At 37.7% G+C, this 144,179-nt stretch overlaps 2 long non-coding RNA genes across 6 annotated transcripts; both read right to left on the bottom strand.

Moving 5' to 3' along the window:
- Window positions 1–17,321: 17,321 nt before the first annotated feature.
- LOC130455931 (uncharacterized) lies at window positions 17,322–21,608 on the bottom strand. The gene is made up of 2 exons (XR_008914217.1): window positions 21,544–21,608; window positions 17,322–18,003 (listed from the first exon to the last, which is right to left on the bottom strand). It is a non-coding gene; the product is annotated as an uncharacterized LOC130455931 (long non-coding RNA).
- Window positions 21,609–27,372: 5,764 nt separating this feature from the next.
- LOC130455930 (uncharacterized) lies at window positions 27,373–117,266 on the bottom strand. Of its 5 annotated transcripts, XR_008914213.1 has the most exons (5): window positions 117,163–117,266; window positions 106,674–106,845; window positions 36,529–36,648; window positions 35,361–35,391; window positions 27,373–29,527 (listed from the first exon to the last, which is right to left on the bottom strand). It is a non-coding gene; the product is annotated as an uncharacterized LOC130455930 (long non-coding RNA). The 5 variants fall into 5 exon arrangements; XR_008914212.1 differs by lacking the exon at window positions 106,674–106,845; XR_008914216.1 differs by lacking the exon at window positions 106,674–106,845 and having other exon boundaries at window positions 36,529–36,645.
- Window positions 117,267–144,179: the final 26,913 nt, after the last annotated feature.

Genomic DNA, 144,179 nt, shown 5'->3' with positions numbered 1-144,179 from the left:
TTGATTTAGCTCTATAAATTTGAGTAATTAGACCTTTGTCAGGGGTTTTTGTTATGAAGATTTTTTCCCCAATTTGTTGCTTCCCTTCTAATTTTGGTTGCATTGGTTTTGTTTGTACAAAACCTTTTTAATTTAATGTAATCAAAAGTATTTATTTTATATTTTGTGACTCTTTCTAAGTCTTGCTTGGTTTTAAAATCTTTCCTTTTTCAAAGATCTGACATGTATACTATTCTGGGTTCACCTAATTTACTTACAGATTCCTTCTTTATATTCAAGTCATTCATCCATTCTGAGTTTATCTTGGCATAGGGTATGAGATGTTGATTCATTCACAATCTCTCCCATATTGTCTTCTAATTTTCTCAGCAGTTTTTGTCAGTGGATTTTTGTCCAAAAAGCTTGGATCTTTGGATTTATCATATACTGCCTTGCTGAGGTCACTCACCCCAATTCTATTCCACTGATCCTCCTTTTTCTCTGTTAACCAGTACCATATTATGTTGATGACCACTGCTTTATAGTACAATTTAAGATATGGTACTGATAGACCCCCCCCTTCACATTTTTTTCATTATTTACCTTGATATTCTTGATCTTTTGTTCTTCCAAATGAACTTTGTGATATTTTTTCTAATTCAGTAAAAATTTACTTGGTAGTTTGATAGGTTTGGCACTGAATAAGTAAATTAATTTGGAGAGGATTGTCATTTTTATTATGTTAGCTCATCCTACCCATGAGCAATTAATGTTTTTCCAATTGTTTAGATCTAGTTTTAATTGTGTGGAAAGTGTTTTGTAGTTGTGTTCATATAATTCCTGTGTTTGTCTTGGCAGATAGATTCCTAAATATCTTATATTGTCTAGGGTGATTTTAAATGGAATTTCTGTTTCTAACTCTTCCTGTCAGTATGTGTTGGGAATATATAGAAATGCTGATGATTTATGAGGGTTTATTTGGTATCCTGCAACTTTCCTAAAGTTGTTTATTATTTCCACTAGTTTTTTAGTTGATTCTCTAGAATTCTTTAAGTAGACCATGATATCATCTGCAAAGGGTGATAGTTTAGTCTCCTCATTGCCTTTTTAATACCTTCAATTTCTTTTTCTTCTCTCATTGCTACTGCTAGTGTTTCTAATACAATGTTAAATAATAGAGGTAATAATGGGTATCCTTATTTCACTCCTGATTTTATTGGGAAGGTCAACAAATTTAATAATTTAAGTGAAATGAATACTTACAAAAATATAAACTGCCTAGACTAACAGAAGAAAAAATGGAATTTTGAAACAAACCTATTTTGGAAATAGAAATGTATAGGATATAGAACTTCTTAAGAAAAAAAAGGATCAGGACCAGATGAATTTACAAATGAATTTTATCAAACATTTAAATATCATCTAATTTCAATATTAAATACATTATTTAGGACAATTGCTAAAAAAGGAGTCCTACCAAATCTTTTTATGAAACAGATATGGTGATGATATCTCAATCAGGAAGAGCAAAAACAGAGAAAAAAATTATATACCAATTTCATTGTTGAACATAGATGCAAAAATTCTTAATAAAACATTGGTCAGAAGATATCACAAAGATTATATAATATAACCAAATAGTATTTATATCAAGTATGCAAGGATGATTTAATATAAGGAAAACTATTAATATGGTTTGTTACATTAATAAAATATAAAAAATATGATTATATCAATAGATGCATAAAAATCTTTTGACAAAATACCACACTATAAAAACATTTGAAAGCATAGTTATAAATGGATTTTTCATTACTTTAGAAAGAAGTATATATTTAAAACCATAAACAAACATTATCTGTAATAAGGATAAGTTAGAACCTTCCCTATAACATGAGGAACAAAACAAGGATACTCATTATCACCAATATTATTAAATATTTTACTAGAAATACCAAAAATAGCAATCATCAAAGAAAAAGAAATTAAAGGTATAACAATTAGCAAAGAGAGAATAAAACTATCCCTTTTAACAGATAATATGATGATATATGTATATAGAAAATCCTAGTGATTGTGTTAAAATTTTTATTGAAACTATCAATAATGTTAACAAAGTAGTAGGGTATAAAATAAACCCATTCGGATCATATCAGCATTTCTCTATATAATTTACAATGTCCTGCAAGAGATATTAAGAGATAATGCATTTAAATTAACCATAGATAGAATCAAATACCTAGGGATATATCTTCCAAAACAAATCAAAAAGCTATATGAACATAATTATAAAACATTTTTATACAAAGTCAGATTTAAATAATTGGAGAAATATTAATTATTTTTGTAGAGAGTCAATATAATTTAAATGACATGCTTACCTAAACTAATTTACTTACCCAATTCCATCCCCATCAAAATACCAAAATACTTTTATTAAACTCAAATAAATAACAAAATTCATTTGGAAAAACAAATGGTCAAGAATATAAAAAAATTAAGGTAAGGAAAAGGTAAAGGAAGAAGATCTAGCAGTACCAGATTTCACATTATATTATAAAGCAGTGATTATCAAAACTATCTGGTACTGGCTAAGAATGAGAAAAGCACGTGAGTGGAACAGAATAGATATACAATAAACAGTCATAAAAGATTACAGTAATCTTGTTTTTAAGAAAGGTAAAGTTGCAAGTCTTTATACTAGTTGGTAAAATCTGGTATTTGGTATTTGCTAAGAATTGTTAGAACTGGAAAGCTGTTTAGCAGAAACTAGATATAGACCAACATCTTACACCATTTGCCAAGATTAGATCAAAATGTGTACATGACCTAGGTACAAAAGGAGATATAAAAAATTAGAACAGGGAATATATTATGTATCAGATTTAGAGATGAAAGAAACATTTATAAATGAACAAGAGATAGAAAACATTGTTAAATATTAAATGGATAATTTTGGATGCATTAAGTTGAAAGAGTTTTGTAGAAATAAAACTAATATAGCCACAATTGTAAGGAAAGCCATAAGTGGAAGGGGAAGTGGGGATTTTATAAACAGTTTCTTGGATAGAGTTCTAATATCTAAAATATATAGAGAACTTTGACAAATATACAAGAATATGAGCCATTCCCCATATCATAAATGGCCAAAAGATATGATTAGGCAGTTTTTAGATGAAGAAATCAAAGCCATATATAAATTCCCTAAATCATTATTGATTAGAGAAATGCAAATCAAAACAGCTCTGAGATATCTCAAAACTATCAAATTGGCTAAAATGATAATTGGGCAAAATGACAAATGTTGGAGAGGATGTGGAAAAATAAAGACTAAATATATTGGTGTTGAAACTGTGAACTGACCCAACTATTTTGGAGAGTAATATGAAATTATACTCATTTATAAAACTGTGTATACCCTTTGATTCAGTAATGCCATTATTAAGCTTATTTCCTAAGATGATAAAGAGAAAAGGAAAAGAAACTATATGTTCTAAAATATTTCTAGCAGCTCTTTTTGTGGTGGAAAAGAACTAGAAATTGACGAAGTGTCTATCTGTTGGGTAATGGTTGAACAAGTTGTGGTATATGATTGTAATGGGATATTCTTATGCCATGAGAAATTTAGAATAAGGCAATCTCAAAAAAAAGCTAGAAAGACTTATATGAAGTGATGCAAAGTGAAAGAATGTTGTACACAGTAATAACAAAAATGTATGATGATCAAATGTGAATGACTTAGCTATTAGGCAAGGATCTAGGACAGCTAGCTCCAAAGGACTCATGATAAAAAAAAAAAAAGGACACCCAGTGCCATGGAGCAGAGGCAGAAGGCAGATTGAAACATACCATTCCTCACTTTATTTCCTCCATGAAATTTTCTCTAAGGTAAGCAATATGTTTGTTGTTTCACAACATGAAAAATGGGGAAATAGGTATTATGTGATTATATATATACACACACACAACCTATATCATAGCACCTATTTTCTTGAGTAGGACTGGTAGGAGAGAGAGAGGGAAATGAGACAGATTTTCAGACATAACTAATGTGATAATTTGTTAGATAAACATTAGATAAACTCTTAGATAAACATTTATTATAATTTGCTACATATTTATAACAAATCATATGTATGGTTATGTTATATATTATATATTATTATGTATCAAAAATAAAAATAAATGGTAGCTCAAAAACAGGAAAGGGTAATACTATGAAGTAAGTCAATTTGGTCAACAGACAGCAAATATGAGTTTTGTCACTAGACTTATGTGCACTCAGTCTTTTCAAATTATTCGAACCTGACAAAGCTTGTGTTTCCTAAGCAGTCTTTGAGAAGCCAAGTCACCACCATTTCATGAAGAACCATTGGAAGATTCCTTTAGTAAAGGGCCCTTCCCTTACCCCCCATGAAGGTAGAATATAAATCACTGGAACCCCTAAGTTCATTCACAACCCCCACAAGTAGGTATAATACTTTGCTTAGCTTCCTATTTTTTATATACCTCTGTGACCAATTAATCCCCTTTCCCACCCCCTTGTAATCTTAACCTCTCCCCAGACTAAGATAAACCCATAGTCTAGTCAGGTGAGATATAAGAAGTAATATAGTAAGAACTCATAAGCTTAGCATCAAATCAATCTTGCTGGTGTTCTTACAGTGACTTGTTGCCTATTATCCAACAACTGGGCTTTTGACTCATTTATGTAGGACATATGTCCTACATGTAGGACTTATGTAGAACAGTGATGGTGAACCTTTTAGAGATGGAGTATCAGGCTCCACCCCCACCCAACTCCCCTAGACCACATGCTGTGCCCCTCCCCTCCACCAAGTGCCATGCCCTGTCCCCCTTTACCCCACATAGGGGAGGGAGAAAGCACTCCCATTAGGCTATTGGGCAGAGAGGTGGGAGAAATGAGAAATGTCCTGAGTGAGAGTAGAGAGGAGGAGAGGAGTTGCCCAAGTGCTCTGCTCCCCTCAAGCTCTGCCACCTATGAGCCACCCAGCTTACCCCATGTGCCACCTATGAGCCACCCAACCCCATCGGGCTGATGGGCGGAGAAGCAAGGAATGTGAAAAATGTCGTCGGGCATGGTGGAGAAGAGGAAGGGAGCAGCTCTACCAGAGTCCCTCTGCTTGTCTAGTAATGAACTCTAGAGGGGTTGGAGGGCAGCTGCATGCTCACAGAGAATTCTCTGTGTGCTGTTTCTGGCACCCATGCCATAGATTCACCATCATTGCCATAAAGTAAAGTGTTATCTTAAATCCCAGTGGTTGAATCCCCACAGCTCCTGATGAATCTATTACATGCCTATTGGTAATCTTTACAATATTACCAATATTTTTACTTTCTAATCCCCTTCCAGACACATTGCTTTTGCCTACCAAAATTTCTATCTGCTCCTTAATCCTGGACTGTCCTGATACTGGCTCTCAGTCCATCTGGATTTACCCCAATTCTAGGTTTCATCTTTTTTAGATATTTAGGTACTAGTCATCCCTGATTTAACTTTTCTGCTAACCCAGTGAGGAAAATATGTCCCAGGATCTTAGCTTTATCTGTTTGTTTGTTTTTTTAATTGCCCTGGTTATGTGAGCCAAATAGTTAACCTACAAACATATATTAAGCACTTACTATAAAAGTCTAGAAAAAATATCCTCATTTGTACTGGACTTATTTAGTTATACCTCTGACAAATACTGGGTATTTTGCTTAACTTCATAGAACCCAGGGGCAGCTGGGTAGCTCAGTGAATTGAGAGCCAGATCTAGAGATGAGAGGTCCTAGGTTCAAATCTGGCCTCAGACACTTCCTAGCTGTGTGACCCTGGGCAAGTCACTTAACCCCCATTGCTTAGCCCTCACCACTCTTCTGCCTTAGAACCAATACACAGTACTGATTCTAAGACAAAAGGTAAGGATTTAAAAAGAAAAAGAAACTTAACTTCATAGAACCTGTAACTATTCTCTAAGACTATAAGGTTTGGGGGATCAGATTTAGGCTTTCATGTATGTAGGGAGTGAAGATTAGCATTTTATCAGCAATTTATAATCTTAGAGAGTTGCCAGGGACATTAAATGACTTTCCCAAGCTTAGATGGCTATTATGTGTCAAACGTAGAACTGGAACTCAGCTCTTCATGTTGGTGAGTCCAGTCCTACATCCACCATGTTACATCTTAATATGCATTACATATATGTATATATGTATAATGATTGTAAATACATGTATGTATATGTTCTGCCTGTATATCTATATAAATGGGTATGAGTCTATACTCACAAATATGTAGGCATATGTATAAAAACCTGGAGTATTTCTTCATAATCTATAAGCTCTCTTTCTCTCCCCTTTTGCCTCACATGTCCCCATATACAGATGGACACTTAGTAAACGTTTTCCCTCTCTTGAAGGGAAATTGGATTGGTTTGACAAGATCTGCTGTTCCCTCAACTGCCCTAGTTATTATTCAACAAACTGGGATCTTCTGGGTGTTTCAAATTGCTTGTTTAATGGCTTGCAGAATTATCTCTCTAATTTTGAGGTTATAAGCCGATGGGTCCACAATAATTAGATTTGATTATTTTTTCTTTATGTTTTTCTTTTTTAAAAAAATTCAATTAATTATTTTCTTACATTTAAATGTCTATTTGACTCTCTCCCTCTCCCTTTAGAGAAGGCACCATTTTCCAAAAAGCTATATGTATATATCATATACATTATCTGTATATACATATGTATATATTTCTGAGTGAAATGAATAGAACCATTTTTTTTCTTAAGTTGCTCCAGGCAATTGTCCTTTTCCTAGTCTTTGGATTCTTTATAATCCATGAATTTGCCTAAAATTAATCCTTGTGGGATAAATTATCTGGTTGGAACAAAATATGTGCCCCTAGAACTTCACATGTTCAAAATACTCCTTTTCATGTAACTGTCGACCCTCTCTGGATGTCTATTTCCTCACCTGAAAAACAAGGGAAAACAAGGAGGTTGGGTTACAGGATTTCTAAAATCCTCAATCCTGTGACCTACTACTTCCTCTTTCTAGTTTATTTTGCTATCCTCTCATCCTAAGTATTACAGGAGGCTGATTGCCTGTGTTAACAAATTGAAGTTTGTCTTTCCAGGGTTATCTGTTCCTCGTATCTTTGCATCTAATCACAAGGCAATGCTTTCTCAGATCCATCTCTGCTGGTTTTCTTTAGATAATGCATCTCCATTGTCCTTCATTTCCGTTGCAATTGAATCCCCTTGTTTGCCCAGTTTCCTAATTTTATCCACAAATGGTCAGTTTCTTTCATGCTCCTAATTGGAATGCCTTCCTGCTGTTTATTGCGTTCTGAGCAGAGTTTCTTTCTACAGCTTTTGGTTTTGCCACCTTGATTTCTAATTACCCCTCTTTTCTATTGGTTAGTTACCTCTTTTGTGCTTAAAAAATCATTTCCTTAGAAAGCCGAACAAGTGCCGAAATTCACATCCTTTTTCTTTTTAACCCCTTTCCCCTGAGATCGTTTCTGTCATTTTTTCTAAATTCATCCAAATTAATGGGGATAAGTGTAGCAGGGGTCCTTTTCAGCCTTCTACCTCCTTGCTACCCCAGGTTCAATAGAGATATTTGCAGTAGCTATTAAGTATGTAAATGCAGCATCCAGGCATTCTCGCTTAACTCAGAACTACAAATCAAACAACAAAACATTAAACAAAGTAAATGACAGAGAAAATGGAGCAATATAATCTTTCTTACGTGGATTGTATCCCATTAAGTGACAGGGTATAATCTCCAATAATGAGAGCTAGCATTTAGATGGGGCTAATTTCTGGTTTGCAAGGCACTCTAAAAATATTGTCTCTTTTGGTCCTTAGAATACTGGGGAAGTAGATGCTACTATTATTCCCAATTCATAAATGAGGTAACTGAGGCAGAGATTAAATGACTTGTATAGGTTAGCACAGCTAGTAAATGTCAGAGGCAGGATTCAAATTCCTTTTTTTAATTTATGTTTTTAATATCCAATTTTTAAAATTGTTGAGTTCCAAATTCTCTCCATCCCTGTAGCTCCTCCCCCACATATTAAAGAGTCAAGAAATATGATATTGATTATACATTTGATATATATATGTATATGATATACAGTTATACACTGAAATCATGCAAAGTATATTTCTATATTAGCCATGTTATCTAAAAGGCAAGAAAAATGTGAAAAAAATATACCTCAATTTGAACTCAGAGTTCATCAGTTCTTTCTCTGGAAGTGGATAGCATTTTTCACCATGTCCTTTGAAATGATCTTGGATCATTTTATTGGTCAGATTAGCTAAGTCTTTCATTTTTAATCATTCTTATAATATTGCTGATACTGTGTACAACGTTTCCCTGGTTCTGCTGACTTTATTTTGTATTAGTTCATGTAAGCCTTCTCAAGTTTTTCAGAAAGAAATTTGTTAATTATTTCTTATAGCACAGTAGTATTCCATCACAATCCTAAACTACAAATTGTTCAACCATCCCCTAATTGATGGGAATCCTCTTGATCTTTTTTTTTTTTGCTACTACAAAAAGAGTTGGCCATGAATATTTTTGTACATATAGATCCTTTTCCTTTTGTAAAATTTCTTTGGGTTGAAGAATGGGTAGTGCAAACTCAGGTCTTTCTGACCTTAAATCCACTCTATCGATCAACAAATTACCACCTAGTTCCCATAAAATTCTCCCCTGGTTAAGAAAAAAATACTTTTTGGAAAATTCATGCTCCAAGGTGAGGAATATTGTTCTATGGCTGGAATATCTCTTATTTTGCCCTCTCCTGTCTGCTATCTGTCTTGGTGCTCTTCAGTTTTACCTTTCTAAGTCTTTTGCTGCCAAAGTTCCATCCTTTTTATTTTTCTTTTCCTCTGAATCTCTAGTTCATGGTTTCTCTGTCAAACTATTGTTATCTTCTCCTAACTTCTATCATCTGCTGAAGTGTCTAATACTGGGTAAAATGCCAAGACTGATTAGGGACTGGGAAAGGAGAATGAAGAGGGATGATGTTTTGTGTTTCCATTCTCAAGGCCTAGGGCAGTGGCTTGTACATAATAGGCACTTCATAGTTATTAAATGTTCATTTTTGCTCTTTTGTTAAAAGGCCAACCACATAACCGCCTAATGCACAAACATCTGCTCAGGTGACTACTTGTCTACCCACTCTGCTTATGGATATAGCCTCAGTCTTAACTCCTAGCTATACAGGGCGCATATATTCCTTTAACTTCTCTAAGCAATCGTGCTTTGTCTACTCCTACTTGGTCTGCAATTTCTAGAGTGTTTCTGAGGTTGAAGATTGGTACATGCTCCATTTTCTGTTAATTTGCCCTACTAACCCCTAATCTTTTCTCCTGACCACTAGAGCAGATCTTTGAATATTGCCATGAAACTTTGATAAGACTCAAGGAGACTCAAAACTGGCAACCTTCCCCATGAGTTTAGAGCAAATTATTACCTGACCCCTTACATGAATAACAATTAAATGCCAACAAAATGGCTGATTTGCATACAGATTTAGTTACATTAAAGAAACAGAATCATGAAAGAGCCCTGGTCTGTGGGTCATAGATTCTAAATCTGGATCTAGGCTTTCCAAATTACAACCTATATTGCCATAGGCAGATCATTTCATATTGTTGGGTCTCAATTTCCTATCTGTAAATTGAGGTTAGCCTAGATAAACTCTAAGATTTCTTTGAGCTTTAAATTTTAGGGGTCCCTGTGTCAACTTATATCCCCCCAAATATAATTACTTCTTGGAAAAGTAATATTAGAATGAGGAAGTTAGGTGGCACAATAGATAAAGCATTGGACTTGGAATCAGAAAGATACATCTTGAATTCAAATCTGGCTTCAGACACTTTCTAGATGTGTGACCCTGGGAAAATCACTTAATCCTCTTTGCCTCAATTCCTCTTCTATAAAATGAGCTGGAGAAGGAAATGGAAACCCCTCTCAGTATCTGTGCCAATAAAATCCTCAACAGGGTGGTAATGAGTCAGATATGACTGAAAAACAACTGAACAACTTCAATATTTTAGAATGGCAACCTTTTTAAAACAACATGTCAAGTATCCATCCACTCACTCCTTTATGAAACACCAATGATCTTTTAATGGTCAAATAGGATCGCTTTTCTCAGTCCTATCCTTTTGAACTTCTCTGTAATATATGGCATTGACACTGTTGAGCACTATCTCCTCCTGATTATTCATTTCACCTTCAGTTTTTGGTTCATTTGTTTTTGGTAGTATTACACTTACTATGTTCTCATTTTACCTGTTGGACTATTTTTTTTAGCCATGCCCTTCACTATGGTTGTATCTCACAACTCAGTCTTGGATTTTCTTCTATTCTCTCTCTACATTCTTTTTATTATTACTTGGTAACCTTATCAGCTCCCTTGAGTTTATGATCTCTCTGTAGATGATTCCTAAATCTATATATCCAGCTCAAGTCTCTTATTTGTAGAGACTGGCACACAGTAGTCACCTAATAAATGCTTGTTGACTGATTGATTATAAGTAGATTAGAAGCCACTCATTCACTCAAACACAGGAAATGTGATTGACTGGCTTAGCAATGCCCATTGGCAAACGAGGTCAGGAGCATCAACCAGGTTTCAAATCGTGGAAGTCCAGGAAAGTGACTAGTCAATATAGTGGCAAGTTGAGAAAGAACTGTGGGAGCAGAAACACAGAAGAAAAACAACTGCTTGATCACATGGGTGGATGGGGATATGATTGGGGATGTAGACTCTAAAGGATCCCCCTAGTACAAATATCAATAATATGGAAATAGGTCTTGATCAATGACACATGTAAAACCCAGGGGAATTGTGTTTTGGCTACAGAAGTGGGGTGGAAGGAGGGGCAGGAAAGAACATAAATCATTTAACCATGGAAAAAATTCTCTTAATCAATTAAATAAAATTTTAAAAATATATAGTGGCAAGTTCCACCCTCCCACTTCTGTGTCTGTGTTGACTCTCTCTACACAACCTTAATACTGGGCCACTAAATATTCAATTCAATAAACAATTATTAATCATGTACTGTATGCCAGGCTCTGAGAATGCAAAAAGGGGCAAAAGAGTTCCTGCCTTCACTATCACCAGGCCTATTATATAGGAGCTTATGCCTCAACATGGATATTACAATGACACATTGCATTGTATTTTCATGATAGACAATTATATAGCACTTACAAGTTTCCAAAGGACTTTACATATGCAATCTAATTTGATGACTCTTCACAACCTTGAAAGGTAGGTAGCATCTTGAAGAAAGTACTGGACTTAAGGGTCAGAAAGTCCTGGGTTCATGACGTGCTAAATCTAGCCTGTGCTAGCTCAATGAGAGCCGATTGTTAAATTTTCAGTGTGAACTTTTACATCTTTGAAATCAGCAAATGCTACAATTTAGGGATTCACTTCTTGTTTTGTTGAAATGTAGACTTAAGATGATAATATAGAAAATGTTAATGCAGATTAAACTTAAAAGTGTCCTGGGCATATATGATTTTCTTAGGGAACTGGTTGTTAAATATTTGCCAGCATGCTGATGGTTCATAATTGTCTCTGAGATTAAATATAAACTCCAATGTTGTATTTAATACTGGATCAGACACTTATTACATATACAACTCTCCAAAATTCACTTAACCTTCTAGCTTTAGTTTCCTTGACTGTAAAATGAGGGATAATAATAATAATAATAGCATGTTCCTCAAAGGATAAGTGGGAGATCAAAAATGAGATATCTGTAAAATACTCTGCAATCCTTAAGCAGCTAGAGAAATGTGAGCCAGGCAGTGTTACCACAGTTATTAGTATCTTCATTTTATGGCTGAAGAAACTCAGGGTTAGGCTAAACGACTTGCCCATGCTCATACTGCTAGTAAATTTCAAAGATGAAATTTGTACTTCTCTAATTCTGAGACCAATTCTCTAGACACTACAACATGCCACCTCTCTCATTTGAGTGTCAGCAAAATATAATTCTTATTTTATTAAAACTTTTGGTCTCTGAAATATCCTATGCATTGTGTACTCTTCACAGAATTCTGTGGACACTGAGAAGTTCTCAGTTGATGATAATATAATCCATTGTTTTTCTAACCACCAAGCTAGGTTTACCAAGATCCCTCATTCTATTATTTGTAGGCTCCAGCTAAGAAAAACTTCCACACCAAGTTCTACCATCTATTCTAGCACTCTTTAATAGAACCAAAATATATCACAGTATATATATCTTGTGCATGACAAATATAAATGGCATCTCCTTTATGTAACCAATGGGCTTCACTTTTAAATTCAGCAATCACTTTGGTCTTCAGGAGAATCTCAGTTTCCTTGCATAGAATTCTGTTGGAGTTTGTGAGGATTGCAGGTCAATGACTCTATAAAAATAATATCCATGACTTGTGTCCTCGGGCCTTCTTAAGAGACAGATCCACAAAGAAGCTTTAAAAAGGAACTGAATGATGGATAGTCAATAAATGGGTGATATTTCCAGGACCATCCCTTTGTTCAGGAGGGAAGAGAGAGAGAGAGAAGGGTCCAAGTTTTCTTTCAGATGTGAAAAAGCTCTGTTATGAAAAAGGAGCAAAGAAGAATTGTGGGTTCAATTCAATAAACATTTATTAGAGGGAAAGCATATGGTGAATGGACAAGAAGGGCCTGGAGCTAAATATTAAGAGAGCATAGTGTCCAGGACGAGGAAGGTGATATTCATGCTGTACTCTGGCCTGATTAGACCATATCTGGCATATTGTTTTCAGCTTTAGATACATCTTAGGAAGGACATTATAATTTGAAGTGCACCCAGTGAATAGTTAAGGGAAATCATAACACGTAGGGATAAGCTAAAGAACCCAGGGATGGTTAGCGTAGGGAAGGGAAGATTAGCAGGAGCAGGATGATGGGTTTTTAGGTATTCAGGGAGCTGTCATGTGGAGGAGGGTTTGGACTTGTTTTGCTTGGCCCCAGAGGACAGAACCAGCATAAGGGAGCAGAGGGTGCAGAGTCAGATTTCAGTTCCATATAAGGAAAAACTTCCTTACTATGAAAGCAGTCCAAATGCAGAATGGACTTCCTTGAGAGAAATTGGATATCTCCATATCCTCCTCACTAGAAGGATTCAAGGAAAATATGACAACCATATGTCTGATATTTTGTGGGGGGAATGACTCAGGCATGGGTTGACCTCTGAAGCCTCATTCTGCTCAGATGCTATGAGTTCTGCCAAAGATCTTTTCATCTTTTGATTGTTAGAATCCTCACTTCTATGTCTAATAAACGTGGTAAAAGTATGCATTGTTGCTTTGTCACCTGTGTTACGGAAATGTTTCTGATGTTTCTCCATTGCATATTATTTTGACTCTTGGCTTAAGGTAGTTTTTTTTTTTTTAATTGAGCTAAGAAAAAAAAAAACTTTATATTCCATTTTTTAAAATCCTTACTTTCTGTCTTAGAATTAATACTACATATTGATCCCAGGGTGGTAGAAAAGAGGTAAGGATTAGGCAATGTGACTGGCCAGGATCACCCAGCTAGGAAGGAGATGAATCTGGATTTGAATCCAGGACCTCCCATCTCCAGGACTGACTCTTTATACGTTGAGCTACTTACATGCCCTTATGATTATTTTTTAAAGGAAAGTACAATAGAGAGGGCACCATCTTTATAGTAATCCCATTGTAATAACATTCTGGATTTACCTGAGTGAAATTTTCTGGGTGAACACAGAGCTGGGGCATTTTGTATGCCCACATTTCAAAAAGAGCTTATTTTATACTCTGTATACCTCAAAGCAAAAACATACTTCCCTCCCCATCCATTTCCATTCCCACCATACATGCATTTGGCCTTTTTCCTTTTTGCTCTTTAGTTACTAAGACTGAAGAAGAAATGCAATTCTCTCATTTTTCAAAAATCCAATAAAAACTTTGGAAGTATCAACCTTTTTATTAGTAAAATAATTGATTGAGCAATTCTATATCTCTAATGCATTTGCTGACCATTTCTACATCAACAATTTTAATTAGAAAAGAAGTAGAGAGCAAAGTCTTCTTAAGTCCACCCATGTTGTCTTAATCTCTTGCAAATCAACTTTTCATACTAATTGACTAATATAGTTTGACATGATAATTCTAATGATGTTCTGTACCTTTCCAGACTAATGGTATCAAACTCAAGTAGAAATAAGGACCACTAATTCATAGTTAAGGATCTCTGTGGGTCACATATTTACTTAACTTTACAATGTAATATTACCTATGTTTTGTTAAATATTTATTAATTGTGTTAAACATTTCTTTTTAATTTTTTTATTCAGAATATTTTTCCATGGTTACATGATTCATGATCTCCCCTTTCCCCCCACTCCTTTCTTCCCCCTCCTGAATCTGACAAGCAGTTCCACTGGGTTATACATGTAACATTGTTTAAAACCCCTTTCCGTGTTATTCATATCTGCAATAGTGTGATCCTTTAACATCAAAACCCCAATCACATCCCCATCACATTACATGATCAATCACAAATTTTTCTAATGCATTTCTATTTCCACAGTTCTTTCTTTGAATGTGGACGGGGTATTTTTCTCACAAGTTCCTCTGAATTGTCCTGGATCATTGCATTGCTGCTAGTAGAGAAGTCCATTATGTCAATTGGACCACAGTGTATCAGTCTCTCTGTACAAGGTTCTCCTGGTTCTTGTAGTAAATAATAATAATAAGGGACTATATTTGATTGGTAATTGATAACTAAAGATCAGGCAGTAATCTTCTTTCTTCTGTGTACCCTCCCTTCCTCCCATTTCCTCCTCTCTTCAGCCTCTTCAGCTTCCCTCCCCCTTTCTTTTTCTTCTTCTTTCTAAATCACTCAGGGTAAGTTTATGATGTTTCAAATGAAATATTCTTTATCTTCTTTTATCTTAAGTAAGGGTTTATTTGGGGAAGACAGTAAGGGATAAGGAATGAAGGTAAGAGGGTTGAGAATTTCCCTAATACTACAGTGAGCCTTAGGTTGGAGGATATTGGGATAGAGTTCAAATTGAGAGGAATGGTTGACAGGTCTGGAGGTTCAGTCACTATCATCAACAGAGCAAGTCAGAGAGATATTTGGACTTTTGTCCTTCTTTTCTTCTGCCTTCAAAGTCACCAGAGACAATAGTCTTCTTCCTTCTTTCAAGGCCATAGGTAACCAGGGTCCAGCCAGTAGTTGGCCTTGCCTCCAACTGTTTCTCCCGGTAACATTCCAAATAGAACATTTGTTTGACTGACAGGTCATCAGCCTCCACTGCTTCTGTCTTTTTCATGCTTTCCCAATTTCTCTCTTCCACAAATCCTCCCTTTTCATCTTGGAAAAAATGCAACCAGCATTTTTTAATGATACTTACCATATATATGTATATATTTTTATATTTCTATCTAATTTTTAACCCTGTACTATATTAAATATTCCTTTACCCTCCCAAAACAACAAATCCTAATCTTATCTTAGCCATTCTCTGTCTCCCTAAGTTTGGGTATAGGAAAATGATTTAGGTAATAGGGAGTTTACATGGATATAGTTTTGAACATAATAACAAATAATGTAACAATTTTAAACAATTTCAACAGTATTTTGAATATGTAACTATCTTATCTCCTAATGTCTATAAATTTAGCTAAGTAAAATTTTCTATTACTAACAATTGTTAACCTAAAATCATAATGTAATCTAACTTCTACATTTAAGTATTTGTTTGTCCCTACTTCTCTAAGATTTTGAACAAATTTTCCTAAACTATCCCTATAGTTAGTTATTAGAACATTAACAAATTATTATAATATAGTTAGTTTGTTAGTACATTAGTATTCACATATGTACATATGTACAAATATAACACATTGTTCTTGATTTCTGTGCAAACTCATGCAGATAAGAAATACCTTTGTCTGTTTGAATTTTCCACAGAAATTTATATATCAGTGTGAATTTTCTGTTTTACAATTATTCATATGTTGCATAGTTACCCATTCAATGAGATTTCTTCCTACATTGTATTTCTGTGTAGCAAGTGTATATATTTATGTGATGCTAACATATATGTCGCATTCTTACATAACCTCGTGATCTGCTCCTTTCACTCTGCATCACTTCCTGGAGGTTGTTCCAGTCTCCATGGAATTCCTCCACTTTATTATTCCTTTTAGCACAATAGTATTCCATCACCAACATATACCACAATTTGTTCAGTCGTTCCCTAATTAAAGGGCATCCTCTCATTTTCCATTTTTTTGCTACCACAAAGAGCATGGCTAGAAATAATTTTGTACAAGTATGTTTTCCTTATTATCTTCTTAGGGTACAAACCCAGCAGTGGTATGGTTGGGCTGTTAATTATTTCTTAATTATATTTTTTAAATCCTTATCTTCCATCTTAAAATCAATTGGTTCATTGGTTCCAAATCAGAAGAGTGGTAAGAGCTAGGCAATGGGGTTAAGTGACTTGCCCAGGGTCACACTGATAAGAAGTATCTGAGGTCAGATCTGAACCCAAGACCTTGCAACTTTAGGCCTGCCTCTCAATCTTCTGGGCCACCTAACTGCCCCCCAATTACATCTTAATTCGGTTTAAGTGGCACTGGTGGTCCCAGCATATTTGACATCTCAATTCCATACTGTGTATGTATCTGAAATAGGGATAGAGATAAGGACAAAACCCATATATAGGCAACTCCTAGGTGAAAAAAAATCTCTCAACCAGTGTCAGTCTGTGCCTTCTCTACAACACATGGTCTTAGAAAATGGCTAGATAACTGAACGAGGAAATAATTTGCTCAGGATTCCATAACCTTTATGACTCAGAAGCAAGATGGAAGATAGCCTCTAAACTAAAGCTAATTGTTGATAGAGAAATCAGAGCTGCATTTCTGGCTTACCAGGGTGGGGTAATTAAATGTGGTTCTTACTATTTTTCCTCCACATTCTAATCTAGATGCCATGTTCTTAACCTTAATTAATCAGCATGTGTTGCTGTCTTGCAGCCCGGTCTGGTGATGCCTATGGAATCCTCCAAATAACATTTTTAAGGGTATAAAATTAAATACATAGGATTACAAAGAAAACTATTCATATTGAAATGCACTTGTTAAAAAAATTAAAATAAGTAAATAATTGTTCTTTACCTTGTTCTAGATTATAAAAGTTTTGATAACAGGAAACAATTACAGTAAGACCTCATTTTACTTGAATTCAGATCATAAATTCAAGTTTACAGGATTGGCATTTGAAAAAAAAATAAAGGCAGAAAAGTATGTAAGAGAAAATGGTTTAACTACATAATAAATCTGTGCCATTCTTCCAAGCTATGTAAAGTCTTGCAGCAATTCACACAGTCATGCTCATTCTCATTCTGAGAAGTCTCACTATGGGTCATCACATTGTTTTGTGCCAAACATTAGTTCCCACATCAGTCTTTGTCCAGAGTTGTCACTTGTAACACGTCCTCTCAGAGCAATGCTTCTCTTTGTTTCCTTAAAGCTATTTAGTTATTAGTAATGGCCCCAAAGGAAAAGAGTCGTGATGCTGGTAGTTCTGATTGGTCCGAGAAAAGTGGTAAAGTGCCTGGATATGTTCTTATAAGAAATATTTATCAAATAATGGGGTTCACTGTTATATGCAATTTCCAACTTACATAAAGGGTCTTGGAATATTTGGGTCACATAAACAAGGTCCTACTGTCTTATTTCTTTTTGTATCTCCTTTGAGAAGTCAGTGCCTCCTCTTAGTGAATGTTGAATAAATGAACGTTCTCTGAACACACTTTAGCATTTGCACTTGGATAAGACAGGCTTTTTGATTATTCTTTTCTGGTCTTTGACTTCTCATATTATCACTGGAGCTCTTGTTTTTCTACTGGAAATTCTGTACATCACTTTGATACACATTGTTGATAGAAAACATTCCCTCCACAAATTCTCTTGTTTAGTCGACACTGTATTTCAACATCAGAAACAATTTTCACATTTAAAAATTTAATCAAAGTACATATCTTGTGATGTTGAAGAAAACAGATTTTCAAACTAAGGGCAAATAAAGTTCCAAACAGTTAGAACCAATCAACTCTTCCATATTGTCACACGTGCCTTACACAGTATTGTAATAGCAACAAAAGTCAAGTATGTGTAATGTACTATACATGTAACATCAAAATTTTTTTCCACTAGTGCATGTGTTGCTATCCTGATAATGTATGACCTTGGGCAAATTACTTACCTCTGTTTGCCTCAATTTCTTCAACTGTAAAATGGTCATAATAGTAATACTTATCTCCCAGGATTGGTGGATATAAAATGAGATATTTGTAAAATACTTAGCATATTTCCTGGCACATAATAGGTATTAAAAAACGCTATTATTGTCCTCATAATTATTAGAGAAAAGGGAAAAAAAAGTAAATCAAGGTTGTAGTCATAAAAGTAAAAGCTTTTGTGTGGGAGCTACAGAGGGAATGTCCTATGATACATACTAGTTTCATTCTCTTGAGAAGGCACTATCCCCACATGCTAAATGTTCATAAAACTGGATGATCGGTTCAAAGAAAATTAAAGAAGTCATTTGAATCCTAATTTATTATCAATCAGTAAGATAATTTTTTGTTCTTTTTGGGGTGAGTCTCTTTCTTTAACTACCTAGAATGAAAACCTTCATTTTTATCTTTAGTTACACATGTTGAACTAGACAAAATAGGTTTTTCCCCAGTGACTTATGGCAGCAGACTAGATTATTTGGCTATTCTCTTTTCATTTGAGGATATGCAAAATCATCGCTTCTCTTATTAAACAGCAGAAATTGCTTGGTTGAATATTTTTATTTTGGGAAAGTGAGTTCAACTGGGGTTAGATATTCCAAAAGATGGCTCCATTCCTTAACTCAAACACTGAGCAAATATTTACTAAGCTCCTCATATATGTGACATCTTGACAATGTTCAATGCCTACTTAGCCTTGAAAATCCAATTCAAAATGCTACCTTTTCCATGAATCTCTCCCTGCTTCCTATCAATAACGACCCTCCCTTTTCTGTCTAAAATAAGGTCTTAAAACCTCTCTTATAATAACTGATCTCTAATATTTTATTGTTCACAAAAACTTTATATATGTTTTCTTGGTTTCTTCTTACAACAACCCTGTTGTAATACACTACTTAATATAGTATAATCCCCATTTTACAGGTAAGAAAACTCAAAGTCAGAGAAATTAGGTAACTTACTCATAGTCATACAGCAAGTAAATGTCACACATAGATTTTCCTGGACTCCAAGTCCAGCTCTCTTTTCTTATTTGGCCTCCCTATACTTTTCCTACATAACATATAATCTCTAAAGTAGTTTACATTATAGCTATCAGTGTTAAAAGATTTGTAAGAAATTTCTGTGTCAGTGCTCTATTCCCTACTAAGCTGTAGACTCCAGGTTGGTAAGTCCCACACTTTGTGTCTTTCAAAGCCGAACCAAGTAATTTGAGTTCCAAGAGATCTAAGAGTTTCTAAATTCCTCTCTATCTATAGTTTCAAGGTATATTTCTCCATTAGTTTTCCATGAAAAAGGTTGCTAGGTCTCTATATTTTACCACAAAAATATGAAATTGATCTTAAAATGTGAAAAAGATAGTAACAAAAAGAAAGTTAAAAGATTGATTTCCATATTACATATAGTTTCATAAATAGTAAATAAAACTTGTCTACAGCAATATATTAAAAATTATTATCAAGTAAAAAAGGGCTTATGTTTATATGCAACATTGTTTCAATATAACAAATTAGCATTATATATGACCAAAAACTCAAAAACCCATAGGACTGGCCCCAGGTTACTTTGCAGGTTTATTTCACATTGTTCCCCTTCTCGTGTTTGATAGTCTAGTCCTGTAGTCTATAGGCCAGCTCGTGGATCATATATAATGCTCTAACCCCTATCTTTGATTAGACTGTTCCCCATCCCTGGAAAACACTCTCTCTCCATTCCTACCTCTTATCTGGTTTCCTTCAAGCCTTAACTAATGGCTCACCTTCTACATGTAGTTTCCTGATTTTCTTCATTGTTAGTGCTCTCTCCCTCCACAAACAAAATCCTATGTGTCCTTAGCTATTTACATATTGTACACTGTCCTCTCTCCAGTAGAATGTAAACTCTTCGAGGGTGATTTCAATAATTTTTCAGTTGTGTCTGACTCTTTATGATCCTCTCTGAAGTTTTCTTGGCAAAGATTCTGGAGGAGTTTTCCATTTCCTTCTCTAGATCAATTTACAGATGAGAAAATTGAGTAACAAGGGTTAAGTGACTTGCTCTGTCACACAGTGTGAGAGGCCAGACTTGATCTCCTGTCTCCAAGCCCAGCCCTCTAACCACTGTACCGCCTAGCTGCTCCTTGAAGATAGGATCTTTTTTTTTCCTTTTATTTTCTCTTTGGGTCCACAATATAGCCTGCTTCTTTGTGTGTGTACTTGGGGCTTAACACACATTTGTTGGATGGGATAGGATATAAATAAGAAAAATTTTAACTAGGAAAATGAGTCATCATTTAACAAATGTACTTGGGAAAATGTGTTAGCAGTCACGGAGGGAGAGAGCAAGCACTATGTGTCAGGGATTGTGCTAAGGGCTTAAAAAATATAATTTGGTCCCCACAAAAATCTGAGAGAGAGAAGTTGTTATTATCCATATTTTACGATTAAGGAAGCTGAAGCAGATAGAAGTTAAGTGATTTGCATCACACAGCTAATATGTGACTGAGGTTACAAATGAACTCAGATCCCCCTGTTGCCAAGTCCATTGCTTTATCCATTGTGCTATTGAGCTGTATCAAGATAGTGAGAAATTGTTTTAAATCCATATTCCATACCACAACTCATGGGATTCCAAGTGAAAGAAAGAGTTAAACATTTTTAAATGCATAAAAATAAAAGTAAATTAAATAATATATCATCTCAGTTGTTGAGGGAAGATAGTTTTTTGTTTTCCTATTCAACAAACAGAGAATTATTAGGAATTAGATAGGTGGGCTTGATTTATTTAAAATAAACAGTTCCCTATGACAAAAACAAAATCAAGAGAAAAAAAGAAAAATGCATAATTATGGCAGATACAACCTCAACATCTAAAATTCATGAGTAATTGCTAGAAATTACAAAGGTAACTAACTCTCAGTTCCAAAAGTAGCTAACTATCTGGTCAGAATCAATGAATAAACAATTTTCAAAAGAGAAAATACAAAAAAAAATTCTAATCATTGAAAAAATGCTCAGCTTCATTAATTACTAAAGAGATGCAAATTAATACTTTGATGTATTACTTCACACACATCAAATTGGCCAAAAGAATTAAATGAAGCAAAACTCAGTGCTGGTAGGATTTGGAGAGAGATATTCATTCATTGGTAAAATTACAAATTTGTAGAGTCTTTGGGGGAGAGCAACCTAACAAAATGAAATAAAAGTAATCTTTGAGACCAAAATTCCATTGTTGGGAACACACCTTTGAAGTGTCATCCAAAACAAAGACTGAGTTATCTGTTCAAAGATTTTCATAGCAGCTCTGTCTGTAATTACAAAAACAAATAAATAAGTTGTAAAGTCACCTAAATATTCCATAAAAGGGGAATATTCAAACAAGTTGTGGTACATTAATTACTATATTGGGATTTAGATAAGCAAGTAAATAAATAAGCGTAAAGAAATATGAAAAGATCTTTATAAATTAAAGCAAAAGAGGAAAAAAAAAGACAGACCAGAATAGAATAAACAATATGACCATAAAAGAGAAAAAGTGAAAGGGAATAAAAGGACAAAGAATCTTGATGAAGATTTATAGAAAAAAACTGAAGAATTATGACATTTACACATTGAAATTATTTAAATGTAAACAGTATAAAGCAAATATTATTAATTTATCTATTTTATTATTGACTTTATAATTAATCATTTAAAAAGACATCATCATGAAAATATTATATATAAATTCATGTCCAGAAAACAGGATATGCCCATCACATAGTCATGTACAAGAGTAGCAGATGAAGAACCCATGTGCTCCATTAGAATCCATGCAATGTTAAGAACTCTAGAGGCAGATTTAGAAGACCTTCTCAGGAAGTCATGGATAAGAGATATGGGAAGTTACGGACAAGATTTGTACAAGCTGATGAAGTATGCATCAGTTGTGATTGGTACTGTTGAAAGGTGTGCCCCAATTGGTGAACTTGCAGGGCTATAAAAGTCCATGGTTAAATTCTTATCTAGCTTCCTTCAAAAACATATACATAACTTATGTAACATATCCTACAATACAATACAAATATTTTGTATTTACTTATATATGTTGATGTTTTCTCTCCTGATAGCCTGTAAGCTCCTTGAGGGTAGGAACTGTTTTGTTTTTGTCCTATCTTCCTCAGTGTCAAAGACTATACTTGATACCTACTAAGTACTTAATAGATATTTACTGTAGTGATTATGAGTATCCGGTTCATTATAGTACCAGTCAATTGTTTTAAATAGTTGATTTTATGATCTCTTTTGACTTCTCTGAATAATTTCAACCTGAAGATATGATATGGAACTATGATTAGGCAACAAAATTATAGCTATTTCAGCAATTGTATTCAGTAAATGTATTGTAGGAATATAGTTAAGGGATAGAGTAAATTTCATTGACTAGCTTTAAGAGTTAAAGAGGAGAATTTGTATACAAGCCCTGGGAGAGGATTCTGAGAAAGAGAGAAGGATTGTGGGAGTTTGTACTGGCATTAAGAGTCATTCACTTTCTGCCCTGTTTCCACTGAGCTAGAAGGAGGTTTTGCTCTGACAGATTTTCCCTTGGTAGTCATAATCTCCTGGAGAGATTAGTGACTCCTTGGTTGAGAATCTACTTTGGAGTGAATTGTTTTCCCTGAGGTTCAGAGACCATCTGCCAGTGATCCTTCTGCCAGAAATCCACTTGGCCAAGGTAATCCAAAGATTGCCATCTGGGACTTTGGGTTACATAGTGCAGCCAAGGCTTTAGATAAGGGTTCAAATTCACCTGTGAATTCTTTCCTTTTCCTCTTTTTTTATATCCCTAGTAGATAGATGAGTTTAGAGTCAGATAACAATGGAAAGATATAAGAAGGGCTTGAGAAGACCAGAAGAGTGAGACCCATAAGGGGAGGCATAGATTGGAGGGAAGGAGATATAGCTGGATAAATTTAAGACTGTATTTATCATTTCTCTACCCTTAATAATCTTGGTTTTACTATTTTTAAGGTTTGTGCTTTATTGGCCCTAGGGAAGTTCCTAGTTGTATTGTATCATCTCACATCCATCTGGGAATGTTCCTTATTTATTGTTAGAGAAATCAGTGAGGACTCTTTAAAAAACTCATTAGGTCTCAAATCTTATGAGATCCTCAGTCTCCCACAACCGCTCAGTTTTCATCTTGAAGGCAAGTCTCAATAGCACCAGATAGTGTACTGGATAAGGCTATTTGGATAACATATACTTATTCAGATTAAACCTATGACTTTCATGACCTCATTGCTGAAAAAGACAATGGTTACATTAACTCTTATGAACACATAGAAATAGTTCTTTCCTGAGGTCTATTTAGCTTTCATGATTAGATATCATGGCTATAGGAGTCATGAGATCAAAGAGAGAGATCTGAAAGAGATGTTGACATAAATTCATCCAAAGTGGAAAATTAAAATTGATAATAGTTCAAATTAATATAATATCTTTCTCCAAAGATTTTTCTGACTTTACAGAGAATACTAAGTTTTCAGGGAATTCTTGTGAAATAGGTAAGTAGCAAGAAGCATTGACTCCATTTCTCTGAAAAGAAATTTAATCTAGGAGTTACTCTGACTTGCCAGTGGCAAAGCAGTGGAGGAAAAATCCCAGACCTCTTGTTTTCTTGGCCCATGCTCCTCTTTACAAAAGTACTAATGCAAGATTTCTTTTTTAAATTAAGATACTCAGGATCCATCTCCAAAAGAAGCAGGGATCCAGAAAATTTTCTAGGTGACTCCATTTAAAAAGGGGGGGGGGAGCCCTTCTTCAATTAATCAGGAAAAACAGAATAATGACTATTAGATTATATCTCTAGGAACTTAACCATTTTTCTCAACAGTAGATCAACTATGAGTTTATGATTTGGTCTAAATATGCAAATGAGAACTTCCTATTTTACTTTCAACTGGTATGATCCAGGGAATCTCATGGGCTTTTCCATATTTATTGCATAAATAAATGAAGGGATTGTAAGAGTGATATAATAATTATCAATATTAGTATTTGTTATAAGAACTAGCATTTATATAGAGCCTTAAAGTTTGCAAAGCATTCTACATACATTATCCCATTTGATCCTCAGGACAACTGTATGAGGTACCCTGAGCTAAGGAAACTGAGATTGAGAGAGGCTAAGTGACTTGCCCCGGTTCATAATTACTATGTGTCTGAAGTAGGATTTGAGTTCAGTTTCAAATATCTCAAAAAAGAGAATATAACCCCTACATTTATCTGAAATACCTGCCTAAGGAGAATATCTTCTAAATATATAAATATATATCTTAGATTTGGTACATGCTCAAATCACCTAAGATAGAGGTACTCACATAGGAGATATAAGAGGCCTGCTTCTAGGAGAAGATATTCTGTATTTCCCCCTTTGATATTCTTGGGTAAGAGCAGATTTCCCCCTTTGGTTGCATAACCAGAAGAAAATGAGCCTTCAAAACTAGTTGACTGGGGTACTCACTCTCTCTATTCCCAGTGGCCTCTGGGATCAAGGTCTCATTTTCCTACAGCATGAGCAACATGTACTAAACTGGGTAGGGAAAAGGCTGTCTTCCTCTTCCCATTTATACCCCATGGCCTTGGAAATCAACTTGGGTTTTGGATCTTGTTTCATTCATTCCTCTTTAGTTCTAAGTTCATCAGGGAGGGGAGAATTCAGTACCCAGAAATTTGTGTCTTCATGAACTTGAAGTCAAAATTGTAAACCATATGTTGTAACCAACCCAACAGGGAAACCCTAAGAAACTAGGATGCCAAGATAAAAACCCAGGACAGTTAAACTTGTAATTTGGAGGTATCGTGCTATGTAAAAGAACTGAGTTTGGCTATGGACCTAATCTCTATCCTCTCCCCAGAGACAAAATCGATATAAAGAGTATTTATGCCCCTCAATTGTTGGAGGAGAATATTTCTATGCTTGTTCTTCCTATTTGCTTGTTCAGTCTTTTCTGTTGTACCTGACTCTTCATGAACCCATTTGGGGTTTACTCAGCAAAGATACTGGAGCAGTTTGCCATTTCCTTCACCATTCTGTAGATGAGAAAACTAAGGCAAACAGGGTTAGGTGAAGTGCCCAGGGTCATACAGCTACTAAGTGTCTGAGGCCACATTTGTAATCAGGTCTTCCTGATTTCAGGCCCAACACTATCCTCTATCCCACCCAACTACTCATGTTCTTGCTATATTTTTATAGTAAATAATCCTTTGTAAAAACTAATCTTATTTTGAAGCAATTAAATGGAACTGGAGTACTTATTACCTCTAAAATTGGAAAAACACAATCAGTCGGGTCTTGAACCAATGACAGAAACAAGAGAACAAGAGACACCCCAGTCTCCTTAAGGGTAGCAGAGAGTCTTGTGACTTTCATGCACTGGGGTTCTATTGTCTCTGATGTGGGTGAGTGAGACCTTCGCCCCCCTGGACACTACTAGAAAGAGAGTGACTGTCTCAGTCTGGTAGTTTTAAAGATTCAGCTACTGCCCAAGTGACTGCCTAGTGCCTTCTATAAAGTGGGGAGTAGGGTCAGAGCTGATGCCAGCCTGGGATTTGTAGAAGCATGCAGCAGCAATTACTCTTTATGGTTTATAAAAATTAAGAAGTACTATATTTATGGTGTCTGGTCTAAAGTCTTCGGTGTCCCTTGAATCAAAGACCTAATCAGTCTCCCTTGAATAGGAGACAATCAATTTCAGGAGTGATTTGAATTCCAGAGTTAGAATCAGTAGCTTGATCAATAGAGGGAGTTTATGAGGACCAAACTAAGAATCAGAATGCCTTATTTGTGCAGAATAAACTAAGAATGGGAATGGCTATGCTTCCCAAATTGAGAGAGGGTCTCTTTTTGTTAATCACTGACCCAGATGGAAATAGGGAATCATTAAGAGGGATAAGACATTTTCAAAGGATGAGTGCCAACATATACCTTGATCTCTGTCTGATCATTTATTTTTGTTTTACTGTTGCTGTACAATTTCTTCACATTTTGCATCTGTGAGATGTGAGTTAGAAACTACTGGTAGGAGAGGGCAAGGCAAACTAACCATGCAAACTCTAGCAAGGGAGACTCTCAGTCAGAACTTTCTTCTCCAAACAGAAGGCTTGAACAATTATCACACAATGCCTCTCTGACAAACTTATTTAAGGAATAAGAGTAAATAGTCACAGGTGTCACAGGTGGGGAGGAAAAATCTAACTTTGGAGGGGATTATACTTGCTACAGTTTATGCTACTTGTCCCTGCTGCTCTTGGGGATTATCTTTGTTTTCTTAATCCAATTAAACTGATTGGCTTTACTAGGACATATATGAACTCTAAGTGATTTGCTAAAGGCAGCTGGATATAAGAGATGGGATTTGCCAGTTGCATGGAGCTGATTCGATGGAGACTATATTGAATCTTATCCCAGGTAGATGTGGAAATAACAACAGAGTGAAATTATGCCCCAACTCCCATAAAGAACCAATTATATTGCTCTCTCTATTTTTCTTGTAGTGACCAAGGCAGGAACTCCTGTGATCCTCCAGATGGGGAAAAATGTAATGCCAGCAGCCTCTTCTCCCCACCTGGGCAGACAGGTGGCTGTGAACACATGCTGCCTCTGTTCCTTTGCCTGTTTGTGTTTGTTCTTTTCTACTCTTTAATGAATAAAGAGAGAGAGAGAGAATAGACCAGGATGTGACCTTGTGGGATTCAAAAGGTCACAGAAGGCACCAGGGGTCCATGAGGAGAGTCCATGGCAAAGATTGCTATAGATGTGGCAGTTCTGCTGAGTGATATGCTTGACCCACCCTAGGAGTGTGTTGACCCTGTAGCCAAAGACATCATGTCTTTCAAGCAAGAAAGCAGCTTGCCCATCCATTATATCCTGCCCAGAAGGGAAGTTGGTAGTGGGAAGAATATTTGAAACAGCCATTTTAAGTTTGAGACCAGGGATTCTCCAGAGACTGAAGAATAATGAAGAGGTGTTATACATTGATTCTTCCTATATCTTTTTGAGAAAAAAAAAAGACAAAGAACCCATTATGTTCATATAATTTTAATATTTTGGATGAAAAAGAAGTCATTTGCAAGAACTATCTCCAAGTTGTCTCAATTTCTTCTTTACTTATATAAAGTATATTCTCTTTCTGAAGAGGATATTTTATTTGCAGAAAGGAACAGAAAAAAATGATGTATTCTGTGAAATACAGAGAAACATAGTTTCAAGAAAAACAAACAGTACTGAGGACCTGAAGAAAAAAAAAAAACTACATCCTCCAGTAAAAGTGCTTAGAGGATTCTAGTGAAAATACCTTCGAGGCAAAAGTTCTGGTCGCTATTAGAAATGGCTACAATGCATTTTATCAGATGTGTAGACCTCTGAAGACCTCAGGGTTTAAAGCTGCTGTTAACAAGAAAGAGCTTAATACTATTTCAGCAGCCTCAATGTAGCAGAAAGCAGTTTTATTCATCAAAAAAGCAGAGAGTCTCATAAAAGGAGTCATTTCACCCAGCAGGTGATGCATGGTATAGACTATTTCCTAAAAAGACAACAGACTTCTTTGCCTAGAGTCCAGAGTTAAGAGTTTTCTGAGACACCTGGGTTTTACTACACATAAGTCTTAGTGTTAGGCTTCTTTTCATTTGTCCCTACCCTTTCTTCTTCTCCCAGAAACTGTGTGCTTTGGTGGCCAAGTATGACCCAAGTTTATGATAAACTATTATATTTTGATTCCTCTTATTTTTCTTCTATTCAATAAATGTTGTGGTATGATTATTCCTTCTTTGCCTTATCAAGTTGTAACTATTTCATGATTAAGAGTTAATGGTATCATGATGGCTTAATTTATATAAACAAGAAGCACACTGATGGGGGCTCAATAATTAGAATTGAAATTGTAGATGTGTTTTGAGTTTTTCCCCCTACACTATGTCATAGCAGTATGGCTGCCCTCTCCTCATTCCATCTTGGAGGAAAAAACAAAACCTTATACCTCTCTTCCTGTGAGTTTAGATTGAGGTGAGTAAACTAGCCAAGAGGATGAGTAGAGGGAAGGAAGAGTGATGGGTTTAAGGAGTTTTTTTGAAGCCATACTCTCCATATGCACTCACTTTATATTCACATTATATTCATTTTATATTCACAGGTATATTTATATTATGATCCCTGGTCTCCAGGATCCTAATCTAGTTCAACTCTCTCATTATATAACTGCAGAAACTAAGGTCCATAGCATTAAAGTGACCTGTCCAAGGTCACACGTTCAAAGTACATTTCAAAAAGTCATCCTGAAAGTGACATGTTCATGTTCTCAGTTGTCTATGGTACATGATATCTCTTTCAGTTCTATTGAAATTATATTATTGCATTATGATATTTTTACCATTTTATAGTATTTTAATGGGTAAAAAAAATAAATTTAGTTCCATATTATATACTTCTTTGTATCTAAGCCAAAATTGAAAGTCTCCTAGTTTCTGAATCCGATAATCAGCTAGACTTGTTTCTATTTTATTTGTGCATAAATGAAAGGTAAAATTTAAATATTGGCTAAGAAAATGTTTTCCATTTTAGTTTGGCAACATTCATAGCTCTGGGTTTATTTGTTACTATGCTTACCTATTTGCTGGCAAATTGCACACTTTGGAGGAAAGATACCATGATACCATGTAACTCAAATCCCTACCCCTGTTATTATAATAAAGAATTAAAATTTCTGAATTACTGTGGGATTCACTTTTATCACCTGGTCAATGACGTTAGATAACCTCAGCAAAGTCTCTTCTACATCTAAAATTCTATAATCCAATGATTTTATATGTGTTCTTACAAAATCACACTTTTTCATGGCATAATTGAAATAAACCTCATCTGGAAGTCCAGTGGGGTTCTACTACTTTCTCTGTGGCTACATGTAAGACTTTAGGCAAATTTTTTTCCTTCTCTGCACCTGTTTCCTCATCTGTTAAATTAATGGACTGAATGAGATTTTTCTTAAAGGTCATTTCCAGCTGAAATGCACTAATTTTTTTTCTTTGATTCTTGTTATCTTCCATGCTGTTCCCTACACACACACTTCATTCCACCAATCTTTTCCCCCTTCTTTCTTCCTTCTCTCTCAGGAAATGTCCATGCTTTCTGAGACAGTTCTGTTCAACATAAAAACCACGGGTTACAATGTAGTCCACATGCAGCTCCTGTACTGAAAAGATGGAAACATATAAAAAACATATATAAAGCTATTTTTGAGTCAGAATCATCAGGCTATAGAGGAGGACACTAACAGCTCTCTCATTCCTCACTTAGACTAGGCAGAGAAAGGCTTAAGATCTGGGTGCCAATGGTTTATTTTGGGCTTGGACAAAGGCTTTCTTGTCTGCAGCAATGGGAAGGATCCAGAACAAAAGATTCTCTCCACCTTGCCCTTGTACATAGACCCAGAACACTTTCAATAACGGTCCCCCTACACACACACACACACACACACACACACACACACACACACACACACACTCAGAAGACACACAAACCTCTGATTCCCTAGACCATCCAGGGCAGGCACATGCTTTTCCCAGCAGCATTCTCTCTCTACCACAGATGTGAATCTTTCTTCTGTATTCACACATCCCTCACAGAGAGACACGTTTTAAGTTAGAACTTATTTATTTTCACACACCAAACACTGAAACATGATTTCCAAAATTTAAGAGCAATCAGTAAGCTCCTTCCAAATTAATTATCAGCTCTAAAGGATTGAGAAAAAGAGAGGAAGGAAGAAGGGGGAGATAATATGAAATCAAGTTACTGGTACTCATCTCTCTCTCTCTCTCTCTCTCTCTCTCTCTCTCTTTCTCTCTCACTCTCGCTCTCATTTTCCCCTTCTCTTTCATTCCCCTCTTTCTCTTTGCCCCACTCTTTCTCTTCTTTTTTTCTCTTTCTCTGTCTCTGTCCCAACTCTCCTTTTCTTTCCCTATTTTCCCTCTCTTCCTTCTCTCATTCTTTCTCTCTCTGTCTCTTTTTATCTCTGTCTCTGTCTCTCCTCTCATCTACCTGCCAAAAGTCCCAAAGCCTGTCCTTTGCCCACTGAACAAATGGCCTCCTGATTTCACAATACAAAGAAAACTAAAGGCACCATTGCTCAAAGGACTCTTGAAAAACCCGACTTCCTGTTGAAGCAATGAAAGCAAAATTTCTATGCAGCACTTCTGTCTTCAAGGTCATCATAGAATTAATAGAGTTCAACATTCCTCCCCTATTGCCTTTATTTTTAAAAATCTCCTCCTAGAGCCACAAGGGCATAGAAGGATGTGCTCTGTCTGCCTCTTTAAGGGAAGAGACCTTTGGAGCTTCCCTCTATCAAGTATGTCGCTGGTTAAGCATGTAGAGTTCCAGGTCATAAATAATTCAGGAACCTTGAAGAAGATTTTTCTTCTCCTTTCTTGGGTCCTCCCCTCCCCCTTCTCCCTTCTCCCCTTCCCCCATTTCCTTTCCTCTTCTCCTCCCTTTTTCTGGCTTATAACAAATGCTAATTTAATCAACTGGCAGTAAATCGTGCTGGTTGCTGACTCATGCCAGACTGAGCCCCCGCGGACTAGCAGAAGCTTTGCCATCTCATTTAGAAATGAACAATGCACGAGTGAGTTGCAGGGGCTGTTCACCTTTCTTCTTTTGTCCTTTTTCCTCTCTTTTATTTGAGGATGTTGGCGGAGAGGGATTCCAAACTGGGAACATCACCCAGTATAGGCAGAGCAATTCCCCTGCATCCCGCAAGGGGGCCAGAGGTGTGCAGGGCCTGGGCTGCCAGCAGCTGCTGGTCCAAATGAGGCAAGACTGCGGGGAATAACCCTGAAGTCACTGCACAGGTAAAGATCGCAGCCCCCGCCTCTGACACAAGCAGTAGGAAAGGGAAGGAGGGAGGGGAAGGGAAGAAAAGGGGGAGGAAGGGAAGGGAAGGGAAGGAAAAGCAGATTTCTGGCTTGTTATCCAAACATAAAAGATTAGGGAAGCAATTAGGAAATCACAGAAGCAGACAACCCTGGGATCCTGGCTGATGTCAAAGGATTCACCAAGACTGAACAAAGCTCCATTTCCAGACACCTTTCTCGTCTCCCCTCCCTTGTCACAGTGTCCACAGAAGGTGGCCTGCCAGTCCCCTGCTGATGACTTTGTTTGGACATGCCCAGAAGCTAAAGAGAGATGGATTGTTTGGGGGGTTTTTGCTGTAGAAGGAGAAAATTATTTCATGTATAGTTTACAAAGTGCTTTCCTAGCAATAGAAGTACATGGCATAATGGACAGAAGGTAATATGGCCTCGGACACTTCATAGTGGTGTGACCCTGGGCAAGTCACTTAGCTCCCATTGCCTTGCCCTTACCACTATTCTGCCTTGGAACCAGTATATAGAATCCATTCTAAGATGGAAGATAAGGGTTTTAAATCATCATACATAATATTTATATAGTATTAACCATGTAGCATGGAAAGTAAGGATCTAAAAAAAGAAAAGAAGGAAATCAAGAAGACCCAGGTTCAGATTCTGCCTGATATTTAACTAGCTTAATGATATTGAACAGCCTGTTTCCTTCTGTATAAAAAAATGATAATGCTTACACTATGACAAGATTGTTGTGAGGCTTAAATGAAATAATATATTTAAAGCACTAGCTCTTTTTTTTAAAACCCTTACCTTCCATCTTCCATCTTGGAATCAATACTGTATATTGGTTCCAAGGCAGAAGAGTGATAAGGGCTAGGCAATGGGGGTCAAGTGACTTGCCCAGGGTCACACCGCTGGGAAGTGTCTGAGGCCAGATTTGAACCTAAGATCTCCCATCTCTAGGCCTGCCTCTCAATCCAATGAGCTACCCAGCTTCCCCCTAAAGTACCAGCTCTTAAAGATGCAGTGCCCATTACATAGTGGGTGCTAACAAATGCTGGATGACTGTTAATATTGTAACGCTATTTCTACACATTTTCTGATGTAAGGCCACTCTATCTCCCTTCAGGGTTTTAGGAGTACCACTGAGAGACAGTGGGTTGGCTTTCTCTGATACCATCAACTCAAGCCACCATTCCAGTGTTCCCCTCCTTAAAAACCATTGCTTAGTTCCCCATTTCCATTTAATCAATTAATACCAATTAGATTTTTCAAAGGGATGCTTGTTGTGAATATTTAACAAGAACAAAAGGACAAATGGAACATTTCATCTCAGTAACTGGGGGTGTCCTCTCCTCTATGCCACCTTTGACCCTGGAGAAAATAAGCTCCTCTTAAAGCAGTTTCAATATTGCATTGGTCCCACCAGGCTGGATTCCAAATGTGGCATAGCTCCTGGATGAATTCAAAGCTCAGTAGTGAATGGGCTGGGTCAAGCAGGTGGCTCAGCACTTCATCCCTCACCATCTGGCTTCTGGCAAATCCAGGCCCTGGCCAAGATCGTCCCTTGGTCCTGCTTTTCTGGTGCCTCATCATCCTGACCGTTCAAAGTTCACAAGGATATAACCATCTCTAATACTCTTTCATCAAATTGGTGGAAAAGTAGCCACAACAGAGAAGAAAGCAGCAGCAAAACTAGGCGCTCAGGGACAATGCTGCCCCAGTCAAAAAATGAAGACCCAGGGGGCAGATAGATGGCTCAATGGATGGAGAGCCAGGCCTAGATACAAGAGACCCTGGGTTCAAATCTGGTCTCAGACATTTCCTAGCTGTGTGACTATGGGAACATCACTTACTGCCCATTGCCTCGTTCTTCTGGTTCTTCTGCCTTGAAACCAATACATAGTATTAATTGTAAGACAAAATATAAGGGTTATTTTTAAGAAATGAAGACTTGAGACCCATTTCCCACCAGACCCTTAGGCTTTGACAGAGTGCATGAACAAAATATGGTAGGAGTGAGGGTCAGACTTCACTCCGGTTACTCTTTGCCTTTTGAATTTACTCCAGTTCCAACAATGCAGCCATCAATAATTTTGCCTCCTTATCATATGGAAAATGGACTAGAACCAGCTATAGAATGGTTTAAACCATCTAGTACATATGATCATGTCTTTCTGAAAACAGTCTGCCCAACCTCTTCCATGTTGGGATTCCATCATCTGAGCACTCTCTGCTTGTTTGCCATTCCCTTCTTTTCACTGCAATATGCTAATAAAATATTAGATGATGTGTTCAAGGTCACACAGATAATAACTGGCAAGCAAGAAATCAAATCCAGTGAAATCCTTCCTCCCCTTCCCCCCAAAATAACCACAGGACTGGAAGACATTTGTTGTTTGACCTGATCTCCAAAGAGGAAGATCCCCTTTGGTGCCTTAATTTGTCTGATGCCATTTACTTGTCATACAATAACATACTTATATCATATTAATAACCCTGTCTCCCCATAGTCCATTCTGCACTCTCATATATCATCAATGAATCATCAGAGAATGTAGACTGAGTCCCTTTTCTGTTCAGCAAATGGTGCTGCTGTTAATTCTAGAAGATACACCCTCCTCAAAGATTTTGAATTGGAGGTATAAAAAATGATCCCTGTCCTAAGACTTCACTAGGATTGTGTTCAGTTGTTTTAGTTGTGTCCAACACTTTGTGACCCTATTTGGGGTTTTCTTGGCAAAGATTCTAGAGTAGCTTGCCATTTCCTTCTCCAGCTCATTTTGCAGATGAAGAAAATGAGGGTTAAATGAGTTGTCCAGAATCACACAGGTAGTAAGGGTCTGAGGCCACCTTTGAACTCGGATCATACTGACTCCAAGTGACTCCAAATACATACATACATACATACATACATACATATATATACATGTATGTATATATATATGTATATATGTGATACATATATACATATATACATACATGTGTATATATGTATATATGTATATGATACATATATACATATATACATACATGTGTATATATATATGTATATATGTATGTATATATATATTCAAACTACATGGTTAGTTATCTGCTCTTCCAAGTTTTTTGGTCTGACTTCTGCATGAAAATGAAATGGCTAAGGAGCAGGTCTTTAGGAGAGCACCTGGCCTCATCTGAGCTGCAGATGTGTGTGGGGTTTGGCATTGGTACCACTTCTTTGGCACTAAGTGTGACAAGATCTCCAGGATGTGTCTCCTCCTTACCTGTCCAGTTAGTTCACATTTCTCCCTTATACACTCTCCATTTCAAACTGACTGGTTGTTTCCCACATATGACCTATCTCCTGCCTCTGTGCTTTGGCATAGGTGGTTTCCCATGTCTAAAATGCATTCCTGCATCACCTCTGCTTCAGAAAATCCTTCCCTAGCTTCCTTCCAAACACAGCATGAGTGCCATGTCCTGTATGAGACCTTTTATGGTGCCCCTAGTTGTTAACTCTCCTTCCCTCCCAGAATTACTTTGTGTTTATTTATCTGTAGGCGCGCTGTATTTTATACATGGAAGTTGTTTGTTAAATAACTCTTCATAGACTCCCTCAGTAGAATGAACACTCCCGAGAGGCAGGCATTGTTTCATTTTTGCCTTCACATCTCAAGCACTTAGCATAGTGCCTTACACAGTAGTCATCTAATAAGTATTTGTTGCCAAGATTGAATGAGTGTGCATTGCTTTGTTTCCTTTTGCTATGTCTCTGTCCTTTCCCCCTATCTAGATTAAAAGATCCTTGACAGAAGGATCTCCCTTTCATTCTGTCTTTGTACCCATCCCTTCTTGGAAGTTCCAATAGCTTCTCTCACAGTACGCACACTACATAATCAATAAATATTTTGTTGATTAATTGATCAATGTGATCATTTATGCAGAGCCAAAAGTAAAGCTACTTTTCCCTCAAAAATCATTTCCAAATTCACCCATTATTTTCCCCCATGCCTATTTTCTTAGAGTGGTAGGTTTCCCTCTTTCCAAATTTAAAAAATAAATAAATAAACAACAAAAAAAGGAACCAGCATTGTTTCCTGCTATTTCTGTAGGGTTCTTTAAAAAAGACCATTGACAAATAGCACACACAGAGAGTGACAAAAGCGTACTTACCACTGAGCCATGAGAAAACAGAATCTGCTTCCTATACGAGACAGAGAAAAGTTAACAAAAATGAATGTTGCATGTTCCCAAGCAGTTTCCATTCATATCACAAATGTTCTGAACTTCCAGGCCTTGAATTTATGGTTCATGCAATTATAGGGTCATTGGAAAGCTACAAATAATCCTTCCCCTTCTGGGGATGGTTTGGCTCCCTTGCTGAATTCTAGTAGCACATATACACCACTGCCAAGATGGTTCATTTTTCCCTTATTTGACCAGAAGACCAAGCATGGAATGTCAAGCCCATATATAAACTCAGAGGTGATTGAAAATAATTCCCTCCTGTTCTGGATCCTGGCTAAATGTGTATTACCTCAAATGAGGCAATACATAGGATGCAAAAGGAAGACACAGTTCAAGAGTGTGGGTTATGATTCCCATTTCCCAGGGCTGGCTATGGGATTTTGTAGGTTTTCTGTAGGGTCCATCTTCAAACCTTTTCTATGTTGCCTACAGAGTCCATTGGCATAGTAACTTGTCCGAGCTATGCAGGAAGCACCTCTTCAGCCTCTCAGTTTTAATGCAGAAAGTGTCCTGCTTATTATTTAGGGAGAAGTAAAAAGGCAATGGACACTTAGGGTTCTATTCCAACCATCCATAGTTTGAATCAGAAGTTAAGTAGGTTAAGATTTATATCCACAGGATAACTAGATTCTAGTGTTAGGTCCCATGGAAATTCTCTGGGTCAACAGCTAAGCCTTATATCTAAAGGATTACTAGCTCTTAGATGAGGAAATGCATGAAAACACATAGAAATATGAATTCTTATGATGTTCCAGAGTCAAAAGATCCCTCTTGCCTCCCATAGCCTCCCCTTTTTCCCACTTGCAACCTCAAATGTCCACCTGATGGTGTCCATGACACAGCCTTTTTTTCTCCCCTAGGTCACTCATCCAGGGGTACTCCAATGGATCTGGATCCCCTCTATGCAGTGATGCTGACAGCCAGCTGCCCATGCCTGTCCATCATGTGTAACTCTTGCCCATGTCTTTCTACCCATTTACCACGGAAAGCCCAAGAAATGCCAAGGACAGGTCTGAACAAAGTCCTTGGAATATGAAGTAGACAGAATTCAAACTGTCCATCCATTGTGCCTTGTCCTTGCTATGGGACTAACCTGGTCTCTCTTTTCCCAGCCAGACATTTCTCTGACACCCTCCATGAAACACTTGGCCATTCCATTCCACCAAAATAGCATTCATCACTTGTTGGGCTTTTGTCTGGAAAGGTTTTGCTACTAAGAATATATAGGAGAATAAAAGAAAAAGGAAAGGGAAAAATTATAGGGTTACAGGGGTCTCACAGTTAATCCTATCCCTGGCATGAATAAGGAATTAGGCTTTATTCTTTCTTACATCCATTCCCTATTATATCACTCCACCCTCCTTCAGGTCTTCTCTAGTCAGCCCTACCCTCATATTCTTTTCTCTCTCAAGTTAGATTTTAAAATTACTCTTAAAATTGTTCTCCCTAAAAAAGGTAGAATCTTAAAGTTCCCTTCTTAATGTCCTTCAGTCATCCTAGTATGCCCTTGTAAGATAATAGGTAGGAATAGAACTTATCTTAGTCTAAGCAATATCTTCACTAAGGGGGTTGTTGTTTTAGGGGTGTGTCTTTTCTTTCAGATTAGAATTCTCTTTCTTAAGCATCCTTTTTCCAGAGAGAGGGAGAGAAGGAGAGAGAGGGAGAGGGGGGGAGAGAGGGAGAGAGAGGTGGGAGAAAGAGGGGGAGAGGGAGAGAGAGAGATTTTCTACCAATGACCTTTGTTGTTGCTGTTATTCAATCATGTTCAATTCTTTTTGACCCAGTGGGTCACACTGTCCATGGGGTTATCTTAGTAAAGATTCTAGAGTAGTTTACAATTTCTTTCTCCAGTAGATTAAGGAAAAAATGAGGTAAACTGACTTGCTCAGGGTCACACAACTAGTGTCTGAGGCTGGATTTTGGTTTTTCTGGCTCCAGACCTAATACTCTATCTACTGAGCCAGCTAGATGCCTTGGTATGATCTCAAACAAGTCAATTAACCTTTCTATATCTCATTTTTCTTACATGAAAAGTGAAGGGATTAGAGTAAGCAACCTCTAATGTCCCATCCAGCTCTAAACCTCTAATCATATGATCTTATGATCTCAGGTAATAAGAGGTAGAAGGGACTTCAATGATTGCAAATTTGGGCAAACTGTCCCCCATGACTGGAATGGATTCCCTTCTCACTTTAGCATCTTAGATTCAAGGGCTTCCTTCAAAGCTCAATTCAAACCTGATGCCTTCCATGATCCCCATCATTCCTAAAAGAAAATAAAATCCCTTGTATTTATTTTGTATCTATTCTATGGGTTGTGCACATATGGAATATACACTTTTTGAGAGCAGGGATTATTTCTTCTTTGTCTTTCTATTTGCACAACAATTAACCTATAAAAGGTATTTAAGAAATACTTATTACCAAGGCTAGAGATAGGAGTCCTGGGTTCAAATCTGCCCTCAGACCCTTCCTAGCCGTGTGACCCTGGACAAGTCACTTAACTCCCATTGTGAAGCCTTTACTACTCTTTTGCCTTGGAACTAATACACAGTATTGATTTGAAGATGGAAGGTAAGAAGAAAGAAAGAAAGAAAGAAAGAAAGAAAGAAAGAAAGAAAGAAAGAAAGAAAGAAAGAAAGAAAGAAAGAAAGAAAGAAAGAAAGAAAGAAAGAAAGAAAGAAAGAAAGAAAGAAAGAAAGAAAGAAAGAAAGAAAGAAAGAAAGAAAGAAAGAAAGAAAGAAAGAAAGAAAGAAAGAAAGAAAGGAAGAAAGGAAGGAAGGAAGGAAGATTTGTTGGTTGGTCCTTACAATATTAGCCCTTCACTTCTTATGCCCGGATATTTAGATGAAGTAACAGGGCAGTGAAAATACATCCAGTACCCAGGAATCTGGAGCTGGGTCTACAGACTTCCAAAGGATACTTTGTCACAAGGCTTGATTTCCCAATGATAACCTTTCTTTGTCCACGAACCAGGGATTTGTGAAATTTACCACTAAGAAAAACTAATCATTCTCTCACCATCACCCTAGTATATCTGACCAATGAATGGTAGACAGTCATCACCAGTTCTCCCTGAGGGTCCTTTAAAAAACAAAGGACGTTTTGGCATATGACCATGATGAGATGTTATTATGTTATGAGAACTGACAACTGTAAGGATTTCATAGAAGCATTTTCTTTCACAATCAGATTCTTAGTGGAGTAAGCAAAACCACAGGGAACAATATACTCAATGACTACGATAATGTCAATGGGGGGGGGGGACACTCAAAGAAAGTAAAACTCTAAATAATTATAAGGATCAATCTTAGTCCCAGAGAACAGGTGACAGAATGTTCCTCCATCCTTTCAATAATAATTGCAATAACTAGTATTTATAAAGCACTCTGAGATTTGAAAAATATCTTACAACTACAATCTTATTTTATCCTCACAGTAAACCTGGAAGATTGGTGCTATTATTATTCCCATTGTATAGATGAATAAATTAAAGCAGACAGAGATTAAATTATTTGTCCAGGATCACATGGAATCCAGTAAGAGTCTAAGGCAGGATCTGAACTCATGTCTTCTGTAAGATTTAAATTAATATCAATAACCCCAAGTATTATATTTTATAAGATTTATTAGAAATCACTTGAAGTAGAAGAAATAGAAGAACAAAATTTAAGTATGACAATGTGAACAAAATTCTCCTACCTGGCTTTCACCTAACCTATATAACCACCTTCCCAGGAGCAGAGAGAGAGAGAGGTGGAGCCACACAAAACTTATATCTTCCCTACATTAGCACATAATGTAAGAAGGAAAATGGGAAGCTGGGAAAGAAAGTTCTAATTACACACTTCCTAACTTCATGTCTGGCACTTGTTCCATTGTATCTTCCAGCAGTCTCTCTTTTACTAGAGAATTAAAGGATTGTGCATGATGGTCACTAGATCTATTGTGCCTACTCCATTGTCTGTCTTCATTTCCTACAACTGTTGCTAAAGTTTAAATTTTCCCTAAAGTACAGGTCTAATTTTGTCTCTTCTACTAAAAAAAAATGGTCCCCTATTGCCTCTAAGGTCAAATATAAATTTCTCTGTTAGGCTTTTAAATCTCTTTACAACATGGTTCCAAACTGGCTTTCCAACCTTATTACACATCACTTCCCTTCATTCATTTGATAGTTTGGCCCAATTGGTCTAACTGTTCTTCATACATAGTATTAATCTCCCCTCCCTCAGTCTATGTACTGTCTGTCCTCCTTGATTGAAACATACCCTCTCCTTCTCTAAACTCTTCAAATCCCTAGTTTTCTCCAATGCTCAGTTCATGGAGCCATTCTTGATTCCCAGAGATGCTAATGCTCACCCACACCCACCAATTAGTCATGTAGATTTGAATTTAAAGTGATTTTAGAGACAATAAAAATGTCCTCTGGCCCAGAGAAGTTACTTGGGAGAAATAATCAATGAGTATTTTTGGCAAGATTCAAACACGGATCTTTCTGACTATATATATATATATATATATATATATATATATATATATATATATATATATATATAGTTCCATAGATAGTAAACTCCTTGAAGGCAAGAATTGCTTCTTTGCTTCTCTAGCACCTCCCTACCCTACCAGCCAGCCACAAAAAGCTTCCCCTTTAAGGTTGCCTCCCTTCTACATTATATGGTTCTTGAAAATACCTATTTGTTTACATGTTGTCTGCCCCACTATACTATGAACTCCTCAAGGATAGAGAGTGTTTTGCCTTGCCTAGTATCCCCAGCACAGTGCCTGGCACTAATAAACATTCAAATGGTTGTTGATCTATTTCTTGGTTACAAAGGAGGGTAGGTGGGAGTTTATAACTAGAAATAACTGTAATGTAAAACAAAAGTCATCACTGAAAATTAATATTGTTATTCTTTTAAAAATTCATTCCACGGCAGCAATTCCCAGCTCTGAGTAAAAAAGAAGAGCACAATTGTCTGAACCTGTGATTTCCATTCCCCATTGGGAGAGGGTCCTTACCACTTGTCTGCTGATTGTCTATCATCTACAGCTAGAATAGTTTTTATATACACACAGTTGGTAGACATGAAGTCCTGCAGTTCTGGTTATAGCTGTGTTAGCCTATTGGGACTTGGACAAAGCTTAGTGTTGGCAGTAGCAAAAGAAAATGGAGCCTCCCTCTCCCCTGTATTCCTACTCCAATAGGGATGCTGGGAGTTGGGAGCGGTTGGGGCTAACCAAGGCTGCTGGGTCATTAACATTTTATTTCTGGCCTTGGCTGGGTGACCCACCTATGCTCCTGTACTTTTCATGGGACCGTTTCACTACAGCAACACATTTGGGGAAGCCTATTTTTTAAGAGTGGATGTTGACTTGTTTTGAATATAAACTTGGATCCTGTAGCATTAGATCACAAAGTTGCAGGAGGAACTCAAATCTGTGCCTCAGAAGATCTGAGGAACTCCAAGCTCTAGCTACTTACTTCTCCATGGTGAAAGCTCTACTGGATTTGGAGCTGTCATATAAAATCTACCATGGCTTGGAGAGAATTGTCTTATATCTCTGGGCCTCAGAGTCCTCAACTGCAAAATTAGAGGGTTGGACCAGATGACTTGTGAGGACCCTTCTAACTCTAACTCTCGCTTGATTATCCTTTAAGTCACTTTCCATTTTTATTCTGTTGAGTCTGCTGTGGTCATAAAAATAAAGTTTTCTCTTCATTTCTCAATCCCTTTGCTAGGTGGCAGGACCTGGCATCAGAAAAAGGGGGATTTAAATCCAGTCTCTGGCACTCATCAGTGGGGCATTCTGGGATCCTGTGTGACCCTGAGCAAGTCACTTAGTCTATCTCTCTGCTTCAATTTCCTCATCTATAAAATGGGAAAAAATAATAGCACCTACCTCACAGGGTTGCTGTAAGACTCAAATGATATTTATAAAACACTTGGTACAGAATAGGCCCTATACAGATGCTTATTCCCTTCCTTTTGTTCTCTTCTTCAAATCTGAGATATCCTTAGAAGTCTGGATATTGTTTTATGTTAAATAATTAAATGGAACTGGAATGGTCTTTACAGACCATATAGTCTAGGTTTTGTTAAATGTTCTGGTATCTGAGAGCCTTTTGACAATATCTAATGAAGACTATGGACCCTTTCACAGAGTATTTTTCAATGCTAAAAATAAAATGTGTAGGATTACTAGGGAAACCAATTATATCAACATAGTTGTCAAAATATTAATAAAATAAGGTCATGTAATCCAGCTTGATTGGGATGGGAAAGAGGGGGAGTCAAAATGGTCAAATGAAAGCCAGTAGTTTTTTAGTGTTCTAACATCTCTTCCACATCAACCTATAAATATATGTCAAACTGAACTCTGTGTTGGAAAGCCAACAAAAAAGTCATAGTGACTTATTTTTTTCCAGTTTAGGGGAGCTTAGGAAGAGAGAAAGAAAAAGAGGTCTACAGACACTGGAGTGGGATCTGGCCAGGAGCACACCAAGCTGCTATGGCAGCAGCAGTGGTAGAGAGCAGCTCAATGCCCAAGAATGATAAGGAGATTAAATACCTGGACAGAAAGAGTTCCTAAGAAATCCCTGTACTAGCACTCAAAGTAGGAATGGATAAGATCTAGCAGCTTTATTGCTCATTATCCAACTCCAGGTCATAGTTTCAGAACAAAGAGGGGCAGGTCAAGGTGTGAGAAAAAACAGGGTCCTTCCTGAGTTAGGAGCAAACCACAAACCAGAAAAGCAGCAAAGAAACCTCTCTGTAAATCATACCATATTGGGAGCACTAAAACCAACAGACTGAACTGTAAAAGTAACAGAAAGACATTAAAGATAGAAGCTCAGGCCAGACATCACCCCTTCACATCAGAGGTGAGCAGAGACCAACTCTAACATAAAGTCCAAAGTCAAGAATTAGGCTGGAAAAATGAGCAAATAACAGAAAAGGAACCTGACCATCACCAGCTATTATAATGACAGGAAAGCTCAAGAAACAAACTTAGACAAAGATAATGATTTAAAAAGAATTATAAGTAAAGCCTCAAAGAAGAAATTCAGATTGGACATAAACCCAACAAGAATTCTTAGAAGACTTAAAGATTTTTAAAGGCAAAAAATTGATTTTAAAAGTCAAATAAGAGCAGTAGAAGAAAAATTGAGAAAGGAAGTGAGAATAATGTAAGAAAAATTTGAAAATAAGATTAATAGCTTTATAAAAGAGTTATACAAGATACTGAAGAAAATCGCTCCTTAAAAATCAAAATTAGCCAAAAGGAAACAGATACAAAACATCATGGAAGAAAATAGCTTCTTAAAAATTTGAATTGGCCAAGTAGAAGCTAATGACTCCATGAGACATAAAGAAACAGTAAAATAAAGTCAAAAGACTAAAAATATAGATGTGAAATATCACATAGGAAAAACAAATGACTTGGAAAAGGGACTGAAGGCAGATAATTTAAGAATTATTGGATTTCCTAAAAGTCATAATAAAAAAAGAGCCTAGACATTACATTTCAAGAAAGTAAAAAAGGGAAACTGCCCAGATATCTTAAAACTAGAGAACAAAGTAGAAATCCACTGATCACCTCTTGAAAGAAATCCCAAAATGAAAATTCCCAGGAATATTATAGCCAAGAACACCTCATATAACCCAACTCTTTATTTTACAGAAACATAAACTAGGAACCAAATAAGAAAAGTGACTTGCCCAGGATCAAACAAATGGCAAAGATAGGATTCACACCAAGGGCTTCTGACTCCAAATCTAGGGCTTTTTCCATTTAAACTTCAGTTCTTCCAATGGTCCATGACCTCCTTGATATTAGTATTATCTCTCATGAACAACCCATCTAGAGATGGGAGGTCTTAGGTTCAAATCTGACCTCAGCCACTTCCAATCTGTGTGACCCTGGGCAAGTCACTTATCCTTCATTGCCTAGCCCTTGCCACTCTTCTGCCTTGGAACAAATACATAGTATTAATTCTAAGGAGGAAGACAAGGGTTTAAATCTAAGTCTCCCATTTAGCTAATGAGGAAAATGAGGCTGCTGAGAAAATAAATTCTGCTATTTTTCCTCTAGATAAGTAAATTGATTTCTCTAGGCATCAGTTTCCTTCTTTTTAAAGTGAGGGGCCAGCAATAAATCATGCTGCTTTGGATATATCATTGGACTTGGAATCAAGAAGACCTCTAAATTCTGTGCTAGCTTTATGACCATGAGAAAGTCAATTAATTTCCCTTTGCCTCAGTTTCCTCATCTATAAAAGCAGGTAGTTAGACTGGATGGCCTCTGAGGTCTCTTTCACTTCTAGATATGTAATCTTATAATAATGATCCCTAAGGTTCCTTCAGCTATTGATATTATACCAGAGACTTGTTCAAGGTTACACAGTTATTAAGAGAGAGCCATAGAAACAATCCCACCTGGTTTCCAAATCCATTCCTCTTTTTCCTACTATAGTGATACTCAAACATTTTTTTAATTATTAAAGACCCTGCCTAGTCCTGGGTGCTTTTCTGTCTTAGAACTGATATTATGAAAGTAAGGGTTTTAAAAATTAAGATAAAATCACTGAAACCTCCCCCCACTCTGAAAAGCTTTTGCTTATGTACATCGTAACTAGGAGTATGCTAGTAAATATTTAACAACCAGATTGGGGGGGGGGGGCATGGAATCATTGAGATAACATATTTAAGTTTAATCAGAATTGTTAACATTTTTTCATTAGTCTAGATAAGCAAAAAATGAGAAATCAAACCCCATTTTGAGGATTTTATCAGTATTCATGGTATAAATGCTCCCACTGAAAATTCCATAATCAGCTCTCCTAGGCCAGTAAACTGGCTCTGCTATACCCCCCCCCGTTATATCTATTGATACTTACCATATTTGACATTTAAATGTATCAAGATAAAAATAAATTGTATTATGAAAATGGTTATGACTTTCTAGACCTCTTGCATGAGTCTCAGGGACCCCAGGGGTCCCCAGATCACACATGGAGATCTGCTACAGAAATATCCTCCCTCACATTCCTTTCTTTATCTCCATCTATAGTTTTTCAGCAATTTAACTATGGAAGAGTTAAACTGATTAAATCTGTGTAGCAGTCAACATAGAGCACTTATGTGATATTTTTAAATGCTTTTAAGATCTGGTTGGGTTTTTTTTTTAATTCCTGGCTCTAAACCCAGGGTTTCTTTTAAATGTGCTCTGAACCTGGCATGTGAGCCGCATGACAAGTGAAACCCCACTGCTTCTGTATTCCAATTCACAAGTCCTTTTGAATTCTAGGAATTTGTGGTGGTTGGATTTTTTCACAGCTTATTCTGCTAAAATAGTCTCTAGTGATGTGTGGAGTCCAGGGGAGCTATAAATGCTATTCATTTCTCAAACAAGGGCAATGATTTGTCTTGATGGGGTGGGGAGGTTGGGGGGGAAATACCTTTCCTCTTTATTTTCTTTCCATTCTATAATCCCAAACAACACTTCTCAGAAATAATAAGCTCTCATTGCAAAGGGGATTTAGCTGACAAAAATGAGCGTGGTTCAGATTCATTGATGCTTATCAAGATTTTAAATCCACAATCAAGGCACTGGGTTTTATGAGAAACCTACAGAATATATCTTTCTACCCTCAAGAAGTTTATAATCTGGTAAGGGATGTGAGATACTTCCCAAGGAAAAGACAATTACTTATATAGGGTATTCCAAGAGTCTTTGTGAAGCTCTTAAGGGAAGGATAAACATTTATTAAGCAAGCACCACCTATGTGCCACAGGCACTGTAATGAGCTCATGACAAACATTATTTCATTCACTCTGGGAAGCTGGTGCTTTTATTATTCCCATTTGACAATTGAGGAAACTGAGGCATCCAGAAGTTAAGTGACTTGTTCAGGGTCACACAACCAGTAAGTATCTGAGGCTGGATCTGAACTCTGGACTTCCTGATTCCAAGTCACGCTCCTTATCTGCTGTGCCAGCTAGCTGCCTGTTTTATTAGCTTAAATTTGTCCTAAGACTTTTGGGACATGTAATATAGTTCCCATTACAGGGTTTCTTTAAGATTTGAAAAATACTTTCCATTCATTTTTATGGGGTCAAAGACCTAGAGACAGCAGGGAGTTCAGAGACTGTCTCATCCAGCCTCCTCATTTTACAGCTGCAGAAAATGAGGACCAGGAAAGTTAATTGACTAGTCCAAGGTCACACAAAAAAAGGTAAGCTTTGAACTGATTTATTCTACCTTCACCCTACCTACGCCACAAGGTTGCAGGGGAGGTTGAATGGGAGCAAGGGTGAACTCTAAGGTGAGATAGCACTGTAACCTCTTGCCACTATTTTAAACTAAAGGACCATTCCCAAAGCAGTGCTCAGATTGTAGCCATTTTAAACTCATGTGCTTCTCTCCCTGTATCACCAATGCGAAAGTCAGCCACACTGAGTGGGAACCTGTTCTTCTTGGCAAGTGGGCTCTGGTGTGTGCTTCACTGAACAGCTGGTCTTGGAAGTGACTTGAACTGACAAACTCTCTGAACTTGTCCCATTGGATTTGTCTAATGACTCTGCAACTGATATAGATGGAAAAAGTCATCCGCAGAAGCATACCATCCCTGGATGCCTGAGTGAGTCAGAAAGCATCTTGCTACCCAAGGAGGCTCTGCCTTCAGGTGAGAAAATGATATGTACAGAGGAACCAAGAGAAAATCGCTCCTATTGAAGGAGAAAAGCGAAGGTTTAACCTCATGCAAAGTCTCAATAGGAGAGAGATTTTTCTCTTAGTTGTTATTGTATCCCATACCCACAATTCCGTATTCTTTTCCTTCCTTAGCTCCTCCGAATTGTGATTTTACTTCAGTGACATCTTGGGGTTTAATGATTGGAGAAAAGACAGAGAGGGGACTGACAGAAAGCCGACATCCAGAAGTCACTATTGTCTCCTCTCTCCACTTACTAGCCAACAAAATAGAATGTAAGGTCTTTGAGGGAATGAACTGGGTCATTTCTGTCTTTGTATCTCCAGAACCTAGCACAGTGCTTGACACATAGTAGGCACTTACTATCTACTTATTGAATGAATGTTCAGAACTTGTGTGAGACTTTGTGCTATTCTGTTTAGGATTGGGGGGAAAGAGAGGAAGTTAAAAAAGGGTGGGGTGAAGGACAGACAGAAACAGAGAGACAGAGACATGGAGAGAGAGATACAGAGACAGAGTCAGAAACACATAGAGAGAAAGCAAAGGGTAGGAGAAGGAAAAGAGGGAGAGGAGATGGGGGAAGAGAGACAGAGACAGAAACACAGAGAGAGCAAAGGGTAGGAGAAAGATGAGGGGGAGAGGAGAAGGGGGAGATACAGATAGACAGAAACACACACACACAGAGACAGAGAGAGACAGAGAGAGAGAGACAGAGACAGAGTCAGAAACACATAGAGAGAAAGCAAAGGGTAGGAGAAGGAAAAGAGGGAGAGGAGATGGGGGAAGAGAGACAGAGACAGAAACACACAGAGAGAGCAAAGGGTAGGAGAAAGATGAGGGGGAGAGGAGAAGGGGGAGATACAGCCAGACAGAAACACACATACACACACACACACACACGAGAGAGAGAGACAGACAGACAGACAGACAGACAGACAGACAGAGACAGAGACAGACAGAAACAGAGAAATAGAGACAGAGACAGAAACAGAGAGATAGAGACAGAGACAGAAACAGAGAGAGAGCAAAGGGTAGGAGAAAGAGAAGGGGGAGAGGAATGAAAGAGAGAGACAGAGAAAGCGATAGAAACACACAGAGAAAGCAAAGGGTAGGGGGGAGAGAGAGAGAGAGAGAGAGAGAGAGAGAGAGAGAGAGAGAGAGAGAGAGAGAGAGAGAGAGAGAGAGAGAGAGAGAGAGAGAGAGAGAGAGAGACATGCTAACAGTTTCTCTCATAGAGACTAAGAACTTCAGTTCTCAGATCATGACAATTTCTATTTGGTGCTAGCTGCTTTTGCAGCCTTCATATTATGCAGTTAACAGGAAGCTAGGAGAGACCCTAGAGATCTAGGCTGTGGAGACCCATACCTTCAGAAAGAGAAAGACCAAGTATTTGGAGAGGCTGCACCAGACCAGGGAAGAAAGCAGAGGAGTCAAAATACCTATCAGCTTGTGAGTTGCCCAGGTCAAGAAGAACAGCATATAGAGAAGTGAACCCAGATTAGGGGTGATCAGACAGTTTCTAAAGGAAGCCAGGAGAACAAGCCACCTTGTTGTACTACTCAGACTCTCCCTTGTCATGTCTGCCCTAATCAAGACCCAGAGCTGGGCTCCAGACAATGGCACAGTTTGACTACCCCTTTTCTCTTTCCACAACCTGTGGGTCTATGAGGACCCTCTGCATTATGGTCAAACAGAGCACCCAAGTAGACAGGCTATACTATAGTATAAAGCTATATATACTATAGTATAAAGTATATAGTATAAAGTATAAAAGCCATCCTTGAGGCCAGAAGGACCTGTATTCAAGCCCTGCCTCTAACATACATTGGCTATGAGACCCTGGAGTGGTTACTTAACCTTTCAATGCTTTAAGTAATTCTAGAGGACTAGAAGTTGCTGAGAAGGGCTGACCCATAGTAGAGGAAGTTTCCCCATCTGCTATTTCCCTATACTCATGAAAGCATAGGTCTAATCTCTAAATAAACCATGTGGTTAAAAAAAATTCTTTGCCTGCATAATAGATGTGGCAAAACTAAGCTAGGAACCCTCCCCCCTTCCCCCCCACCCCCCACCCCCGCCCCAGACTGAGGGGTAGGTTTGGGTAGAGGTTATGGAGCAACATTTTTGTATACACTCCTAAACCAAGATTCAGAAGCCATTTAATGAGTTTCCTTCCCATCTGGCCATTGAAGTTGTGCAGCTTAGTCAGAATAAGGAATCTCTCTCATGGGCACTAGAAGAAAAGGGTGGTGCATGGGGCAGAGAGCTTGATGAGACCCTTAGGGTGGTGATCCGATTATAGTGCCACCTAGTGGCTCAATTATTTCTTATACTAAATGGGTTACTTAACAAGGTACTTTTTGTGCATTTAGGGCGGCAGCCTATATGGGTTCCCACACCTCCTAGAATACTCAAGTGTCACCTAGTGTACTCACTGAGTCTATACACATGCTGTAGCCATGCCACATTAAAATGGAGCCTCCGCTATCTGTCCCTGTTGCTAGGTCCCTTATTCCTCACCTGGCTACCCTACTTTAGGACTTCTTTAATTTCTCCACCATGCCCCAGGAAGCTCATTATTGGGATAGCCTCATCATGCCCGAAGCTCTCATCAGCCTTGATACTCCAGCTCATCACTAGCCTCTTTTTCTGATTGGAGAACATAATCCATGACTCCAAACCTCCACTTAAGCTCAGACAAATACCTGGCCAATTCTGAGACTTTCACCTTCTTTTTTAAGGCATTTGCATCCCTAGGACTTGATACAGTGTCTGGCACTTAATAAGTCCTTAATAAATGTGTATTGACTAATTAAGCACTTTTATTTTTAGTCAAAGAGGATATTTTTCTAGTCAAACAAGAGTTCTAGGTGTTTAGCTTCTGACAGATTCTTAAAATAAGTCTATGCTGCCATTCTAAGTGGGTGCTTTGCAGCAGTTTGAGTAATGGTGGTGTTCATTCTCAAAAATACAGTGAGGGAGCATGGAAAAGCTCTGAGCAATGATATCAAAAATGGAGAAGCTCATACAATAAGCCGGTTAGAGTCGATGACCTCTAACATCCCTTCCGATATAAAACTATGAGCCATGAGTTGAAGAGTTTTCCAAATCATTCCTAGCCAGACATTCTTCCTATGACTTTGTTAAGCTTTAAGGGCTGTGAATTCTCCTAAGCTCAGAGGTCTTCTCACTCAGACAGATGAAAGTACATTTTCACAGCCGACTATGCATTATCTTTAGGTTTTCTAACCAAGAACCATGTATTTAGAACCTACTATGTTCCAGGCATTATGTTAAAAGCACTGTTATATTATCCATGCTATTTTTTTTATTAGCATACCTAATCAACGGCCATCTTCTAAGATGATTTATTTCTAATATATTGAATTATTTCTATTTCTGTGTCTTGAATTAAGACTCAGATCTGTCCCTTGGAACTTCCTACTCATTCCTTTGTTCCTAGGAAATTCAAGGAATGTTCCACCCTGGAATTTCTTCCATTGTATGGTGATAGAAAGACAAGGGGGATTATGGTTTCTATTTTGCCCAGGTAAATAAAAATCTGAGGAGGCCAGGTGTGCTAGCAGCAGAACAGGTCCTTAAATATCCACTGGGGTAAATGGAAAATGTCAAGCATAATCAGAAAAGACTTGAACATGGACTCCAGGCACGTGATTGTCCATTATCATTCAAGGAATTGGGGAGAGATTGAGAGTCTGATGGACCACTTCCTCATTAGTACTGACCAATCAGAGATGTCTTTGGATGTCTGAATAATGGCATCCAAAATTTTTTTAATGATCTACACTGTGGAATTTGGGGGTCTATGGCTACAGAAAGAATCATGTGACCAAATTAAATTGACTATTCTATTAATAAATTAATTTAATACCCCAAACTCTGACTCAGCATTTTTGATCATCACACTCCACTTTTATAAAATTAATGTCCCCCACGATCTTTGTTTGCTGCACTTCTCCCTATGGTTTGAAGCCCAACTTAAATGCTATCTCTTCCATAAAACCTCCCCAGGTTCCCCTTATGTTGGTAACAACCTTCCTCAACCTCTAACTCGGGATCTCACATGGCATTTTGTTTCACAGAATCATAGAATTTTAGATTTCAAAAGGACCTCAACAGCCATGATGTCTAATTCATTCTCAAAAGGAGTCTCTAACTCTAATATTCCTGATAAGGGGTTACCCAGCCTCTGCTTGAAGACCTGCAACAGAGTGGGTCCCTCATGAGGCAGCTTACTCCATTTTTGGACACATAATTCATGAGGAAGATTTTCTGGATATCAAACCTAATTGCCTCTTTGACGTTTTATACCTATTGTTTCTGGTTCTGTCTTCTGGAGATAAACAGAATAATTCCAATCCCTTCTTCACATGACAAGTATCATGGTCCCCTGGAGTCTTCTCTTCTCTTGGTTAAACAACTCCCTTTCTTTCAATCAATCTTCATATGATATATACTCAAGGCTTTTTAACATATAAACTGCCTTCCTCTGAATGCTCTCTAGCTGATCGATGTCTATCTTAAATCTTAGTGCCCAGAACTGATTATAATCCTTCAGATGTAGTCTTTCCACAATGAAGTACAGTGGAATGATTCCCTCTCCTTCCTAGGAGTTCTATCTCTCTATCCTCCAGGATCACATTAACTTCTTTCCCCTACCATATCACACCACTGACTCATATTAAACTTGAAGTCCACTAAAACTCCCATAGTTTTTCCAAATTGCTGTCTAACCACAAATTAATTCTTCATCTTGTAATTGTGACGTTGATTTTTTGAGCCTATATGAGACTTTATATTTATTTCAATTCTATTTCTCTTTATTAGATTCAGACTAATGTGCTAGCCTGTCAGGAAGAAAATTTACTTTTCAACCTCCCTGGGGAGGATTCGTCCTCCTAAATCTTCTTCAACTGCTTGTAAGAGCAACTACACATGTTGGAGTGGATTCATGAAGGAATGACTAAGATAGAAAAGGGAGGCAAAACCATACCATATATATGAATGGAATGGGATATTATTGTACAGTAAGAGATGATGAATATGAGGAATTGAGAAAAAATGGAAAGGCATGTATAAAGTGATTCAGAGCAAAGTAAACAGACCTAGGAAAACATCCACAATTCCCACAATAATATAAGTGAAAACATCAAAGGCAGATGAAATCAATATGACCCAACTCATCCTTGAGAAATGTTGATTAATGGAAGCTCTTACTTCTCAATAGAGGGGTAAAGGACTAGAGATAAAGAATGTGATATATGAATATATATATTTATAAATGTGGTATATATTTTTATATAGAGGTTCTATCTCCATATCTGTTGATTTTGCTTAAATGTTTTTTATTTACTATAATTGGGGAATGGTTAAGTAAGTTGTGCATAGAATTATCATAGAGTTATTCCATACCATTAGAATGATTAGGAGATTAATTTTAAAAAGACATGGAAAGACCTACATGAAATTATGAAAAGCAAAATGAGAATATTATATACAGTTGTAGCATTAATATTTGAAGAATGATTTGTGAATGTTCACCTCCAGAGAAAGAATTGATACATAGAAACATGAAAGACATAGTGTGTGTGTGTGTGTGTGTGTGTGTGTGTGTGTGTGTGTGTGTGTTTGTGAACTGATGCCTTCTCTAACTTGGGAAGGGGAGAGAGAGAAAGAGATAGCCTGAGATTTTTGATGTAACTAAAAACAAATAAAAATTTTTAAAGTAAAAATAAATTGTTTAGGGAGAAGTTTTAAAGAGCACATGAACAAAAAGTATCAAAATATTTTGTGGGGATTTGGATTACTTAATTTAATCCCCCAGATTCTGGTTTATCTCCCCACCCCATTACTTTATATATACATATATATATATATACATGTATATATATATATATATATTCAAATATATTTCTCATAAGAAAATAAAAGAAAAAAGTTGTTTTATTTTTAACTTTGTATCTAGTGCCAGGCACTAGAAGGTATTTAATAAGCACTTATTAGTTAATTGATTGGTTGATTGACTTAGAGACCTGAGAACTATCTTCAAGTATTTAAAGAACACTCTTGTGGTCAAAGTATTAGACTCCTGGTTGGCCAGGGGCAAGAGCTGAAAAGTTGCAAAAAGGAGGATTTAGGCTCAATGTAAAGAAAACTTCCTAACAATTAAAGTCTTCCAGAGATGAAATGGACTGCCTCAAAGAGCATTTAAGCAAAGGCTGGAGGACAACTCACTCAGAGAAAGTCTAAAAGGGATTCCTGTTTATTTTGAAGTTGTACTAGATGGTTTCTGAAATCTCTTTGAATTTAATTGTAAACAGTCATGTAAATGATTGGAATTCATATTAATTTTTATATAGTCAATTCTAGCATTCCTGAGATTGGCCTAGCTAGAGGCAGTGGAAAATCATCAAAGGAAGGAAAGGAAAAAGAAAATCTGGGGTCATCCACATCTCTCCCTTAGCAGAGATAGGAGTTATTATGAGCTAGCCACTGTTCCACCAAATCCCTGAGTAAATCTTAGATTCCCACTAGTCTGACTTTAGGGAGGCTTTGATTTCCATAACTGCTGCCCCCAGATTTCCAAATGGACCTCCCTATAATCCTCAACTAGCCAATCAAAATCTATTTTAAAGTTAAGAGCTCTGGTGGCAGCTGAGTATTCCAAAAGGTCATAAAAAAGGTATAAATCATTTAATCCAATTCCTCCTTTTCTAGCTGAAGAAACTGACTTTCTTCAGACCTTGCTAAAGACACCCAAATAAAGTTAATGATAGAGCTGGAACTCAAATTCATGTCTTTTGATACCCAGTGTCATGTTCTTTCCACTATACCCCACCAAAGTCTTGATCTCATCCAACCCTGGAGGTTCATTGTTATTGTTCGATCATTTTTCAATTATGTCCAACTCTTAATGTGTCCAAATGATTCCATTTGGGATTTTCTTGGCAAAGATATTGGGTTGGTTTACTTTTTCCTTCTATAGTTCATTTTACAGAAGAGAAAAGTGAGGCAAAGAAGGTTAAATGACTTACCCAGGATCACACAACTAGTAAATTATTGAGACCAGATTTGAACTCAAGAAGATGAGTCTTCCCTTCTTCAGGAATAGCACTCTACTGTACCACTTAGCACAGCATTTGAAGATCCAAGCCATATTGATGATAATCTTAGAATCATGGGATTAGAGTTCAAAGGGATCAAGTCTAACCTTATAGCCTTAATTGTACAGATGAATGAATGTAAAAGTTTTTAATGGGACCTTTATATGCCAAGCACTCTCCTGAGTGGTGGGGATACAAATACAAAAGCAAAGATAGTCCCTACCCTAGACGAGCCTACATTCTAATGGGATGGTAACACATAAAAAAAAAGTGAAAGACAACTTGAGCTGGAATGTTATAATGAGGATCAATGGAACCAAAGGTGAGTAGATTGATACTCCGGGTCTAGGAAGAATGGCAGAGTTGATTTAACCACAGTGTGTTGCTCTGGCACTTGGGAACAAACAAGAGGGAAAACAAACAGTCTTGGGAGGTAGGCACTATAGTTTAATAGCTATATTTGTTAAACTGCTAAATATTTAGCCTCCTTTTAGGGGCCGTGTGGCATATAACTACTGTCCAAAAAGGAATATGGATGGGAATAATAATAATACTTGTCCTCCCTACCTTATAGGCTCCTGAAAGTGCTTTATAAACCATAATAGGGTATGTTAATGCAAATTGTTAGAGTCGAAACCTAGATCTAATGGCTCTTTTGCCTCCTCACTCTCCCCACCCCCACCCCATTCCCATTGATGCAGGCAGTGGGGCTACTGGTGTCAGCATGGGATGTTGGTAGGGGGTTGGAGCTACTGTCATGGCAACTATAAAAAAGGTCAGCCAAGTGACTGTGTTCTGTCCAAAACAACACTCTCAGGGCTGTCACTTGGGCTCTGGTAATTTTTATTTGAACTTATATTCCTGTCTGCTACTAAGTGTTGTTTTTTCATGGAATATTAGCAATCCCTCTTAAATACTCAGACCATTGTGTTTGCAGTTGGGACTCAATTTCTCCTAAACAAAGAAATCACCGAGGATCAACAATGAGGTTGCTTTTGAATCCTCGGATGGTGATTTGGGGCCAATGCACACCCTTTCAGCTGAAGAGCCTATTTCTGTGAAACTGTTACTATTGTATAAGGCCAAAGGGGGGAAGAAAGCAATGCAAAAATGGCGTCAGGAAGACTAATGTCTAAAAGCAGAGTATGTCTAGCCACAGAGCAAATGACAAAGGCCCAGATTTTCGATGCTAGTCACCTTCCAGGCATCTGGGCTCACAGCAGGGTCAGTCAGCCTTGGGCTCATAGGACCCTAAGTATTAGCAGTTGAGGCTCCCCCTGGATCTGATTCCAGAAGGTCAGACTCTTTACCTGGAGGGCACACTTTGAATTAGCAAAACTCTGTCTTATGGTATTAATAGCATTGCCTCTCTAGTTAAAAACCTGGAATTATACTTAAAAGGAAAATAAAGCTCTTTAATGTAATAAATCCATTCGATTATTCTTTCTCAGGCTACTGTATCCAAATTCAAAAGTTCAGATTCATAGACAAGATAAACAGAAAAAAAGATAGCAAAAAATGTGTTCACTCAGCAAACATTTACTGAGACTTCGAGTGTAATAAATAACAATAAAAGTAGCCTGCATTTAGATAGTACTTTTAGATTTGCCAAACACTACCTATGTTGTCTCATTCGGTCCTCACAACAACCTTGCAAAGAAGGGGACATTATCTTCATTTAACAGAAGAGGAAACTGAGGCACCAAGCAGTTAACTGATTTTCCCAAGGTTACTATAATTAGTGTCTGAAGCAGGTTTCAAACCAAATTCAATTCTAGGACTGTAATGCATCATGTCACTTAGCTGCCATTGTAACAAAGCAATGTTACAGCGTTCCAGGTTGAGTCTCCAAAGTGGTATAAAATGTAATCCCTGCCCTTGTAGGAGTTTATCATTCTAAAAGGGAGATATTATGGAGTGAGAAATACCAGGAAGTGGTAGACACAGTACATACTATAGGAATCTAGAGAAGGAATTTAGAATGCTGCTATTCACATTTAAACAGTACTTTAGGGTTTACAAAGTATTTTCCCCATAATTACTCTTGGAAGTGGGTAGTACAAATATCCTCATTTTAAAGATAAAGAAACTGAGGATCAGAAAAGCTAACTGGTATTTGGCATTTTATTTTTTCTCCATGATCAGTTGTTTTTATGATTTCTTGAGTTCTGGGGGGTGGGGTTTGCTACAAAGAAGTATAAGCCAGAACTGGATGCAGATTATGACTCTAAGACCAACACTTTTGCCATTGCACCATGCTAACTTAAGAGAACAAATCTAGTTAAAATGATGTAGCGGCGTCTCTGTCTCAAGGGGGCAGTGGAAAGTAATGGCTAGAGTGCAGAACTGGGAGCCAGAAAAAGCTGAGTTCAAATCTTACTTCTGATACTAGTTGGGTCAGCTAAATCACTTAAACTTTTTGTAATAATTAAAATTAAATTATGAGGTTGCTAGTGGCTTTAATAGCTTTATTAAATCAAAGTAGTAGAAGTAAAGAGGGAGGGAAAGGTAGGAAAGAGGTAGAGAGTTACTTAGCTTACTACTCTATTGGCCACCATGATGGATTGGAGCTCAACACCAACAAGGGTTCCTCGCATTCAGGTTCCTTGCTCCAAACAGAAGTCCCAGAAGACCTGGTTTTCCACTTAGAAGCTATTTTTTCCACCCACTAGTTCTCACCCATCATATCTCAGGATATGATTGGTTTTTTAATTTGCCTGGGCCACCAAGGGGGACAGTGCCTCTGGAATCAGCTTCCTGTCTTGTTAGTTCTTTAACTTCCTTTATCTGAGGGCTTGCCTATACCTGCACATCTCAATGGTCTTTGACCTTCAGGTCAGTGAGGGGTGACATTTACAAAGCAACATAATGGAGAGAGAAATGCTCTTCCAACACTTTAAATGTTTCAGGTTCCTTATCTGTAAAATGAAGGAGTTGAGTTTTATAGCCTACTCCCTCAAATTCCAAATCTATGACCCAGTATTCCATAGAGTTAGCAATAAAATCAGATATTTTGTGAAAAAGCCTCAAAGTAATTTTAGCCAAATCTGAAAAGTTATGGGTACCTAATATTAAAAAATAAAATCCAAACTATTAAATTCCTTTATATCATTTCCCAATTTAAATCCAGACTTTGTTCCCCTTTGCACCAGAAAGTACTCTATAATGAAAGCATGCCGCTATGCTTCTGATCAAAGTGATCTTCAGCTATTAAAACAAATACTATACAAGAGCTCTTGGTCACAATGGACACATGCAATGCTGACTTCCTTCTTTTCCCACCTGAGAACAAGATGGGAAGATCCAGGCATTCCAAAATGCTTTGGGACTCAGTGTGTGTGTGTGTGTGTGTGTGTGTGTGTGTGTGTGTGTGTGTTTGTGTGTGTGTGTGTGTGTGTGTGTGTGTGTTGTTTTTAAAAGAACCAACACTATAATTCTCACATGTGGAAAATATTCAACATCTCAGTTATGGTTGGATGAACAAACCACTGAATCCTCAAAGATTATAATAGAATAATTGTGAGGCATACTTCTAACATCCTGGTGGAATAAATTATAACCTGCTATAATGTGGTCGTATTTTGGAGTTATAACTCTTAAGCATTTGTTGTGTTTCTATTCCTCCCCCAAAGATAATGCAAGCCACTACACACACAGTCAAGAAAATTCTCCTTCGTTTTCTTATGGGGCCTCCTTTCCAGGGATCTAGTCCAGTTCTTTAAACTTCTATCCCCCTTTCAAAGGGAAAAGTGTCCTGGATAGCTGACTGGAGTCAACCAAACTCCTACCTTTAAAATTTACATCATCCCAGGATCTATAGGGTTCTCCTGATTTATAGTACTACCCCAAAGGCTCCATGGGGGAAAGTGCAAGGGTCACTGGAGATTTAACATTTCTCCCCAACCTGCACAATTCACATGATTCACAGTACCATTAAAACACCAAGTGCAGAATTGTTCCTTCACACCATCCCTCAGCTCCAGACTTTCTTCAGGGTTCAGGAGATGTAAATAAGGAATTTCTTGGTTTGTAGGGGAAATCTCCAGCTATTCCCTTTCAGCCACTCATTTGTCCTTGCTGTTCCACAGCTAACATTCCATTGCTTCAGTCTACGGGCCCAAATTTCCTGGGGGAAATTTGTGTGTATGAAGTGGGGGCTCAAATCAGATTCTCTATTTGTAACTCATCTCCTTCTGGATAATTTCTCAGCTGTGGTCCCACCCAGCCCCCTCATCTGTCTCTGTTGGCCTTTTTAAAGACCAGGTGCAAAGGTTTAGCACAGGTATATGAACCCACAATGAAACAATCAATTTTCCTTACTGTGAGGCTAATGAGACAAGGGAAGTACTCAGGGCAAGGCAAACATATAGCCCTATTAAAAAGCTAAACTTGTCAAAGGATTAAGAAGATACTAAAAATATTATTCTGGGCTTACAAGGATATTTTGGGGTTCTTTAGTAAACCACTTTTCAGATAATGAAACTAGGTTCTAAAAAGTTAAGAGGTTTCAAAACAGTCATAAGGACCTTAGAGATCATCTAATCCAACTTTCTCTTCTGATAGAAAAAGAGACTTATAAAGGATAAATGACTGGTCCCTACGTCCCACATTTAGCAAAATAAATTCAGATTCAGGTTTCCTGAATTGAAGCAAAAGTTCTTTTCTTTTATCCATATTCTCGGAGCTGTTGAGAACACAACTTCATCTAGGATAAAGGTAGTTATTAGTACACACATCAATGAGATCCCTTAGAGATTGGACTAAAAACTAAGAGTAAACTGAGGAATGAGAGATGTTTTGCCAGCCTCTGGACTGAGATCTCCTGAGGTCAAGGGCTGCCTAAACCTAATGGAATGGTACCTCTTTAAGGATGGGTTTGCATGCAAATCATACAAATGGTCTTGGATCTATGCTACTGTCTACCTTGCTCCAAGGCCCTACAATAAACATCAGCCAAAAGCTTGAGTCCTATAATGAATCTTTTCCTACAATTACCACACTCCAATGAATTTGTTGAAACAGAAGCCAAGCAGCACTTCTAGACACTTCAAAGTAACACAAGAAAAACAGGACTTGTAAATTGAGGAAAATTCCAAAACTGGTCTGCTTTAAGTCCTCACACCTAGATACGAAGATGTTTTGTTGTTCATCTCCCAAGCAATTATGATTGATACTGAAAGCTGACCAAAAGCACAATGATTCTCTCAACAGGTCAAGGGGTACTAACCTACAAATGGCTTTATTCACATTAATCATATCTATCACAGAGTGTTGTAGCAACCTAGTAAATGATCACAGAATTCTTTGTTGTAGTAACATCACAAGAGTGTTGTTTAGGTGATTTGATAATATTCAATCAAATTGTAGAATGTCACATATGTAGATTGATTGTGTGTCAAAGAAGTATGTACCAAAAAAACCTATATAATAAACGAACCACAGTACTATGGCAGAGCACTGTGTGATGCCTACATACATGGGTTGAATGCACAGTGTGTCTCACTTCCTTATTCCAACCATGACGTCATATCTGGGCAGAGAGACCTTGGATCCTCAGAGGGGTTGCTGGATAGACCCCTATAGGTCATGAAGAATTTGACAAAATTCTGTAGAACTGTAGAAGGAAATGGCAAACTACTTCAGTAACTTTGTCAAGATAACCCCAAATCAGGTTATGAAGAATCAGACTCAATAGGAATGACTGAAGAACAACAACAGTAATGGTTAAGGGAAGGTTTTATAATATGGGAAAATCTGAGTTTCTTTATAAACTAAAAGGAAATAAGCACTAGTAAGAGAGAAATTAAAAATACATGATAGAGAAGGGATGGCTGATCTTCTGATGGAGCTAGGTCATGATTTTGTTTAAGGATATGTGAGGGGGTGGAAAGATTATCTTTAGTCAGAAAGAAGGCTTGGAGGGGCCAAGGGACTTTGAGAATGGAAGAAGAAAGAGAGGATCAGTGTAGATCAACCCCCACCCTAATTAAGGCTTTCATCCCCTCTCAACTGGACTATTTTGACAGATAGCCTCTTAACTGATCTCATTGCCTCCAATCTCTTTCTCCATGCCATACTCCATATAACTGCCAATGTGTTATTCTCAAAATATAGTTCTGACCATATTATTTACCTGTCTAAGAAACTGTAGTGGATATTTATTTCCTCTAGGTTCAAATCAAAACTCCTTTGATTGGAATTTAAAGGCCCTCCCAATCTTGTTTATTGCCTTCCAGAAATTATGCATTACTCCCCTCCCCAAACTCAATTATCTAGCCAAACTAGCCTTCTGATTTTACATAGAATCCCATCTCTCCTCTGTAAGCCTTTCCATTCATCATGTTCTGAATAAGACACACATATAAGAAAAAACTCATGAAGGAAATAAAGTGAAAATGATATGCTTGGATGCATTCAAATGGACATCACCAGCTTCTCCTGTGATGGTGGATAGCATTTTTCATCATGAGTCCCTTGAAGTTATCTTGGATCCTTACACTGCCAATAATATTTAAGTCATTTGCATTTGATCATCATGCAACCTTGATGTTACCCTATACAATGTTCTCTTGGTTCTGCTCACTTCACTTTGTATCAGTTCATGTAAGCTTCAAGAATTAGATTCTAGCAAGCCCAGTATGGTGATGGATTCCTGTAATCCTTGCTCCTAGGAAGGCTAAGGCTGGCAGATTGCTTGAACTTGGGAGTTATAACCTGGACTGAGTCTAACATTGAACATTAATGTGGTAAGACCCCAAGAGCCAAGGACCATTAGGTTGTCTAAGGAGAGACAAAAAGGTCAAAAACAGGGCAGATCAAAGCTCTCTTGCTGATCAAAGTGGGTCAATCCTGTGAGTAGCCCTTGTACTTCTAATCTAGGTGAGAGAGCAAGACCCAGTCTTTTTTTATTTTTTATTTTTAAATCTAACCCATAAACATATATTTAAAAGACATGAACACAGGCAGTTTTCAGAAGAAGAAATGCAAGTAATCATCATCTATATGGGGGAAAATGGTCTAAGTTACTATTCTGAATTTCTACCTCATATCCATCAGATACATACCCATTAGTAAATATGACAAATTTTTAAAAATGACAATTTTTTAGAGAATTAAAAGACAAGCACAAGGTCCACTGCTGGTGGAGGCTTTCTAGAAAAGCAATTTAGAGCCATATCCAAAAAGTCACTAAAGTGTGCATACCCTTTAACTCAGCAGTACCACTATTAGGCACATACTCTAAAGAAATCAAATATAGAGAAAAAGGAACTAGACATACAAAAATATTTATAGCAGTTCTTTTTTCTTTTGGCAAAGAATGGAAAGCCAAGGGGGTGCCCATTATGGCTAAAAAAAGCATGGTCTATGAAGGTAATGAATATGATTGTGCTGTAAGAAATGATGAAATGGATGGTTTCAGAGAATCCTGGAATACAGATTGAAATGAGCAGAACAGAGTTGGAATGAGAAACAATTTTGAAAGACTTAAGATCTCTTTCATCAAGCTTGAAACTGGCTTCTTTGCAACTTCCACACGTTTCCTAATTCTGACCTCAAGGAACAAACAGAACAACTCTAACTCCTTTTCTGTGCTTTAATATTTCTTTTAAAAAATAATTGCAAGAAAAAAGTTATTGTAGGAACAGTTAAGGTGTCGAAGTGAATTGAAAGCCAGCATTAAAGACAGGAGGTCCTGGGTTCAAATCTAACCTTACACACTTCCTAGTTGGGTAACTCTGGGCAAGTAATTTAACTCCAATTTTATAGCCCTTCTTACTTGTCTTTTGCCTTTGAACCGATACTTAGTACTGATTTCAAGATGGAAATTAAGGGTTTAAAAAATGTTTTAAATGACTGCTACCAAAATCTCTTCTCGAGGTTAACCATTCCTAGTTATTTCCTATGATCTTTCTGTGGAGTGAATTTCATCATCCTGATTGCCCTCTTCTAGGCAATCTTCAGTTTATCAAGATACTGCCTGAAATTCAGTGCCCAGAACTAAAAACAATACTCCAAATATGAACTGGAAAAGATAGAATATAGCATGACTTTCATCTCCCTACTTCTGAACATGATGCCTCTTTTAATATAGCCTAAAGTTGCATATTATAGTAGTGATACACATGGAGTTGATAGTCATTAAAACCCCCAGATCTTTTTCAACTATTCTTCCAAAGCTTAGCTTATATTTTTATATTATATTTACATTACTACTGATGGCTGTTATGTGGCACGGCGGATAGAGCACTGGACTTGGAATCATGAAGAAATCTTCCCGAGTTCAAATCCAGCCTCAGATACTTACTAGCTATATGACCCTGGGCAAGTCACTTAACCCTGTTTACTTCAGTTCCTCATCTCTAAAAATGAGCTAGAGAAGGAAGTGGCAAACCACTTCAGTCTCTTTGCCAAGAAAACCCCAAATAAAGTCACAAAGAGCTGGGCTTGACTGAAACCACTAAACAACAAAAATATTATTTACTGGAATAACTTTATATTTCTATATCATGATTCCCTTTGGCATTCAGTACTTTTAAAATACATTACAGGGAAGGAGAAATTGACATCATTATTTGGGGGAGGGGAGGACCTAGTTGCTCAGTGGATTAAAAGCTGAACACAAAGACAGGAGGTCCTGTGTTCAAATCTGATTTCAGACACTTCCCAGCACTGTGACCCCGGGCAAGTCATTTAACTCTTATTGCTGAGCCCTTGCTACTCTTCTGCCTTGAAACCAATAAATAGTATTGATTCTAAGACAGAAGGCAACGGTTTAAAAGAAAAGAAATTCTCATTATCCCCTTTTAGGCAGCAAGGAAATCGATTTCCAGAGGGGCAGAGATTTGTCTAGAGGGGAAATGATTGGTCTGGAATCAAACAGCATATCCTAGCAGAGCTCAAATAACACCATGTTTCTCAGTTTTAATCTCCATACATTTTGTCTTGAATGCTGACACCCTGGGAATATGTTGCTCTTAACAATGCTCCCACAGATATCCAGGGATCTCTGATACAAATCACTTGTCCTCTTTGGATTTCACTTTCCTTTATGGATAAGATGAAGAAGAGGGAAAGACAAATAGGGAATGAGGGGTGGGAATCTCTGGGCATATCCAACACAGAGTGCATGTTGGGTAGATTAAATCAGGCAAAATGCCTTACTTTTGCTCCCGTCCCCATGATGTGAATGAAAAGTCGTGTTTGGAGGACTGACGGAGACAAATATCCTCAGAGGCTCATCAATGCCTTTCTGTCACCATGTAGTGAAGAGGATTGTGCCAAGGAGATCTTTATTGAATTGAGAAAGCAATAAATTGAGGAGATAATCTTTTTCATGGTTGGTGTGCTCAGGAGGAATGAGTCCAATGGAGACAAAGATAACAAACTAGATTGAGTTGACAATTTGCCTGGAGTAAAATGTCGAGGTTGTAAATAATTTTAAAATAGCCTGTCATTCAATTGATATCTGTCCTTAAGAAATTCTAACCGATGCAAAACACATTTCTCACCCCCAAACTTCTGGCCTAAGTGAAACCAGCTACCACACTGAACAAGGAGCTGTGAGAGGGCCTGACTGCTATGCACTGGGGCAGGGGGTTACCATGGAAAGGAAATTGAGCTGCCATCTGGAACACTCACATCCTTTATGACCATGTCTAATGTACAACACCTCCTCCCCTTTGGGGGTTTACAATTTTATATGGCTGGGGGCTTGGGGGGCGGGGTGAGCCTCTCTTCAGCTAGTAATGTACTTGTCATAGGGAGCTTGGTTAGCTCATTTGGTAGATTTTTTAAACCCTTCCCTTCTATTTTAGAATTGATACTAGATATCAATTCCAAGCCAAAAGAGTGGGAAAGGGTAGGCAGTTAGGGTTAAATGACTTGCTCAGTCACATAGCTAGGAAGTATCTGAGGTTAGATTTGAACCCAAGACCTTCCATCTTTAAGCCTGGCTCTCTCCTAGTGAGACACCTAGCTACCCTGGCTAGTAAACGTTTTAATCTCAAGGTTTAGGATTCAAATACCTATTCAAAGAGGGATGATGAGGTATAATAGAAAGCATAATGATTTGGAGTTATTAAGCTAGCTAGATAGATAATGTTAGAATCATAATATAGGCATCCACAGTGGTCTTCTTATAGCAAAACCTGAATTAACTAGAATTCAGCTAACAAGAAATCTCAAAGAACTTAAATTTTTTTTCAACATTCCACCTTTATGAAATGGGATCAGTAGACAGAAAAGGAAAGAGGGAAAGGAAAGTTGGAGACTGGAGAAGAGGAAAAATGGCAAAAGAAAGGGGAATGGAAGGGAAACAGGGAGAAAGGAGAAGATGGAGAAGGGATAGAAGAGGAAATGAAGTAGAAGAGGTAAAGGAAGGGGAGGGGACAGGAGAGAAGAGACAGGAAAGGGAAAAGGGAAAATTTTGCCAGACAAAATTTCTAAACAGTTTGACTTTAGGAGGGTTTATCTATTTGGTGCATTTTCCATTAGAATGATAATTCTAAAACTAGAAATAAAGTAATTTTGGGGAAGAAGAGGAAAAAAGAGGTGAAGGCAAAAGAAGAAAGAGGAAGAGAAAACCATATACATTCAAATGTCTTGATTCTTTATTTCATGCATGCTTTCATTCATTCATTCACTCATTCATTCATTCAAGTATGCATTTATTCATTCTCTTCCTATTCTTTCCCTTCCAATTGGATCACTGGTTCATCTCTCTAAGGTTTTGTTTGTCTTTTTAATCCCAATTGACATATCTATCATTTGAGATTTTTACATATGGAATAGTACTGCTGGATAGGTGACTCCCAAGACAGAATTGTTAGTAAGATTTTTTTCCTAGTATCATTGTTTATCTGAACCAAAACTTCTATCTGTTCTTCCTTTAATATTGAGATTAAAGAAATTCTGATCATCTTTACCAAGAGGGTGGTTGGAGGGTGCAGGAATCTCCTTTTTACAAAATCTCCCTATTATTTTTATTCTGTTCATGTGACAGAAACCATTGGCTCTTCTTCTCATGTATGATCTAGCATTCTACCCCAACCCACACTGCTAATCAGCTCAGTCAATTCCATTTTACTTACCTTGTTGTTGTTGTCCCTTACAATTCTCTATGAAAAGACACTAGTCATTTTGTGATCTGCAATGCTAAGAGACAAAATAGCAGAAATCTGAAGGAGAAGGCAAGCTATGCCTCTTTATGATGAAACATCTGGAAGAATGCAGTGATTTATTATTATTATTAAATGGGCATGAATGAAGATACCATTTTCAATTGCTGGCATGAGAGTTCTGCCTTTGTGATCAGTGCCATCAGAAATAGAGACTTCCTGGTGAGCATCTAAATTTTAATTGCCTAGCTAATTGATTTCAGCAAATGTTCCCTGGGTGTCAAAAATATTTAGGTACTGATATTATTCCCTACATTAGGTATGCTAAATGTTCTGTGAAATTATATTGATTTAAATATTAAATATTAGATAACATTATTTGTATGCAGTATCTATCTATCTGTCTTTTTATCTATCTATCTGTCTGTCTGTCTATCTATCTATCATCTATCTAAATATATTACATTGTCCTTTAACCCCAATAACTACAATGATTATTTTTTAAACCCTTACCTTCTATCTTGGTATCAATTCTAAGAATTACAAGGGCAAGACAATCAGAGTTGATTTGCCACAACCATGAAGTGCCTGAGGCTAGATAGGAACCCAAGTCCTCCTCACTTCAGGCCTGGTGCTCTATCCACTGTGCTACCTAGATTCCTCCAATAAATACAATTTTGATATTCAATTAACATTTACTCTAAATAGGTTATTTTTCTAGAGGAACAGTATATCATAATCAAAAGAGAGTTGGCCCTATAATATGGAAGATCTAGGTTCAAGTCCTGTCCTTGATCCATACTGACTGTGATTTCCTAGATAATTAATTTAATTTTCCATTTCTATAAGCAATTCTATGACTATAAGTTGCAGAAAAGGTAATGGTCTATATTAATGAGCTAAACAAATGGGGGGAAAAAGCATTATTTAATGTCAAACCCTTTGCCAAGCTCTAGGTATGTAAAAAGAGAAAACAGGATTCTCCTTACTTCCAAGGAGCTCACATTCTAATTGAGGGAAAAAACACAAAGTTCAGCAGCAGAATGGAAGGCAAGGCCCACAAGTCCTAAGGGTATAACTAACTGTACATGGAAAGTCTCAAAAGTTCTTAGATTATATCAGGAGGTCAGATATCAGTTTAAGGAGTGTGGAGGATGTAGAGGCTGGACAGATGGTAATGTTTGGAGGATCATAGTCAACAGTGACAGGACAAAAGGTAAGATGGTTTGGTCTTCCATCTCAACTAAAGGAATATTATTGATAATTCTCATCTTATTCAAATCATATGAGCAATCAACAAGCCTGGATGGGTTCTTGGTAATTCAAGACTGGGTGAAGGCACCAAATGGGGAGAAACAGAGGGAAAGTTTCTCACTGCAAGCTCCCTATACCAATGAAATAAAAAAGAATTATTATATAGAAACCAGATGAAAAGCAAATATTAAATTATTAATTGAAAATATCCCCTTAAGCACATATATTTTGAATTAATTCCAGTAGTACAAGTTCCAGAGACATTTAGCTTTCTTTGCTTTCCTCCCATGCACATATATTCATACATGCACATCTCTCTTATTGATGGTTGAATGGTTGACTTTCAGCCTGCCTTTATTTCAAGGTTATGCCCATTTGTACTCCTTTTTCTCCTCGTCATCTAGAAAGATTTCTTTTTCAGTAAGCTGATTTAATTTACTTTGCAGATATCACTCAGAAATCTGCTCCAGTGGAATACCCTTGCAAGGGTTTCATTCAGGGATAAATGTAAATAAGCACACACACATATATACAGCTTCTGATATCACATTAAAGATGAGTCAGGGTATGTGGTCTCTGAGTGCTAGAAGGCTGATTTGCTTACGTGTTTCCTCTAAGAAAAACTTACTGTAGTAGAAAGGACCTCAGCAAAGGAAAGAAATAGATTTTAAAATTGCCTCCTATGGGCCCCATGAGACTTGATGGTACATGGAAAAGAATGAGCAGATCTTGGCAAGAAATACAACATAAATAAAATTATCCACTAAATCATTTCCCCTTAAAATACCAGCTGTCAACTCCTTCTAACATTTATGAATTGGGGGACATGTCACTGTCACGGAGTATGGCACCCAGGTCTAAATAACATTACTGCTCTCAAAGGAGAAGAAACTCGCCTTTAACCATGCAGCCTTACTATATGGAGGTTGAAAAGGAGAGTTTGTCTTTGTTCGCACATCTATCCACTGTCACATTGCAGGAGAGTAAAGCCAAGTTAGGCCAAGTATTTATGATGTACCTGCTATGAATCCAGGTTCCAGCTCAGAGAATGTACCTCCTGTTATTAGCAGATCATGAATTTCTATGGGTTTTTGAAAGACAAAAAACAAACAAACAAACAAAAAACCCACCACCTGGTTTGTTGTAATATAAGTAAAGTATCAAAATATACACTTTGGATTTTTTAAATATTGCCTTGGTTTTTAAAGAAAACATCTTTTAGTACAAAACATAAAAAAGACACTTAAATAATTGTCATTTAATCAAAGTCATCAATCATTTCCTATAATTATTGTCCAAATAATTTTTGTTATTACTTTCATATATTTTGGTAGATTTATATCATTGGTGTAACTATTCATGTTAATCTTGCAACATGTAACTTAATGTTAAGGCAGCATGGTTTAATTAGTCAATAAACATTTATTAAGTACCTACTATGTGCTAGGTACTGTGTTGAGCACTGAGTAACAAAGAAATATAAAAATGGTCCCTGTTCTCAAGGAATTCACAGTCTAATGGGAGGAGACAACATGCAAACAATTATGTCCAAGCAAGATATAGGATTATATCTTGTGTAGGATTCCAAGTGTAGGATTAATTGGAAATCATTATTGTATTAGTACCTGCCCACTATTACTGATTGTACTAGTAGCCATACATAATCGTGGTAGCACTACCAGGGGGATTGCTAAAGTCATGCTGTAAGTTACAAAATGATGAACTACATAGCTGAGTTTAAAGACCATTTGGGTTGAAAATTCCTTTTCCTTAAGTGTCTAAGTAATTTGGAGGAATAAAATGGTATGGAAGGATTTCTCTGCTTGAATTTTTAGCATCATTTGTTTTTTGTTGTTCAGTCACTTCTGTCATGTTCAACTCTTTTTGAACCCTTTTGGAGTTTTCTTGGAGTGATTTGTCATTTCCTTCTCTAGCTCATTTTACAAATGATGAAACTGAGGGAAACAGGGCTAAGTGACTTGCTCAGGGTCATATAGCTAGTAAGTGTCTGAGACAGGATTTGAACTCAGGAGGATAAGTCTTCCTGATTACAAGCCCAATGTTTTATCCACTATACCAGCTACCTACATCAGTGCAGCTATTTAAATCAGACCACTGACACAAATGAAAATATATACTTAAAATGATTTTTTAAACCCTCATTCCATCTCAATGTGGGCCCAGGTGGAAGTAAGATATGTGCCACAGCTGCCTTTCCCACTTTCCAAGGCTGGGGATGGGAAGGGGTCAAAGATGTAGCACAGATGACAGCGAGAAAAGCCAAAAAGAGAAGAGCAAAGCCCTTTGGAATGGGCTTTCCTTCCTTTCTTTATATATCCTCTGGCAGGCCTCCTGCTCACACTAAATTACTCAGCTATTAAGTGGAGTGAGTGGTGGTGGTACATGGTGACAACACAGAGAGAAATTTCCCCATAAATTTGAGTCCAAAGAGTATAATGCTGGATAGATACTAAATCACCCTTTACAAGACATTTGATGGATAGGCTGAATTGGCCTATAAAGGGCCATCTGGGGGAACAGGGACCTAGAACTCCAGGAGAAACTTCCAGAGATGCAATGGACATGATAACTCAGTGGTTGGGCCTGTAGGAGATGGCGAATTCCTGCCTGCTTCTGGCCAAGTGGTAGTCAAGCCACAAAAGGACATGTCACTTTGGTATGACATAGAAAACCCTGGATGGTCCCTTGGTCCCTCTTTGCCCGTGACAGTGTCAGAGAGGTGGGATCGTGCATCCGTTAAAAGGAGAGACAGATTCCAGCTGGAATCTGTCCAGCTTTCTCTCCTCGATTCTCTAAATGGTAACTTGGAACTCCATAGTTTCCATCGAGGGGCAGAGTACAAATCAGGCAGACAAGACACTGGGCTTATGCCTGGGTCCTCGGATTTTCTGTTTTCCTTTTCTTTTCCTGAGATGACTGAACATTGATCTTGCAGTGGACATCGACAGGCCTGGGGGTAACCCATCTGACTCCCCAAAATCCTGGGTCCATTGAACAAGACTGGTTGGCAGGAAGGAAAATTTCATCAGAGAAAGTGAATACTGCCAAAATGAACCTGACCTGGTCTGGAAGATGCTTTAAAGGGAGACAGTACCAAGCCAAGGTGAAGCGTAAGATCAGCAGTCCTGCACATTGCTTCAGGGGTTGATGAGACTTAAGTCTTAGACTTTCAGTAGATTTTAGGAACAGTGATAAGTTATCGAATCCTATTTTAAGTCATTCTATCCGTGTGCAGCTCTGTGAGTCTTTTTATGTTCAGAATTTCTTTTGTGTTCTGGGATAAAATATCTGTTCTATATCTGGTTCATATTGTACATAAAGTCACTTTTTAGTCTCCATTTTGAGGCGATCAGAAATGAGACAAAAACCTAAGCTTTAAATACATTTTCACTGAAGTGGGGGTGGGGAAGAGGATCCTTAATGAGCCAAAATGTATGAGAAAAGGTAGATTAGACCTTTCCCCATTTCATTATAGACTGGGTTTCCTGGGACTGAACCCAACCAGTCTAGACCACATGCTGGTCTCCAAAGCTTAAGGGACTGACAGCTAATGGAGAAAGGAATGGGCACAGTGCCCCAGCCCCCTAGGCCCAGCAAGAGTTTCTCAATGTTAGGCATTTTTACAATTTTAAACTATTTTCTCTTGCTGCAACTGCATAGTAATTACTACATTAGTCGGTCATTGGCCACGCTTATAAACAATATTTTTTTAATTTGAAACTAACACAGAAGATGGCTTTCTAAAGGTTTCTCTCTATATTTGGGGGCCATTACAAAGAACTTCTAGTTTTTTCAAAGACTGTTTATTCTCAGTAACTTCATTCCCACCTCCCCACCCCCTAGAATGAGTAATTCACCTTCCAGCTGGTACAAAGCAGTGTTTATCATTGCTTCTGAAGTGGGCCAAGGAGAAAGAATTGAATAATCATCTGGTTTACTTTAATCTAGTAAAGGATTGTTTTAATATTAATGGGCCTTAAACTTAGAGAAGATGTGAACCAATTCTTTTTTTTTTGCCTTTTATTTTGCCTCATTAAAAAACATAAAAAGCAAAAACTAGGGGGTCAGCTGTATAACTCAGGGGATTGAGAGCCAGGCCTAGAGAGGGGAGGTCCTAGGTTCAAATATGGCCTCAGACACTTCCCAGCTATGTGACCCTGGACAAGTCACTTGACCCCCATTGCGTAGCCCTTACCACACTTCTGCCTTGGAGCCAATAAACAGTAATTATTCCAAGACAGAAAGTAAGGGTTAAAAAACAAACATAAAAAGCAAAAACTGCATAAAAACAAACCAAAAGATAAAGCAAGGACCTAGAGTGTAATTCACTATATCCGGTGGTGATCTTTCTAAAAGATCTCAGGTGACCTCTATAAAATAACATCTCTTTTTACAGTGTGGTGGTTGGGTTACAAAAATAACTCATTTTAATGACAAGTTGGTTACTGCCTGAAGTGGGATAAGAAACATAAAAGGTAATTTGGAGTTTTAGTTAACAAATGCATCCTCATCAGCTATAAAAGCTTTTCATTGTCACATTTGATATGCTCCATTCAAGTTGACTTCAAGTGTAATTACAGCCTTTTCTTTTAAAAGGGAGGTAGACTGTATGCCTGCACAGAACAAATGCTTTGACTCTCTCTCTCTCTCTCTCACCCTGTCTCTGTCTCTCTCAGTCTCTCTCTGCCACTGAGAGAGAGAGACAGAGAGACAGAGACAGAGAGACAGACAGACAGACAGACAGAGAGAGACAGAGACAGAGAGAGAGACAGACAGACAGACAGACAGACAGACAGACAGAGACAGAGAGAGAGAGAGAGAGAGAGAGAGAGAGAGAGAGAGAGAGAGAGAGAGAGAGAGAGAGAGAGAGAGAGAGAGAGAGAGAGAGGAGGTCATGAAGTTTTTAATCTGTATAAAAAGTTTATACAAGGATGTATCCACCTGAAATCCATTAATTCACCATCTACAGAGAGTGATACATAGTTATCTGCTGCTTTAAAATCTAGTTACAACCTACAAGTAATGGGGTTGTTAACACCCAGGGAAAGTGAGTTATGTCAGAAGTGACCCCTAAAGGGGAATCATAGATGCCACAGTGGATAGAATGCCAGAACTGGAGTCCAGAAGACCTAGGTACAAACTTCCCCTAAAACTTTTTCTACAACAATCAAAGGAAATGTCAACCCAAATTTTGGGCAGGAAAGTAAAAAACAGCTACAGTGAATCATCAATCCTTCCCAGGGCAGTTTAGGAAGATAGAAAGAGGTTTTCAGACACTAGAGTCTTCCAGGACAGTACAGCAGATGTTTCACTAGGCAGTAACAGGGAATAATGATAGGGAGCAGCCTTGAACCTAAGGATGATAAAGAAACTAATAACCTGGGCAGAAAGAAATCCTGAGGGACTCCTATATCAACAGTGGGTGCAGGATCAGTTGCCATTTAGTTGCTGTATCTCCTTTGACCTAGTTTCAGGTCACACTTGCAAGGCAGAGCAGTTGCAGTCATGAAGAAGCAGGGGCCCTACCTGGGTAAGGACCAGAACAAAGACCAGGTAAGTAGTGAAGAAACTTTGCCCTAAATCATATCAAGTTAGATGGACTGAAAACTTACAGGTCCCCAGACTGAGCTGTGAAAGTAACAGAAATGCATAAAAAGACAGAAGCTCAGGCTAGGCATTTTCCCTAGCCCTCATCCTGAGAGGTGGACAGAGTCCAACTCTAAAATATAATTCTAATCAAGAAACAGTCTGGGGAAATTAAGGAACAATTAAAAAAATAATGACTATGACAGTGACAGGGAAACTTAAGATACAAACTCAGAAGACAATGACTTGAAAACATCTACATCAAAGTCTGAAAGGGGGAAAAAATGCAGATTGGACACAAGTCCAACAAGAATTCCCAGATGAGATAAAGATTTTTAAGTACAAAAAAAAATATATATATATATGTGTGTGTGTGTGTGTGTGTGTGTGTGTGTGTGTGTGTGTACACATAATTTTTTTAAAGCAAATAAGGGTAGTAGAAGAAAAATCGAGGGGAGAAATGAAAGCAGCTAGGTGGCTTAGTGGATAGAAAGTCAGGTCTAAAGATTAGAGGTTCTGGATTCAAATCTAACCTCAGACATTTCCTAGCTGTGTGACTTTGGGAAAGTCATTTAACCTGAAAGAAACAGACAAACAAAGAAAGGGGGGAGCAGGAGGGGAGGGGAGGAGGGAGAAGGAGAAGAAAGAGAAGAAGAGGGAGAAGGATAATCCCATTGCTATATCAGCTAGGTACAATTTGTACAGCTGATACAACAGTAGACCTGGAATGAGGAGGACTTGGGTTCAAATCGAGTCGACCTCAGAGACTTCCTAGCCATGTGACCCTGGGCAAGTCACTTAGACCTAATTATTGCCTAGCCATTACCCCTCATCTTTATTGATTCTAGGTTAGAGGATAAGGGTTTGACAAAAGAGAAAATAAAAGAAATCTACTATCTGTGTCACTCTAAGTCACCTCACCCACTTAATCAGGCAACTATCTAAGACCAGAAATTGTAGAATGACGATCGTTTTAGAGGAGGGAGTTTCTTTACATTGAATTCTCTTTACAATGACAGCATAGGTTCAGAAAAAAACAAACTTCTTGTCTTCAATAGATCTATGATCCCATCAATATGAACACTCTCTCTAACAAAGCCTCTCGCAACTCATTCACCCCTGCTTATATAATAATAACTCTTATCTAAGTTCTCCCCTAATTCCTCCATAGAGGATCCAACCAATGTGCCATATGCTACTTCAAGCTTCCCCCCATTACATGGGTACCAGTATAACATGTGGACTGCCATTTGATTTCATCTACTCCTGAACTGTGACCAACTCATCTGCTCATCTAATTATATATCTCTTTGATATCTTTTACGCAGTTTCTTGTGTGGAATTCAATTTTCATAATGTGCTGCAAACTATTTATGTCCAGCATGCTTCTCTCCATTTGGGCAATATACAATGATTTTCTAATGATTGTAGCATTCAGTAATATCCCAGTGATATAGCAGTACCATTAGTTTATTGATGTTTAAAATATGGTCATTTGTTTCCAGAAAAAGCTTGTTTTCATTGGAAGTACCTAGAAATGTTCAGAATTCACTAGAGACATTTTCCATCTTCTGTCAAATTCTGGGTCCTACTAATTGTCCATACACACTTTCTTCTGAGATATACATATAGATGAATTGTCTCAAGAGGCTGTCCATCCAACTATATACCAATAGATAGGAAATAGGTATGCTTCCTCTTTAAATTAGTGTGTGTAGGGTGTTGCATGCATGTATTATTAGGTCAAATTCTTCTGAGAGATTTTGAATCTCCTTTAGGAAGTTTTGGAATATTTCTGAGCTCAATGCAATCAGCACAATATCATTGGCAAAAGGAACATCTGAAAGATTTCATCTTCTACATGAAATCTGTCTTTTACTTAAATTCTATGCTAGACATGCTTGATGACAGTGGCAGATACACCTCTCCCTACTGTATACCTTGCTTGATATCAGTAAGCAGTGGATTGTTAAAGAAAGTTCTCTACCATTATGTCTATCAAGGACACTTTTGTGATAATATGTAAGGGAGGAGTCCTTGCTGAAGGAAGGCCTTTAAGTCTGTCCTTTCAAATAAAAGCAGATATTTTTTTTAATCAAAAGGCAATAAAACATAAAAGAAACTTTTATTTTCTGCAACTTTCAGTCAATTGAGTGTCTGCAAAGATGCTGACTGCCCTAATTTAAGGTTAGAGATTTTATAGAGATAAGAAAGTAAGCATGTGGATTGGGATTAAATGATATCCTCCTGATTACCTTATTTTAAGTAGTAATTCTGTCTATGAAGTTTTTTCCATTGGGTTGGTACCTTCTCCTCTTTCAAATTTCTTGAGAATTAATTCCTCAAAAATCTCAAAATTTTGTCACCTCTAGAATAGCCTTCTTCTATGTATCCCTGGTTGGCTATAACTACTCTTTCTATCTTTTTTCCCCTTTAACTCCATTTCTACTTCCAGAAAAGATAGGAGAACCCAAATCTAGTAGCTCCATTATCACTGATGGAGAAAACCATATTTTGCAAAAATGTGGAAAGATCATTTCCCTTTTCCCACTGTCTTTCTCTTCAACTTTCCCCTTAAATACTCTTGGTAATATCCAGCTAACCTGAGACTTTTTGAAAACTCTGTGAAAATTAATGTTTCTTCCTATGAGATCTCATTTTTATGAGATGATACTATTCATAAAGTTCCTCCAGGTGATTCTGAAAATTAGCCCTTGGCTATCTCATGGCAAGGAAAATAAGCTGGTTAAGGTTTCCTGATTAAAGTAGTTTGTATTGGTGATAACATGAGTTCAACTTCTAGAAGATTATATTATACTAAATCCCACATAGCATTACATCATATTATGTTATATTGTTCCAAACTGAAACTCTGAAAATTTAGAAATTGCTGATATCATCATCCCAGACTAGGACCCTTCACCTGTCCAGCAGCCCCCCCCCCAGTAAACTAGCAGTAGTAGCCCTTTCCAAGGGGTCATCTCCTCTTTTCCAAGGCATGCTCTTTCCATCTGGTGGCCACAATCTAGGTGAACCAACTACGCTGCCATTACCACCCATGAGCACTTGCCCTAGATGTAAAATGGTAGTAGTGGTGAGTAGTTAGGGAACACAGTGGAAAGAATGCCAGGCCTAGAGTTGGGTGGACCTGGGTTCAAATTTGACCACAAACACTTCCTAGCTGTATATGGCCCTGGGCAAATCATTTAGTCCTGCTTTATCTAGCTCTATCCCTTCTGTCCTAGAGTTATTACTAGGACAGAAAATAAAGATCTTTTTTAAAAATGAAAACAAAAGAAAGAAATCACTAATGATAGCAATCAATTATAATACAATGTAAACTTCCCAAATTCAAAACTGGCCTCAGATACTTACTAGCTGTGTGACCCTGAGCAAGTCACTTAATTCTATTTGCTCCAATTTCCTCATCTATAAAATGAGCTGGAGGAGATGGCAGACTAATCCAATATCTTTTTCAAGAAAATCTTAAATGAGGTCACAAAGAATCAGACGTGACTGAAAAATTACTGAAAACAACTCATAATAATTATGATAACAATGATGACTATTACCCCAAAACAGTAATGATAATGATGCTTTCACTTTTCTGAGAATAATCACATTCAATTTCTTAAAAGTAAAGAAGGCCAATCTATAAATCTTACTCCATTTTTGCATGTGCTTATTCATCGTAGTTACAACCACATCATGAAGAAGAAACACTTGCAGGGCAATGTCAGTTGTTCTTGCTTGAGGTATTTGTCAAATAAATTGACAACCTCACCCTTTTTGCTAGAAAGTCACAAGCAAACACTTGGAGAAAATAATATGGAGGAAAAAGGTAAAGGGATGCTGTTCTACCATCAGCTTCAGCACATCATCCAGTTTTGAGGAGAGATGTTAAATGTAGCATTACTATTCTGCTGCCAGAATTAAGAGGGGGCATTTTCATTTAGTCTGACATTCCATCAAGAAATGCACCAGGGCTCATTTCTAACAGGTCCTGGCATAATTTCAATATGGGAACATGGGGATTTGCCATACTGGATGAGATCATTGGTCCATCAAATCTGACAGCTGTGGAGTGCAGAATAAACATTTCAAGCATGGCAGAAAAATCTCAAAAATGTGGAAACAAAAAAGACTAAAAGGCCTACTTAGTCATAAATAGAAATTACCCCCATTAACAATCAACAGAAGCAATAATATAAATATTCAAGATAGCCATACTAAAAAGAGTGTACTCTTGGGAGAGGGGATTGGGAAAATATTTGGTCCTACTTTTGACATTCACTCTCTGTGTAACCTTCGGCGATTTAGTTAAACCATTTTTTTTTGTCCTGGTCAGTCCAAGTGTGAAATGGATGTGTATAACACCTGCTCCAAATGAAGATGTTTGTGCAGGAAGACAATATCCTCTGAATCTCCTCTGTGTGCCCTGCAGACCAGATTAGCTCCACTTCTTTGAAGCGCAGTTTCACTTTCTCTGAAGTGCTAGACATCATTCACAATGATCATGACAACATGGCATGTTGGTGAATAGTCAGTACAAAAATCAGTCTCCTGGAAAGAACATTGGGGCTGGGAGACCTTCACTGAACTCCTAGCTCCATCACTTACTTGCTATGGGATCCAAAGCTAATCACTTAAACTCACTGGTTATGGATGGATTCTTTGTCAGCAAAAATGGGTATCCTCATGCCTGAGAGTACTTACATCAGTGAATCTCAAAGATGCCGGGGCTCCTCCCACTGCTATTCATCATTACCGATTCATACTTTTTTATCCTGTAAGATTCTTGTCCATTAAGGATGAAGGATCATATATTAGAGTAGGTATTGCTGAGACATATGGAGGTTGAGTGACTTGTCCAAAGCCATATGACTCATAAGAGTTGGAGGCAGGACCAAGGTTTCTCTTACTTCAAGTTGGAGACAGAACTAAGGTGTCTCTTATCAAGCCCAGCCTTTTATCCATTACTCTTTGTTGCTTCCTTCCATAAATCCCCCATATAGGATGTACATAATGCTCCAAAAGTATTCTGGGTCTTTTAACAGTGTATGGTACCAGCACAACCAAAGGCATCTAGATGACTCAGTGGATAGAACACTGGACCTGGAGTCAGAAAGACCTGAATTTGAATCCAACCTCAGACACTTCCTAGATATCTGGGCAAGTCACTTAACCTCTGTTGTCTTAATCTATTGAAGAAGGAAATGACAAATCACTCCAGTGTCTTTACCAAAAATAAAACCCAAGGCAATATTGGCATGCTATAGTCCAAGGAGTCACAAAGAGTCAGACTCAGCTGAAGAGCAACAACCAGTGCAATAGATGGTCCTTCTCTTATCTTTCACTTTCACTACATTATCACTCAGAAGATTGTAAGAAAAGGCAGAGCTTATAAACTGTTTTGATTGGCCTAATTATCTAAAAATGAGTGCTCTATGCCCTTCTCACTCCTCTCTACATTAGAGTAGAAGGATATGGGTTTGAATCCCAGATTATAGCATTTGTAAAATGAGGAGTTTGACCCGAGCCCTCTAAATTGACTTCTACCACTAAGTCTAGTCTCTAGTCCAGCCAGATGATTCCCACTTATGTCCAACTTTAAGTTCTAATCAAGCCTGAGGTGAGTTTCAGTCTTCTCAGCATGAAAGCAGGTTTCAATATAGGGTCAATATTATTTTTTGCTTCATTCCCTGTTGAAAGGTTGGTTGGTTGATTGGTTAGTCATTTTCCTTCACGCTTGAAGAAGACCAAAACAGCACTAGTGGCATCTTTTAAGTAGATGATAAATTGCATTTAAGTGAGGCAGAGTTGCATAAAATCACCAGCCTCTTCACTCTCTCTTCCAGAGTCTTCAAAGTCTAGTGGCAAGACAAAAGTGAAGACAACTGGTCATGGTTCAGGATGCAGTGGATAACCTTGGCATCTTCAATGTCTCACCAACCTCTAAGCATTACACAGCATCTGCTTCAGCAGTCTTCTTAGACATTAGAACAAATTGTTCTCATCTGCCCCTTCCACTGGGGAAAGTATTCACATACCTGTATAAAGTCCACTGGTTACCCTTAACCTGGTTTAGTCTGGCTAAAAAGATGGTTTAAAGAGTATGGTCAATGTACATGCTACAGCTTCTTGGAGTCCAGAAAAAAATAAATGGAAGACAACTTGGCACAAGAAGACCTGTGTTCAAAATCCCATTCTAATATTCACTTTGTGGGTTACCCTGTAAAATAAGGGTAGGCAGGTGATCTCTGAGGTCTCTTCCAGCTCTAAATCTTAAATAAGGACAAAAAGGATCATAAATTTAGGGCTGAATTGGACTTCAAGGGATATCTTGTCCAATCCATTCATTTTGCAGATAAGGAAATTGAAGCTCAGAGAAGCAAGGTGAGAGAGCTAGGCTCTCAGATATGATATCAAAAGAGGAATTTGAACCCAGCTCCTTCTCATTCTTTGCCAAGAAAACCTCAAATGGGGTCACAGAGAGGCAGAAGTGACTGATAAGGTAGAATCCAAAATGAAAAACTTTGGGAGAATAGCCATAGTCACAACATATATAGATTCCTCAGTTACAATCCAGATGACTGGTCCTCTGGTTGAGGCCTCTAAAGTGTTTTCCTGCTATTCTCTGCTTATCACTGAAAGAGAATATCTCTTTCTGGTATTGTTGTCCCCAACACTCCAGTGTGGCCACTCCTTACATATGGTTTCCCAAGTGAAATTTCTAGGGCTCCCCTTCTTCAGGAGACCCGGTAAGACAAAAAACCAAAGCTTCAAAATTTCTTGTCTCACCAGTGCCATCAACTGTCCTCTCTATAGTTACCAGCCCTCGATCCTGGCTGTTTTCCCTCCAAAATACATACCCACAGATGATTACCATTCTAAACCAGGTGAGGGAAAGAGAGGCAGAAAGGAAGCTTCCTGCAAGGACTATATTTCTGTGGTGAGGAAAATATATTGTAATCTAAAATGCTTTACAACAGGCATTTTTAACTTGGGGTTCCTGGACCTACTGCAGATAGATTTCAGATTTCAGGGAACTTAGAGGAAGAAAAAAATTATTTTCATTTCAATACAATTATTTTCCTTTGTAATATTATGTATTTTATTTTATGCATTTAAAACTGTCATTGTCAGAAGAGGTCTGTAGGCTTCATCAGACTGCCAAATAATCAAAATTAAAAACCTCTCCTCTATAGGGACATGAATTATTGTAAGTATTGCTTCTTGCTCTATCTCCATATCTGGATTTCCAACCTCCAGGACTATTCCTTGGTAACAAGAAGGAGCCTAAAAAATAAAAATCTCTCAAAATTCTATTTCTTAAGAATATCTACCATTTCTAATGATTGTTGTATTTTTATGTTTTTGTTTTTGTTTTTGGTGAGGGGGCAGTGGTACAGGTGGGATCATTAGTGATTGGGGAGAGAGTAAGAAGAGCAGAAAAGCTCAAGTGTTGGATGCTATCGCTCATAGAAAACCAATCAGAAATGATGTGAAAGGCTCTCTGAAACTTTAATGTAAGTAAATAGGAAAATGTGATTCAATTACTCAAGAAGTCAATTTACAAACAGCTTTTTCGGATCTTATCTCATGTGAAAGTGAAGCACACCTATAGGTCTTGCTATTTCAGCACTACCATCAACACTCCACAGCATAAAGGAAACTAATGCTTCTCTTAGTCAAGCACGTAATCACATATTTCCAGATGAGAGGCACAAAAATATGATTAAATGTTTGGGAAATTGGATCTATACGAAAATACTAAAGGAACAGGTTTTATAGATCCTGGAAAAGAAGAGAAGACTGAGAGGAGGTGGTGAGGAGAGCCACAATCTGCAGGTACATGAAGGGATATTATAATGTGAATGATAGTGAACAGCTGTTCTGTGTATACACTGAAGACAAAACTAGAGGAAATTGACTTCAATTCCAACTGGAGGGTTTTAAATTCAACCTTAGAAAGCACATAGAATCATTGAATTTTGGAGCAGAAAACACCTCATAACTTCCTAATTATAGGGATTCTAACATCTTTCCTTGTGGATACTTTTGAGAAAATGGGTAGGCAGCTACATTTCTGGAATGTTTTGATTACTGTTCTGCCTTTGAAGCAGGAGAAGGTCTTTCTACCTTGATTATTCTATTTAATTCACCAAATGCAATAGAATAACAGTCATATGTATAGAAATAGCAAGTACCATCCAAAGAAAAGGCATTTTCAAGCCATAGATCAACAGCCAACTGGACATTTCCTGTTGTATACTCCATCACCTCTAAATCAACATGGTTATAATCAAACTCATCATCTTCCTACCTGCCCACTATCCAGCACCACTCACCAACTACTTTCCCTTCCCAACTTCTTTATTTCTGTTGCTAGTATCACCTTTATTTCATTCACCAGACCTTAAAATTTCCAAGTCATTATTTTTTCCCTCCCTCACCCTCATATCCATCCAGTCACAAAGTCCTACTAATTTTCCCACCAAAAATGTCCTGTATTTAGTGATTCCCCAGTAGGTGGGCACTCCCTTATGATATATTACTGTAATTAAATACCATTGCACCATAAGAAATAACAAAATGAATGGTTTCAGAGAAAAAAAAACTAGGAAGACCTGCATGAATTAATATAGATCAAAATGAGCACAACCAAGAGAAAACTTTATATAATATTATAAAGAAAAATAACTTTGAACATACATTAAAACTGGGATCAATGTAATGACAAATCAGGATTCCAGAAGATCAAAAATGAAGCAAGCTATCCACTTCCTGGCAGAGAGGTAATAAATTCAAATACAGAATGAGACTGACATTTCGGGGCATGGCCAATGAAAGAAATTTGCTTTGCTTGACTTGAATGTTTGGGGTGGGAGGAGTTGGAAAGGAGAAAACATTAATTCATCTTTTTAAAAAGTTTCTTTTTTTTGCATAAACCTCTTAATTTCCATTTCTCCTATCAATACTTTATGCCCTCTCTTTTTTTCAGGAAATACAGTGATAGTTTCCTAACTAGTCTCCCTATCTCTAGCTTCTACCCCTAATCTATTATGTACATTGCTATCATATTTATTTTCTTAAAACTCAGTTGTTATCCTGCTACTTGCCCTATTCAAAAAAAAAAAAGTCGAATTATGTCCCAATGTTTAGTCTAAAGTCAATAAATCACAGAAACTTATAATATTAGCATCAGAGGGGATCGCGTTGGTTATTTAGTACAATCCATACCTGAAAATCATGAGGAACCCACTACACCCAAAGGCATCTATCTCATCCTACTTTCTTTTTTTTCTAAACCCTTAACTTCCGTCTTGGAGTTTAATACTGTGTATTGGCTCCAAGGCAGAAGAGTGGTAAGGGCTAGGCAATGGGGGTCAAGTGACTTGCTTAGGGTCACACAGCTGGGGAGTGTCTGAGGCCAGATTTGAATGTAGGACCTCCCATCTCTAGGCCTAGCTCTCAATCCACTGAGCTACCCAGCTGTCCCCTTCTCATCCTACTTTTGATGATTCTAAATGTTAAAAAGTTTTTTCCTTATATCAAAAATAAACTGGTCACCTGATCTTTCTAGATCAATCCTTTTGAGTGAAAAAGGAACAGGTGAAATCCTTCTACCACAGAAAAATACTTTAAATAATTAAAGATAGTTATCGGACTCCAACCCATTGACTTTTCTCTAGTCCAGATTTTCCCAGTTTTTTTAAACAAACTTTGATATTCCATATCCAGACTCCTTAGTCCATTATTTAAGGTCTCTGACCCAACCTACCATCCAATAAATATTCCACTGTTTCCTTATATACTCTGTAAGCAATTTCCCCTACCTTTCATTGCACATGGAAATTCAGTTCCCTTCCTCCCTATCTATCTAAATAATACTCTTCCTTTAAGGCCTAATTCAAGTTCTGTTTCCTTTGTGAAGCCTTCCATGCCCATAATATTCTCATTCTCCCTCTATCCCCCTATCTGTCTCTATCTCTCTCCCTCCCTTTCCTCTCTCTCTCTCTTTTTCTTTTCTCTCTCTGCCTGTCTTTTTGTCTGTATGTTGCTCTCTGTCAGTCTATCATTTCCACTCCTTTAATGCTTATGTCTATTCATTTGCTATTTGATTTTATAGTGCAAATTTTAAAATTGTCCATATTTTTTAATACTAGGATTCGTCATTAGAAATGCAAGTGAGTGTTGGCCACCTAGGTATGAGCCTTTTCACTAATGATAGCAGTGGAGCTTGGTGACTATTCAAAAATATCAATATCATTGCAGCAATAAACAGTAAAAAACAGCTTTATCAACTTTATTCATGCAAAAGTGCACAGTTGTAGGCCTAGTATTAGTCATCCGTCAATTTGGATCAAGTCAAGGAGAACACTGGTGCTGAACAGATGGAACCATTTTTAAAACTGGGAAAATAGTCAAGGCACATCTCAATTCTAATTCCATATTTATATCACTGATGATGGTCGCTGATGGTGATCAGCCTAGATTGTGGCAGTGGCAGTTTAATGAAAGAGAATATATGTTCAAAGAGTCACATGGACTGCCAAATTGCTGAGTTTGACTCCATAGTCAGAAATTCCAGGAAATTAAGCCCTACTGCATGAATAGTTCATATGTGTTAGCAAAAGAAATGAAAAGAATTTTGCTGGAAATCTCATTTGGGTCCAGGAGAGTGCAATTGGTTCTAAGGATCATATATTAGTTATCCAGGCTATAGGACTGATGTTAGAAAGTCAGTATGCGATAATCAAAAGAGCAATGACTTGGTGCCCAGCTCTGGCACTTATTTACTAGCTGTGTAATCCTAAGCAAATGAATCTATCTCTCTGAAGCACAATTTCTTCATTTATTATAAGAGAGATATCCAGTCTATAACTATCTAGCTGGAATAGTTTAATTATAGTCCTAATTGGAATTATTAGAGGAATACACTGGAAATCCTTTCCAGAACCATAATTCTATTTTATGCTTATCATCAAGTTTGACAAAATGGCAGCCTTACATTCAGAAATGAGCATTAAAAAAAAAAACTCTTACTTTCCGTCTTAGAATCAATACTGTGTATTGGTTCTAAGGCAGAAGAATGGTAAGGGATAGGGAATGGGAGTTAAGTGACTTGCCCAGGGTCATACAGTGAGGAAGTGTCTGAGGTCAGATATGAACCTAGGACCTCCTGCCTCTAGGTCTGGCTCTCAATCCACTGAGCTACCCAGCTGCCCCCCAGACATGAGTATTTTGAACCTTAAAGTACATATGCATATGAGCTATTATCATTTTCATGCATATTAGTCTCTTTTTTTCCTATCAAACTACATGCTCTCCCAAACAGGGACCAGGGCTTACATTTATTTTTCTGTCCCCTAACACATACTTCAGAGGGATACAAGTATATGTTGCATTTTTCGAACAAAAGTCATGAACAGATGCAACATGGCCATCCCATTGGATGAAAATTCAGACCATGGCACTGAGCCAAAAGCACAGCTCCCATTTGAGATAAAGTTTATTGCAGCTTCTGTCACAAACAAAAGGACCATGTGATTGTGAGGCAGCATTTAAAGCCATTCTTTTTACTCTCCAACCCATTTCCCTGTCTCTCTTCTGCTGTACCTTTTTGGCTTCTGAAATGTGGGTCACCTCCAGTGACATGACCCAATTAGGAGATGTAATTTAACAAGAAAAAAATAAAAGAAATCCTCTGAGATGGCAAGTTTGAAACAAAGACAGAGAGAAATTATTTCCCTTCCTTTTTTTTTTTGAAAAGCCTCCTCTAGTAAAGAGGTTGCTTTGTTTGTCCCTCCCCACCCCCACTTCCATACACCATCTGTACAGCGCAAAGAGGAATAGGGAGATGAAAGTTCAATAGCATCTAGAAAGGTATTTATCATGACCACACAAAGAATAAATGCAAGGTCTAATCCGATAAATTGTCTGTGTCTGTGGCCTCATTCTTTGGCGGCAGGATGTAAGTGGGGTATTGGTAGACAAAACTGAGAATGTATTGATAATATGTCACTGTGATACCTGTTGAATCAATAATGTAACAAATAATTATCTAGAATATAAGTAATTATAGTATATTTTAAGGTACATTTTTATTGAAATCTTTTGTTCTTGGTAACATCACCAAAATATCCCCAGTAGCATTCCCTTTTGTCCACTAAAAAGTCTAAAAATATGTGTGATATACAAGACCTCCCATTTCTCCAAATAGTTGGAGGGGCAGTCATCTCATATCTCCTCTTTGGAACAATCGCTGTTAATTTTTTTTTTTTTGCAATTTTGCAAATTTTTTTTTGTGAGTAGTTTGTGGTTATTTTTACAATTTATATTGTTGTAGTCAATGTACATATTATTTTCTTGGTTCTTCTTACTTTACTCTGCATCAGTCCATGTAAATTTTCCCATGCTTTTTCTGTATTTATCATATTCATTCTTTTATGCTGCAAAATAATATTCCATTATGTTCATGTAACAAAATTTGCTTAGCCATTCCTTTATCGATGGGCATCTATTGTTTCCAATTCTTTGTTGTCACAAAAAATACTACTATAAATATTTCTTTGTACATGGAACTTTCTTCTTATCCATGCCCTCCTTAATATATTAGTTTCATAGTGGAATCTCTGAATCAAAGGGAACGAGAGATGAAGTTTGATGACTTTTTTTAGTGGGAATGAGGAGGATAATTTGGTACTCCAGTTTTAAGAAAAAGAGTAAAATGGCAAGAAAGCTAATTTTAAGAATTTAGTTTTAAAATTACATTCTAGAAAATTGATGTAGTCTGAATGCTGATTGATTTTTCACTTTATTTTCTTCATGGATTTCTTTTAGATATTTGTCTTCTCCCACAACATGATGAACATGGAAATGTAGTTTGCTTGATAGCACATAAATAAACTAAATCAAGTTGCTTACCACCTCAGATAAAGGAGAGGGGAGGGAGGGAGGGAGAGAATTTGGAACTCAAAATGTTAGAAAACATGTTAAAATTTTTATAAGTAATTGGAGGGAAGTAAAATATTACTGAAACAAAAAAGAAATTATCCTTCAGGATACATCATCAGGTCCATATGAACTCAATTCAAGTGTTCTTATACCTTTAATCCTCTATGCTGCACATGGATGATGGACATGAGTTAGAGTATAGTTGGACAATAACAAGAAAAATTAGCATTTAAAGGAAGCATCATTACAGAATAACATACTCAAATGGTGCCCATTTTGAAGAAGAAATAATTGTGTCCATCATTCAGTTGCTTCCAACTCTGAGACCCCATGGGTCACAGCAATCCATGGAATTTTCTTGACAAGGATTCTGAAGTGGTTTACTGTTTCTTCCTTTAGTGGATTCAGTGAATCTTTAAGTCAGGCAATCAGAATTTAAGCAACTTGCCCAGAGTCACACAGCTAGGAAGTATAAGGCTGAATTTGAACTCAGGTCTTCCTAATTCCTGGCCAGTGCTTATCACCACTGAGGCACAGTAGCCTCTCATGCTCAGTAGAAAAGCTGTAATTAAACTTGATATGTTGCAAATGCCATGCAACTTTGACAAAGTTCCACCAGTCCCTGAATTTTGTTTCCTCCTCTCTCCAGTTAGCCTTCATATATAGAGGATGAATTTCAGCTCAAATTTCACTTTCTGTAAGAGGACTTTCCTGGAATTCACTAGAATTTGAAGAAAAGGCTGGGGCAGCTAGATGACTCAATGAATAAAAATCTAGGATAGGAGTTATTGGGTTCAAATGTGGCCTCAGATACTTCCTAGCTGTGTAAACCTCAGCAAGTCACTTAACTCCCATTGCCTAGATCTTACTACTCTTCTGCCTTGGAACTAATACTTGATATCAATTTGAAGATGGCAGGTAAGGATTTAAAAAAAATAATATGAAGAATGTGACTGCTCGCTAGAAGTCCTGCCATGGGCCCTCACTAGTGGTATTCTCTGCTTTAATATGATCTAATTTGAACCAACGTGGAAAACAAGTTATATGGCCAAATCATGCAACCACATATTGTGTGTAAAAAGATACTAATTCATTCCAAAAGGAGGAGTTATAATAAGAATATTTCCCTTCTGTTTGCCACCCAGAAGAATTGTTTAGAATCATCATAGCCATGACTGGGACCGATTCATTCTATTTCAGCCCACCCCTCTGCCCCTACCATTTACCAGTTGCTTAGACTATAAAATATTTCTCCTCTCATTGCATTTGTTCTGTTCCTCTTTTTTTTAAAAGGAAAGGAATAAAATGAAATGGTTTAGGAGCAAAACTTAAAAAACATCTTGGTCAGCAGAATCTCTGTTTTCCAGTGAACTTTGTAGACTTTCCAGGGATCTAGGAATCCAATAAGAAATGGCTGGACAGAGATATAAATTATTGTGAAGGGTGATGGAAGTGTAGCGGGATAAATAAATGGGTCTGATACTGATCTCCCATATACTCACCATCTCTCCCATATAAAAAGCTACTGCTAAAGATGGTATGGGAAGAGAAGCTATCCTAGAGGTATAAGACTCAGACCCAGAGGGAAAGGGAAATGAGAAGGGAACTGAAAGGGGGAGGAGGAAAGGGAAGGAGACTAATGAAAATAGGTTAAATGATTTCTTGATTTAAAAAATGAGGTTTCACACGAAGACTAAAAATTAGGATGTAATTCTTGGAACAAGAAGGCAGTTCTACCACACTCCTTGGAAGAAGAACGGAAAGAAAAAAGAAAAAGAATAGGAAGGTAATTGTGCAGGTGTTGAAAACTCCTAGGAGACCTAACCAGGTGCAAAGAGAAGTCATGCTTACCTCGGCATTAGCACTTCCTATGCCAAGAGATTATTGATTCAATAAGACAGTGAGTGAGGACAATAACAAGATAAATAAGTATTCAAAGAGTCTCATTTCAGAATAGCACCCTCAGATGGTACCCATTTTGAAGAAGAAACAAAGGAAAAGATTCTTACATGACAATGAAGAGAGAACACACACAAAAACATGCATACATGGTACAATGAGGCAAAGAATCCAAGCAATTCCTCTGCTTCTTAGAGCTCAATGAATCCCTCCAGCTCAGTTCTGTAGCATAACTAAGGCATAACAGGGTAATGGTTCAGGGTAAAGCATTGAATTACTACATTCCCTTGCTAAGTGACTATCAATCCGATAAAAGAATAATATATCAGAATCAATAGACAAATGTAAACTTTATTATTGCTTAAGGATAGCATATATTGGAATAATATGTTACAACCTAATCAGAAACTGAGTCCATTTGCAGATAGTCTTCTGCCCTGCCCAAATGTAAAGAAACATTAAAGGCCAGCCATTTAGATCATTTGAAATTTCAGCACTCTTTGAAAGGGGGCTATTATTAATGATTCAATGAGAACCGTTAATATTTATCTCAATGAGAAATGCCATACTTTAGTATTGGGCACTGGAATTAGAAGCAGAAGGGGCTGGTTCAAATCCTAATTCAGACACATCTTAGGTATGTGACCCTAGTCAATCCACTTAGTATCTCTGTGCCTCAGTTTCAATGTCAATAAAATGAGAGGATCATTGCAGTGGTTAGAGCACTGGGATTGGAAGTGCTCATCTTCACTAGTTCAAATCTGGACTTAAACCCTTACTAGCTGTGTGACCCTGGGCAAGCTACTTAATCCTGTTTGCCTCAGTTCTTCATCTGTAAAAGGAGAAGTAAATAACAAACCATTCCAGTATCTTTGCCAAGAATACCCCCAAAATGGAGCCACAGATAGTCAGACATGACTAAAATAACTGAATAAAAATGAGTGTTACTATCTCTTTTTTACTAAAATCCTATTCAGAAGCCACATTATGTTGTGAAAGTCATGGATTCTCAAAGGTTATGCCACAGTTGGTGTAAGTGCTTACAGGTTTGACTAACCTGTAAAAGCTTTAAATAATACTAAGAAACAGAAACAAAACTGTCATCCAAGGAACAGCCAAGCTAAGAACAAAGAAAGGCTTATTACTGGAGGATTCATCTACAGGAGATGATTCTTTTTTTAGTTAGCTATAACAACACATGAAACCATCCACTAAGGTGTAGAGGCACAACTTGCTAAGTGAAATCATGGATCTTTTGAAGAATTGAAGTCTTAGTACTTCATTCATTTTTCTTATTTTAATCCTATAGGTTTCCTGATGTTTTCAGCACCATGGCCAGGGAGCAAGGACTGGGAAGCTATGATCTGCTGTAACTTTTCTGGAAAAGAAACAAATTAAACTTCAGGCAGCAGATGGGAATAGTGTCTCCTTTGGGGATATGGTGGGAGGGTGGTGACATTGAGTGAGGGAATCTGAAGAAAAGAAAAAGAGGATCTCCCTGATGCCAACAGCTGACTGATTATAGCAGAAAAGCCTCATAGGGAGACTGGCTTTCCTCATCTTACCCAGGCTAGAAGTCCAGGAACTGCTCATGATCAGACTCCACTACTGATGGACAAGGGAGATAGCTCAGTTCACCTCCCCTTAGGCAAGAACTCCATTTCTGGAGTCTCATCATATTAATGACAAACAATGTGGACCCTCAATCAGCTTAGCTCATTGCAGTTAAACAAGATCTTCCAGCCTCAGTTTCTCCAGTAGGAAGGATTACACGCAGGTGCAATCATACTTGGATTAGGCATGGTCTTTTTTCTGTGCATCCTCTTCCAATATTCCTACTCTTTGTAAGACATTCAGAGAAGTGCTGTATATTTGTGTGTCTGTGTTTCCCATTTTCCTGGCATTTTAAGGGTTATGCTTCTGTGAGCTGCTACTTCCCCAGTATTTGGAGAAGAGGAGAGACTTCTGAAAGAAACAAGTCTGTGCCAGCTTAAGCTGCAACTCTGATATGGCAATTGTATGAGACTCTGTCTCATCAACACCCCAGGGCATATTTGAAAGTTCCAGACATAATAGTACTCTTGACACCATGGGTTATGCTCCTCCTGCTATTTTCATTAAGATGGAAGACAGGCACAGACATAGGTAGTTGAAAGAGTAGAAGAACAATCAAAGGAGTTTTAGTTTTGAATGAGTGGCAGTGAATTCTAGATTACTAGAGGACATATATTTAGAGGTAGAAGAGATTTAGAGATTTCAAATTGCCTCATTTTTACAGATAAGGAAACTGAGGCCTAGAAATATTTTATATAGTGTTTTAAGGTTTGCCAATCATTTGACATGCTTTATCTTATTTGACCCTCACATCAACACTTGACAAATGAGAAAACTAAGATAGCTGAGGTTAAGTGACTTGCCTAGGGTCACACAACTAAGTCTGAGGTAGGCCTTCCTGACTCCAAATCTAACCATTTTCCCACTGAATTCATTGTTTTTTAAGTTGACCTTGGATGCTGCAGCTTTATGAAGTTTTAGACCTGTCCTCTCCTAAATCTGTTATATCACCACCCATTTCCTAGAACTTTTGCAAGCAAACCCTGATCTTTCTTGCAAGTGTGAACTAGCATTTAAGACACAGCATCATGTTTTTCAAAAGGAGTAGACAAATGTCTTTATGATGGGAAAGCTGAGGTTTTATTTTCATGTTAATCTTATTAAGTTCATTTAAAATGTAATTTGATTCCAAAAGAATTTTCTAGGAGGCCACAATAGTAATAAGACACAATGCGGAGATGTCCTGGAACTAGGCTGAACTGGTTTTTAAATTTTCAGTCTGAGCTTCAGAAATCTGCAAATACAAATCAATACTCAATTGCTTTGTTGAGGGTCTAGACTTAAGAATGTGATGGTGAAAATGTTAATACGGCAGATTCAATTTAAAAGTGTGTTGTACACACATTTTTATGGAGTCAGATATTAAACATTTACGAGCACATGTTGCTTTTCTTGGGCTTTGAATTTATAAGGTTTCTATAGCCCTATACAGCACCACTTTTGTAACTTTGAGATAAAAACTGCAAGTATTGTCCTGTTTTACAGATGAGAAAATTGAGGCTGAGAGATTTTGACTTGCTCACAGCTGGTAAATGCATGAAACAGGATTTGAAATCAGATCTCCGGACTCCAAACCCAGCATTTTTCCCACTCTATCACACTGCTTCTTCACATCTCCTTATAATTATGGAATTAGGGGAATAAGTGGTAGGGAAATATCTTGCCCAAATTTTTTGCTATAGTAACAACTTATACAGGTTTTCCTCAGTTCACAGACAGCTTGTGTTATTCTGTATGTGTGAAAAATATATAATCTAAAGTAGAATTGAACTATATCCTCTCTTAGTGATCTCTTCAGATTTTTTTTTAAAAAACTTTACCTTTTCTCTTAGAATTGATAAATATTGGATCCAAGGCAGAAGAGAGGTAAGGGCTAGGCAATTATGGTTAAAAGACTTGCCCAGGGTGACACAGCTAGAAAGTATCTGAGGTCAAATTTGAACCCAGGATCTCCGGTTTCTAGGTCTGGCTCTTTGTCCACTGAGCCACCCAGCTGTCACTCTCTTCAAATTTCAGTCCAATTGTCATCTCTACAATGATTATTCACATATATATATATATATGTATATATATATATCCATAATCTTCGTTCTGAATTCAAGCTTCACATCATTAATTGGATGCTAGGTGTTACCACCTCTATGTCACATTGGCATTTCAAACTCATTATCTCCAAATAAAAACTCATTATCTTCTCCCACCAAACCCATCCCTCCTCTAAGCTCTCTTTCTATTGAAAGCACACTATCCTTCCAGGAACACAGGTCCATAACCTAGGAGATATACTCAACTCTTCACTCTCCCTTACCTGCCCATATCCAATCAGTTGAGAGATTCCATCAATCCTACCTTCCCAACATTTCTTTCATCTCTTCTATTCTCTCCAGTCATATGGTTACCACATAAGGCCAGGCCTGCATCACTACTGAAATAGCTAGCCTTCTCATTCGTAACCTAGCTTCCAGGCTCTGCCCCCTGCTAATAAACCTTTCATTGTTGTTGTTCAATCACCTCAGACCTGTGCAATTATTCAAGACTCTGTTGGGGGTTTTCTTGGCAAAGATTCTAGAGTGGTTTGCTGTCTTCTCCTTTCATTTTACAGATGAGGAAACTGAGGCAAGCAGGGTCATGTGATCCCTCCCAGGGTCATGCAGCTTGTAAGTGTCTGAAGTCAGATTTGAACTCAGAAAGATGAGTCTTCCCGACTCCAGGGCCAGTATTCTATCCACTGTGCCACCCAAAAGTCATGTGATGAAAGCAAATCTCAGAGCTTCCATTTCATAGTTGAAGAAATTATCTTGGCAGTCAAGTGATATGGTATATCAATAATTTGTGCTCCTGTCTTTTGCCTTTCTGAATCAGGCTATTTCTGTCTCTTAATCTTAACCTTCCCCAGTCTTCTCTCCTTTCCTATTGAACAAGTTTCTAAACCTTTTTATGTTATTTCCCAGCCTTAGGTCCCAATAGCTAAGTGACCCACTTCTGGTTACCTTTAAGAAGGAAAAAAACACAGAGATTTTCTTACATTATTTAGCTCCTTAAATTGGGGATAATCCCCTCCACAACTCCATAACATAAAAGCTTTCAAGACAGTATTGACATTTTTAAGGCTCTCACAAACAGCAAATATTGATCTCCAAATAATCAGCCTCACTATTCCTTTCTGACTACTATAGTTCTAACTATTATAGTTCTCCTTCTCTAGTTTTTCCTCTTATCATTCCTATACCATTTAATGTGCATGTATTTCTGTCCTCCAGGCATATGCACATATACATAGACAATATGATAATATACATTAAATGTCATGTGTGTATAAAATATCTGTTTACACAAGGGCATGGTAATGGATTTCATTTAGGGGAAGAAAGATCGCAGAATCTGCCATAACAAAAGACTAGGGCCAGTCCTAGAAAAACTATGAAATTAGAAATTAGTCTTCAGGACAATTTCTCCTTGGGTGCCTCTCTTGTCAGGTTGCCAATGCCATCACGATTCCCATGAGCCCCACTCCCCATCACATGCAAGCCATTGCCAAGATCTGCTTCCCCTACCTCTAGTCTCACCACCCAAGAGCTAGAGCAGGAGGAGAGCTCAGAGATCATGTAGTCCAAATCTCTTATTTTACAAATAAGAAAACTAAGGTCTAAAGAGAGGTAAATGGCTTGCTCAGGATTGCACAGGGAGTAAGTGTTAGAGTTATGATCCAAGTCCATGTCTTCAGACATCAAATTCAACATTCTTTCCATTACTAGACTGCTATCATTTATACCAAACTATAAATGAATAGTATGCAATTTGTCCCCTTTGGGGAACCTCAAAAAAGGGGGGGGATTAGGGCAGGGAGGAAGCACAGTAGATAGAGCATAAGACCTGGAGTCAGGAGGGCCTGGATTCAAATTTAATCTCAGACACTTCCTATCTGTGTGACCCTGAGCAAGTCACTTAACCCCAATTGCATAGTCCTTGCTATGTATCTTAGAACTGATCCTAAGACAAAAAGTGAGGATTTTTCTCAAAACCATTTATTAAAGGCATGGAGGGGTGTCAAAATTTCATGACAAAGAGACTATTGGCATTAGAAAGGGGGAAAAGGTAGGTTCCAAATTATACAAGGATGTGAACTTGATGGGCACTGGCTCTCAGCCCATCTGCAAGGGCTTCTGCTCATTATGCATTATCTTTTCTGTCCTGCTTATACCAAATACACACACACACACACACACACACACACACACACACACACACACACTAGTTTTCTTCTTTTGGCCTTTAGCAACTCCAGTAAATTTGTCTAAATCTTTTATTTTTCATTTTATGTGCTTTGAAGAGAGGCCAACTGTAGGATAGAAGAATGTAGTTTGGAAGGACGGGGGAGAGAAAGGGTGACAAATTTGAAAGGAAGGATTTAAGACGTTTTGAAGATGCTTCCCCAGAATCCTGAGTGCCAGATTATTACTTATTTATTTTATTTTCATTTGTAACCAAAACCTTCCCCTGATTTTCATTGGTCCCAGTCGAGAAGGGAGAGAAGGCTGGATCCATCAGGCATTGATCATTGGGCTAACCGGAGACAGTGTGGTGTGATGCTGACGTGGCCCACTGATAAGCCAGGAGAAGGCCCAAGGGAGTAGCTCTGAGCTGAGCAGCACTCGAGCCAGGCAGGTAGAGAGCTGACAGCTGGGGAATTGCTAAGAGGCGCCGGGTTGGTGGGGGCAGGTTGTTGAAACAGTTGGACTCCAGAGAAGGTGTGATTCTGCAGTGCACAAATATTGTTGTTTATCAACTTTCTTCCTCTCCCTCCCCCAGCCCCAGCACTCCACATTAACCGGCCCCCACCATTCAGCCAAGCTGGCTTCCCTTTGGGAAGGCACAGAGAGCTGATCCATGTACATTAACTAACAACACCAAATGTCATTTAGCGGTCAGCTGGGGAAGGAGCTTTAATGGACACTTCAGCAGTATCAGCTATCCCTAAAGCAGCCTATTGAGCTGGGAGCTGCATAGCCACAAGAAAACAGTTAGCTCTGGGATGCAGACCAGGGAAGGGAAAAAAGAAATGTGGTACAGGGTACAAATGGCCAAGGTCCTTGAGATACCAAAGTTGGTCAGGAAGTGAAACTCCCAGAAGAGATTCCTACCACAGAAAGAAGGAACTTGAGTCACAGGAAGGGGGTTTCTCTTTTTGGAAACTGAAAAGTCTTTCTCTCTCTCACTCTATCTCTCTCTGTCTCTCTCTGTCTCTCTCTCACTCTGTTTCTCTCTCTCTCTCTCTCCCTCTTTCTTTGTCTCTCTCTCTCTCCTTCTTTCTCTGTCTCTCTGTCTCTCTGTCTCTATCTCTCTATCTCTCTGTCTCTGTCTCTTTCTGCCTCTGTCTCTATTTCTCTCCATATCACAGACATTTATTATTGAGCCAGTTGTGGCAATGCATGAAAACAAAAGGTCATGATTGCTCTCTTATGCCTTCCTCTATCCTCTCCTTTCCTAAACTTTCCTATTATTGTTTAGAGCAGCACAATCCTCCCTTTTCTCTCAAGCTCATAACCTTAGTCATCTTGAACTCATCATTCTCATTCATTCCATATATCCAGTCTGTAGCTAAATCTTGTCATTTCGACTTCCAGAACATGTTCTGTGTATGGCCTCTTCTCTTCATTGACCCAGCCACAACCTGTGTACTCTGTGATGCACTGTGTTCCTGCCATTAACACTATGTAACACTGGTCTCCTTGCTGTTCCTCATACAAAACACCCTCTCTCCTAGCCCTGGGAATTTTCTTAACCTGTCTTGCATGTTTAGAATTTTCTCCCTCCTCATCTTTACCCACTGACTCCTCTATTTTCCTTAAAGTCCTAGCTAAAACCTCACTTTCCAAAAGAATTCTTTCCTGATTCCCCTTAATATTAATATCCATCCTTTGCTGATTATCTCCAATGTATTCCATATATAGTTTATTGATAGATAGTTGTTTGTATGTCATGTCCCCCATTTAGACTGTGAACTTTATAAGAAGAGGGACTGTCTTTTGCCTTTCTTTGTATTCCCAGCATGCAATACATATTATTGTTGCAAGTACTTAGTAAATACTTATTCAATTTCTTTCAAAAGAAATTAATAGACAGATTTTGGATGAAGAAATCAAAACTATATGTAACCATAGAGGAAAATGCTCTAGATCATTATTGATTAGAGAAATGCAAATCAAAATAATGCTGAGATATCATCCTGTACCTATCAAATTGGCAAAAATTTGCCAATTTGGCAAATTGGCAAAAAATTGGCAAAGTGATAAAATGACAAATGTTGGAGGAGATGTAGAAAAACAGAGACTCTGTTGGTAGAACTGTGAACTGATCTAACCATTTTGGAGAACAATCTGGAATTATATGCAGGGTTATAAAACTTGTTATACTTTTTGACCCAGCAGTACCACTGTTGGATTTATTTCCTAAGGTGATCAGAGAAAAAGGAAAATAATCTATATGTTCTAAAATATTTATAGCAGTTCTCTTTGTAGTGGCAAAGAACTGGAAATTGAAGAAATGCCCATCAATTGGGGAATGGCTAAACAAAAATGTTGTATATGATTGTGATGGAATAGTGATGTACCCTAAGAAAGGATGGACAGGTTAATTTTTTTAAATGGAAAGACCCATATGAAGTTATGAAGAATGAAATGAGAAATACCAAGATAATATTGTATATAGCAACAAAAATATTGTTTGAAAAATGACGTGTATATTCACCACCAGAGAAAGAAAGAACTGATAAATATATATAAGCAAGACATAATTATATATATATATATATATGTTTGTCAAATGATACCTTCTCTAGTGGGGAGAGGGAGTTTTCTAGGCATTTTAATGTAACAGATAAACAAGTAAATTTAAACTTTAAAAGTACTCCTAAAATGATAAAATGAAAATTGAAACAAATAAATCCCTTTTGACTTGAAGTGATAGTTAACACTTAATAAAATCTCATTGACTAACTCTTTGACCTTAGCAAATGGATGACTTCCAAAATTGGAGGGAGGTGGTATTTACTACTTATAAAGGATGGCACCAGAAATAGGTATTTGGACTTGAAGCAGAAAGAACATGTATTTCATTTAACTGTCTTGATGATTATATTCTCAGCTTGATCTTTCTCTAGGGTCTCCTCTTTGAGTTGCCCCTAATATTGTTGCAAGTTTTCATGGGAATCCACTAAGGATTGGGACAATTTTGTTTCTATTCTTTGTAAGAAACTCTTGATCCCAGAGGGATTGTGGGAAAAAGATGACGAGTTCAGTCACTTCTACACCCCCCCTACAATAGTGGTATGAAAAAATAAAGAGAGAGAGTATCTTATATTGAATTTTGGGTAACAAATAAAGAATGGAGATACAATGATAAGGATACATGTTATTAGATGGAAAACATGTACAGATTCCAATATTGGCTCTTCCATTAATTATATATAACTGGGTAAATCATTGCGGCACTCAGAGACTCAATTCCTTCCTCTATAAATTGAGAGATTTGAACTAGAACATTTCTAAGGCCACCTCCTGCCCTTATGCTCTCTGACTTTATGATTTGTTTGAATAATAAAACCAACATTTCTAATTATATATAGCCTTTCTGCCAAAACTTGAAGTCCTTTGCAAATATTTTCCCATTGGGTAGATCCATTATTCTTTTCCGTTTAAAGTCCCCTTAATAATCAGATTACATTTATCCATATATTCCTGTCATTTTTCTGAACAATTTTCAAAAATATACAAAGCCCCTGCTGATCTGTACAATTTAAAAACAGATTATAACTGAACACTCTTATAGAGAAGTAGACAATATAATAATTTTGTTACTACACAGTGGAAATTTCTAGACTGATTTGAATGACCATAAAATGATCACAACCATGATAAGTTACCATGATATTTCATTATAATGGACAGAAGTGGGTACTGGACAGATGATATTATCATTTTAAAGATGAGTCAACAGAGGCATGATTAAGTTATCAAGATGTTGTATTATTAAAGCTAATTGTCTAAAAGGGGAGAAAATTTATTTATTTTCAATATCTGAATGTAATATATTATGAATATCATTGATATTTTCTTTTCATTCCATCATGCTTCTCTATGATCCTTTTATTAACTAATTGGGGGTATTGTGGGCTGAGTAGAGACTTATTGGGCTCATAAGCTCTAGAATTCAAAGGAACCTTAGAGACTACATAATCTGAACTCCTTCTTGGAGCTGGGAACTATATCTCAGTGAAGATGAATGATGACTATAGCCAGGTTGTAAACTACAATTGGGATGTGAGCTGAAGTCTATTGGCTCCAGAAAGAATACTCTTTCTACCATACCATATTCTAGACTCTGATGATTTACTGTAATCCAGAGCCACCTCCACAAATAGCACTACATCTGGTATCAGAAGACCTGAATTCAAATTCAGGTTCTACTGCTTACTACCTATATGACATTGGACAAGTTACTTCTCCTCTTTGGGCCTCAGTTCCTCACCTATAAAATTATGAGATTAGAGTAAATGATTGATCTGTAAGGCACTTCTAACAGTAAACCCTATGGATTAGGAAACAACCCCATGACTTTCCCATTAAAATATATTTATGCATTTTTATTATATTTTATTATATATATAATTATTTATTATAAGTATATATAATAATTATACATAATAATTATTATATATATAATATATATATATATGCTGTTCCACATAGGAAGGTGAAGAAAAGAATATGCTTCCATTGGCAGTTCTGGCCTTCCACAATGCACCTTTGAATTTGAGTGATTATTTAGCAGGCTCAGAGATTAATTTGGCCTTGAATCCCCCTAGGAATTCTCTAAGTCACATACCCAACCAACTCATTTAATAAAAAACTGGAATGATTTTCTGGGGGTATCCTTAGCCAGTATTGACCCAGAGTTAGTCTGATTAGTCATAAATCATTTATTTAAGTCCTTTTCCCTCCAACTATCACCTTCAGTAACTTTTCCCCTCAAATAAGTATTGACTCAAATACAAGAGTTGAACCCATCTGCCACTCCCACCAACTCGGCTGCAAGTGCTATGAGGTGCCAACAACTTTTTAAATTTGTGCATCTCCAAGGCAGTAATGAAATTGTAAATGGTAATATAATATTAATTGTAAAACTCCACAAAATAGAAATAATATCTCTTTATACTACTAATCTCATGGGATTTTTGTGAAGAAATCACTTTGTCAACCTTAAAGTACAATATAAATGTCAAAAACTCCAACAGGTTGGGTGGACGTCACATAGTGAATCTATGGGGAAAATGGAATGAGGATCACACAAAATGGGCAGCTGGCTCACAAGCTACATCACTGCAGAGAATAGTTACATCAATGAGACTCTAGATCCTTTGGAGTAATAATCAACTAATAAGAATTTATTAAGCACCTATTATGTGACCTTCACTGTGGTAGTCATTGGAAACACAACTACAAAGAATAAAACAATGCCTCCTTGCAATCAACTTACATTCTAATAGGGGATTCGAGTACATATGTAAAAATAAAAAAGATGAACCATGAATATAAAGTTGATAAATACAAATATGTAGGAAGTTGGTTAAATATAAGGTATTTGAGGAGGGAGAAAAAATAATGTGACAAGAACAAGCAGTTGCTTTATCCAACTAAGTTCTAATTCACAGAACACTGAACACAGAAAATAAATGATGAATATCAGGATGGCAACTTATTCCATTAATACATATCAAAACTCCATTAAAAATTAGAATTGTTATTGGTATTAATGATAATAAGAACATATACTGTTATTATTTTAGGGCAAAAGTTCTAAACCTGAGATCCATGAATTTCAGCTTTTAATTTATTTTTACAAATGAATTTCAATGTATTTAATTCTTTTAATTGTTTTAAAAGTTTCCTTTGTAAAAATTATCTCTTGTAACTCTACATATTTTATGAATTTAAAAATATTGTTCAGAGCAGTTCCAGGGGTTTCACCATACCACCAGTAGAGACCATGAAAAAAAATGTTAAACACACATACCATTTTCAGGATTATGGTCTAATAAGAATTATGGTCTGTAAGAAGACAATAACTTCTTCTGATAGGAATAATGTAAAAGTGATTTGATGAATTTTGGACATAAGCCTTCTATACTTATCACAACATCATTACTAGCACTGTTAGGGCCTGTTGAGAAGGGGGAAACTTGATGGGGCTTTCCTGTCAAATATACCTTGAGTTTCATCTCCTAAGAGTAGAAAGCAGAGGCATCTGTGTTCCACTGTTCTGTGGGATTAAGTGCCTGCCTTGGGCCAACCAAACCCCAGTTTCCTGATTTTTGATGACCCAATCAATGTAAACCCTTCCTTTTTTAAGTTGGCTTAACCAGAAGGAATGTGATACTGTTTCTCCTGTTTTATGTTGCTGTGTGCTACAAGCTTTATTTGAACATGCTGCTCTCAATTGATTTAAGTATTTTATTGACCATTTTATTGTGTTTGTGCCCAGAGGCTTCTTTGAAAGCAGACTACAATTTTAAAAATCAAATAAATAAATGGAGAGTCATTGCACTTGAAATCATAATGGCACAAGCAGTGAGGTTGGACAACCCCCACAGGATATTTGATTATTTCCCTTCTAGGCTGGAGGCTTTGCTTGCAGTTTTATGGGGGCTTAGAAGGAGAGAAGTGGTGGTCAGCTGACAGGCACTAACCCATCCCAACCCTACGCAGGATACACAGGAACATGAAGTGATTTTCCAGAAGCTATTGCCTGAACCTGGCCTTACAGAAATTTGCCCATCTGTAGGGGAAGAGATAATCCAATCCATTAGTGGTGAAAATATCAGTTACCATCCTATATTCTCACTCACCTCTTATCTTTTCCTTGGCTATATTTTGGGCTATATTAACCCAAAGTGAAATTATGGGCTAAGTTATTCTCATTATCACACAAATTTAGCTGCCCACTTTCTAATTTATGAACAGTTTGTTCATTCAGCAAACATATTTTTATTTCATAAACACTTAGTAAAATTAAATGCCACCATATACAAGGCAAGGAAGAATCCAATCTATAGAGTTCATCCATCATTATATATATATTGGCTAGACGATGAAAATGGGCACTGGAAGCTGGGCTCTGATTTAAATAGAGCAGCTAAATTTCCTTCAGAAAATGGCAAAACTCCTTTAATGACCCTCAAATTTCTCTCTGAAATAAAAGTCCATCCTTTTCAAATCCTTTTCCTACCAGTCACATTTAATCTTTGTGAGTCATGAAACACTACAGTCTTGAAGAATTAAAAAATGCATATCACTTAGAGAGAAGGAAGGAAGGAAGAGAGGGAGGAAAGAAGGAAGGAAGGAAGGAAGGAAGGAAGGAAGGAAGGAAGGAAGGAAGGAAGGAAGGAAGGAAGGAAGGAAGGAAGGAAGGAAGGAAGGAAGGAAGGAAGGAAGGAAGGAAGGAAGGGAGGGAGGGAGGAAGGAAGGGAGGAAGGAAGGAAATAAGCATTTAAGAGCCTAGTACCAGGCATTATATGAAGGGCAATAAAGAAATGTGGCACAGAAGTGAGCAGGCTATACAGTCCATAACATATAAGGCACTACAAAGAAAAATTGGACTAAAGGGTATCCTCAAAGGAGTTAGGAGGGAGGAAAGGGGTGGGGAAAGGAACAAGCCCTTATTAAGTGCCTTTGATGTGCCAAGCATTTTGCAAATATCTCATTTGAACCTCACATCAACCTTGTGATGTAGGTACTATTGTTATCACTATTTTACAGTTGAATATAGTGAGGCACATTGAGATTAAGTGATATACATGCTAGTAAGTATCTGAGGCAGGGTTCAAATTCAGGTTTTTCTAATTCTAGGTACAGTGTCACCTAGCTACCTTCTTGTAGGTAACACAGTAAATAGAACACCAGTCCCATAGTCAGGAGGACCAGGGATCAAATCTGGCCTTAGATACTTCCTATCCTCAGCAAGTCACTTAACCTTGATTGCCTAGCCCATACTATTCTTCTGTCTTAGAAATGATACTAAGACAAAAGATAAGGATTTTAAAAGAAGAGAACAGAAAGAGAAAGAAGAGAAAGTGAAAGAAAAGAGGGGGAAAGTGGGTAAGAGAAGAGCCAGCAGACTCCAGAGAGCTCCAGTGGTATTCTTGGAGAATAAGAAAAAGTGAAGAAGATTTCCCCAAATGCTGGATGGGCTTGATAGGGTTCATTTTGGGAAGATGAAGTCGTGGGCAAGAGTCTCACAGAATAGGTTGCAATATGCATCACTAAAGGGAATGTCCACATTGGTAACTATCTGAATATGTAAAGGGCACTGTGCTAACTGCTAAGGATGTAAAGATTCTTTTTTTAACAGCATAGTCACTCCTTTCAGGAGCTTTGGAATACTCTTTGGAACCTCTCTGCAAACTGTTTTGGGACTACATAAGTTAAGGAACTCCCCCAAACCAGATGACACTTTATGAAGGAGATTGTGTGGTATAGTGAAAAGAGCTCTGATCTTATAGTAAAAAGTGAACTGGGCTCAGATTCCAATGCTAATATGAACTGAGTGATCATGGGTAAATCATTGAACATCTTGGAGTACCAGTTTCCATAGATATAAAATGGAAATCACAAAAACCCTTATTTCTTGAAGTTTTCTGATGATAAAATAAAATGATGTATGTATTTTCCAAATGTTAAAGATTTTTATATGCTATTATATTATTGTATAATTTATTATCTATCCCTCTTATCATTTTAATATGTTTATTATTGTTATTGTTTATTTATTATTCTAATCCCATCTGGAAACCAGACATTGTCATATAATAGATGCTCAAGGGCTCCCTTGGGAAGTAGTATTTTCTTGTTGCACATACCTACTAAGAAGCAGCCTGATGTCATGGGATAGAAAGCTGGATTTGGAGTCAGAAAGACCTTCCTTCTGATGCTTACTGAGGTGACTGGCTATCAATTAGTCAATTAGCCTCTACAAGCTTCAGGTTTTCCTATAAGATTATCAATTATAGATAAGTTGCAACCTATGTTAGTGAAGGGAGTTCCCACATTGATGAAATTCTAGCACCTTGGCATGTTGACATATATAGCTCTCCAGATAGAGTATTAAGAGATTTGGTTTCTCTGCTCAGCTCCATTGTGGAATCTGTCGAGGACTCAGTCTTCCTGTGAATAACGTTTTAAGAAGCTGAAAAACAAGCAAATTGGATGACTAATGCATTATACACTCATTAGACAGAATGCTAGACTTGGAGCCAGGAAGATCTGAGTGCAAATCCAGCCTTGGACCCTAACTAACTTTATGCAAACCATTTTAACTTCCCTCACTCTGTTTTCTCACCTGAAAAATGGGGATAATAGTTGCGCCTACCTCCCAGTGTTGTGAGGATGAAATCATATTCCTAAAGTACTTTGCAAATCTTCAAGCAATATAATAAATGCTAGGTATTCTTATCATCAACATCATTATTAATATTATTGCTGACCTGCCTTGGTGGAAAGAATGGCAATATCAGGAGTCCCTTACACTAATAAAAGTTCAAGTTTGAAATATCTCTCCACCTTCCATCCTCTCCCCAAAATCAGGTAGTCATTTGGGAACAGATTATGTATCTGTAACTACAAGAGTAAAAATGTCTAAATATTTTAGCTACTTTTTAGCACTTTGGCATGGTAATAAGGAAACAGATTTCAACAACAGTAAGAAAAACTGGTTTACAAGCTGCTTATTCAAACTAATCCGGGTCAAAAGATACAGTGGCTACCTTTGCCTCTAATGCATTACCAAAACATGATTTCCTGTTTCCCTACCATCACTCCAACACATTTAGGGACGGAAGGCATCGGACAGCTTCCATTCAAATCACATGCAAGTTAACTACAATGGATTTGGTTCAGCATCAGATTTATGACCCTAATGCATCAAGAATAGGTTAGGCCTCTTTGATACATTAACCATTAAGAGGTTGGTGCTTGTCAGCATTAGCCCTTAGTAGTTACCTGCTGGTGATTTCTTTATTATTAAAATTCTTAGAGAATCCACTGGAAAAAAATGGAGCTCTGAATTTTATATTGGCACTCAATTATAAGCTTAAAAACACTACTGTTTAAATTTTATTTTAAAAAAAGCCAAATGTTATTTTATCTTTCTCTAAAATATGAGTAAAGTGGATTAAAGATAATTTTCAAGGATGACAACTGGTTGACATTTTCTTAATTCTTATAATTTAGGAAAGGAAAAACAAATGTAACGGAAAATGATCTGAGTCCTACCACTTTGGTAATTCAATAACTTGGTGTGTTTTTTTTCCCACTGCACAAAGTGCTTAGCGATTTGAACATTAAACCTAATTCTGTGTTTATATTAATGGCATGCAAAAAGGAAACCACTTTGAAAGCATATTATAATAATAACCTTTCACACATGTAGAACCTCAAGATCTCAATGCACTTTGGAAAGAAGCATGAACTTGCTGCCCAATCACTCTTCCAAAAGGCCACTTAAAATGCTGTCTCCACTTTATTCACTGACTAGAAGCTGGGGAGCCCTGGCTAACAAAATAGCCTTCTAATGTCAGTGAGACTGTAATTCTTAATGGTTCCTAAGGCAAACAAACTACATGATCTTTTGAGTTGGACAAACCTCCGGCCATTGGGAAATGGACAACTCAAATGTATTTCTCCTTTTCCTTCTACTTCCTCAGCTAACAGTGGTGGCTAAGGGGCTTCCATTCTGACTAGCCCCTGAACACAAGACCAGACAAATCCCAACGTCTCCCCCTTTCTCATACACAGACTCATGCATACACACACACAAGCTGATGCAATCAGAGCTAGAAATGAATCAGGTTCCCCAAGGGAAAGAGGACTGACTAATGCTTTCGAAGACTGGCTCTCTGAGGGACCCATAGGATCAGGGCAGCCAGGTAGAAACATCACAGGGGCTGGACAAGTGAGCAATGCACCATATTAGAGTCTAGAGGGCAGAATCAAATGAATTTGGTTTCCAGGATTAAGAATGAGGTAATCATGAGATGATCCCTTGCAAATACTAATTATAAGTTATTTCTATTTCCATTAGAGAAAGGAAAGAAAAGGTGGGGAAGGGATTTTTAAGTATTTCAGAGTCTTAAAGGTAGCCTGGCAAGTTCTTCAACCCAAGTTCAGTGATATTCCTCCCCTACCAAATGAAACTAGAAACCTGCCTAATAATTTTTTTAAAAAATCACAAAAATAAAAATAACAAACCACAGAAAAGACTACATTTCATTACTTTAAATGTGGTAGAATGAATATGTAGGAAGTGCGATCTGAGGTCCCACCTTTCATAAATTGGCCTCTAAAAGAGGAATATGTAGTCAGCATTTTTTAACACTCTTCCCTGGCTTTCGGGAGTTTTCCCACATATAGTCAAGTCTTGCTTCTTCTCCCTCTTAACTTCTGTAGGGGGACAGAGTAGGGATGAGGGGATGGAGATGATATTCTACAGGATGTCTTCCTTGGCAGCCATTTTGCTACTAACTCTTCTCACTTAGAATGAAGGTGAAAATGAAGGGAAATCCTTACACTCACTTCCAATCCTAATCTGGACCAACAGCTCATTTTCAGGACAAGGAACTTTAATGCAAAAGAAAGAATTTTATGAGGAAGGAATTGGAGAGAAAGGTAGATATTGGACACTGGCCAAGGTTTAAATGCTTGCCCAAGCAGTGCATCCTCACAAGATGTGTCTTTGTAAAGAGAAGGCACATCTCCTTCAGGTCTCTATTTCATAATGAATGCGAAGGAAAAGTGGTTCTGAGGCTGGGGGCAGGGCATAGCTGAGGATGTAAAAGTTATTAACATTTGTCTGGATGTTGTAGAGACTTGGACCCTTGGTTACCTTCACTGTGGAAGAGTTCTCTGAGTGATATCTTAGAGCCTCAGTGCCTTAACTACCCCTCCTTCCAACCTCTTCCCTAAATCCCTTTCCCTAATTTCCCTTTCCTGAGTTCTTTTCTCCTTCTTCCAGCATCAGTAAATAAGGTTTTGTTTACCCTCTACAGAAGGAAGAATGTCAAAGTGCTGCTTCATTTCACAATGCCAATGGAAGGCTATTAGAGTGTAACTGGAGATCTCTCACAGCTACGAGGGAGGAAGTTCAAATTTCCTTGTTTGCTTGTTAGTGATACATCTTTGGTCACCTCACATCTGTTAGAGCAGTTGGAAACATCCTCAGTGCTTCAGAGAGTTCTTACTCCACCGTCCAACCACTGCCTAATGTTTGCTAAAAGCTGAAAAATAAAAGAGAAACTTGGCCTGTTGCATCAGCAATATAAGGCACCAAAGAAAGTGTCTAAGTTAAAAGGAAATCACTGGCTAGGAATGGTGTTTTTCAGATTCCAAATGGGGAAAGAGAAAATATAAAGGAGCCAATAGCTCATTCTTCCTTCAACACCAAGAGAAGATTGTGTGTGTCCTTGAGCCTTGTAATTTGCTGTGAAATCAAATGGATCTGGGATTTCATCAATAAGGGTATATATACTAAATACTCTTAGTGGTATATATCACAATCCATTCTGACCTCATCCAGTTCCATTCATATATGTGTATGCATGTGTGTAGACATATAAATAATGTATATGTGTATATATACATACGTAGATATGTGTATGTATTTTCCCATAAATTTTCCCAGTATTCTGGACATTTTCCTATAAACAGGGGTTCTTAACTTTTTCTGTATCATGGATCCCTTTGGCATTCTTGGGAAATTTTTGAACTTTTTCTCTGAATAATATTTTTAAATGCATCAAATAAATACAATGGATTACAAAGGAAACCAATTATATTGATATTAATTATTTTAAGCTCATGAACACCAAGTCTTGAGCCTAGCTCTAAGGCTTCTAACAGTCCATGGGTATGACTAGTATCCACCATTGTATTCATTTGTTATCCCTTGCTCTGATTCTATGACATTTGAGTCAAGAATCCTCTGAGAGTCTTAAGCTGCTATCAGGCATTCACACTTTAGTGTAAATCTGTCCAATTAGTTTGTTTCTGGCCTAACATTTAAATAAGATTAGTCACATTGAGTAAATGAAAGTTACTATATAGAGGAAAAGGAGGTAGTTTTGGACTATAAATCACTTTGCTTGGGTTAGTCAGAGCTGTGTAGAGTATCTCAGTCATTAAAAGAAGATGAGGCCGCTGTGTACCTAGAGAGGGGGACACTGAGAGTAGAAAATACAGAGAAGGAAGATGATACCAAAGACAATCTTTGCATACTACAAAATTTTAACTAGGGTTAGCACTTTGCTACATTTCATATTTCTTTCCTCCTGTTCTCCTTGGTTTCCTCCTAAGAATAAGAATTCAGGATAGTATCTTTTTTTGTATCATATAAGCTCAGAACTGGAATTACTAAAAGCCACCAACTGCTAATAGAACACTACAGCAAATCTCTATTCTCAATGTAAATTCTATCTCCCAATTCTTCAGGTTATAATCCACTTAAATTTTCTCAGATTGTGCCACTCTTGTCTAATTGTCCCATATGCCTTCCACAGGGGATTCATCCAATATGTTAGAAGGCTTCTTCTCAGTCCCTTGACATTATGGTGGTTCCCATACCTCACCTAGGCTTCCCATAAGTTATTTCTCACTGTTATTATGTTATCAATACACTTTTCCAATAATCGATCTCTCTGATGATAGATAACCTTTTTGTTTCCTCTTCTGTGATTCATCATTTGTAAGGGACATCACCCTTTGACTCTCAATTTTTACCCTAAAGCAACTAGGTGTTCTAGGATGTACAGAATGGTTTCTTAAAAAAACATTGATGTTTTCTGTTTTCAAAGATGTGATTTTGTTTCAGAGATAATAAAAAACTTCATAATTTCCCAAATGCATTCTGGCCTGCTCTCCTCTTCAGTTCAATAATTCATATGCATTATTTGTTCAAGTACTTGGATATTTATGGACCAGCACCATGAGTTGGCCATCCAAATGACTACTGAGATGTGGTGAAATACCACTGTGAAATAATAAAGGGAGTGGCTTCAGAAAAAAAAACTGGAAAGATTTACATGAACTGATGCAAAGTGAAATAAACAGAACCAGGAGTACAATCTACACAGTAACACCAATATTATAAAGATAATCAACAATGAAAGATCAGTAACTCTGACATTACAATGATTTACCACAACTTCAAAAGACTTATGATATAAAATGCTATTCACCTCCAGATAAAGAATTAACAGATTCAGAGTACAGACTGAAGTCTATTTTTTCCCTTTCTAAAACAAAATTTCTATCAAAGTTTGGATAACAGATTTTCATCTACATGTATCTTTCTATGTGAATTATTTTATTTCAAGGCTGTATCATGTTCAGACTTAATGTAATCAAAACAATCCAATCTGAAAACAGGAACAAGCTGAGGTTTTTACCATCTATGAAGAATCTCCTTTCCATTTGGATTTTGACATCCTCCATGACAATGACAAATTCCTTTAGTGAGCATTCTTCTCCCTGTTTTATATTTCACTATGAATGCTCTCAGTACATGATCATATTATTCTCATAAAGATTTTATAGAGATGAGAAAATAAACATATGGGCTAGTAGTTACCGTTGTCCTCTCAATTATCTTTTTTTAGTAGTAATAAAATTCATGATTTTTCCCCAGTACCACTCCCCAGCAAACCATCTGAATAGATCCAAAGGAAAATTTTAGTGAATGGCACTTTGTTTTAGTATTATAGCTCTTTCATTTCAGAAAATTTCCCAAATATATTCATAGATGTGGGAGCAATATAATTGGTTAGCTTTCTTTTTACTTATTGTAAACTTAATAACTATTAACCAAAACAATGAGGTAAAAATACAGAAGAGCTAACACCTTACCCCAAAGCTATAGCCTTTATCAGGGCAGGCCCAGACTAATTAGTAATTAATGATGAGCAGACAAAATGCTTCTGTTCTGTATCCTCTTGCAGATCATTCCAAAGTTATCCCAAATAAATTTGCCTTAGGACCAAACAGCTTTGATGTCCTTCCAGTTCCTTCATTTTCTTTTCTGTCATTTGAAAAATACAGTTGTATTCAGTGGCTATTCAATCCTGGTATGGTTGGTCTCACCTTATTTAGTGAAATGGCTCACCCAGGCTATTTCCAGTCTTTCTATATTTTATTTTGTTTTTTTTTAATGTAATCAATAGATAAAGTTATATGTATATATAGTGACTTGATTAAGAAGTGGCAGAAGAGATATCACTTAGGAAATATATTCTTGGAAAAATATATAGGCCAGCTATATAGTAAGAGCAAAGACTAATGGATGGACAGTAGAAGGGTTCATCTAATGTATATGGCATGTTACAAAAATTGGAGTAAGGCTTCCAACATTTTGGATGTATCGTCTATGGAGGAAATTAGACAAGAATCACACTGGATGACAAGACATAGTTGGCAATAAGAACTCTTAAATGAGATCATATAAAATTACAACATACAAATACAATCCACATGCTCTCTGCATATATGATGCTTGCTTCGTCTTTTGTGTCTCCCAAAACAATACTTGTCCCTCACTGCCCTTTCTAAACCTGAACAATGTACTTAGCAACTGTCCTCTTTTGAAGTACACTCTATCTAAGTATATGGCATCAGGTACAGATCTTTGTTGGGGGCAGGGGGAAGGGAAGGAGATGAATAAGAGAGGATTGGTGTTATTGAGAAGATAGCGGAGGTAAGATTGGCAGCAGTGGTTATGGGGGAAAGCACCTATTTCTTCAGTAAAAAAAAACAGTGTGGATAATGTGAAGAATAGAGATTTCATAGAGTCTACCACTAAACAGCTGTTAGGAAGCTCCACAGCTTCAGGCTCTGTGACTTCTCAAGAACTTTCCCAGTGGGTTCCCAACCACGATGGGAAAATACAGTACTGAATTACTAACTTGAGCTCTTCCTCGGAATCTGGTAGGAGCTAAGCTATTCTAATTCCAAAGCAGGAGGTGGAAGGCAAATGCCAGGTATCAGGCTAAAGACTAGTTTCAGCAAGTTTTGGAGCTCTCACTTAACACTCAGGCAATCTGAAGTGTGAATTCATCCCCAAAACCAATGGGGCTCCACCTGGTGTGGGGGGCACTTTTCCCTCCTTCTTGGCTCCATGTGTTAAACAACAGGATCAGATGGTTTTTTGTGGCTGCTCCTGTTCATGATTCTTTCTTCAAGAGGTGTTCTTGGGTTCGCTAAGATTGCCAGGAAATGGTGTGAGTCATCACTTCTGAGCAGATGATATTCAGCTTTAGAAATTCCCAGAGATATGACTTGTTTATAGGAAAGGAAAGGAAGCTATTCTCAGATGCCAGAGAGAGAGAGAGAGAGAGAGAGAGAGAGAGAGAGAGAGAGAGAGAGAGAGAGAAGGCATTGCTCACTGAAACCTACCCAGTGTTAACAGACCTTATGTGCTACCTCAAGGATCAGCCCTAGAGTTGGTCACTGTCTTACACAGTGGCCAATGCCACACACATCTAACAAATTTAGTATTCTCCTGGAATCTGAAAGTATAAGATCAGAAGCCCTAAACAACACTACAAAACCACCCTTGCTATGAAGCCCTATTTCTCTGACAGATGACAGACTTATCTCTCATGCATTGCTCATCTTGTATTGGAAGAGTTGACTATTTGAATCCCAGTGTAAGAGTTTACATTTGCTCCCACTGAAATCATTAATGTGCTGCTATTATTCAACATATTTATGACTATCTGGCTAATCTTATTTTGTTAAAGACTTTCCCAAAAGATAAAGTCAGAGCCCCAATTAACCATTTAAGGACCCAGAACAAGGGAAATAGGTCACAGACCCCCCTTTTTTTGAGTGGAGAAGGACCTTACATATTAGGGAAAGGAAACATGGTGGATGTGAGATCAAGGGACACACATTACTTATCTAAGCTAGTTAACTTGGAGTCAGAAAGAACTGAATTCAAAACCTGCCTCAGACACTTATCTCTTCTTGTCTCAGTTTCCTCATCTGTAATAATAGCTAACATCTATATAGTGATTTAGGGCTTGCAAAGCATTTCACAAATATTTTATTTGTTCCACACAACTGCCAGGCGACTATTATCCCCATTTTACAGATGAGGAAACTGAGGTCAGGAGAGATTAAGTAACTTGCCCAGGGTTACCCAACTAGAAAGTGTCTGAGACCAAATTTGAACTCAGGTCTTCCTGAATCCATATTGGGCACTCTAGCCACTGAGCCACCTAGCTACCTCCTAGGCATACAGAGTTTAAGTGTCTTACCTAGAGTCACACAGCTAATAAGTGTATACAGTAAGATTTGAACTCAGGTCTTCCTGACTCCAAATCTAGCACCTGTCCTCTGTGCCACTTAACTGTCAATAGATCTGATTAAAGGTACCTGCTTCACAGGTTTGTTGAGAGATTCAAATGTATTAATACCTTCTCTGCAATTTATCACCCTAGAGAATTATTTAGAGCAATAAATGAATGAATGAATGAATGAATGAATGAATGAAAAAAGAGTAAGTGACACATTCAATGCTGAAGATGAAAAAATAAAAATAAAGCACCTTGCCAACTTTGAAGCACTGTAGAAATGCTAGCTGTTATAGTTCTAATTCATCATAAAAAAAAGCTGTAAAGAAAGAGATGAGGGCAGGTCTAGGCTAGCTCACCTGGGTCACACACACTAATTGATTCTAGCTAAGTAGGACCTTAAATTAGTAACAACTACCTGCTGAAGAAATGCAGGGCATTTCTGGCACCTAAAGCAAAGCCATGACCACCCCCAAACTAGTGGAGAGCTCCTCATAAAATAGAAAAATTGGGTCATTTACTGATTTTTTGAAAGATAACTTGAACCCACTTATACTGAGCAGAATCACAAAACTTTTCAAGCACTTTCAGAAGTGTTGGCTGACTTGTGTGAGTCATTGCCTCCTTCCCAACACAGCCCCCAAATCAAAGGCCTTTTTAGGAGAATTTTTTCAATAGAAAAGTCTACCTGAGGGGAAAAAGTAACAAGTTTGGGCCTCTTTGGGTATTTGACCCCAGGCTCAAATGAAGAGAACAGAAAATCAGGCCATATAGAATCTCAGTTGGAGAGAACTTCAGAGTCCACCCAATCCAGCTCATATCTGAATAAAATTCTCCTCTACAATCTAGTTTATGAGTCATCAATCAGCCTTTGCAGGAAAAACCCCCTCAAGTGAAGAGGACCTGCTACCGGCAGTCTATTCCACTTTTAGATAAGTAATTATTATCTCAAGGTTAAATTTACCTCTTTTCAACTTCTATCCATTTTCCTTGTTCTCCTCCCTGGGGCCAACAGAACAAATTTAATTCTTTTTTTCTGAGTGACAGCTCTCCACATACCTGAAGATGGCTATCACATTTTTCCCCAAGTCTTCCCTCTATCAAGGTAAACAATTCTAGTTCCTTCAACCTATTCTTGTATGGCATAATCTCACAGCCATCATTCACTGAGTTCTCTCCCACTTCTCAATGGCTCTCCAAAATCTTGGACTCAGAATTGTTTAACTAACATAGAATGCAGAAAAATCACTGGCTTCCTTGTACTGGACACCATATATGTCAACATAACCTAAGATTGCCTTAGCTTGACTTATAGTGAGTTTTCAGTCCAGTAAAAGCCCCAAGTCTTTGCCAGATGGTCTCCTGCCTAACTCATCAAGAAGAAGGACAGGGTAAAGCAGACAAAAGGAAGATTGGCAGCTGGAAGGTGAAGTGGTTGAAGGGTCAAGCCTAGAGTCAAGCCTAAAGACCTGAGGTCAAATCTGGCCTCAGCCACTTATTGCCTCTGCCTCCATCTACTTGGGGACAATAATAGCACCTCCATCTCCCAAGGTTGTAAGGATCAAATGAGATCATAATTATGAAGTGCCTGGTACATAGTAAGTATTCTAGAAATGTTAGCCAGTATGCTAGTTGTTTGCTATTCTATTCAGAAACTACAATCTAAGAAAAGTTTTGGAAGCAGGGAATACTTTCACCTTAGGACAGCTGAGGGTGCTCAAGGGGAAGTCATCATCCTGAGAGAAGAGCTGCATTCTGAAAAAGTGATGCCAGAAACATGCTTTACAGTTAGCTAGTACTGATTTCACTTGCTTGAAGTGAAATCATCTGAAATGAGCCTGGAATCTGGGCTAATTCTGGAGGACTTTAAGTGCTATGTATGGTAAAGAGTTTATATTTATTGTGGAGTGTATAAATAGAGATTTTGAACCTTTGACTTCATTCCCAGATGTCACTTAATATTTCCCAAAATCCCCTTTTCCTGCATCTCTACATCTGTAACTCCTCCCTCTTTCTCTTTTTTGGACCTGTGACCAGGCTGAATTCAGGCAGTTCTTTTGCCCTAGTTTTTTCAATAGTTTTTAATTTATTATTATATTTTTATTTATTTATTAGTTTATTAACAAAACTTTTAAAATATAATGCTTAGTTATTGAATATTAATTTTTAAAACTCACAGGAGGCAATAGGGAGTTACTGAAGCTTCTTGAATAGTATGTTATATTGAATATAGAAGTCATCATTCTAATGCTAATGTTTTCACCTCTTTGGTAATGATTTCCCTTTATGGGCAACAACCATGGCTAGAGTTCTAGCCTTGGAGTCAGGAAGACTCATCTTTCTGAATTCAAATCAAACTTCAGACACTTAGCTGTATGCCCCTGAACAAGAAATATAACCCCATTTGCCTCAGTTTCTTCATCTGTCAAATGAGCTGAAGAAGGAAATGGCAAATCATTCAAGTATCTTTACTAATGAAACCCCAAATGATGTCATAGAGTCAAAAACAACTGAAAAATGATTGAATTGAATTTTCCTTGGTGGAAAATAGTAATAGATTCTCTAATCTTTTCTTCCCCCTTTCAAGAATGTTAAAAGGATAACTAAACAATTTTGTGAATAGCATTTCACAAATACTTAAAAAGAACAATATGTCATTGGTGTGATGAATGTGTCCTCCACTAAAACCAATGGTAATCCTTGCAGGCCATTGTAGAAAATCTAGATGGGTTTCATTGGTTAAATTTCTTTTTCTCACCCAGTTTTCAACCTTAAGGTGGAAAGATAAACTTTGCTGAGCAAGGCTGATCCTCAGAGAGCAGACCCATCACTCAGGGACTTACTTGACACTCATCCAACTTGGAAAATAAGCAAGAATTTGCATTCTATTATTGTTATCTTGCTATTAAACCATGAATACTCACTGACCCAGAAATACCACCACTAGGTCTATGCTCAAAGAGATCAAAGAAAGAGAAAAGGGATTCTCTATGTGCAAAAATATTGATACCAACCAAACCTCTTTGGGTTGATTTAGAAACTGAGGAGATTCCCATCTTGAGGGACAGCTGAACATATGGCATGTGAAGGTGATGGAATACTATTGTGGTATAAGAAATGAGGGGATGGTTTCAGATTAGCCTGGGAAGATTTACACAAACTGATATAAAGTAAAGTAAGAAGAATCAGGAAATTAATTGATGCAATAACAATCATACTGTAAAGATCATGGATTTTGAAATTTCTAGTAACTCATCAACCTAGTGATTAGCCACAGCTCCAAAGAACTCATGATGAAATGGGCTATATAGTTCCAGAGAATTGGTGGAATATGAGCACAAATTTCTCTAATTTTTTTGACATGCATAATGCAAGAATTTGTTTTGCATGACTATTACACGTTTGATGGGTTTTGGTTTTTGCCATTTCAATAGAAGGAGAAAAATTAGGAAGAAAGAAAATTTGGAACTAAAAATAAAATAAAATTTGATTTTTAAAAACATTTGCCTTTAAGCATAGAGTATTTCCCTCATAATACAATGAGGCATTTTGTAGGATACCAGAATCATAGGATTTGAAGCAAGATGGTCCCTTAAATAATAATAGCTAGAATTTATATAGCATTTTAAGGTTTTCAAGATGTTTTATATGTTAACTCATTTGATCCTTGCAACAACCCTGTGAGATAGGTGTTATTATTACACTCATTTTATAGATGAGGAAATTAAGTCTGAGAAAGGTAAATTACTTGCCCAGGATCACACAGTGTCCTGCTTCAGATGCAACATCTATAAAGAAATGACAAGGAATTGTCAATGTCTGTTGTCTGAGGCAGGTTTTGAACCCAGGTCTTCCTGACTTTAAGACCTGTGTTCTATCCACTGTAACACCTAGCTAAAGATAGGTTAGTCCAGGCACTTATTTTTATAGATCTGAAAACTGATAATGAAGAAATGTCCTGACCACCATCTCACAACACATCAAGGTCAGAATTTGAACTTTGGTCTTCTGATTTCAAACCCAATACTATTTCTGCTATATCTGGCATCTGCTTTGGATAAAACTCTCATCAAGGGTCTGAAAGATACATACTGAAAATGCTGTGGTAGCATTGTCACCTTTTCCTGTCAAGACTCTGGTTTCCTCTAGTTTTCTTTCCTCTTCCTTTTAGAAATAATTTTCAAGGTATTTACCATAACTATGAACAATGGGTCCAAACTCTCAGTTTGCCCAATGGTTTGCTGGTTGACCATGTAGACAAGAGAATCAGGAGCTAGCTAATGTGTGATATTGAAAGAAGAATAGCAAAGAAGAGCAGATTAGATTTTAAACTGGTCTCCACCATCCAACTTGTTTTTGTACTCACACACATGCAAAGTCTCAACCCAAATATATATTCGTACATTTCTAGAAGGGTTATTTTTTTCTTATCGTGGCATACAACATTATTTAATTCCAACATAATTTATTTTGTAGAGTAGTTACGCTGGAATGCAAGTTTATTTTATTTTACATTCAATAACATTTTATCAACAGTTAACACAACACGAGTGGCTCTAGCCCAAGTCAGTACATGGCACATGGAACCCTGAGAATTTTTATCTTTATTTGCATAAAGTTCCCTGAGGTTTCTCTCCTACTTTCATGGGGAAGACAGAATCTAATTGGCAGATTCTGGTTTAAGCCATTTTCCGTTATTAGAGCTATGTTGGGTTTTTTCTGTAATGAATTCAAAAAGCATTTATTAAGTGCCTACTGTATGTCAGGCACCAAGGATATAAAAGGAAAAGAAAAGAAAATGATCTTTGTTTTGAAGAAATTTATCTTCTATTTGAAGGAAACATGTGCGCGCGCGCACACACACACACACACACACACACACACACACACAAACATAAGAGTTATTCTCCCATGGAACAAACTCAGAGTTGCCCCTCCTGGCTCTGGGGGCCATACGAGATAACAAGCTGGACAAAGGGAGGTGGATGGGGATGTGGAAGGGCAATTTTTGTTTCTCTGTTACTGCTTCATGGGGTGGCCTTCATTATACATATATATGCTTATATTTATGTATATATACAAAATAAATAATGATAACTATCAAGTAATGGAGCACTCTAGAGTACTAGGTCTAGAGTCAGAAAGACACATCTTCTTGAGTTCAAATCTGGTCTCAGACACTTAGCTGTGTGACCCTGGAGAAGTCCTTTAACCCTGTTTGCCTCAGTTTCCCCATCTGTAAAATGAGCTGGAGAAGGAAATAGTATACCCCTCTAGTATCTTTGGCAAGGAAACCCCAAATCAGGTCATGAAGATTTGGACATCACTGAAATGATTCAACAATAACAAATATTGGGGAATAGGAGAAGAAACCAGGGGACCATTTTTATAGAGATAGTCACCAGGCCTATGATTTCATTGACTAAGGACATTATTGCATAAGGAAATTTCCAACAATATAGTTCAGCACCTTCTCTTCAATTTAGAGTCTTAAAGAGTTGCCATGGGCGCTGGGAAGTTAAGTGGCTTGTCCTGGGAATGAGAGGGGAGACTTGAACCTAAGTTTCCCTTACTCCAAGGTCAGCTCTTTATCCAACACACTATGGCTGCTTCTCAATATTTCTATAGCATTTTTATTAGCAATAAATAGTGGTTTAAAATGATTAGCCAAATTATCCTATTCTTCACCAAAGAAATGGAAAAAGATCTCTTTTCATCACTGCTATTAGTTCAGTAGGGAGAAGAAAGAAAGTCAAAGTCTCCCACATTCAAGTGGACTTTCACGAATTTTTATATATGGATTTATTCCATTTATGTTCGCCTCTGGTCTGGCGTTTGGAGAATTAGGCACAACATGAGTCCTACTCATAGTGTGAGACAGTATAGCTAGCTCAGCAGGGCCAGTTAAACGGCAATATAATTCAATTCAGTATTCATGGAGCAACCACATCCTGCCCAGCATTTCACTAGGTATTAAGGCAACTAAAACACTATGAGCCCTCAACCCAATTCATTCACTGATTGTGGGCATCCCTATTTTGTTGTTCAGTTGTTTTCAGTCCTCTCCAACTTCTTATGACCGTATTTGAGGTTTTCTTGGCAAAGATATTGAAGTGGTTTGCCATTTCCTTCTCTAGCTCATATTACAGATGAGGAAATTGAGGCAAACGGGGTTAAATGACTTCCCCGTGGTCCTACAGCTTATTTATTTGATTTATGCTCAATGAACATTGATGAGGCATTTGATCTGTTTCGTTTATCAGAATTCCCCCATACTCCTTAGACTAGTGACTTTTTAAGTCACTATGTATTTAAAGGCCATTGGATTGGAGCTTATAGGACTTGGGCTCTACATCTGACTAGAGGGTTCTGACATTCTAGCCATGTGACATTGGGGAAATCACTTCCCATGTCTGAGACTTAATTCCCTCATCTGAAACACAAGGTTAATAATACTTGACTGCATAACTCACATAAGTATGAGAAGAATAATGTAGGCAAAAACATTTTAAATTTTAAGCCACTATGCAGCTGCAAATTATTAATGTTATCATCATCATCATTATTATTATAGCAGGGAAAATCCGGGAATACTTTGTTGACCAATAGCCAAAAAATCTTGGAAATTCATCACATTGTTCACTGATACTAACTTTCCTGGAAAATACACAATTTATAAAATTAAGGAAAGGATACAGATGACAGACCTGACCTTATGATCAAGTTTTTTGAAAACTAAAGAAACCCACTAAAGTCTAACCCTCTCCTAAAGATCTGTATAGACCAGGGCTTCTTAGCCTAAGGTCTGTGAACTTTTAAAATATTTATATTTTTAACTATTTCAATAAAATTGGCTTCCTTTATAATCCTACATACTTTATATTAAGGGACAACTAGGTGGTTCAGTGGATAGAGTGCTGATGTTAGAATCAGGAAGACCTGAGTCCAAACCCAGGCTCAGAAATTTAGTAATTGTGTGACCCTAGGCAAGTCATTTAACACTGTTTGCCTCAGTTTCCTTATCTGTAAAATGAACTTGAAAAGGAAATGGCAAACCTCTTCAGGATCTTTGCCAAGGAGATCCCAAATAGGGTCATGAAGAGTCAGACCCAACTGAAAAAAAATGACTAAACAACCATAACTTCATTTTAGGTATTTGAAAACAGTATCCTGAGAAGGGGTCCAGAGGCATCACCTAACTTCCAAAGGAGTCCATAACACTCAAAAAGGACTCAGTCACTTTGAGTAATAGGTGGTGGGGTACCCAAAGGACATGAATTCATGCATTTTCTTTTTTTTTAACCCATATCTTCTGTCTTAGAATTGATTCATGTATTGGTTCTAAGACAAAATAGCAGCAAGAGCTAGACATTTGGGGTTAAGTTACATGTCCAGGGTCACATCACTAGGAGGTATCTGAGGCCAGATTAGAACCCAGGACCTCCCAACTCTAGGTCTGTCTCTCTATCCACTGAGCCACCTAGCCATTCCTTGTTTCCTGCATTTTCATAGCCCTCACAGCTGTAGCAGAGGCACTGCTTGCTGCTGGGTTGTACCTAAAGTGGCTCCTAGCTGGTCCTTTCTCAAGGACCAATGTGAGTGCTCAGCTACTTAAGGTCAAAGACTGCCTTTGGCTTTTCTTTGTACTCCTAGGATCTGGCACATGGTAGGCACTTAATACTTATTGACTGACTGGCTTGGCATTGGGACCTGAATTCAGATCCCACTTCTAGCACTTAATGATGTGGGCAAGTCATTTGGCCACGATGAATGGGTCTGTTTCTTCATCTGAAAAAATGGGGGCAATACCTAGAATTGCTAGTTCACAGGGTTGTCCTGAGGTTCAAATATGTCAAGTGCTTTGCACACTTTAATGCATCATCCATGTGTTGGCTTCATTATTCTCTCCATGGACACAGCCTGCACATGGCGGTGCCTCAGTGGATTGATTGATGAGTTATTGTGGCTGAAAAATTCATCATCTTGTCCCAAGGCCTAAAGGATTGAGTCCCTGTCTACTCTTCCCAGTGAAAAAAATTCCTTACCTGAGTCCCAAGACTAAGGAGTTGAGTCCCTATACCCTCAGCTAAGCCACAGAGGACAAATAATCCATCCCCTCCCCCCACCCCCCTCCCCCCACTTGAACATCTTTCAGACTCATAGAGAGCTTCTGCTTGAGTTTACAATCTATCAGCATAACCTTCAGGAGCCCCGGGTCACCATCACACCATTATGAGGTATCATAATGGAATGTAAATGGATGCTTAAGAAATACTCATTGATTCTGGTACCAATATTAAACTGGGATGGTATGCGTTCTGTTTTACTATATTCATTATAGCCAAATCCTTTCCCAAGTTTATTTCAGAGAGCTAAAGGTACAATTTAAATCAATTCCAAAAGCACTCTTTAGGCACTAATTATAGATAGAAGCAACCTTGGAATTGTGCAAGGAAGACCGTCAGTGGAAGCAGGAAGATGAGGACCGATCTTGCCTCTGACACATTCTAACTTAAGGGATCTTACTTGAGTCTGGGAACATTTTTTAAAGCATTTTGATTTTTTTTCAATATAATTCATTTCCTATATTCCCATGTATTTTGTTTTATGGTTTTAAAAATGATTCTGAGAAGGGGTCTTTGCCGGACTGCTCCATGACAAACAGAAAAAGGTGAGCCTCTGTTCATGCTATGATTCAGGGCAAGTCTTGCAGTGTCCCAGGCAACTCTGAGACTATGTTACAAGTAAGTTGCTTCTCTGTATTGGTAGAAAGGTTTCCCATACTGAGAATTCTCCACGATGATGAAATCAGGTCCAGATCACCCACTCATCAAAAAAAAAAAAAAGATGAATTCTCATCTAATTCAATTCAAAAAGCATTTAGAATCTATGATGGACCAGACACTGCTACGATCTAAGGATACAGATAGAAAAATAAGCCTTGGCTTCAAGAACTGCTAGGTATGGTGTGGTATTTATGCTGAGGGAACAGAATACTTCAAAGCAGAATTCTACGCAGACACATCTAAAGGGGAAAGAGAAGGAAAATATAGTAACTGACAAATGCAATCTCCCCATCTTCTCAGTTTTGAGACCTTAAGACAGCTTGCAATAGTGAGCCACCTAAGAGCCACGAAAAAAGGACTCCAGCTCCCAGGACCTTTCTCCAGTCAGCCTACCCAGGAGACTTCTCCCCCTGGACCCCACTGCTGACAGACACCCTAGAAGAAGAATGTGGAGCTGCTGTTGAGTAAATGGATAAATGAAAAGTGTCAGGCATTATGCTAGGCTGTGGGTGCACAAATGTTGCAATGGGACAATCTCTACCCTCAAGAAGCTCATATTTTAAAGGGATGGGAGGGGAATGATACAGATAGCAGCACAGTGGCTAGGAAAGGATGTTGTGGTGGAGGAAATCACAGAAATGGCAAATAGGGAGGTTAACCGATGAGACCTTTTCCAGCAACAATGGTAGGGTTGACTGAGTACTGCTCCCAGAACAAGTTATAGGAGGGAAGGGGGTTAGAGTATCAGGGTAGATGGAAAGAAGAAAGCAGAATGAAGCATGATCAGGAGCAGGCTGGAAATAATGGTTTTACCAATCAGGACAACTGAGTGATGGTCCCAGTCTCTGGGAGGGGCTAAACAGAAGGCAGTGCAGAAGAAACCAGGGGGAATAAAATGTCAAGAAAGGAGCATGCGGCAAAAATAATTTAACCCCCTTAGAAAAAAAATTAATTATGAAACCATATACTCCAGCCCATCACCAAGATGAATTGAAAAAAGACCCACTGAACATCAAATGGAAGTCAGAGTGGTAATAAATCCCTCATAAATCATAGAATCAATTGGATAACTTCTGTTCTGCTCCACATTAGCATGCCATTAAGCTGCTATTAGTGATAGCTACTGAGCCGAGTGAGCCTGGTTCCATGGGTTGGTGCTAGCAGCCGGGAGGGCATTAACGAGCTTCAATCCTTCACTGGCATCCTTAAGGCCCTGAGCTCCATTTATAAGTGATGGCTAGAGCTGATAGAGTCTGGAAACCTTGACCTATCACTCTGGCGCTGGGGGAGTTGGGGAGGGTGCAGAATTAATCACAGCAGGGGCACAATTTGCAGATCAATACCAGCCAATTAGAGGGCTCCCTGCTGGGGAGAGTCCCTGCGGACTCCTAGGCGACCTGCGGCCTTGGCTTTCCATGGGGGCAGGTGCTTCTATATTGGAGGTACTGATAAGAGTATAGTCTGTAGCTCATTTCACATCCAGTTAATGGAACCAGGGCATCTCATGAGTGAACCTTTTTAGCTCTAGTACAGGAGACACCTGCTGGCCAAGGCTAAAGGAAGGTAGAGGAAGGAATTCTATCAGTAATTAATTCCCAGCCAAGGTTCTTTTTTGTCCATGAACTTGGCCCTGAACTCAGCCCAGCCACTGGCAGAAGGAAAAAAAATGGCAAATTTTGTTTTCTCACTGAACTCTCTTCTATGTCTTAGTACTTCGATAGTCTGGACCACTACCAGTTGGGAGAAAAGAGGGTATAAGTAGTGGAATCAGGCCAGAGGGTGCTGAATTCAAATCATACTGACTGCCCCTTGGAAAAGTCATTCAGAGCAAAGCATTTAAATTGGTGTCTATGGTTATTGTAGAAATGATTCTGACATAAAATATGCAATATGGAGGAAATAGAACTTCTGTCCTGAATATTTAAAAAAAGAAAAAGAAAGATGACAGAATCCTTTTTCCCCAGGTAAAGGAATAGGAATGGTTCCCAGTACTTCCTATGTTATCTTCCTGGTTCCATAAAGCTGGAATCTTATAAAAAAACTTCATTTCTCAATTTCAGAGTGATTCTCTCTAGTTCAGAGTGAACCTTGGTACAAATCATCATGCTACTTACCTTACTTCTAACTTTCTTTTATTCATCCAAAATGAGTTTAAAATGAAAAGGAAAGGGGAAAGGATATAATTATTTATCAAGCACCTACTAAAATTTACAAATATTATCTCATTTTATACAACCCTTGGGAGTAGGAACTATTATTAATCCCATCTTACAGTGGAGGAACCTGTAGTAGGCAGAAGCTAACTTGCCCAACATCATACTGGATACATTTGAACTCAGATCTTCCTGATCCTGGGCCCAGCACTCTTAAGTACTGTATTATGTCGCTGCCAAATGAATATCATTTGTAGGCTTGAAGGGTAAAAGAAGTTTTAAAAAAGGGCTATCTGAGAAAGATCATATAGCTAGAAAGTATTTGAGGCCATACATGAACTCGGGTTTTCCTTACTTCAAGGGCATCTAGGTGGCACAGTGGACAGAGTCCCTGGCCTGGAGTCATGAAGACCTGAGTTCAAATATTGTGCAGACACTCAGCTTTGTGACATTTAACCCTGTTTGTCTCAGTTTCCTCATGTATCAAATGAACTGGAGAAAGAATTGGCAGACCATTCTGCTATTTTTGCCAAGAAAACCCCAAATGGAGTCAGAAAGAGTAACAAAGGACTGAAAACAACTATACAATAACAAAATTTCTGATATTTATCTTTTTAAAATTTTTATCTAGCCCTTTATCCACTTTACTGTTCAATTTCTTTCTCTTAGTCTTAACTCTATAGCCACACTTACATCCTATTTCACCAATTTTCCTCATCCACTGATTCTTTCCATTGATTTGCTTTCCCTACTAAATAATCTTTTTTGGGGGTCATGTCAGATGCTTTTAGCAGTCTGACAAAGCCCCTTTCTCTTAATAATGCATAAAATATAGTACAGAGAATTGCCCTTACAAAAGAATTATATAGTAATACAGTTATCAATATGTAAAAAAAGTCCCCATTATGAACCCCTGGTCTAATTATTCTACTTACCTCACCTTGTCCTATTAACCATGTTCTTCCCTGTCAGTTTTTCCTTTCAGGTTCTACAGCTTAATCTCCTTTCATCCTCCTTAATCCTTTTATATCCTCCTTAATTATCCCTTGATTATGCTCCTCTTTTAACCCAAAAATAGAATCTGGACCAATATCTGAGCCTGGAAATTGTTCTTTAAATTTTCCTCAATTTCTCCCAAATTTTCCAAGTATCTCCTCCCCAGAATCCACATCTAACCTACTATGCTAGTTTGAACCCTTCCAAATCACCTAAAGGTTTTCCTCCATATATGTATAGGAAACCAACTCATGGTTCTAGGTGTTGTATGACTGCTCCTGCCCCCTTGGTAATCTTGTTAGTCATTCCCTATGGCAGCTATTTGGACCAGCATGCTTTAATTTTTATAGGAGTCCTTTTACCATGATATCTCTTCTGTCCTTGAACATCTATTCTTTTCCTCTAGGCAGAGCCATGACTATTTTAAGGGCACTGGGGCTTTGCTTTAGCACAATTACTTCAAAGGGGGAAGGAAGGAAATAAGAATTTATTAAGTGCCTACTCTATGCCAGGTACTATGCTAAGAGATTTACAAATATTATCTCATTTAATCCTCACAATAGCCTTTAAAGGGAGGTGCTATTATTATCTTCATCTTGCAGATGAGGAAACTGAGGCAAATAAGAGTTAAGTGACTTGCACAAAAGTCATACCATAAATGTCTAAAATCACATTTGAATTCATAACTTCCTGAGTCCTGGTCCAGTGCTCTATCCAGTGTGCCATCTAGCTGCTTCAGTCACTTAGTTGTGAGGGGATGGGGGAGATGGACATATTTTCTCAAAGTAGCACAGCACTTCAAAGTTCTCCAAATTTCACAGATGCTGCCATTCCAAAGTCTTGTACATACCACCAATCCATTGGTTTGACTTTCACAGTCTACTGCCCCTACCTGCTCATCTTTCCAAACCTCAGGACCATATCACCATGCCATCCCTCCCCAAGGGCTATCTTTGTCACTTCTCATCCCAACACTCACAAAGTTGCACAGAGTCTTCTCTAAGAGATGGGTTACTCTCACCCTTCCCAATAGAATTGCCCCTAGTTGGATTATCTTTGTGGCCACGGTCATTCCTCTTCCTGCTTCCCTGTTCCAAGTGAAAGAAATAGACATAATTCTTCCTGAAATGTGATGGTGGCAGTCAATGCGGTGGTAGTGGCAGGCGTAGTTTCTATCAACTTACTTCCATTACCTATATAATAGCACTCCCTTCTGTTTTATACAAAGGACATTTATGAAATTTAAAATTGGACTAGGGGAAATATTAGAAACTGCAAGGGCAGAAAGAATCAGATAAAAGAGAATCACTTGAATGAGCTGTAATAGCCTTTTATATCCTTAATTTCTCTGATACACCAGTCCATTCACATTGGAGCTGCTTTCTTGTCAATAGGAACAGAAACTCATAACACATTAGGTCTTCCATTGAGCAGAAAAGGAAGGTCATTCATTTTGCTTTAATGTGTTAGGTATCTCTATGAATTAACTTATTTTTGACTCTTGGTAAGTATGTACTATAGCAAGAGAGGTTCTCACATACTTTATTACAAGATCACTACCCTAAAAGGTAGACCATCCATTTTGGATAGAGACCTTGTCTTATGGGAATACAGTTTTCTTTCATGTATATGAACAAAGCCTTAGGGAAAGAGAAGAATATTGGGTGGGAATAAATAGCTTACTACAGAAGTTCTTTCCATACTGAACTAGAGTGGAAACTATAATGGATCCTAGGAAAATGAGCCTTTTATGGATCCAATAAATCTTTGCTACCACTTTTCTTATGTGACATCTGTCCCATCATGGCAAGTTACTGTTCTAGGGTCTCAACTTCCTCATCTGCAATAATTCAGTTCAATTACATTACATTTATTCAGCATCTACTATATGCCAAGCACTTTAAAAAATAAGGAAGTTGAACAGTGATGCTAAAGAGCTGATACTGGAACATGCTACCTTCTTTCTGACAGAGGGGTGAAGGACTCAAGTGAAGCATGAAACATATAAAAATATATTGGACATTGCCAATTCATGAGTTTACTTTGCTTGATCATATGCATATTTGTTAGAGTTTTGTTCTTATTTTTTCAATGGGAGGATAGGAGAGAAAATAAATTATGATTAGTTAAAAAATTTTAATTTCAAAAACAAAAATGAGGATTAGACTAGATATGAATAATAAGTCTCATTTCTATAGCACTTCATGATTCACAAAAGATTTCCTTTACATTAATCTGTGAAACAGATTGTCCACATTCTATAGAAGAGGAAACTGAGATGTAGAGAATTAAATTGCTTAGGTCATGCAGCTCAAATTCAAACATGTGTTTTCTGACTCCAAATTCAGCATACTTCCCACTTACACTATCTTTCTTCTCTTACAGGATCTCTCAGGTCCCTCTTAGCTCTAATATTCTATGTCTCTAGGAAGAAAACCATTAGCTTGTTGGCATCCAAACTCATTGTATGCAAAAGAGTGTTTTCTTTTTTAATAAATATTTTATTGATGCTCTTTTCCTACATCAATGTCACTATTTAATGATTCTCCAACTATCCCTCAAATGGAGGCCTCTTTTGTAACAAAGAAATATAATGTTAACACAAATGAACATATTAATCATATCAGACAACATGTGCATCATTCCAGTCAGTCAGCTAATAAACATTTATTAAGTATCCACTATGTGCCAATAACATTCCATACCTATATAGGTTCTATCACCTCTTAGCTGTGAAATTATAAAAGTTTTCCAATAAGGTTCAATGTCACTCTGGTACTTCCATTCAGAATTCCACCATGCTTAATACATTGGAAATTGAGTATGGGTCAAGAAGACAGCAAGCTGAGGGAGCACTGCCCAGTTGTGGACTGAGATGTCCTAAGAGCTAATGAATGACTTAAATGTAGCCTCTAGAATGAGAAATCTAGAAGATATCCATGATACTGAGTGGTGCTTTGTGCCTTTCCATTCAGTTTTGAACAGGAAGCAGTCCCTTAGGGAAGGAATAATAGCATCTGAAAAGCCTGAGGGATGCCATGTTGCTTACATGAAGTAATACTGGCCAATATAGAAAATTTTCTTTGCTATGATCAAAAGAACTAATGTAAAAGAGCAAAAAAAAAGTGCTTTCCTATAATTTTCTATAAGGGTACTCTAAAAACACTAGGTGCCACAATGAAATTTCTAGGGCATGGTGGTCCCATGTTGTTTTCATTTGGAATTCAAGAAACCCAAATCCAGCAGGTTTAGCTCTACCTGGGAGTTATTTAAATTAGCATCTTCTTAGAGAATAAGAGCTATGTCAATTTTTCAGGGCAGTGGGAAATAATAGGGAAAAGGTGGATCAAGAAGAATCACTCTATCATCATCTCAATCTCACTAAGACTCATTAAGGTAACAGTCCACAGCAAAATAATGTATAGAAAAACAAAACAAAACAAAGCACCTTGTTACAAAATACCTCCCTATACCCAGGTTCTGATTTACCTCAGGTTATATCACATCTTCTTTGTGTGTATATGTATATACCATGTGACATAACACGTGTGCATGTATTATGAATGTGGATGTAATATAACATTGAGATGACCACTTTTGGAGTCAGAATTCCTGGGTTCAGATTGTGGTTCTATCACTTGCTATCTACTTAACTTCTTTCTTCTTTATTTGTTAGATTTATCTAAGTCTTATAGGAGGTAAATTGAGCCTAGCCACCCCACTATTATAAATTTATTATCTATTTCCTAGTATAATTTATTTAACTTTAGATGCTGTAATGTTTGGTGCACATATGTTTGATATTGATATTAAATAATCATCTTTGGAATCTTTTAGTAAAATTTAGTTTCCTTTTTTAACTTTTAATTAGTTCTATTTTTTACTTCTGCTTTGCCTGAGATAATGCTTGGTACCTTTGCCTTTTTTTTTACTTCAGCTAAGTCATAATTGATTCTGTTCTAACCACTTGCTTTAAATCTAAATAGATCTTTCTGTTTTAAGTGTGTTTCTTGTAAACAAAATTCTGTTTTTAAAACCATTCTGTTATCCTTTTCCTTTTTATGAGTGAATTCATCCCATTTATATTCACAGTTATAGTTGTAGTGCACCTCCCTCCATTCTATTCTCTTTTACTTATCCTCTTTTTTTACTTAGTCTCTTCTTTAAGGATGTTTTGCTTCTCAGCATGCCCTTCCTTGATCTACTCTGTCTTTTATTTCCTCTCCCTTTCTCTTAACATTTTTCCTTTCATCTTCCCTGTTGTGTAAGAAATATTTCTGTTTTCAACTGCATCTATATATTTAGTCTTCCCTCTTGTACCAATTCAAATAAGAATGAGGTTCAAGTATTGTTTGATTTCCAGCTCCCATTACCTAATACATTATGTAAACTTCTTATGTATTCCATAAATGTGAGGTAATTTCACCCATTTTCCCCCCTTCCCCATTTTTATAGTATATCTCCCCTGCCCACCCTTCCATTCTTCTTTTGAGATCATCCAAACACAATTAAAATGCACTCAGGCCCTCTATATAATTAGACTCCCTCTAAAATTCCTGATGATGATAAAGTTCTGAGAGGTTTCATTTATCATCTCCCCATATAAAAAGACAGGATGTAAACTTTTTTAGTCTTGTGATTTTTCACTTATGTTTACCTTGTTTTCTTCTCTTGAGTCTTATGTTTGAATGTTAAATTTTCTATTCAGTTCTTGGCTTTTCATGAGGAATGCTTGAAAGTCCTCTATTTCCTTAAATATCCATTTCCTCCCCTTAGGATTATACTAAATTTTATTGGGTAGTTTATTCTTGATTGTAATCCTTGATGCTTTGCCTTCCAAAATATCATATTCCAAGTCCTCCTTTTCATTTTCCAGATCAGTTGTTTTTCCTATAAGATATTCACATTTTTTCTTCTATTTTTCAGTATTTCAATTTTGTTTTATTATTTCCTGAGGTCTCATGGAGTTGTTAATTTCCATTTGGCCAGTTCTAGTTTTCAAGGATTTATTTTCTTCAGGAAAGTTTTGTGCTCTTTTACCAAGATGTTGATTATCTTTTCACAGATTTCTTCCAGAACTCTCATTTGGTTTTTAAAATAATTTTTAATTACTTCTTTAACTCTACCTGAAATTCTTCTTGAATTTCTGTTTAATATTTATTTTTCCTCGAGTCTTTGCTTATAGATGTTTTCAAGTTGTTCTCTTCTTCTATATTTGAATGTTGAGGTTGCCATCACCATAGTAGCTCTTTGTGGTTCAATTCTTTTTTGTTGTTGTTGTTTGCTCATTTTTCTAGTCCATTTCTTGACTTTCAACTGTATGTTAGTATTGGATTATTTTCATTTGGGGGAGTTTATTTGAGATCTGGCCTAGTCTTCTGTCCTTTTCTATCCTTCTGCTATCTTCACAGATCAATTTGGGGGCCTGCAAGTTTTCATGGTTCCAAAATGATGTGATCTGGGGAGAGTTCTTTTCATTGTACTCCTGGTCAGAGCTCTGTAAGTTGTGTCTGTTGGTGTGTGTACAGTTAGTTGGGTTTCAGTAGACTAATGCCAGACTCAATCAGTTAGCCTGCTGAGAGGCAGAGTGACTGACCTAATGGGTCTCCATTGTTCTTTGATTCATGCCCTGATTATTCCTTTACATGTTTATTTATGTGCTGAGATAAAGGTTAGAATTGAGTTGCCACTCTGTTTCTGGACTCAGAGTCACACACTGCTAAGTTTATAGAATTTATACTGTGCCAAGTATTCTGTATTAGTTCAGGCCCATTTTCCTCTATCCTGTATCTATGATTAGGAACTGGATAATGAGGGGAAGATATGCAAGATGGTCCCAATTCTTGCTCTCTGATCTAGGTTAGGTGTCCCTTGGGATCTCATCCTGTCCCAGAGCTTCCTATCTTAGTATTTAGTCTTAGCCTCCTAACTATCCCTGGGTACTGGAATGCTCCCCATCTTTTCCCAGTTATTTAACCTCTCTATGTTTGTTTTATCATCTGTAAGATAAAAATCCTTTCCAACTATCAATCTATGATCCTCTGACAGAGAAATGGTCCTTCTGCTATCTTTCTTGGAAGTAGAATTATTCTCTACCCTATCCCACCCCTAAATCAAAAAGCATACTTATATGTAAAATGCATGTATTTCACTATGATGTAGAAAGCATTTGAGACTGGACTGGACTATAATAGGATTCAATAGGTTGATGTGCCTAAACACTCTTAGCATATATTTAAGTGTAGCAGTCCACCCCTATCTAGGGACAGGGGAAACAGTTAGAATGTACAGAGTGGCTTAGAAGAGAGCATGCTCAGTCTTGGCTAGGAAAGCCTCTGACCCTTGATCCCAGCTTCCCCCAGATTAGGCGGGAAAACCGGTTTCTTTGTGTTCACCTGGCTAAGAAAGACCACACCTATACCTTGTTGTTAACCAATGATAATCATCCCTATGTATTGTGTATATTTGCATATCAAAGAGATTAAAAGGAGAGCCACAGCAGTCTCCTCCCTCTCTTGGATCTTAGCTCTCTCCTATGTCTGTCTTTGCATCTTTAATTCCTTTCCTTCTCTATCTCTCTCACCTGGGACCTGGCCTTCGGCTAGGCACTTTCTTTTCTCTATCATGTCTCCGACCTGTGTGGTATTAAATTTGGATCTCTGAATGGTTCCTGCCTTTGGATAGTTCTGAGGTTGGAGTGTGGCTTCAGCTCCATTGTAATCAATTCGGCCTGGTTTCTGACTCATTTCTGCCATCTCATATCTGTAACTTGGCTCTGCCATGCCCCTCGCGGAATCCTAAACTACTATCCTTTCTCTATCTTTCTTACCTTGTGGCTTCTCGCTGGCGAGAGGCCACATTAAGAAAGCCATCTCTACCATAAATACAAGCAAAAGATACCCTAACAAAAATCATTTTCCATCTTCAGTCTTTCACTTCTTAAAATGAAAAGTAGAGAATGAGATACTGAGTGATGATGCTCACTAATTCAACTCAACAAGCTCTTATTAAGACTCCATTATTTGGAATCATCGTAGGTCATGGGGGCACAACGGAAACAAAAATATATTCTGCCCTCAATGAGTTTATGTTTTACCTATGCATTTTCAGATTTTGCTAATAATTCTCCACTATTTTCTCTTTTACTAATTGCTGATTGTTTCATTCTAAATCTGTCTGGCACACAACCCTTACTTCCCTATATAGAACCTTCTGGCAGCTTTTTTAACCTAATGGCTGGACTGTTTTTAACATTTTGATCATATTTAGATGAAAGAAAAGTCTTTTAACTAAACTAAATCCAAACTTGTTGCTCTAAGAGGTGATTTTTCTCACTCAAATAAAAGGGAAATTCTTTTGATTTAAACTAAATTAAATAAGGAGTAAGTCTAGATATGGTAAATGCCCTAAGGGTTTTTAAAAACCCTTATCTTCTGTCTTGGAATCAATACTGTGTATTGGTTCCAAGGCAGAAGAGCAATGGGAGCTAAGTGATTTGCCCAGGGTCGAACATCTAGGAAGTATCTGAGGCCAGATTTGAACTTTGACTCTCCCATCTCGAGACCTGGCTTTGAATGCACTGAGCCTAACTGTTCCCACCCTGTAGATTTAATAGAGAGCATAGGAATTATTTTCAAATGACATGAATTCAAGGACTTGTTCAAATACTGACACTCTGTGACCAAAGGCAAGTCACTTAATCTTTTCCAGTCTCAGTTTCCTCATCTATAAAATGAGACTGATAATAATACTAGTACTACTTACCTTACTGGTTTGTTATAAGGAAAGTGCTTTGAGAACCCAAGGCACTATATAAATGTAAACTAATATTATTTCTATAACTATATTCTACCTTATTAAATTGATACTGAGCACAGAAGAAATTGAGGTACTCAGATTCATACTTACACCTATCTCTGGCTATATTTAATACAGTCAGAAAAATAATTCAAACCATTTTTTCTAAAACACAAATTAATTTAACAGTTATTAAGTAAGTTCACAGAAGTTGATGGGGGTGCTCAGGGAAAACAAGTATCTCTGGTGGGAGGGCTTTCTGAGTCCTTTTCAGAACTGCTTTCTTCTTTTGGTGTCCTCCTGCCACCCAAGTCTTATCTGTGGCTCCAAAAAATCTAGAGCAAGCACAAAGGCCACAACTCAGTAAACTGTTTTAGCAAGCAGACTAAACTAGGTGGAGGGTAACAGGTAGGCCTTAAACTCATCACTGAATTAGGGGGATGTCCACCCCAGGCACATAAAGATGTCCCCTAGTGAAAGGGGCGGGGGACAAAAACAATTTGTTCCAATGTCCAAGAAGGAAATAGACATATCTACTAACTAATTTTTCTAAGATTTCATTCATTTCTCTTACCTTTCTTCTTATTTATTTTTTGGTTTGATTTATCTAGTTCTGATAGAAGAAGGTTCAGGTCTAAAGCTTCCTGAGGGGAGAGAAGCTTTAAGGTAGGAAGATAGAGAAAGGATAGAAGTTTTGGATACCACGAGGGGGATGGCGGAGCCAAATTATAGATATGAGGTGGCAGGAATGAGTCAGAAATCCAGGCCTTATTATCAATGAGCCACAGCAATACTCTGATCAGTGGACTACTCAGAAGGCTTGTACCCGTCCAATGATCCAAACTTAATACCACACAGGTCAGAGAGATGATAGAGAAAAGAAAGTGCCTGGCCGAAGGCCAGGTCCCAGGTGAGAGAGATAGAGAAGGATTAAAGATGGAGCTTGGCCAGAGGCCAAGCTCCAGCAAGGACAGACATCAGTGAGAGCTGAGATCCAAGTGAGGAAGAGAGGGAAGAGAGGAAGAAAGAGAGGTGGAGCCTGCTGCAGCTGTATTTAATCTCTTTGATATGTAAATATACACAATACATAGGAATGATTATCATTGGTTAATGACAAGGTATAGGTGTGGTTTCTCTTAACCAGGTGAACACAAAGAAACCTGTTTTCCCGCCTAACCTGGGGGAAGCTGGGGTCAAGGGTCAGAGGCCTTCCTAACCAAGCACAAGACTGAGCATGCTCAAGACTGAGCATGCTCTCTTCTAAGACAATCTGTACATACTAACTGTTCCCCTTGCCCATAGCTAGGGGTGGACTGCTACAAGATCTCCCACTAGTACAGTTTTTTTTTATCTATTTCATCCTTGAGTTCCATTAGTCTCTTCTTTAGAAATCTGGATGCTATACCATTTGGTGCATACATATTGAGTACTGATTTCCTCATTGTCTATACTGCCTTTTATCAGGATGTAATTACCTTCCCTATCTCTTTTGACTGGATCTATTTTTACTTTGGCTTTGTCATATATCATGATTGAGATTCCTGCCTTCTTTTTATCAGTTGATGCCCAATAGATTTTGCTCAATTCACTCACCTTTACCCTATCTGTGTCTACCTTCCTCATGTGTGTTTCTTGTAGACAACATATGGTAGGGTTTTGGTTTCTAATCCACTCTGCTATTTGCTTGTGTTTTATGCATGAGTTCATTCCATTCACATTCAGAGTTATGATTACCAGCTGTGTATTTCCCAACATTTTGATTTCTACTCCTAGTCCTGCCCTTTCTTTTTTCCCTATTTCTGTCTACACCAGTGTTTTGTTTTTAATCAGTCCCCCTTATTCCCACCCTTACTTTACTTCCCTTTCTTTCCCCCTTCCTTCTTATTCCCCTCTTATTTTCTTTACAGTCTTTTAAAACTACCCCCCCACCCTTTCCCTCCCTTGCATTGCTTCCCTCCCCCAAAGTCTTCTACTTCTCTAGAGGGCACAAATCAATTCTTTGCCCCAATGAATTTGATTGTTCTTCCCTCTTTGAGTCAGTTTCAATGCACATAAGAATTAAGTATTTCCTGTCTCCAACCTCTTTACCTTTCCAGTGTATTGGTGTTCTCCCCTACTCCCATCATGTGCATCTTTATTTCCCAGCAGTTTTTATCAAATAGTAGATTTTTGACCCATAAGCTGGGATCATTGGGTTTATCATATATTGTCTTGCTGAGGTCACTTGCCCCAAGTCTATTCCACTGATCCTCCTTTCTGTCTCTTAGCCAGTACCAAATTGTTTTGATGACTGCTGCTTTGTAATATAGTTTGAGATCTGGGACTGCAAGGCCCCCTTCCTTTGTAATTTTTTTTTCATCATTTCCCTGGATATCCTTGATCCTTTGTTATTCCAAATGAACTTTGTTATGGTTTTTTCTAAATCAGTAAAGAAATGTTTTGGAAGTTCTATGGGTATGGCACTAAATAGATAGATAAGTTTGGGTAGGATGGTCATTTTTTACTATATTGGCTCATCCTACCCATAAGCAGTTAATGTTTTTCCAATTGCTCAAGTCTAGTTTTAGTTGTGTGGAGAGTGTTTTGTAGTTGTGTTCATATAGTTCCTGTGTTTGTCTTGGGAGATAGATTCCTAGGTATTTTATTTTGTCTAAGGTGATTTTGAATGGGATTTCTCTTTCTAGTTTTTGCTGCTGAACTATGTTGGAGATGTCTAAAAATGCTAATGACTTATGCGGGTTTATTTTGTATCCTGCAACTTTGCTAAAGTTGTTGATTATTTCAATTAGCTTTTTGGTTGAATCTCTAGGATTCTTTAAGTAGACAATCATGTCATCTGCAAAGAGCGATAGCTTAGTCTCCTCCTTGCCTATTTTGATGCCTTCAATTTCTTTTTCTTCTCTAATTGCTACTGCTAGTGTTTCTAGTACAATGTCAAATAGTAAAGGTGATAATGGGCATCCTTATTTCACTCCTGATCTTATTGGGAATTGCATCTAGTTTATCCCCATTGCAGATGATATTGGCTGATGGTTTTAGATATATATTGTTTATTATTTTTAGGAACGACTCTCCTATTCCTATGCTTTCTAGTGTTTTCAATAGGAATGGATGTTGTATTTTATCAAAGGCTTTTTCTGCGTCTATTGAAATAATCATGTGATTTTTGTTGGTTTGCTTGTTGATATGGTCGATTATGTGGATGGTTTTCCTAATATTGAACCAGCCCTGCATCCCTGGTATAAATCCTACTTGATCATGGTGGATGACCCTTCTGATCACTTGCTGGAGTCTTTTTGCTAGTATGCTATTTAAGATTTTTGCATCTATATTCATTAGGGAGATTGGTCTATAGTTTTCTTTTTCTGTTTTTGATCTGCCTGGTTTTGGAATCAGTACCATGTTTGTGTCATAAAATTCCCTCTTTGCTTATTATGTCAAATAGTTTGTATACTATTGGGATTAACTGTTCTCTGAATGTTTGATAGAATTCACTTGTGAATCCGTCGGGCCCTGGGGATTTTTTCTTAGGGAGTTCTTTGATGGCCTGTTGGATTTCATTTTCTGATATGGGATTATTTAAGAATTCTATTTCTTCTTCTGTTAATCTAGGCAGTTTGTATTTTTATATATATTCATCCATATCACCTAGATTGCTGTATTTATTGCCATATAATTGGGCAAAGTAATTTTTAATGATTGCCTTGATTTCCTCTTCATTGGAGGTGATGTCCCCCTTTTCATCTTTGATGCTGTTAATTTGCTTTTCTTTCCTTTTTTAAATTAGATTGACCAGTACTTTGTCTATTTTGTTTGTTTTTTCAGAGTACCAGCTTCTAGTCTTATTTATTAAATCAATAGTTCTATCACTTTCTATTTTATTAATTTCTCCCTTAATTTTTAGGATTTCTAGTTTGGTTTTCTGCTGGGGGTTTTTAATTTGATCTCTTTTGAGTTTTTTTATTTGTATTTCCAATTGATTGATCTCTGCTCTCCCTAGTTTGTTAATATATGCACTCGGGGATATGAATTTACCTGTGGTTACCGCTTTGGCTGCATCCCAAAAGGTTTGAAAGGATGTCTCGCCATTGTCATTTTCCTCGATGAAATTATTAATTGTTTCTATGATTTCTTCTCTAACTAAATGATTTTAGAGTATCATATTGTTTAATTTCCAATTAATTTTTGATTTGGTTTTCCACGTATCATTACTGATCATTATTTTTATTGCCTTGTGATCTGAAAAGGCTGCATTTATTATTTCTGCTTTTCTGCATTTGTATGCCATGTTTCTGTGACCTAGTGTATGGTCAATCTTTGTGAATGTGCCATGTGGTGCTGAGAAGAAGGTGTATTCCTTTTTGTCTCTATTTATTTTTCTCCATATGTCTAGTAACTCTAAATTTTCTAAGATATCATTCACTTCTTTTACTTCTTTCTTATATATTTTTTACTTGATTTATCTAAATTTGATAATGGTTGGTTCAAGTCTCCCACTAATATTGTTTTACTGTCTATTTCTTCCTTCAATTCTCCTAGTTTCTCCATTACAAATTTGGGTGCTATATTATTTGGTGCATACATGTTGATTAGTGATATTTCCTCATTATCTAAAGTCCCTTTTAACAAAATATAATTACCTTCCCTATCCCTTTTAATCAGGTCTATTTTTGTTTTGGCTTTACCAGATATCATAATTGCAACTCCTGCCTCCTTTCTACTAGTTGAGGCCCAGAAGGTCTTACACCATCCTTTAATTCTGACCTTGTGGGTGTCTACCCACCTCATGTGTGTTTCTTGAAGACAACATATGGTAGGATTTTGGATTCTAACCCATTTTCTGCGATTTGTCTATATTTTATGGGTGAGTTCATCCCATTCATGTTCAAAGTTATGACTGTCACTTGTGTACTCCCTGGCATTTTGATATCCTTCCCTAATTCTAACCTTTCTTCTTAAGCTCTAACCTTTTAATCCAGTGATTTACTTTAAATCAGTTCCCCTTGTCCCCTCCCTTGATGTGTTTCCCTTTCTAGTCCCTCCCTTTTTGTTCCCTCCCCCTCCCCCCCTCCTTCCCTCCCCTTTTGTTTTCCCTCCCCCCTCCCCCCCCTGGTTTTCCCTTCTCCCTACCATTGTTGGGTAAGATAGAATTCAAGATCCCAATGGATCTGGGTGTTTTTCCCTCTCAGAGTTGATTTCCCTGAGATTAAGGTTTAAGTAAAAATTCTCTTCCTCTCCTTCTTATAGGAGTTTTCTTCCCCTCCCCTTCCTGTGTGAATCTTTGTGTGAGAAAGATTATTCTATTTGATTTTTCTTTTTCCCCTATTTACACATTGCATTTTCCATACATTAATATATATAGATCGATATAAATGTAGTCCTTATAGAAGAGAGTTTAAATAAATGAAAAGGTAACAATTTTCTCCTTTTCCCTTCCATCATATTTACCTTTTCAGGTATTCCATGCTCTTTGTTTTTCGATATCGAACTTTCCACAGAGCTCTGGTCTTTTCTTTGCAAAAACTTGTAAATCTTCTATTTTGTTGAATGCCCATACTTTCCCTTGGGAGTATATAGTCAGTTTTGCTGGATAGCTGAAGTTGAAGACCCAGCTCTCTTGCCTTTCTAAAAATCATGTTCCATGCCTTACGATCATTCAGAGTGGAACTTGCAAGGTCTTGTATGACCCTGATTAGCATTCCTTTATATCTAAATTGTCTTTTTCTAGCTTCTTGTAAGATTTTTTCTTTTGCTTGAAAGCTTTGGAATTTGGCAATTACATTCCTGGGAGTTGTCTTTTGAGGATTTAGTGTAGAGGGTGTTCTGTGAGCTCTTTCAGTGCCTGTATTGACCCCTTGTTCTAGAATATCTGGGCAATTTTCTTTGATTATATCTTGTATTATGATGTCAAGTTTGCTGTTTATTTCTGTATTTTCTGGTAGTCCAATTATTCTTAAATTATCTCTTCTTCCTCTATTTTCCAAGTCTGTCACCTTGTCAGTGATATATCTTATGTTCTCTTCTAATTTCTTAATCTTTTGGCTTTGCTTTATTGATTCTTGCTCTTTTACCTGCTCGTTGTCTTCCAGTTGCCTAATTCTGACCTTTAAAGCCTGGTTTTCCTTTTCAGTTTGGTCAAACCGGTTTTGTAGTTGCGTGAAATTCTTTTGCATTAATTCCCACTTTTCCTGCCAGAAGGCTTCCATCTTTTTGATCATTTTCAATTCAAATTCTTCAAAAGTTTGTGGAGAGTTTCCATTTCCTTTGGAAGGTTTCGGCGCATTTGCTTGTGTTTCCTCTTCTATCTCCTCTGTATTTTGTATTTTTGCTCCATAAAATGTGTCCAAAGTTGCCCCCTTCTTGTTTTTCTTGTTGTTTTGAGGCTTTTTTGCTTCTGTCCTTTTTTCCATCTCTGAGTGAGAGGGGTTGGCTCTTCTGTTATCTGTCTGTTGTTCAGTGGCTTTAGCCCCAGGCAAATTGTCTGTCTTCCCCAGGAAGCCCGGAATTACTGGTGTTTCAGTTTTTCAGTGTTACTACCCTCCTCAGTTCCCTCCCGATGCTTCTCTGTTGCCTTACTTCTATGCTCTGCACCTGTCTTGACACTCTCAGATGTATTTCAATGCCTTTGCTGGCTAGAGGAGCCTGCACTCTGAGGGGGAGGGGCCGTGGCTTCCCAGAGCTCCAAGGGCTGGTGATAGGATTAACCTCAGACTGAGTATGCCCTGAGGCAGTGACCTTCGGTGAGACTCAGATTGAAGGATCTGGTCAGGGGGCTACAGGCTCCTCCTGTCTCTCTCTGTTTCCCTGCTGTCTGGGTGCCCCCGCGACTGGGTCAAGTTGTTTTCAGGATGTGGCCTTCAGAATAGCCAGCTCCCGAGGCCCTTTTGCCTGCCCTGAGGTTCCTGCTGCTGCCTGGGATTCAGATCGCTCTGGGTTGGGGGGATGGGTCCTGGGACCTTCCTTTTGCCTACCCCTTAGATCCGAGTGATCTCCGGTTCTGACTTTTGGAGGGCCGTACCTTTTGATCCAGGTCCAGGAGGAGTGTTCCCAGAGTCTAGTCTGTTGTTTGTTTTGAATTTCAGCATTCAGTTTGAGATTGGTGAGGAAGGGTTTCTGGAGCTCTGAACTTTAGCTTTCTCTAAGCTGCCATCTTGGCCATGTGTCCTAGGTTTAAACTTTTGATTAAATTCACACCTGAAAAAACCTCTGAGTAAGTTCTCACCTCTTTGCTCCTTGTAAGTTCACAAGTTGCCTGACCTTTATAGGTACTTAGCACCCTTTTGTATTAGATCTAAAAATGGGCACAGCTTAAGAACTTTTGCCTTACTATAAGTATGGGTTTAAGTACTTTTCATTCTTCAGCAAGGAGTTTACAACTTTATCTTCCCCCAAAGTATGCTTAAGTAGGGGTGGAATAGAGTTCCCACATTCCTGGTCAAGTACCTTCATTATTTAAATGGGGAATGGTCTTAACCAAATCTTATGAAGTAGGGTCTGAGAATTTTTTTAAGGTTCACAGTCCTAAAGACTTAACTACAAAGAGAGGCCAAAAAAAAAAGCAGTTCCTAAAGAAGTTCACATTCTAATGGGAAAGACAAAATGTAAATAACAATGCACATACAAGATATGGGGTATTGCAAATCTTGGTACAGCTTTAAATTTTGATAACATAGTCTTAGTGCAATTTTAGGATTTTGGAGACACCCTATAAATATATAAGAAATAGAAGGTAAACTCAGAAGGGAAGGCATTTAGTTTTGGAAGTGAGGAGAGAGGCTTGGAAAAGTCTCCTTTGAAAGTTGGAATTTGAACTGAGCCTTGATGTAAACCCAGGAAGCTAAGAGACATAGGCAAGAAGAGAAAGCAGGGAGTAGTCTCTGAAAAGACACAATCAGAATATGGAGTGTTCTGGGATTGGAATAACAAATAAGTCAATGTAGCTGCATTCTAATGTGGAAAAAGCATTGTGGAGGGAGATGTTAAAGTATAAAAAGTCTAAAAAGGTAGGCATTAGCCAAGTTATTAGGAGCCTAAGAGCCAAAAAGAGGATTTTACATTTCATCAAGCATGTTATAGGGAGCCATTGGAATTTATTGAGTTGAAAGTTGACACGATCTGAATTCTTCTCTAGGAGAATCTCTTTGGTATCTGAGCAGAGGGTATATTGGAGTGTGGATGGATTTTTAAGCAGGAGACCAATTAGAAGTCTATCGTAAAAGTGCAGGTGAGAGGTGATAAGGACCTGTACTAGGTTATTGGCTATGTGAGTAGAGAAAAGATAATACATGCAGGAGATCCTGGGAAAGATAATAACAAGATTTGACAATAGATTGGAAAAATTGGGGAGAGGAAAAGTGTTCTGGAAGAACAATAATGAGTTCTGTTTTGGCATGTTTTGACATATCTATGGGACATCCAGTTTGAGATATTCAATAAGTCATATGTCACTGGAGATCAAAAGGGAAACTGGGACTGGCTATATAGATTAGGGGATTATCTGAATAAAAATAGTGGAAATAATGAGATCACTAAGCAAGCAAGACTGCACTGAGGGAAAGTGATCAGTACAGACCTTTAGAACAACCATGTTTAGTATGCATGACTTGAATGATCCAACAAAGGATACTAAGAAGGAGCAGTCAGACAGGTAGGAAAATAATCAGGAGAGAAGAGTGACCTATAAGCCCAAAAGAAAATGATAATCAAGAGGAAGACATCGTAATCAACAGTGTTGAAGTTTGTAGAGAAGTCAAGAAGGATGAAGAACAAGAAAAGGACACTGGACTGGGCAATTAGGAGATCTCGGGGAACCTTGGAAAGGACAATTTAAGTTGAATGATGCAGTAACAAGGCAGATTTCAGAAGGTTTACAAGCGAGTGTGAGGAAAGGAAGCAATCACCCTTCTCAAGAAATTTGGCTGAAAAGGTGGAAAGAAATATCAGAAGATAACTAGCAAGTAAGATGGGAAGATCTATTCCTCTCACTTTTCTTCTATTTTTTTCCCTGCTGCTGTTAAGAAAACTTTGTCAGTCGAGTGGTTGCTGCTGCGAGCATTTGCTTCTTAAAGGGACTAAAACCCATTTTAGACTATTTTAAACATATTTGGAACATAACATAATGCAACACAACAAGTTTAAAACAATTATGCATAGCAGAACAATTTCTCCACAGGCTATTTCAGTGGGTTCAGGCACTGCTGATTTCAGAGGCCCCTGGATGACTTAAGAATATTTGTCTCATTATTCCCATTATTTTCTCCTCCAGGGAACTGTCCCTAATAAACTTTGCTATGTTTCTCCTCCTGGCTAGTTTTAATATGAGCCAGGGGAAAGATTTCAAAAAAGCAAAGGTTCTTTTTTTTTGCCTGGGCTTGCAAAACTGTCTTTTGCTACAGATGCATCTGTTAGCAATGATTGAGACAATCTGTGCAGTATAAGACAACTTGTTGAAAGATGAGTCAAAGAGGCATTTTTCCAGGGATGCTTAACCTCCTGGTAAGTTCATGGCAATATGAATTTCAAAATAATTTCCCTAGAAGGTTAGAGGTCCCCTGTAATTTGACAGAAGCCTCTACGTGATTTCCCAGTCCTGCACCTAAGATCCCAAAAATGGCTCTAGAGCAGAGGTTCTTAACCCTTTTTGTGTCAGAGATCCCTTTGGCAGGCTGGAAAATCCTGTGGACTTTTACTCACAATAATGTTTTTAAATACTTCAAATAAAATACATAAGATCACATAGGAAAAATCTGTGGATCTCTGCTCAGAATCGAGTCTTTAAACACATATAATTATAACCAATAATATTAAAATATAGTTGTGAAAATATATTTTAGAAAATAAGATCATCACCCCAGGTTAAAGACCCCTGGGTTCATAAATCAGTAAAAGACTATATCTGTCTGGCATTTGGAATTGACAGGCAGTATTGTACAGTGGAAAGACTTGTGTTGGAATTGAAGCCAAAAGATTTGGATTTAAAGACTACCTTGTTAATTTTGTAACCACAAGCCAGTCACTTAACTTCTCACAACTGAAAGGAATTATTGCTTTGGGATGGCACAGAAAAATGCAGGGTCACCCGGGCCTCTTCTGTTCCCTTAAAACAAGTTATACAGGAGAGAGAAAGCACTGCATTAGTTAAAAAGACAGGTTCTGGCTGGCTCTCTTCCTTCTACCCTATAGGTAAAATCCTGTCACTCTGAGACTTCCAGTAAGGGTTAGGGGATAAGTTGGTCCTTGTCTAGCCTGGCAACATGATGACTGCTCTTACATGACATCTTGAATAGGGGGACTTCCCTAACTGAGCTAGTGCCTGGGGTCCTGGTTGTCTTTTCTGGTTTCTTTTCCTGTATACATGATAGACCATCAGCACTGAGGTAGAAGCATCCAAGCTTGGAGGCAGCCTTCTGAGCTTGAAAGGGAAGGAATCCCTGCGTCCATTGAGGGAAGCTCATTTTGAGAACATCTAGAAATGAACTTTAAATAATTTGCTCCTCCATTCCCAGAAGCAAGGAGAGTAAAAAGGGGGCATTTAACCCTTTCCTTTAGAAGCTGGATTTAAAGACATTTAGTGACTACAGTATGTTCAGACTCTGTAGACCCTGGAGGAAATTTTTGTACATAAAAATTAGTTATTCATTATTATCAGAGGATCCTCCTAAGGTCCAATAAAGCTGCAAGATAATTGGGATGACTTTAATGGCCCTCTCTAGGAATTTGATCCTCTCTGGAGAAACCCCAGCGAGACTAGGATTGATTTGGTTGCTTGTTAGTGAAGGTTACAATGCTTTAGGAGCCCTGAAAATTGCTAGGTCCAGAGCAGGTGTCTTGGAAAGGCTGTAGAGTAGAAGAGGTCTCTTAAATTAACTCTCTAAACTTATCTTTGTCCTTTCCATCACTTCTGGATTCATTCTGATGTACCCTAAAGCTAACTCTGGGTTCTGGCATGCAAATCAGGGTAATCTAATGGTGGCAGTCAAGATGCATCAACTCTTAATAAAGTAGGGACTGGAAAAATTTGTTTGAGATGCTTTCCCTTGTCCCCTCCCAGCTCCCTTTGGGGCCCCTCCATCCAGTTTTGGGTGCTTATCTCATCATTCATTGCCCTAATGTCTTTACTTCCCATCTATTAGGATTTTATCTGATAACTAAAGGTATCCTTCTTTCAGGAGTAATTACATTGACACCCTCAGATGAATGAATCTTCAGTAGCAGATTTCAGGCACCATGACAGTGGTTGGCATATAGAATGTGGGGTGGTAGAGGACCACATCATACCATATGAATAATAACCTACTCAATTTACTTCCTTTTTAATTTCATTCTTTTTTCCAATTAACAAATGTTTATTTTCTCTCTCTCCTCTTTCCCTTATATTGGAAAAGAAAAAAAGAAAAACTCTTGAAACAAATATACATAGTCAAACAAAACAAGTTCCCACATTGGTGACACCCAAGAATATTTATCTTCAGTGCTTCATTATTAGTCCTTTGGAATCATGTCTAGTCATTACAATGAAATTAGTCTTTGTTTGTCTTAACAGTATTGTTGTTATCATATAAAGTATTTTCCTGATTCCATTCCTGTTGCTCGGCACTTGTGCATACAGATTTTTCCCAGGTCTTTCTGAAACCACTTCTTCCCTTCTTGCATCACCATAGTATTCCATTACATTCATATTCCAAAATTTGTTCGGTCATTTCCCAAGTGATGAGCATTCGCTCATTCTCCAGTTCTTTTCTACCAGAAAGAGCCATGATAAATATTTTTGTACACATGGATCCTTTGCCTCTTCTTTGATCTCTTCAGGGTATAGGTCTAGTAGTGGTATTTGAGGGTCATGCTCCATTTATCCTAAGAGTAACCCTGCCCACAGCTATACCATCAGTGATGCCTGGAAGATCACAGTCTGTCCAAGGTCTCTCATTAAAGGGTTCTTTGCATAGCACACCATATTGCCTAGCCAAGCCACAGACTTGAGTATGGGTGACTGCTTGAATCCTCCTTTCTGGTTCCAGTAAGATTTTCCAATGCCCTCTATTTTACCAAATCAAGCCAGTTCTGGGAACAACTCTGATGAGTTCTGTCTACTCAGCCAATGGAAAGGAGGTCTCTGAGGTAGCCAGATGGAAAGGGAAAGAAGTAAGTACCCTGGGACTACACAGTACCCTACCCTACTCTATCTAGCTTCTTATATATGACATTTTTTATTTATTCAATTTAGAAAATTGTCCCCTTTGCTAACAAGCCTCAGGATGCAAGTATAAAAATATCTATTAAAATATTTAAAGCAAGTGACGGCAGCAGTAGTTATACTGCTTGGCTTTTGTTCAATTTTGCATAAGAACAACTGGAAAATAGCAGACTGAAATTAACACTATCCCACCAGAGTTTTAGGAGGGAGTCACATAGTGAAAAGACCCCTGCAATCAAAAGCAAAACAAGTGGGTTCTAGGTTCTCCTCTGCTAGCAACTTGTGTTTTTTTTTAAACCATTGCTTTCTATCTTAGTAACAACTCTAAGTCAGAAGAGCAAAGGCTAGACATACAGGATCAAGTGACTTACCTAGGGTCAAACAGCTAGGAACTGTCTGAGTCCAGATTTGAACCCAGGTCCTCCTGACTCTAGGCGTGGCACCCGATCCATTGTGCCACCTACCTTCCCAGAGCAGCTAGTTATTTAAGCAAATCATTTCATTTCTCCGGGCCTCAATTGTTTCATTTGTTATATGAGGCTGTTTGTAAATTGCAATCCTTACAATGGGTTTTTAATTGATATAGGTTTTAGAAACTCTTAAATGTTAATGGTTTTATGGACTTTTATAAGCCTACAATATACATCCTCCCCAAGAAGTTTATCAATGAAAGAAAATTCTATAAATTTTTCCAACTAAATAAATCTATTTCTTTTGCTAATAAGGCAAAATGTTCTAGCTAGAGATAATCTGCCTGCTAAGAATGGTTCCATCTTCTTGAATTCCAGTCTCATGGTGACAATTAACCAATGGACTCTGGTTGGCATTGGTCCAAAATTAGTGCAATCTAGAGCTGGAAAGGACCTTGGTGGCCATTAAGTCCAACCCTCTCATTTTATAAATGAAGAACTGAGGCCCACAGTGGTTATCTGATTTGTCTAGAGTTACAAAGGTCATAGCTGGCATTTTGAACCTAAGTTCTCTAATGCAGACTCATCATTTTTCTATGGTAACACATCATAGAAGAAGAATTTTCTGAAAACATATTCCTAGGTCATTCATTTATCCATTTCTCTCTCTCTCTTTCTGTCTCTCTTTCTCTGTCTGTCTCTTTGTCTGTCTGTCTGTCTGTCTGTCTGTGTTTCTCTCTCTCTGTCTTTCTCTGTCTCTCCCCCACTCCATGCTCTCCTTTCCCTCCTGACCTTTCCCCTCCTCCCTTTCTCCATCTTTCCTTTCCCTCTCTCCCTCCTTCCCACCAGAAATCACAAAATCAAAAGTTTCAGGGACTCCTTTGTAATTTGTTTTTTGGTGGTCCACTTATACTGATAGTCCACATTGCACTCAGAGAGTCCCAGGATATTAGAACTGAAAATGACCTTAGATATCATCTAGTCCAAGCATCTCATTTAATAGGTGAGAAAACTGGAGTCCAGAGAGCAAATAAAATAGCAGGAAAATTACTAGGTAGTTTCACAAAGAAAAAATCTTAGGAAAAGATAATAACAGCCCACATTTATGTAGTGCTTTAAGGTTAACAAAACATTTTACTCAACAACCCTGATCTAACGAACCCTGTATAATAATGCAAAAAAAAAAAATCTCCATTTTATAGATGAGCAAACTAAGGCTGAGAAAGGTTTTAATGAATTTCCTGAAGAAAACAACATAGTAAAAAGTATGAGAATCAGGATTCAAACCCAGGGCATGCCTACCAGATCCAGCTTTTCCTACCCTATTCTACCGCCTCTTTGGGACAAAGAGATAAACAAGAGAAGCAGAGAAAGGAGGATTAATAAGAAGGGAAAGGAAAAGAAAGGGGGGCTCAGAGAGTCAGAGAGAGCCATATGGCAGGTATCAATTATTTACCATTTATGTACAATAAAAAAATCCACTTTAACTACAGGAAGAGCACCAAATACACTCAATAACCGTTTAAAAGCATATGGAAATAAAACGCAGCAATTTAAAGGGCTATAATGAATGTGCATTGCTCTTTGGAATGTCCCTGAAAGAATATAAGTGTTAAGCCTTAGTAAATTACACTTAAAAGTAAGTATAACATAAAAAACAAAATTAGGCATACAAATAACCTCACACAGGCATTTTTTAAAGTGTTTCAAACAGTTAATTAGAAAAGCTTCTAATGAGCATAACTTTCCTTTTCCCATATTCCCTTTCCTTGAACATTGGGATGGCCAGAAAAAAATAAAAACAAACGAAGAGAACTCTAGAATACAAAGAATGTTTGCTAAAAGTTTGGGTTGGGAGAAAGGGAGAAAAAAGCTCAGATAGGATCAGGAGAAGCCTCCCACCCCCACTTAGTTGCTATTGCTAGAGTGTTATGCCATTGCTAGAGTGACATTTGAACACTGCTCTTCCAGCCTCCCACTCCAAATCTATAATAAACAGATCATTTAATGTAAAAAGGAATAAAACGAACAAATGTTAAGGCTTTTTCACCTTTGTTTGAGCAGGACTTTTAGCAATGGTTCCAGCAATGCGTAGACAGTCCAGTATCTGGTGCCTGCTTATTTGCTTTAATAGCTCCAGTGTTCTTTTCAAAATGTAGTGAGCCAATCAGAATGTTCTATTAATTTCATGTGGCCATTTCTCATTCATATCTCCTCTCTAACACAGAGATGCTTCCAGGAAGAAGGATGGCCTGTTCCAGTCCTGAAGGTAGAATGAATCATGACTTGCTGTTGACCAAGAGAACCTCTGAGCATTCCTCCCCAAGATTAAAATGGGGAGCGGGACGGAGGAAGTAGGGACAGAAGATGCTTTCCCATCCTCTGCTTCCAAGCTTATTTACAAAGCTGCTTTGAAGAACATGTCAAAAAAAAACAAAACACAGACTAGGATTTTTAGGAAGCTATAGCCCAGGCTGAAGGTCCTCTGATCATATAATAAGTAACACATGATTCATTGCTCCATTTGGCTCTGTCCTGCTCAAAGGTCTCCTCCATATTTCTAGGACACACTCATGACTCATATAATTCCAAGAACAAAGAGGATGGCTGTTTTGAGAGCAATTTAGCAGTACAGCCTAAAGGAGCAGGACTTGGAGTCAATTTGACTTGGATTTTGAGTACCACCCTCAGAGCTTACTACCTGCATGACCCTGGGAACATCACTTC

Source organism: Monodelphis domestica, chromosome 8 (genome assembly GCF_027887165.1).
Source record: "Monodelphis domestica isolate mMonDom1 chromosome 8, mMonDom1.pri, whole genome shotgun sequence".
NCBI classification, from domain to species: Eukaryota; Metazoa; Chordata; class Mammalia; order Didelphimorphia; family Didelphidae; genus Monodelphis; species Monodelphis domestica.
The sequence above is the reverse complement of the archived record's forward strand: the minus strand, read 5'-3'. Positions and strand labels throughout refer to the sequence as shown.